Source organism: Strongylocentrotus purpuratus, unplaced genomic scaffold (genome assembly GCF_000002235.5).
Source record: "Strongylocentrotus purpuratus isolate Spur 01 unplaced genomic scaffold, Spur_5.0 spur5_scaffold_19, whole genome shotgun sequence".
NCBI lineage: Eukaryota > Metazoa > Echinodermata > Echinoidea > Camarodonta > Strongylocentrotidae > Strongylocentrotus > Strongylocentrotus purpuratus.
The window spans coordinates 30,765,444-30,909,622 of record NW_022145604.1 but is presented as its reverse complement, the minus strand read 5'-3'; the positions used below and the strand labels follow the sequence as shown (position 1 = coordinate 30,909,622).

The window sequence follows — 144,179 nt, the reverse complement described above, 5'->3', positions numbered from 1 at the left end:
TGGACTGTATCCACAGAGATGTAATGAGACAGAACGTAGCTGATGAATTGAATAATTGGTGATCAGGGGTTAGATGGACCACATTTTGCAGTGCGGTGGAACGGGTTGCACAGATGAAGACCTGGCCCTTGTTAATGAGACGGTGATCGTAGTCATAAGGCGATGGAAGAACTTAACTTAATTAAATTTAATTAAGGAACTTTACATAACTAATTAACTATCTTAATCTAAGGAAACGCACACAAATGAGGGGTTAGTAAAGAGCTTTGTCTGAAATTGATTTGCAGTCCAAGAGAAGTCTTGCAAATTTGTACGTTGGTACATGTATCCTAAGGTATTACTAAAATGAAACTTTAGACAATTCTTTATATAGACACTACAAACACAATTTATTAACTAGTTTAAAAATAGGCGTAATTAATGATAACATGATAACTATAGAAAATGGATAAATATAAAAAAAAGTATTTCAATGTCCTGAAAATAGAAGCATAATAAATGCATTATGATATAAATAGCAATAAAAGTAGTTTTGATAACTTAATAATAGACACCCATTTGATTAGATTACCTATAAAAAAATACCTGGCTTACCCAATAAAGCAATGTTGACTTAAAAGATAACTTAATAGTAGACACCCTCACTTGTACTGCATTGGTATTACTAGAATTAATCTTCAGACCATTCAAACAAGTTTTATTGACTAGTTTTAAAATAGGCATGGTTAATGATAACATGATAAATATAGGAAATGTTTACATACAGTATATCACTTCACTGTCCTGAAAATAGAAGCATGATAAATGCATTATGATATAAATAGCAATAAAAGTAATTTTGAGTAACTTAATAATAGACACCCATCTGATTACATGTAGATTACCTATAAAAAATTACCTGGCTTACCCATTTGATCCTGTACAGTATTTAATCTAAAGTGCAATAGTTCAGTTGTTGGTATATACAATCTTATCTACTTGTACAAATGATTACCAAGAATAAACAGGTACATAAATATACTTTATATGTTTACATAGGTTATCATTATTACTGTATTGTTGCTTTCATTCATTTCAGCCAGTGAGCAAGTGATCATTAAATAGAATAGAATAAATAAAATAGTAAAAGAACATATTTTCTTCAAGATATGTTTGATCTTTCTGGTTAAAGCTACATTTTGTTTCAAGTACTTAGTACTGTAGGCTTAGAAATGTTGTGTGATGCGCCATTCAAAGGTTGATTAGAATTAAGAAGAGAAGGTTAATATAAATCGAATGAATGAATGTGTATCCCATCGTGTCTTTTTAATCTATCCCTTAATAAAGTGAAACTTGCTTTAACAGCCACCTGTCTATAAAGACCTCATTTTGTGTTTTGCTCAGAATAGTCTTTCTTATTGAAACATGTATTAAACCTGGGGGTGTTTCATAAAGCTGTTCGTAAAGTTACGTACGACTTTACAAATGACTTAAATATGAAAAACCAAATGGGATGCTCAATCATTTTTAACTGCATCAACTAAAGTTCAACTGTGCAGATGTAGATTAACATTCTTAATGCAAAGTATATTTTTTGTCATAATTTAATAGAGGTTAGTGGAAATATAGTCACAATTTGTTATACATCAGAAAAAACTTTGGGCATCCTATCTGGCACTTCATATTAAGGTCGTTTGTAAAGTTACGCGTAACTTTACAAACAGCTTTATGAAACACCCCTCCTGTACAAAAAGACCACTTTTCTATAGAGACCGCTGTTCTTGTCTCATATGAGTAAACTTTCTCTATACGTTTGACTGTATTATGAATATGAGTATGATTGTGAGATATTTTTGAATGTTTCTACAGGCTGTTAAGATGGAGGTTGGCCTGCAAGAAGAGATAACAGCTGAGGGAATCAAGACTGCGCTTCTCTCCAATGTAACTGCTGGGAAGAAGGAGTAAGTTCATTTTCCAATTTATATTTAAGGCCATAAAACTTTGTTTCTCTTCAGTCCTACAGAAGGTGAAAAGGTGCATCTGGCATTCCTTGTTATGATTGGTTATGGTATTTGCTCACTCCCTAAATGAAATTGGAATTGCCCTCAGGCACCCTGCAAAAAAAAATGAAAAAATTTAAATAACAGTAGAATATTCTTTGAAAAAAATACCTACAAACACAAGATAAAAATATAGGTATGTATTTGGGGACAAAGAATAACAAAAGAATAAGATAAAAACAGGATATAATATATTTGCAACAACAGAGATACATGTACATGTACATGTATGTAGGATACATGATCATCAATGCTATTTGGCATGCACAATGAAGATGAATATAGTGAAGTCAGCATTTATTTCATAATCAAAATAGACAGTAGTACGAATAGAGCATATATCAATAGCATACAAGGCCCAGGACAATAGATTTCTGATAGAAATTAAGAGAGATTAAGAAATGACTCAAAGCCAGGTGAGACATTGTCCTGAAATAGCCCTTGATACAACCTTTGACCCATCGTGCAAGGAGACTCGATAGGCCTGTCTTCATCAGCTCAAGATTGCCAAATAGCTCGTTATTTCTGATTTGGGAAATAATCTCGAAGTTACAAATCACGTCTTCATCAGCTCAAGACTTGACCTCGAAACTTGAAACTCAAGCTCGAGAAAATAGCTCGAGATATTTTGCTCAGCGTTCGCGCATAGTGCAAGTGTTCGGGCTGCAGACGCACGGGACAAATAGAAGAATATTTTGCCAACTAGTGGGATATTTTGCAAACTAGCCCAAGATATCTTGGGATGATTATCTCGACCAAATACCCCGCTAATTGCAACTTCTGGCAGATGGGGAGCGCAAATTAACTGGATATTTTGCGATCTGGATAGTTCAAATAGCCGGATATTTGGCAATCTCGAGCTGATGTAGACAGGCCTATGGCTGTCCCCTTGAGCCCATTATCGTGTCATACGCAACGTGCCGTTTGCTTAGTCAGCAAACATCCACAATCGCTGTGTAAATTTACACTTCCAGATATGTATTTCTGCTTAGAGTGCAGTTGGCTTGGCTTGGTTAGGAAGGTGTGTAGTGCTGGGCAAATATGTGCTATCAGCATAGTGCTGTAATATTGCATTATGGCTGGTACGCTCAAGAATGCATTTATTGCATTGTGATGCTCGTGCTAAACTGCTATATGTGCGCTTATTTCACCTTCAAGTTCAAGTTTTAAGTTTATTTTGTTTCACATTTCACCAAAAAAAATTCACATAATTGACCAAATTAGAACATACATGATATGAAATATACTCAAATTATCACATTATATAATCAATTCTTTGTAAAGACGTCCAAATGAATAGTATTGAATAGTAGGTTATACAGGGTGAAATATGAGGAACCTTTTTAAAAGCTCAGCTTGTAGATTATAGGTTCCCCCTAATAAAACTAACATTTGATTGAAATGGTTGCAATGGTGAAGGATGTAACATTAATAATAGGTGGGCAAGAAGGCCTTACATAAGATAATTTACAAAGTGAAACAAGCAAACAGCAAAAACAGCAAACCAATTCTCTTCTCTCCATCTACTCCTTATTTTTGTTTGTCCCATTCTATTTCAAATCATCTCAGTCATACTTCTGCAGTGCTTATATTGAGTTCTGTTCTGCCTCCCTCCAGTTGTCTTTTTCACCTTTCTACGTACTTTTATCTTACAGTAAATATATTTGTATAGATCTTCCTCTACATTATGAGTAGCTTAATTCATTCAACAAAAAATAAATGGTTCAGCATTGTAATCATTGTTGTGAATTACTTAAAATTGATGAATGATTTACTTCTCAAATTTTATTTTATAAAGAGAGAGTACAAACACATAATTTTCTCAGTACATTTTATTGATAACTTCTTGTGATACTTGCAAAAAAAAAGATTTAAAAATTGATATCAAAACCAAATGCATTGAAATCGTTTTAAAGTTTACTTGTATTTTTAAAATATTTTTGAAACCTAACTGTATAGAACCAACATGGACTGCTCAGAATCAGATACCAGTATTGTGGTGCTATCTTAATTGTCATTGTGATTAAAAGTCTACATGTAAATACTCAACCTTACGTCCAGGTTCTGAGAATATTATCATTCAAATCACTTCTGAGAATAGGAGATATCATCATGAAAAGAATTGTTAGTTGCCCAAAGAGATTTAAAGCCTGTCTGTACTAGTTTGGCCAAGGTGATTAGACCTCCCTGCTAGGTCACTGACAATTGGTTATCTCATCAAATCAGCTCTCAATTAAAATAAGAAAAAGGGGATCATGGGGGACCAACAGGCACCGATTAGGCTGAAAATAGGAGAGATTATCTTGAAAAGAATCGTTAGTTGCCCAAAGAGATTTAAAGCCCGTCTGTACTAGTTTGGCCAGGGGGATTTGACCTCCCTGCAAGGTCACTGACAGGTGGTTTTCTCATCAAATCAGCTCTCAATTAAAATAAGAAAAAGGGGACCATGGGGACCAACAGGCTTCGATTAGGCATTGTTGTCTATATACTGTAGAGGGCGCAAGTAGCTATAAGTAGTGCAGTGGGGATTTAAAAGAAAATCAAGAATTCTCCTTTGAATTAAAAGCTGCACAGTTGCATCATGAATCATTCTCTTTCTCATACCAATCATCAATTATGGGCAATACCATATCAGAAAATATGGATAATTTGACAGCACCATACAGGGTGTATGTAGAAATTTACCCTGCAAGTGAAGGCAAACTTCTTCAATATTCTCGAAAGTAATTCGATTCTTAAAAAAAAAAAATGCTCTCTCAAGTACATATCCTGTATTCAGTTTCAGCATATCCTAGTATAGCTCATTGCTTCATTGATGTGATGTGAGAAGCACAATGACTTAATGGCAATATTTGAATTCACACTTTGTTAGTGTGCACAGATTTACACAGGTGCAATAGATTTGAGTACATGACATCTGACATGGCCATGTACAGATGCACAGGTGTAATGTACAATTTGTCAATAACTTATTTTCTTACTCCATTTTTAAATGTTATTTTCCAATAGATTTCTAAAATGTAGATTGAAAAAGGTTTTCTCATTCTTTATTTATGTACCTGGTATAGGAAAATATGTTCTTTTTATAGACAATTTTATTTATCAATCAATGCTTACCTTTTTCCAGGATGGTGGCTGGTTTTGTGTTAGACCTGTATCAGCGGTTCCGTGACCTGTACTTCACATACCTGGAGATCAACCCACTGGGTGAGTCTGAATGAATAATAATATGATAATAAAAACCTAGGCTTCTATATAGCGCATTTCATCTTCAGAGAAAATAACAACACGCTTTACAATAATAAAACAACAAAATTACACAAAACTAATTATTCATGAACTAAAGAAATCAAAATAAGGACAGGATTAATCATAATCAATCATTTTCATCAATCAATTACAGTGAAATGAAAGCAAATTATGATAAAGTACAGTCATGTAATTAAATTTTGATGAAATACAATAATGCAGTTTAAATGACATCAGAAAGTGTTTTTAAACAAGTTGTCAAGTAAGGTTTCCGTTGTGATTTAAAGAAAGTTAAGTCTGTGATGGTTCAGAAGGTAGTGGGGAGAGAGTTCCAAAGACAAATAGGTGTGACACCCCTACACAGGCATTATGACGCCACTGTATTCCCATATGTGTACTTAGTGCCAAACTTCTGCTCACACTCACCAATAATAAATATTCAGGTTACCTGTAGGTCAAAATGCATATTAGAATTTGTTAGGTCTACAGCTTCAAAAATTGCTCAGAAAGATAAAGTAGGGTTGTAGTTTATAGTTCCTTGTGATTCATGCATGAGAACCTTTACGTTAACCAATCATTAATCTACATTTGCCACGCAATACCCAAGAGAGAAATGGGAACCCGCTAGGATGACAAAAGCCTTTGTGATAGTAATTTCCTATGCCTTCACTGTGACCATATGGTAGGAATTGGAGATGATGCACATTGTCTGGAATGAATCGATAAACGTGGTAATAATATCTGTAAAGCGATTAGAGACGGTATTCCGTATTAAGCGTTATAAAAATCCAGATTGTTATTATTATTATTCTGTCTGCTTTCTTCTCCTATCTAGTTGTGACTGATAAGGTCTATGTATTGGACCTTGCTGCTAAGATTGATGCTACTGCCGAGTACCTGTGCAAGGTTCAATGGGGAGACCTGGAATTCCCTCCTCCATTCGGAAGGGAAGCATTCCCTGAGGTGAGTAATCTATTTCTGTTTTTTTTGTTTGTTTGTTTTTTTCAAAGAAATTTTATTCAATTATTCTTGAGCAAAAACAAAGTACATGTTGTGACATATCGGTAAAACAAACTTTGTTACATCAGTTGCACATGTCTCTGTTTATCAAGTAATACATCAAAGTTTGTAGAAAGATAGAAAGAACCTGCTCATCTTCATAACAACCTTTAAGCTTCTTCTTAACAGAATTAAAGGATAGCCATTTTGGAAAGAGAGGCAGTCGGAGAGGACCCTAAAGCTGTTTCTCTTATCCTGTTGTAAATCATATGATGGACATGAAGTCGTTTGAATTTTCATGTGCACTTAGCATGATGTGTTTAGACGTCTACAAATTGTTGTGAATCTAATGGAGTTACAGTTAAGTTGATGCTTATCTACTCAAAAGAAAAAGAAGCCGGTATCTTCTTTCCTGGCAGCTCTTGTGAAAAACAGTTTATTGCTGTGAATCATTACAATGACACTGATGACAGTGGCAAGCCAAGTGAATAAAGACTGACTGGAGAGCTGCAATGTGAATTGTTTTGTTATTTCTATTTCTTGTTTTAATAATAATGGTAATTAAAAACAGTGCTTATAAAGCGCTTTCCACCAAAGTCTCTAAGCGCTATAACGAACAAAATACAATGATAAACAATTATATATGAAACAAAACAAAAAGAAAATGCAAATAAACCTACAAGTTACAATACATATGAAATATATATCAATGTGAACAGAGTCAATTAATCATCGAAAGCAATTTTGTTAACTCTATTTCCACAAATGCTGTATGAATCAGTCAATCTCTTTATTGTTTTCAATTTGACATTCCCAATCATTTTTTTTCTTGGTTTGTAGGAAGCATACATTGCAGACCTTGATGCTAAGAGTGGTGCATCCCTGAAGCTGACCATCTTGAATCCAGTCGGTCGTATCTGGACTATGGTGGCAGGAGGAGGTGCTTCAGTCATCTACAGGTTGGTTTGAATCGGTTTATACCGGTTGAATCTGGTTTTGACCAGTGCACAACATGAATATGACATCTTGTTTTCAGCAAAATTTCCTAATGAAATCATGGCATTAGGTGGAATAATAATAATAATGATAATAATCTTCGGTTCTTGTATATAGCGCATATCAAATTATAACGTCTCTGTGCGCTTCCAAAGAGCTTTGGAAATCATTACCGTGGCTTTAGCATGTCTGCCATTATGGCGCTCTAGCATTTCAAGGATTTGATATGGAACCAAAAGAATCATCTTATTACTCTAGTAAAATTATTGGTATTTGTCAAACTAACCTTCCTGTTTATTGGTATACAGATACATTTTTACATTCATTATTGGTTAATCCATGACACTTCAAAGAAATATCTTCCTTTTTTTATAGAAAATACTCTCAAGCTTCTAATTATCTTCAAACACTTATTGGGCTTTGCAAGAAAGTTGCAGTCAATTGCAAATCCCCAAAATCAAGCATAAGTCTTGTGATTAATTGCAAATATCAGTTGCACATTTTGCAACTTTCTTGCAATGCCCCATTAGTATCTTTACTTTCAATGCTGTTTGTTTCTCAAACCCCCATGCTAGCAGCCACTTTACCATTTGGTATATCTCTCTCCATCTAGTGACACCATATGTGACCTTGGTGGAGCAGCAGAGCTAGCAAACTACGGTGAGTACTCTGGCGCCCCCAGTGAGGGTCAGACGTACGAGTACGCCAAGACGATCCTCGGTCTGATGACCAGAGAGCAGCACCCTGACGGCAAGGTGCTTATCATCGGAGGAGGGATTGCTAACTTCACCAATGTCGCATCTACATTCAAGGTGAGTAATCCCTAGTACAGTCAAACCTGTCTATTAAAGACACTCAGTACTTAGCTCTCATAGGGAATTCAACACCGTTTGGGTGTTCACCCAATAAGAGGTGCTGTCAATCACCAGGATTAGCCTTCAGTTTCATGATCAGCAGGTCTTATGTAACGTACTGCGTTTTTCACCCATTCCCCCACATGGTAAAGTCATTATCTCACTTTTCCGTCAGCGAATTATTGCCTTCTGCACATGGAAACTGACGAAGGACTCCCTTTAAAGCGCTACTGCACTGCTTATAGCTACTTGCGCCCTCTATATAGCAAACAATGCCTAAGCGGTACCTGTTGGTTCCCCATGATTCTCTTTTTCTTGTGTTTATTGAGAGCTGATTTGATGAGATAACCACCTGTCAGTGACCTTGCAAGGTAGACAGGTGGCCTTTCTAGACAGGTTCTACCACACATTTCTTTCTTGATGGAGACAAAATATGTGGCCACTAAAGAGAGGTGGCCACTAAGACAGATTTGACTATATTATTATTCCTTAATTAGGCCCTCAGTCCAAGTTCAATTCTCTTCGCCGATGTGGCAAACATCTACATTCACAGTTCCAAGCTCCTGTTAAGTTGTATGCGTCTTAAAGGGATCTGGTAACTTTGTCTCAGATTCTGAAACAAAATTCTGGATTTGGCTCATGCTGCAATGATAATTATAAACCTTTAGGTCAGTCAGGAACTCTTTTTACAAGCCGATCGCCTGTCTGATTATCAAGATATTTATGATTGGAATTACAAAATTTGAAAACCGTTTACCAAACGGTTTTCAGAACACTACAGTCTTTTGGGGAATAGAGTATGGTAAAACCGGTCACTCAAAGATTTTTACTTTTTTGAGGCACTTCTTGATCATTTTGAAACGGGAATTGTTTTTAGGGCTTCAATATTACACCATATCACAGACACTGATAACACGTTGGGCCGTGTATCTCGGATTTAACATTGTTAAACGATTCCTTTAATGTGTACAGCTCATCTGTGCCATATACATGTAAAGATCTTCACATGTTGTGATGCTCCTGGCGCTGCCAGATTATTACCCTGGCTTTAGCAAGGCGGCCATTTCAGCGCTCTAGCATTTCAAGGAATCGATTCCTGCCAGTTGATCGTAGTCTTTGTGAAACTTTCCCCTGGTGTAAATTGCTTTGATGTGATTCATGAATGTATATCTTGTTGATTGATTCTTTAGGGCATTGTGAAAGCTCTAAAGCAGTTCCGTGAGAAGCTGATTGAGTTCAGGGTGTCTATCTATGTGAGACGAGGAGGGCCTAACTACCAAGAGGGTCTACGAGTCATGAGAGAGCTGGGTAAGATATAACATACCGGTAGTCACCTTACACGGGGGTGTTTCATAAAGCTGTTCGTAAAGTTACACATGACTTTACAAACTCTTTATGAAACACCCCCCAGATCATACAATCTTGGCCTATTGTATAAAACTTACCAATGATGGTAACTTTGTCATCAATGGCAACTACCATGGTAACAGGGCTCAACAGCCAATCAAAATCAAGGTTTCCATGGTAGTTACCATTGATGGCAAAGTTACCCTCAATGGTAAGTTTTGTGCAACGGGCCCTGGAGTCAAATCAATCTAAAGTGGTATAGAAAGCAAGGAAACGGTTGCCCAGTGAAGTATTCTTCTAAGAAATACGGCTTCCAAGTTTGTTATTTACTATTTGATTTCAAATTAAAGTAGAATACTTTTTAATTTAAGATATTTATTTGAATTCATCCATTTATATTGTCTTTGCTTGTGTGATTTAGCAAATGTTAAGTAATACACATAAATGGATGGATTGATGGATTGTCCTTCTCTAGGTGGCAGCCAGTCTGGATGTTGCTCTTTGAAAGAAAGAAACATCTGAAATGCTCTTTCTACTTCATAAGATTCAAATATATTGTATTCTTTTGTCAGAGATGGAGACTCACATGACAGCCAATTTTTAGTATGACTCGGGGAAGGCGGCAGGAAGGCTCTGAAACACTCCCTATCAGTTCCATGATGTAAATTAATGTTTTAAATCTATATTGTGTTTCTTGTCACAGGTGGAAACCTTGGTGTTCCCATGTATGTGTTTGGTACTGAGACTCACATGACAGCCATTGTAGGCATGGCTCTAGGTAAGAGGGAAGTCCCTGAAACACCTCCTACAGACTCCACCACAGCCAGCTTCCTGCTCTCCGGAAGTGCGGTAAGAACACAATTAATCAAGTTTTATTCTATAGGAGGACTAATGAATTGTAGAAATCAGGGCCCAAACTGACAGCATATCAAAGTCTGTGAGATATCAACTGCTGAACCTTGGGTTCATATGAAAATCTTTGACTCAACAAGCATGTGAACAATTAATCCATGCATTAATCTCATCTCGCTTAGACTTTTGTAATTCTATTCTAATTGGACTCACCAAACAGCAGCAAGACAGACTGCGATCCATCCAAAATTCCAGTGCAAGACTGCTTACTTTCACACCAAGAATGTCCTCTCTTCACGCTCTATGGCCCAAATTCACAAAGCAAGGTTTGAGCTCAAACCTCCTTTTGTTACGCCAAACCTCCTTTTGTTATTTACAAACCTGGTTTGTAAATAACAAAAGGAGGTTTGGCGTAACAAAAGGAGGTTTGAGCTCAAACCTTGCTTTGTGAATTCGGGCCTATAAGTTCGCACTATTATTATCATTATTACGTAGGTGCCATTAATCACCTCAAATCCTTTCTAGGTAACCTTGATTTCTTGCCAGTCTGCCTCGATTGCAACTTAAGATCATACAGATACTGATGAGCTTTGACTTGATGAATTTTTAAGCACAGCTTTAGTCTGTTGCAAAGTCCAATTCTTTATAAAGTTTCTAAAACTTTCTTGATGATAAGAGGTTGGTGAAGTTTCTTTTGCAAGAGTTCTAGTACTTTACAGTAATACTGGCCTATATTCAAATTCAAATTCAAACTTAATTGAATTTAATCCAAACAGATAGGATCATTCTCTAACAAGCTCTAACAGGCACTTGCTATTTGCAGCCTTAAGGTTTTTTATGATATTTGTGGTTGTTAGACATTAGTACCTTATTTTCTTAAAGCTTAGTACACATTTTAACTAGATATGGACAGGCGTAAGCGTTGCTGTAACACGGTTGCATTAGATAGCGTAGAAGGTTTTTTAATTCATTTTGTAAGGATAGATGCTGTATTCTTTTGCATGAATATAAACATAATTTTTTTAATTAATCCAGATGCTTGGATTATGCATTAACATCTTCGAGATTCATTACTTTAACAGCTTTTTCATGAGGCTCAGCTTATAACTTTCTATCAAAAAATAGGATGATATAGTGCAGATGATTAAAGTGATTCAAGAGATTGGTTTTAATCATTTTGTGATAACAAACATTATGTCTACAAAATTTCCATTGAGTTAAATTTGCAGCTCATGATACGTGGCACATCATGTTTAAAAATAAAAACAATTAAATGCTCCAATAAAGTTTAGTCACTAAAGTGTCATTTAATATTTGTTTTACCATGCCTCATGTGAAAAAAGAACACAATGCAATGTCCATATAAGGTTAATTAATTCATGATATGAACAGAGAGTTTACATTGTGTAGCTTTCATCCCTAAGCATCTTTCCATTTCTTGGATCACAATGACAATGTTTGTGTAAACATGTAATTAGGCTGATCAGTTTGGGCAAATCCAAATTGATAAAAAAAAAAAAATTTGCTGTTATAATACTCTTTAGAAATGATAAACCCCCATTGATTTCCTATTTAAACTACAGGTTTTTCCAGAGGTGAGACAAAGTGTTATACTGTATATGATATTGAATAATCTTTGATCGGAATACTTGGGTATATCGCACAAGTTGATGCACACCACATGAGATGTAGACGAGTGCAATAATAGGGACTTTTAGATTTCCACGAAGACAATGTGGATTGCTACGATCGACGTCCTTTTAATGCACTGCCTTGAATGGAAGTCACACGTATCAGTCCACGCAAATCTAAAAGTCCCTATTGTCAAAGTGAACGAGATATACCCTTGGATCACACAATGGAAACGCACTCAATATATATATATATATATATATATATATATATATATATACATATCTACACATTGTTATGAATTCATCACTTTTTCACAACTATATACAAACATTTTGTACATTTAAACATATATAAATATTTTCTGGTAACTTTCACATAAATTAAAGGAGTATTTTAAAAGGCATAATCAGTCATTGATTTTTCACTGTCTTACATGATTACACTTACATTGATTGCATTGTTTGAGCTGTGCTCATCTGAATGCATGTGTGCATAAGCCATGATATAGCCCTATGTACTTCATACTCATTAGGATTTATTTATTGAATTACAATACACATTGGCTCAGTGGTAGAGCAGTGGTCTCATAACTAGGAGGTCCAAAGTCAATGCGTTAGTGCCCTTTGGTGATGCATTAATTCCCATTACCAAGAACCTAGGAGAGGACTTAAAACCATCAGTCCCCTGGTTGCTTACTTACTAGCATACACATGCTAAGGTAGCAGCCAGGCAAACACAAACCACCAAACAACAAACCACCAATCAATATATTTTTGTGATGCTGATGGTTTCAAGTGAACACCTCAGAGCACAGACAGAATAACAAAAATTCACTTCACAAAGATTGAAAACGGTATATCAGTAAATATCCCTATTGTTTGATTATTTACCTCTGTAAGTCCCATCTTTTCTTCAACAGTTTTTACCCCAACCAGCAGAAACCCAGGGTGTAAGTAGATAGAAACACACATAGCTACATGTAGCTAGCACTGTGGTATACTGATCTCTAAACGCTTTATATTCCTCTCTCTCTCTCTCTCTCTCTCTGAATTCTCAATTAACTCCTGGTATTACACATGTAGGCTATAGGCTATAGAAAGGCTCTTCTTTTTTTCCTAAATTTGTGTACACGCCCTCTGTCTTTCTGATTCTGATAACTCTGCTTCCTATCTTTCAGTAATATCTACTTGGCAAAACTTTTGAAATTAACAATTAACTTTTCCAATTTGTCATACTATGTGGCAATTATGTGTCTGAAGTGCTAAACTTATTACTCTGATTAATCAATAAACCTAAGAAGTTTTCTTTGCTCCCAGCTACTTTTATTAGAAAAGGAATCCAGTATCACATAGCATTATTACATTTGTCATTTTCAATCGTCGTGTGCTGTAATTCCAGAAATGTTAATGACATGAAACATTCACCAGACGATGCATAAAAGTTGGTGTTTTATTTGTCAGTTGGTTTGATTTATTTCGCGGCATGACATTTTGCGTGCTTGAAATTTCTATAAAATTTGCCACTATATCATGCACATGAATTTTCTAGTTTATCAGTATATGCCATTGCATGAGGTCTACTTCATGTACACAGTTACACACTGTAGGTCATCACATTGTATCTTCACATGTTTCTCCATGTTAATCTTGAAAAAGCATATAAAACATATTTATCTTTATGTAATTCACCAATTCCTGTTTATTCAATATATATGTTATACTTTAGATATGAAATTTGTGAGTCACATAATTTGTTTAAAGACCACTGGTGTAAATATTCTAGGTCATTATATTGTACTGTAGATTTTCACATGCCTCATAATAACTAAACATTGCACTGTTGAGTATATTGTATTTTCATCTCAGAAAAGTGACCTAGTATGACTCTTTTTATATTCCTATGTTATTCACCAACTAGTTATCTTTTCTTTTATGTAGTATACCTTAGACATCAATTCATCTGTACTTTGTAAAGCAGATTATTATTCTTTTAAAGAGTACAAGTTGTTTTGAATGTCTATGAAACAGTTTTAAGGATTATACACAGGAAACATACCTGTAATGTTTCAAAACTTGCATCCATCTGTTTTAGAATACCAGTAGTGCTTAGTTTATTACATCAGTCCTGTCAGTTAGTTGACCTATCTACACGTATTTCTGAATTCATCCAGTAGTATAGCTCTTTTATTGTAGCTTCAAAGTATATTAAGTATGATATTAATGGAATAAAATCATGCAAGTAGAGATGCATTCGATTTAATAGTACAACATTTTAGCAAATTATTGTATAGAGTTCATAGTAATTTGTTCACCAACTTATATAGAAAGGACATGTGTATTGAGAACTATGAATACTACTTGTGAAAGTAAAAAAAAATATTTTTAGTGATGTATAAAACAAGGTATGCACCAACCACACATGGACCTGTACGTGCACCTGTACATGTCTGCGCCTGTGACCTGACATGAAGAAGGTCATAGTATGAAGCCAGAAAGAAAAAAGAAAAGAAAAACAGATACATTGAGAAAAGTGAGAAATGTACCAGTCCTTGTTTTTTACTGAATGTAATCATCGAAGCAGTAGGAAATTGACTTTTCAAGCTCTCGGCTAAGAGTTTTAATTGAGTTCAATCCATGCTCTGTGCGTACACCATCACACATTTGTCTCTTTTCACCAAGGTGTGTTACCTGGGTACCTGGCAATGCTGGGGTAATAATGAGTTCTGCACCTGCATGAAGAACACGCTACTTGGTTAATATAAAGACCACATTTTTATGAATACTTAATATTTTTCACTGAATAAGTTTGTAGAATTATTGATGTTTGAATGACAGGTACCTGCAGGGGCAAGCAAGAGTGCTCCAGAGCTTGGAGCTACCGCCAAAGTCAGTATTTTACTCCTTCAAGAGAATGAAAGCATTTTGATATCCACTCCTGCACACCACACCTAGCTTACAGACAGAATGAGCCCCTCCCTCTTCTCCCCCTCCTCCCTCCTCTCCTCCCCTCTTCCTCCTCTTACTCTCTCTCTCTCGCTCTCTCTCTCTCTCTCTCTCTCTCTCTTTCTCTCTCTTTTTTTCTCTCTCTCTCTCTCTCTCTCTCTTTCTCTAAAATTCATTTAATATCACTTCTCACTCCCTCCTACTCTAATTGTCAGTATAATATGGTTCCATGGATGAAGTTATATACATAATCTTTGGAGGAAAAAAAATATATAGCCAAGCTTGAGACAATTAAAGATCATGGTATGAAAATACATTTGGGAGATCCTAGTCCACTGGATAGGTTGAAAAATCATAGGTACTTTGCAAATTAACGAACTATCAGACATATATGAAGAGCTCGGTTCCAAAAGGTACTACATTTTTGTTTGCATTAATGTACACATTTCCAGTGCCTTCATACACTGCCACGTCAAAAAAAATCTGAATTTCCCATAAAAAAGTACAAATTGGCATTTAAAATTCAGTTAGGTTCCAAAAGGCACTATATTCTTACAAGTCATGCATTGTAAATTGCATACAGTATGCAATATTTTTCGGTTCCAAGAAGTACTACATCCTGTTTCGGTTCCAAAAGGTACTACATCCACAGAAATTAAAAAAACATAACTTCATGAAAAATATTTTTGCAGACTTAGATTTGTGTAAATATTGGTTATATACTTGTCTCATACAATAGTATAATCAGCCAAAGTATCATTCCAAACTGACATTGCTAACTATGATAATTACAAAAATCATGTTTTGTCAGAACTTGGATTATGTACACTGTAGTACCTATGGAACCGAGCACTTCATACAGTATCTGTGAAATGGGGGAATTTGAGAAGGAGAAGGGGAAGGGAGAGGACTCGTTCTGTCTAGTCTTCCATTTCAAGTTGTTGAATTGCTTTTATATTCTTTGTTTTGAACTTGTTGCATTTTGTTTTTCATGTTGAGTTATTTGAAAACCTAAATCGAAAAGGCGTAGATATTTATTTTACATCACTCTAGCTGTTTCATTATTGTGTTATCACATTTATTCAGTTCCCACTTGTTACTTGTTTAATAGATGATGTATTATCATTGCTGTTAAACAATGTTATCTGAATGTACTGTATTCCTATTATTAACCGCTTTTGCCCCTTCCCCCAGCCCCCCCCCCCCCAATTTTTTAATTTCAATTATGAAATTGGGTACAAGTGTCTTTTCTATAGCATCTCCTCTCTCTAAAGCAAGAGCTATAAATAGAAAATCTCAAACAAAAAATAATTTTGAAGGAAGGTGCAAAGAAAGAGAAAAGATCCCATCCTGAATTTTCAATGCTAACATTTAAAATCAGAAATTGTAATTTTTGATGAAATCAATGAGAGGGAAATGAGGGAAATCTTATCTGTCTTTTGGCTCAATAGTACTTCCATAATTATGTAAGTATTCAATTCTGGAAAATTCTTGGTTTTAATCAATGGTTTATTTCATCATCTTTGAGAAGGTTAATCTTTACTATTCTAAATACAAATTTTGAAAGTCCTACTTTTTTAAGGGTTTGACAAGTTGAGATATCCTGGCAACATTTCAATTCTGGCTTACACACAAACTATATATCTCTCTCTCCTAGCTTTGCGTTTCGCCTCATCAAATTGTGTATTTGTAGTTTCAGATTGTTTATTTGCTCTTTGTTTTCAGTACCATTTCTCATAAGAATTCATTTTTTATTCAAATCACTACTGTGTACCTGTAATAAAATTTGTTCAATCTCTATATTAATTTGTTTTTAGAATATTTTATTCTTCATTCAGTTTTGTTATTAAATTTCTTCTTTTACCTGAAAATGAACATTTGTGCAACTTCTGGCATATTGTGTTAAATTTTTTTGAGACAAGATGCATAAGTTTCATGCTACTTATATTAGTTTCACTATCTTAAACTGGTTGTTTGTAAGGAAAAGTACTAAAGTAGGCTATTTTGTGAATTCTAGATGCAGTTTTGTAGAAGAAAAAAAATGTATTATTTGTTTCAAATTCTCTGGATTTTGATAATTGTACATATCTTTGTAAGATATGTGGTTTGCTTTTCTATAACATAATTTTCTTTCTGTCACTTTGTTTATACCTGTTTGACTTTTAACTCACCTTTTTGTGTACCATATTTTGTATTTAACACTTTCTTGTTCCAATCTTATTTACTCTTGTCTTTTTGCATTGTTTACCTGCCATTTGCTTGATTTATTTTACTCTAACATTTTGATCTTTGTTCTTCTTTATATTACTATTCGCATGATATATACAAAACAATTTGCATTTTTTGGCATATTTAACTTTGCTTTTATGATGTGAATTATGTGCAGTTTTTTCACAAAATTATTTTTATTTGTATGATACCCAGTATGCTATGTGAACTGTTAATCATAGTTGATTATATTATATTGTTGTTTCCTTCAAAATTTTCATGAATTTAGTTAATGTTGGAAATAGATCTTTTTATGATGTGTTTGTAGCATCCAAAATGTATATCCTTTAAAATACATAAACAAGCAATTTTTGAAATTTTCCTGTTAATGTTTCAGAAAGTTCAAAATTCTGTACAGATATAATTCTATACTTTGTTATGGTTTCAACTACATGTAGTATAAAGATTAATGATGAAAAAAGACAAGGAAAGTTTGTCACATTAATATTGAACTGGAAGTCCGCAAAAGGAAATTTCTACGGCCCTCAGGGAGAAACAGTACTGATTACTGATGAGGCTAAATTTGCTAAACAAGACAACATTTATTATCATTATTCAGTCAAACCTGCTTTAGTGACCACCGGTCTCCAAAGGCCACTTTTTGTTTTCCTTTGAAAATGGTTTCTCATTGAACATGTACAGCAGGCACCTATCTACAAAGACCACCTGCCTCTAAAGACCACTTTTCTTGTCTCCCTTGGGTGGTCTTTACAGACAGGTTTCACTGTATAATGACTGATTGGTGTCATATTGTCTTTCTGTCTTGTAGGCATCACCAGTAGTTGCTCGTAAAGAGAAGTCTGCCTCTGATACTGATGGTGTCAAGGTCACTAGACCCCTCGCAGGAGTAAGTGGAGCGGGAGCTGCGTCTGGCTTCAGGACACTTTTCACTAACACCACCAAGGTAAGAACTCTCTTCCTGCAGAGAGAACTGTTGACAAATGGTCTTTTCTTCAGCCATGTCTTATATGCTGTGGTTAGTAAAAATAGCTGCTGGGGCACAATAATAAGCATATTTCGCTTCACTTTCTTTATCTTATGACACACATATAAGTGAGTATGTGTGAGATCTTTGTTGCACACATATATTTTTGTTTATAATAATCCGTCTTGGTATAGCGCATAACACGTTATGATAAAGATAAAGTTGGCTAAAGAGTGCACAGTGCATATAAAGGAATAATCCTACTGTGCTGGGGTATTATCATTTGCCAATCTTCATCAAAGGCTACATTCACTCTGAAGTTCTTTGAATTCTTGCATGCTTTTATTAGCTATGGTTGTGGTAGTAGTAGCATTCACAAACAGGCACTTCTTTTATCCAATTCTTGTAATTGATCATTAATATTAATATTCCTATCTTTTTATCCCTTTAGTCGTTCATCTTTGGAATGCAGCCTAGAGCTGTTCAGGGTATGTTGGACTTTGATCACTCCTGCAGACGAGATGAACCCTCCGTTGTTGGTATGATCTATCCATTCAGGTGAGCTTGCATGGTGATGTAGATATACATCTCCCCCCCCCCCCCCCTCTCTGTCACAAGCCTACTGTATAACATTCATATGATTTTAGGTGTCGGGTGTTAGGTGTTAAATAGGTCAATGATTATAGAGTTGGGTGAGGGGGGGGGGGGGGGGGGGTAAACCCTGGTGTAGTGGTACACCTGCACACCCCTAATCAGTCATACCAGGAGGAGAAACCATATGGTCACAATGATTAAGTTCTTTTTCCCCCTCCCAGGCACAGGTCATGCCAAATAATTATTTTATAATGATTATAATATGTTTAATGGTCTTTGCATATTTAAACATTTAACCATTGATTTCTTTTGAAGAATTGCTTTACAGAATGCCTGACACTCGTTGCCTGTTATCATTTCTTTTTTCTTTTTTTGTTCTTTAGTGGTGACCACAAGCAGAAGTTTTACTGGGGTCACAAAGAGATCTTGATCCCAGTCTACAAGTCCATGGCTAAAGCTATGAAGACACACCCTGATGTAGATGTCGTCATCAACTTTGCTTCTCTCAGATCAGCGTACGATAGCACTGTAGAGGTCTTGACATATCCTCAGGTCAGTCTCTTCTCTCTTTTTTGTTCTTACTCTCTTTACTGCTACACTCATATTTTGGGGGTATCCTAGTGGTAGTTCTAGATGTGGTAGTAGAGGTAACAGTGGTAGTGGAAGTAGTAGTGGTGGCTGGGGTAGTAGTAGTAGTAGTAGTAGTAGTAGTAGTAGTAGTATAAATAATAGTAGCAGTAGTAGCAGTAGTTATAAAAGAAGTAGTAGCAGTAGTCATAATAGTAACAGTATAAGCAGGAAGTAGTAGTAGCAGTAGTTATAAAAGAAGTAGTAGCAGTAGTAGTAGTAGTAGTAGTAGTAGTAGTAGTAGTAGTAGCAGCAGCAGCAGCAGCAGCAGCAGCAGCAGCAGCAGCAGCAGCAGCAGCAGCAGCAGCAGCAGCAGCAGCAGCAGCAGCAGCAGCAGCAGCAGCAGCAGCAGCAGCAGCAGCAGCAGCAGCAGCAGCAGCAGCAGCAGCAGCAGCAGCAGCAGCAGCAGCAGCAGCAGCAGCAGCAGCAGCAGCAGCAGCAGCAGCAGCAGCAGCAGCAGCAGCAGCAGCAGCAGCAGCAGCAGCAGCAGCAGCAGCAGCAGCAGCAGCAGCAGCAGCAGCAGCAGCAGCAGCAGCAGCAGCAGCAGCAGCAGCAGCAGCAGCAGCAGCAGCAGCAGCAGCAGCAGCAGCAGCAGCAGCAGCAGCAGCAGCAGCAGCAGCAGCAGCAGCAGCAGCAGCAGCAGCAGCAGCAGCAGCAGCAGCAGCAGCAGCAGCAGCAGCAGCAGCAGCAGCAGCAGCAGCAGCAGCAGCAGCAGCAGCAGCAGCAGCAGCAGCAGCAGCAGCAGCAGCAGCAGCAGCAGCAGCAGCAGCAGCAGCAGCAGCAGCAGCAGCAGCAGCAGCAGCAGCAGCAGCAGCAGCAGCAGCAGCAGCAGCAGCAGCAGCAGCAGCAGCAGCAGCAGCAGCAGCAGCAGCAGCAGCAGCAGCAGCAGCAGCAGCAGCAGCAGCAGCAGCAGCAGCAGCAGCAGCAGCAGCAGCAGCAGCAGCAGCAGCAGCAGCAGCAGCAGCAGCAGCAGCAGCAGCAGCAGCAGCAGCAGCAGCAGCAGCAGCAGCAGCAGCAGCAGCAGCAGCAGCAGCAGCAGCAGCAGCAGCAGCAGCAGCAGCAGCAGCAGCAGCAGCAGCAGCAGCAGCAGCAGCAGCAGCAGCAGCAGCAGCAGCAGCAGCAGCAGCAGCAGCAGCAGCAGCAGCAGCAGCAGCAGCAGCAGCAGCAGCAGCAGCAGCAGCAGCAGCAGCAGCAGCAGCAGCAGCAGCAGCAGCAGCAGCAGCAGCAGCAGCAGCAGCAGCAGCAGCAGCAGCAGCAGCAGCAGCAGCAGCAGCAGCAGCAGCAGCAGCAGCAGCAGCAGCAGCAGCAGCAGCAGCAGCAGCAGCAGCAGCAGCAGCAGCAGCAGCAGCAGCAGCAGCAGCAGCAGCAGCAGCAGCAGCAGCAGCAGCAGCAGCAGCAGCAGCAGCAGCAGCAGCAGCAGCAGCAGCAGCAGCAGCAGCAGCAGCAGCAGCAGCAGCAGCAGCAGCAGCAGCAGCAGCAGCAGCAGCAGCAGCAGCAGCAGCAGCAGCAGCAGCAGCAGCAGCAGCAGCAGCAGCAGCAGCAGCAGCAGCAGCAGCAGCAGCAGCAGCAGCAGCAGCAGCAGCAGCAGCAGCAGCAGCAGCAGCAGCAGCAGCAGCAGCAGCAGCAGCAGCAGCAGCAGCAGCAGCAGCAGCAGCAGCAGCAGCAGCAGCAGCAGCAGCAGCAGCAGCAGCAGCAGCAGCAGCAGCAGCAGCAGCAGCAGCAGCAGCAGCAGCAGCAGCAGCAGCAGCAGCAGCAGCAGCAGCAGCAGCAGCAGCAGCAGCAGCAGCAGCAGCAGCAGCAGCAGCAGCAGCAGCAGCAGCAGCAGCAGCAGCAGCAGCAGCAGCAGCAGCAGCAGCAGCAGCAGCAGCAGCAGCAGCAGCAGCAGCAGCAGCAGCAGCAGCAGCAGCAGCAGCAGCAGCAGCAGCAGCAGCAGCAGCAGCAGCAGCAGCAGCAGCAGCAGCAGCAGCAGCAGCAGCAGCAGCAGCAGCAGCAGCAGCAGCAGCAGCAGCAGCAGCAGCAGCAGCAGCAGCAGCAGCAGCAGCAGCAGCAGCAGCAGCAGCAGCAGCAGCAGCAGCAGCAGCAGCAGCAGCAGCAGCAGCAGCAGCAGCAGCAGCAGCAGCAGCAGCAGCAGCAGCAGCAGCAGCAGCAGCAGCAGCAGCAGCAGCAGCAGCAGCAGCAGCAGCAGCAGCAGCAGCAGCAGCAGCAGCAGCAGCAGCAGCAGCAGCAGCAGCAGCAGCAGCAGCAGCAGCAGCAGCAGCAGCAGCAGCAGCAGCAGCAGCAGCAGCAGCAGCAGCAGCAGCAGCAGCAGCAGCAGCAGCAGCAGCAGCAGCAGCAGCAGCAGCAGCAGCAGCAGCAGCAGCAGCAGCAGCAGCAGCAGCAGCAGCAGCAGCAGCAGCAGCAGCAGCAGCAGCAGCAGCAGCAGCAGCAGCAGCAGCAGCAGCAGCAGCAGCAGCAGCAGCAGCAGCAGCAGCAGCAGCAGCAGCAGCAGCAGCAGCAGCAGCAGCAGCAGCAGCAGCAGCAGCAGCAGCAGCAGCAGCAGCAGCAGCAGCAGCAGCAGCAGCAGCAGCAGCAGCAGCAGCAGCAGCAGCAGCAGCAGCAGCAGCAGCAGCAGCAGCAGCAGCAGCAGCAGCAGCAGCAGCAGCAGCAGCAGCAGCAGCAGCAGCAGCAGCAGCAGCAGCAGCAGCAGCAGCAGCAGCAGCAGCAGCAGCAGCAGCAGCAGCAGCAGCAGCAGCAGCAGCAGCAGCAGCAGCAGCAGCAGCAGCAGCAGCAGCAGCAGCAGCAGCAGCAGCAGCAGCAGCAGCAGCAGCAGCAGCAGCAGCAGCAGCAGCAGCAGCAGCAGCAGCAGCAGCAGCAGCAGCAGCAGCAGCAGCAGCAGCAGCAGCAGCAGCAGCAGCAGCAGCAGCAGCAGCAGCAGCAGCAGCAGCAGCAGCAGCAGCAGCAGCAGCAGCAGCAGCAGCAGCAGCAGCAGCAGCAGCAGCAGCAGCAGCAGCAGCAGCAGCAGCAGCAGCAGCAGCAGCAGCAGCAGCAGCAGCAGCAGCAGCAGCAGCAGCAGCAGCAGCAGCAGCAGCAGCAGCAGCAGCAGCAGCAGCAGCAGCAGCAGCAGCAGCAGCAGCAGCAGCAGCAGCAGCAGCAGCAGCAGCAGCAGCAGCAGCAGCAGCAGCAGCAGCAGCAGCAGCAGCAGCAGCAGCAGCAGCAGCAGCAGCAGCAGCAGCAGCAGCAGCAGCAGCAGCAGCAGCAGCAGCAGCAGCAGCAGCAGCAGCAGCAGCAGCAGCAGCAGCAGCAGCAGCAGCAGCAGCAGCAGCAGCAGCAGCAGCAGCAGCAGCAGCAGCAGCAGCAGCAGCAGCAGCAGCAGCAGCAGCAGCAGCAGCAGCAGCAGCAGCAGCAGCAGCAGCAGCAGCAGCAGCAGCAGCAGCAGCAGCAGCAGCAGCAGCAGCAGCAGCAGCAGCAGCAGCAGCAGCAGCAGCAGCAGCAGCAGCAGCAGCAGCAGCAGCAGCAGCAGCAGCAGCAGCAGCAGCAGCAGCAGCAGCAGCAGCAGCAGCAGCAGCAGCAGCAGCAGCAGCAGCAGCAGCAGCAGCAGCAGCAGCAGCAGCAGCAGCAGCAGCAGCAGCAGCAGCAGCAGCAGCAGCAGCAGCAGCAGCAGCAGCAGCAGCAGCAGCAGCAGCAGCAGCAGCAGCAGCAGCAGCAGCAGCAGCAGCAGCAGCAGCAGCAGCAGCAGCAGCAGCAGCAGCAGCAGCAGCAGCAGCAGCAGCAGCAGCAGCAGCAGCAGCAGCAGCAGCAGCAGCAGCAGCAGCAGCAGCAGCAGCAGCAGCAGCAGCAGCAGCAGCAGCAGCAGCAGCAGCAGCAGCAGCAGCAGCAGCAGCAGCAGCAGCAGCAGCAGCAGCAGCAGCAGCAGCAGCTATAAAAGAAGTAGTAGCAGTAGTCATAATTGTAACAGTATAAGTTGTAGTAGTAGTAGTAGTAGTAGCAGCAGCAGCAGTAGTAATAATACAAGCAGTAACAGTATAAGTAGTAGTAGTATAGTAGTGGGACTCAAACCGCAGACTATGTGATGCACAGTCCGTTGACAAGTAATGTGTGTTTTCATCTCATGTATAGATCAAAACCATAGCTATCATTGCTGAGGGTATCCCTGAGAACAAGACTCGTATCCTCATAGACATGGCCAACAAGAAGAGCGTCACTATCATCGGACCTGCTACGGTAAGATCAACACCTTCTCTCTAATTCAGATTAATTGATTGATTGATTCAAATTTTTTCCATTTCATTTCAATTCTTTGCACAATAAAGAACATAGTTGACAAAGTAACTTCAAAATTATGAAATGAAACAGGAACCTACTGGAAAGCATAGCTTGTTTTTTGTAGGCTCCCAAGAATAAATATAATAAAAATGAACATTATTTTCATAAATCATTGAAAAGTGTGTTAGTAATCACAGTAAAATAGATATAATATAGTAACATATTTTCATTAACCATTTTAAAGTGTTTAAATTATCAAAATATTTGAAAGAACAGAATGACAGAAACTAGGAAGTCCTCTTTAATTTAGTGTAATCACCTCAAATAATGATAAGGAATTTTGCCATGGTTTGTAGAGATATCAACCCAGTCTTGAAAGAGGAACTGTATGTTGAATATCAAACCTACCAGAAAATATTTGACCTGATATGAGATAATCTCTTCAGATGAATGTTAAAGGTTTTAATATCTCTTTATATCTCACTACCGGGTATCTTATCTTCGGTCTACAAGCTTATATGCATTATTTTATGATAAATTGTTTTGTGATTATCCTAGGTTGGAGGCATCAAGTCTGGTTGCTTCAAGATTGGTAACACCGGTGGGATGTTGGATAACATCCTCTCCTCCAAGCTCTACCGTCCAGGCAGTGTTGCTTTCATCTAACAGTTGTATCTTGTCTCTATGCCTTTGGGTCCTATCTTCAGTCTATCTGTATTAACATGTTAATACGTCTTTGTCTATCCTAGGTTGGAGGCATCAAGCCTGGTTGCTTCAAGATTGGTAACACCGGTGGAATGTTGGATAACATCCTCTCCTCCAAGCTCTACCGTCCAGGCAGTGTGTCCTACGTTTCTAGATCAGGAGGAATGTCCAATGAGCTCAACAACATCATCTCCAGGAATGCGGATGGTGTCTATGAAGGTGTTGCCATTGGAGGAGACAGGTTAGGAAACAACTTCATGCTTAGATGCTGCTTCGGCTTGCATGGTGATGTAGATATACAGTAGGCTTGCGGTTGCACTATGTGAGAGAGGTTTAATATCTCACTCCCGACAACGGATAGTCAACCTGTTAGAAATGTTGAGCCACTCCTACCACCCATCCTCTCCAACCGGCGCTATAAACACTCTCAAGAAAGAAAGATTACAAAGAGTCCTTTTCAGGACTCCCCAATCCTCCTCCTCTCTCACATGGTGCAACTGCAAGCTCACTGTATAACCAGCGTTATTAATGATAAAGATGTTTCATGTACACGTTTCATGGCATTGTTTAAGAATGTTTCCAGTTTTATAAATCTGAAATGCATGGCCCTACGTGTTCTCAGTGACTGTGATATGGTGTAATATTGAAGCCCTAGAAAAATTGCGCTTCAAAATGATCATGAAGTGCTTCTGAAAAGTAAAAATCTTATAAAAAAACGTTTGGAAACAGTTTTTTGACATTTTAAATTTTTTGATAATCAAACATGTGATTGGCTTTTAAAAGTCAAGGGATTTGTTTTTATATTTATGATTGCAACATGAGCTAACTCCAGGATTTTGTTTAGAATCAGAGGCAAAGCTACATACATGTATTACCTTTAAATACAAATCAGGGGTGTTATAGGTCAAGTATGCAACCCACTCTAACTGCTTTCAGGGATGTGAGAGTTCCGCGTTTCCGCGAATTTCCGCGTTTTTAGATCGCCCCGTCGCGTTTTTATTTTCTCCATTGAAAAAATCCGCGTTTTGCCCCAAGACAACTTATTACTTTAAGGGTCTGCGAATGCGAGACTAATACAAAAGCAAAAGCGCGCGCGCGCGCCTGCTTCAAAGATAGTACAGCGCCTGCATCGAGTATTGCTAGCTCAGCGCGCCGCGTGCGCCGGGCGTACCGTGCATTTCGATCGCTATACTATCTACGGTACGGTGTTTGCATTGATTCACATGTCTTCGTGCAGTGTGCTATTGATTTTTGTTACGATATTTCAATCAGAATCGGCGTTCTCTTTTGGAAATATGTATTACTTTCAAAGAAAATCTGTGAAATATGAGACAACATGGCAACTCGAGATCGGAATTTTATTGAGCGAGGAACGAAATTGGACTCGGAATCATTGGAGGAAGATAAGCGGGATCCACTGGTTAAAAATCCATGGAAATGGTCTTGGATGGACTTCACGCACAAAGATCAAAAACTTTCTCACTCTTTCCGTCTTGTAAAAAAAGCTGGCTACGCCGTGTGCGTAGTGTGTGATAAGGAGTGCAAATATGGTTCTCGTGGACGAGTTTCATTGACTGATCATTTGGACTCTGTTGCACACCAAAAAGTTTTGAAACTGAGAGCAGCAAATACTTTACTTCCAGGTGAGTTTACAATTGTATTTTAGAAATTAGAATCGCGGACCCCTCAAAATCCTTTAACTGATCAAATTGTTTTCTTGTGTGTGTGTGTGTTTTTTGTTGTTGTTTGTTTGTGCTGTAGGCCTATGCATTTTTATAATTATACTGGAAAGTTTTATTAATAAGACTGGTACATTCAAGTTACATGTGTCAAATCATGTCATTTGAATGGCATCAGTGATTTTGCTGGCCAGTGCCTAGGGGGGTGTTATGCTGCCCAAATTTTCATGTGATGGGTGTGTGTGTGTGTGTGTGGGCAGGAATTTGATTTGTTCATTTCTACATATAAATGTTGGCATATATTGTCATGCATTATTTCGTACAGAACATACTTATTTTCAAAGAATTTGGGGTGAGTACAGTGATACTTGGGCAGGTGCATGTATATGAATGTAACCTTGTTCATGAGTTTGCCTTTTTTGTATTTATTCATTTATTTATATATTTTTTTTTTGTTTGTCTTGTAGGTCAAAAACAACCAATGACTACTACATCAACATATGGAATTCACCCCATGTTCAAAAAACAATTGGATAAGCATGAACAACAGTTGAAAGGTGGACTCTCTGAGCCAAATGTGTCATTGCCCGACAGACAGGCATATGCAGAAGCAACCATACTTGCGTTTACAGCTGAACATTCCCTGCCATTTTCAATCGTGAATGATCTTATTCATCTTAACCAAGAACTTGCCAAAGATAAACAAGTGCTCGAAAATTTATCAATGGACAGAACTACAGCTTCGTATAAGATGACCCATGGATTATCAAAAACATTTCATGAAGAACTCATTGAGGATTTGAAATCCTCTCACTTCTCACTGAATATTGATGAATGCACAAGTGAGACAAATCAACGCGTTGTAACTGTCCTAGTCAGTTATTTTTCAGAGAAGGAGAACAAAGTAGTCACAAAACATCTGTCATCTTTTAAAGTAGTGACCGTAAACAGCGAGACTCTGTACAATCATTTAGTAGCTCTATTTGATAAGTATTCCCTTAAATGGGAGAACTTGGTTTCTATTTTGATGGACTCTTGTGCCGTCATGCGCGGTTCAAAAAGTGGACTTGAAACACGCATTAGAAGTAAGAAAGCTCCTCAGTTGCTTGACATAGATGGAGACTCATGCCACCACGCACATAATGCTGCAAAAGCCTTCTGCCATGGATTTGATAACTACATCGAGGGACTTCTCAATGACATCTATACTGATTTCAAGTGGTCCAGTGACCAAAAAGAGGTCTTGCGTTTCATCTGTGATGCACTGGGCATCAAAGCAACAATTCCAGAGCGATATGTGCCCCATAGGTGGCTTTCTGTATACGATGTTTGTGTAGATACATCTCGATTGCTAGATGCTCTGATACTTTTTTACTATCCCTTTTTGTCTGGATCAGACAGTTCAACTTATCTCCCAGTTGTTGATAGCATGTATCAAAAACATTCAATCAGTGAATCAGTAAAGAAGGAAATCTGTAAACATCAGTCTAAAATGTCAAATAAGACAAAAACAATGACCCAGGCTGGAAAAGACCGTAAGAAGAGGATTGTGAAGAAGCTGTTCCATACCCCGAGTAAAACCAAAGTACTTCTCCACATTTACACCTCCATTCTTCCTATGCTCAAGAAGTATGTCCTGTATTTTCAGTCTGTGACACCACTTGTCCACAAACTCAATGACAAACAGCAGGATTTACTGAAGGACTTTCTTGTATGTTTCATTAAACCTGAAATCTTGAACACACAAGCCTTGCATAAAGTAAATGTGAGTGAGGAGAACATACTACCTGACAATGCGGTGTTCCTCGTCAGGTACATCAAGGAGAATTTACAGGGACCTGCTGCAAGTGAACTAGTGAACAAGCTAAAGACTGCATATCTGAAATGTGGTCAAACCTTACAGAGAAAGATGCCAGTGAACAACAAACTGCTGAGGTGTGCTTCAGCTATTGATCCAGCATGTAGAGGCCACACAATCACACTCCAGCGCTTACTCCAGCTACCACAATTAGTGGCATTTGCTCTGAAAGATGTGCAAACTCATGAATATGAGAAGGAAGCAAGGCAGTATAATACAGACAAAGAAATTGTTAATACAGAAGAGAGAATAGACATATTCTGGAGTTCATTACGAGAGAAATATCCAGTTATGACAAGAGTGGCACTGGCACTGGTTAGTTGCTTTCATGGACCACAGGTGGAGTCATCTTTCAGTATAATGGGGAATGTTCTAAACACTGAAAGGCCCAACTTGCACATTGAAACATTTTCATCCATACAAACAGTGAAGTATGAGTTAACAGCAAGTGGAAAATCAGGAATCAGATATTTCAGAAGAAAAAATTACCTGAAAGATCAGGTAAATCCCAAACTCTGCAAGAATATGAGATCAGCATACAAGTCATATGTACAGGAAAAGGAACACAAGTCTGGAATGTCACAAACTGTACCCAGAAAGTCTGCTTGTCCTTCAAAGAAACAAACTAAGGAGAAAGCAATTGAAGATGCTGACAAGGCACGGGTGGAGCACACACATAAACTGATGAAGAAAGTGGAGAAAAGGAAATCTGAAATGCATGAACTACCTTCTAGTAGCAAAAAAGTACTGAAAAAAAAATGACTGGAGTAAAGAACTAGCAAATGAGAAATACTTAGAGCATCAAATACTTAACTTTAGGTACGTTAATCATTTTTTATTGTAGACCATAATAGAAGATGTTTCTGGATTTGGTATCATATGGAATGGTGAAGAAATTTAGTAAATGATGCTCTATGTACTCTATTATGTATATTGTAAATAATATGGAAAATTAAATGTTTAAAACATTGTAAAATTATAATCTTACCCCTATGAAATAGTGTTTTCTCTACATTTTAAAATGCAAAAACCTCTGGTTTCGGGGGGCTTTGCCCCCTCGACCCCCATTAGGGGCTTTGTTCCTGGACCCCCAGCCATTGGGTATGAGTCTGCTCGCTACGCTTTGCAAATCTCCTCTTTTTTTAGTTTGCTGCACTCACATCCCTGTGCTTTGCATCGTATATCTATTAAAAAGTGCCAAGCAAATTAAACAAAATACTGTGAGGAGAAACAGCATAATATTCATTTGATTTGTTGAATGTTATTCAGAAAATACATAGATATTGAGGGATGTAATGTATAACCTGAAGACAATTTAATATTTTCAGTTGCTTAAGTTTTTTTGTTGCAGGTCAAATGCTTTCCTTGTGGAAGAACTTTATATAGCTTAATAATCTTCATTGTGGAAAGATGTCATTAAACACTCTTTTTCCTGTTAATCCTTTGACTGCAGATACCCAGGAACAACCTTCCTTGATCACATCCTTCGTTACCATGACGACCCAGAGGTTAAGATGCTGGTCATGTTGGGAGAGGTCAGTTACCTTCTAGAATTCATTCCTTCCTAGGAAATGGATCTACATGTATGTTTATGTTCTGCACTGGAAAGAGATGCAGATAGGGATGAACTGAAATATGTTTTGAATTTGATTTAACATGCAAGGCCCTTAAGTCCAATTAAAAACAAAACTTGAGAGGGGTTTTAATGCCGTCTGCACTAGTTTTATAGCTAGGGGGGATTAGACCTCCCTGTAAGGTCACTGACAGGTGGTTATCTCATCAAATCAGCTCTCAATTAACATAAGAAAAAGAGGATCATGGGGGACCAACAGGCACCGATAAGCCATTGTTTGCTATCTGGAGGGCGCAAGTAGTTATTAGTAGTGCAGTAGGGCTTTAACAACAGTTGATTACCTGCAAGTTACCCTAACATTTCAAATATCTTAAAATTGTTATTGTGCTGGGATGGAATATTTTCGAAAAGAAAATGTGAAATACAATCTAAAACTCTCCAATATATGTATTTCTTTATACCCTATAGGTTGGTGGTACTGAGGAGTATGAAGTATGTTCAGCCATTGAGTCAGGACGCATCACAAAGCCCATGGTAGCTTGGTGTATCGGTACATGCTCAACTATGTTCACTTCAGAGGTAAGTCACTCATTCTGAGATTTATTACAATGGTAAATCCACTCTTAGTGTACTTGATTTGTGGAAAAATGAGCCAGGAATAACAAAGATCTGTTTGTTTAGAGTAATGCTTGCATTTCCATAATTTTATTAAATGAATTCGTTTTCACTGGCTGCCTGTCGTAGCAACAAACAACAAACTCTGTTTTGTTAACGCTCAGCCATGCATGAAGTCTTTCGTCTTCTTTGTTGCTAGGGCAGACAGCCAGTGAAACCGATTCGTTTAATAAAATTATGGAAATGCAAGCATTACTTTAAACAAACAGAACTTTGTTGTTCTTGGCTCATTTTCCCCGATTGAGGTGTCATATGAAAGGGCAGAAAATGAACTTTCTAGAAATGTGATTTTCTCTTTGAAATTCAGACACTGTTCGCCAAATGACTTTTTGGTACCCTTTTTAAAAATTGTTTTTAATCACTCATGCGTGAAATATGTATCATATGAGTTGCATCAAATGAAAGAGGAGAATCTAAGCTTTACAAATATGTGTCATTTATTAATAATATTCGTGATTAAGTTCTGATAAAAATTGATAATTCTCGGTTTCTTTTTTCTGGGACGCACTGTATATGTCAAGATGTATTGTACATGTACATAGGAAATACATCAACAGGTGGTCCTTTTTTCTAGATAATTACTGACGCAAGTTTCTTTATATTTTTTTGAATCCGATACAGGTTCAGTTTGGTCATGCTGGAGCCTGTGCCAATGGTGAGAGGGAGACGTCCAGTGCTAAGAACCAAGCTCTCAGGGTCGCTGGAGCGTATGTACCAGGCAGCTTTGATGACCTTGGAGACAAGATTGCGTAAGGACAGTATTTGTATAAAATGTTACAATCAAGGAGAAAATTAATAAATATGATGCAGAAGATGAAGAGAAATAGAGAAGAAGAGCTTATTGGTTAGCTGCCCTGTGGGTAGAGCAGGAACAATGTACTGTTCAAAACATCCCGTAAAGATAATTATGATAATAAATTATAGTAATATTGTTATATTATTAAAGATAGTAACCCTTCCACTGACACACACAACTCCAGTTTAAATACCTTCTTGGCATCTTCTAGAGGAAAGCAGTCAAACACCAAGTATTGTATTCATAAATGTCTATTAAGTGTTTTCCTTGAGAGTTTAATAACTACCTTGTCAGAAGAAAATTATTTGAATGCATTGGTAAATGCCAGTGTCAGAAGACAGTGTGTCTATTCTTTTCAGTATTTTCAGTGGTCCTGGTGTATCATTATGCATGCTTTATTATTTCCTTATCACCACCGCAGGGACAACTACGAGGGTCTTGTTTGTTTGATTGATTTAGCTATCATCATTTTATAATGTTATACAGTCAAACCTGTGTTAACGACCATCTGTCTGTAACGACCACTTAAAATCCCCGTGAAATTTCATGTAGTTAAGAACCTGTTCTATTCCGCTGGCCACCAAAAATGCCCACACAATGACCGCAAACCTGTCTACAATGGCCACTATTTGTGTTTCCCTTGTGTGGTAGGTATAGACAGGTTTGAGTGTATCATTAAGCCTCCTTTTGTTCTTCCATATGACCAATGCAGGGAGATCTTCCAAGGTCTTGTATCTCAAGGTGTTATCACACCTAAGGAGGAACAACCACCACCAACCGTCCCTATGGATTACAACTGGGCTAGGGTAAGTACATCTTTTTAATTCCAATTTATTTTTCCATTAAAGCAGGACTGCACTACTTGTAGCTATTTGCGCCCTCTATAAAGCAAACAATGCCTAAGCAGTACCCATTGGTCCCCCGTCATTTTTTTCTTATATTAACTGAGAGCTGATTTGATGAGATAACCACCTGTCAATGACTATGCAGGGAACTCTAATCCCTCCTCGCTGAAACTAGTGCAGATAGGCTTCAAAACATAATACAGGTAGTAACATAATGAATACATGCAAAATATTCTTTCGAGGGAACCCCTTAGATTACATAGCTTCTGAGGTGGTGCCCTGTACAAAATAATATAAAGAAATAATTGAATGTAAATGAAATTTGAATGAAATTAATGAACAGGCAATAGCAATAAAGTCAAAACATACACCCACATTCACCCATTCATTCCAATACCCATATGTTATAATCATGATTTGTTATATATATATATATATATATGTTAGTAATGATGAGCATCTAATACCTAGGGGGTGTTTCATAAAGACTAAGCTCTACTTTAAGTTGGACTTAAGTAACGACATACATTGTAAACTTAAGTTTACGCCCCTGGAGAGACCAATGCCAGGAATAATGAGAGCAAACAGTGGCATGAACAGCCTGCCATAGTTAAGTCCTACTTAAAGTCGATCATAGTCTTTGTGAAACACTCCCCTTGACATCTTCATATTTTATTTTTGATCTTAAGGAGCTTGGTTTGATCCGTAAACCTGCGTCCTTCATGACTAGCATCGTAGACGAGAGAGGAACAGAGCTGATCTACGCTGGGATGCCTATCACCGAGATCTTTGAGCAAAACATTGGTATGGGTGGTGTGCTTTCACTTCTATGGTTCCAGAGAAGGTGAGTGTGATATACAGAGAGTGATCGTTGTACGTCGGTCGTTTTTAGATGATGACGTGGATCCTAATCAAATGATTTGTTGAAAGCGTACATGTGACCAGGCATTTATTTTGCCTAACGCGTAATTGCGCGTAATTGGGGTAATGACCCAAAATCATGTTAGAAAACATCATTTTATAAAACAAATGAAACATAATCTTATAAAACAAATAATACACATCATTTTGTTTTGGCATTAGTAAAATTACCGACACTTGGTACCTTACCTCGTGTGGGTAATTCTTACTAATGCCCTCAATGATGTGTTTTATTTGTATATTTGCCACCCTCCGCCCAGGTGCTAAATGTTAATGTAGCATCCTCAGCATTGTGAGTGTCTGTAAAATGGTGCCTGGCTGGAATACTCCCCAGGGAGTGGAGATGACCAGGGTAATAATATATCTGTAAAGCACTTAGAGACATCGTTGAAGCACTGTGTATTAAGCGCTATATTGATAAAATAAAAACATTATTATGTTCATGCTGTGTTTAGTAACTTGTTAATTGTTTCATGGTTCTGAATTCAGAGATGATCATTCTAGTTAAAGTCTTATTGCCATGGCAAAGACGATCTCTATCATTGAGGAATTCTTAATGTAAACTCTTTGTCCCGAATTCACAAAGGAGGTTTAATTTCAACCCAACGTTTAAATCTTCAATTACATAACCCATGGTCTAAAATTAGCGCAAAATAAACGTGACAGAGTCAGAGGTCCAATATTAGACGTGTGCTAGGCAAGGTACGCTTAATTTGTGTTGCGTGTTTTCTGCTTAGGTTGGTGATTTTCTATTTTTTTAATTGAGAGAGATTTTTTTTGTTTGTCTGAACCAGATTACCACCCTACGCAACCAAGTTCATTGAGATGTGTTTGATCGTAACAGCTGATCATGGTCCTGCTGTATCAGGAGCTCATAATACCATCGTCACTGCTAGGGCAGGCAAGGATCTTGTCTCATCACTCACATCAGGTCTACTTACAATCGTAAGTGATGTATATACTGAAGAGAATTGCTAAGTAATCTGCGGATACATGTATTAAGTTTAGAATTCATGCCGACAACTATACCTCATCAAATTTTGTTGTCTCAGCGTTCTCCCACTTCATCGGCAGATCTATAACAAGTTTAAAGACATTTTTTTTTAAAATTGATTGTATGGACTTGATATAACCATCTGGAAGATGAAAAGTGATTCGGAGCATTAAGGTTCAATAACAAGTACTCTCATCTGAACAATGTTATAAAGTTCCTTTAAGCAGGATGGGGTAACAAATAATTATCAAATTTAGAATTTTAATGCATGGAAAACGTGTCCTTTTACGTAAATATATATTCAAATTTTTGTTGTACGGCCCCTTTTACCCTCGTAACCTCTGCCAGGGGTGTTTCCCCTGGACCCCATTCAATCTTCCTCCTATTGGGAATTTCTCTGTCTCATCCCTGCAATAATGAATTGTTATTTGTAGAACCAGCTACCTACTGCTGTGCAGATGGCCTCATCTGTTGACCACTTCAAGAAATTACTAAACCACATCTATTCTGCTAAAAATTACTTTATTACCAGGCTACATATACTTAACTGATCTCTGAGAGGTGACTAACTTGTGTTTATAAGTGGCCCAAACATCGTGGCGCGGTGTGTGCTGCGCTTTGTAATCGCAAGGAAAAGGCGCTTTATCAAACTTCTTTTTTTGATTGATTGTAGGGAGATCGTTTTGGAGGTGCATTGGATGCTGCAGCCAAGCAGTTCAGTGAGGCATACGATACCAATCTCATTCCAATGGAGTTCGTCAACAAGATGCGTACCGACCACAAACTCATCATGGGAATCGGACATCGGGTCAAATCGGTGAGTTGTTGTTGTTGTTTAATTAGGCAAGTCAGTCAGTTTATGACCATTAATGCCGAATACTATAAAGAATTTGTTTTTAATTCAAATTTACGTATATATGCACTCACATAATATGTGTGTATATATATATATATATATATATTTTTTCTTCTTCTTGAGCAGTCGGCAGCTTCCTTTACCCTTATAGCCAGCCTCCTTCACATGCGTGTATGCTACAGTAAACCAGTGTCTTTTTTTTGTGTGTGTTTTTTTTTCAACCCTTTCAGTACAGGATTTATTTTTAGGCTAATTTGATCACATCTTTGTTCTTTAAATTTGCAAAATAATTCTTTTACCGCAGCTACATAGTCAAAATAAAATGTTACATCTCTGAAGAAAAAAATACAAAGCAGTGTGCGCAGAATCATTTGCGCTTGTAAAAAAAGTTGAGCAAATTGCCAATTTTGATCACAAACAAGGATTTTGGATCTCTCATCATATTGCCAATTTTAATGTTTTTAAAGCTTAGTATTTTTTGTTTGTTAATTCCTGCCATCAAACCAATATAGTCGAGAAACAAAGATGGATACAGTGTGTGCTGAAACTTTTGCCTTTTCTACTCAGGCATCTGGCATATTTTGTGAGTGCTCTGAATCCAAAGTTATTGAACCAAACCACAACATGTGGAATGATTGTCATGAAAGGGTCCTAAAGCCCCTCTAAAGTGCTCCTCTCCTTCCCTCCAAACGCAGCCCACATTTTATCCCTTTTTTTTTTCCTTCTTCTTATTTCTGTTCATTCTTCGTCATGTAATTTGTTACGTCTTCTTGTTTACAATCATTACGTGTTTTAATAAATGATCTCTGTTGGCCACTATTCTTCTTTCATTGATTATGTATTCAATATTTTGTTCACACTCATTTTTATCTGAGGGGTCCACAATTTACAAGCTTTGCTTTTCAGTGGACCTCTCCATTTCCTCAAAATGTAAATGCAGTTAAATTTTAAAATTCATTTTTTGTCTTACTAAAATGTTGAATTATTATTAAGATTTGTTTATTACAAATGTATCTATTTTTTGTATACATTTTACATTGTATTCGTTATTATGTATTGTATTTTGTTGGAAATGAAAAAATAAAAATGAAATGAAATGAAGTGCTGGGAGCCCCAAATTCACCAAAGATTTGCAAAATTCCACTTAGATTGTATCATAATGTGAAAGAGGATGTCATTTAAGACATGCTTCTGCAAAGATTCCCCCCCCCCCAAATATGTTTGAAGACAAATATTGATAAAAGAATATATAATTTTGGTTTTTTGTTGTTCACAGAAAACCAAACTTTAGAGGGGCTTTAGATAATTGGCATGCGGGATTAGAAATAACAGCACGTAACAAAGGTCCTAGGCATTCTCACTTATCTGTGTGTTATATGATATGAAATATAACCTATATAAATGTGAAGTGCAGTAGGCTTCATTACACTTGAAACGACCCTTAACCACTCAAAGTAACAATTAGTGGGAATTTTTTATGGTGTATGGCATGAATTGCCATTGTTAAAGACAAAAGTTGAATACAATGTCTTAAAGATAAACTTGAGTTCTGGTAAATATAGAAAATAATTTCTCACAAAATCCAATGAAACTTACACTTACAAATAAGTGACATGTGCCAAATGATTTTGGTAGAAAATGTATTGTGGCTGAGTAATGAGCATATAAAGATACGGAAATCCGGTTAAGTAGGCCTGACACCATGTACTTAACACAGGTCACTATGTTCAAATGCGAGTTGTGGTTTTTATTGAAGATGATGCCAAGTAAGCTTTTGTGCGTTTGTTTTTATATCACTGGTTCAAACAAATAATTTACTGCAGGATAAACAATCCAGAATAAATCATAGCAATTTTCTCTCAAAATACGATTGCCCATACCAGAGCTCAATTTTAGCTTTAATACAATAACAGACTGTCATGCTACATTTTTCATCGTGATCATGATGTAAAACAAAAGATTGTAAATTAATAATGATATTCACATTTGTATAGCGCTTAAAAATACATTTCTAAGCGCTTTACATTGTTCTTATTATCATTGCGGTCGTTGGATTCAATTTCAACTCCACACATGCAAGTGCACATGCCCCGCTCCCTAGGAGTATTACGGCCAGGCCCCTTAGGCCTAAAAATAAAAGATGTTGTATTGCCCTTTAGGTGCCAAAAGATGGGTCGGTCGGTCAGAAATCTTTTCTTTTTTTCTTTTATTCCCTCTTTGGGCTGATATTTTATAGTTTTGAATGCTTTAATAAATATTTTTTCTAAAAGCCGACCGTAGATTTCAAGATTTTTGGGTCGGTCGCAAAAGGCAATAAATCTTTTTTTATAGACCTTATATAACTATTTTTTTTTTGTCTGTCCTTTTCTTCTTCCTCCAGCTGAACAACCCTGACCAGAGGGTAGAGATATTGAGGGACTACGTAACGAAGAACTTCCCAGTCTGTCCGCTTCTTAACTACGCTCTGGAGGTGGAGAAGATCACTACAGCTAAGGTTAGCAAATTGGCAATCAATCAATCAATATATTGTGTAGAAAGTTGGAATGTGAAGACAGTAGAAGAAGGTATCTTGAGGCGGACAGAAAGAGTTGTGATATAGGAGATGTGTGGTGTGAAACTGTCCGATAGAAAGGATTCAAGTGAGCTCATGAAAAGGTTGAGTCTGGCAGAAACTGTGGGCGAAGTGGTAAAGAGAACTGGATTTAGATGGATGGGTCATATGATGAGAAAGGGAGCTGATTGAATTCTGAAAAGAGCGTGGGACCTGGAAGTGGATGATATAAGAGGGAAAGGAGGATCAAGGATTTCACAGGAAGATATTGTGAAGAAAGAAAGTAATCAGGTTATCTAAATGAGGAGGATACCTGAGACAAGGTAAAGTGGAGGGTGGTAGTGTCATCGTAGTGTGAAAGTGGAATTTAAAAAATGATGATGATGGAAAAAATAGCATATATTTGTATCATATTGCATTGTGTTTAAGTTGTTCTGAATTAGACTATTTCAAAATGAAAAAAAAAGCAAACCTAATAAACAAACAAGTAATACTTGAGCAAGAAGGAATTTCCGGCCTCATCCGGAATAATTCTTGCTCATTTCATTGTAGCTTGATTTTAGTTGGAATATCTCTTTCAGATGAATTCCAAGGAGCTATTATTAAGTGATTAACCATGTTTAGTTAACCTGACAGTAGAGAGAGAGATCTTAAGTGTTAAAGATAAAGTTGAGTTCTGGTCATGCGATGGCATTGTGAAAGAAACGTCGTGGAATCGATCAGAAAAGGTTAATCATCTAGCATATAAGTATTGGTGTGTACTGCATGGTTCTGGAATCATCAAAATGATAAGAAATCTGGTCCAGTCTTGGTTAAGTTACAAGCACTGTACATAGAAAGATGTGTATGGGACTACACAAACATGTGGCATAAAAATCTGTCCCGATTTTTATGATGTAACATGCCATATTTAGAATATTAAGGCATTTGAGGAGCCATGCTTTTCAGGGAACTTTTTTCTCTTATGTTCTTCCACACTTGCATAATACAAGGATAACGCTCACAAATTATTTTTCACCTCCTCCAAGAACTCAACCTTCTCTTTAAGTGGTAGTTATGTAGCTCTCGATTCATACCTGAGTTAAGCTGTGGGATGAATTCCCAGAAGAGCACGCTTCCCCCTCCTCATTGAAAGATCAAAAAGAAGAGAAAAGGGGGGGGGGTGGGTGGGGCGGGGGAGAAGAGGAAAGGGAGGGAGGGGGAAGGCAATGTGAAAAGAGAGCATGCCTCCCCCTCCCCATCGAAAGATCAAAAAGGAGAGAAGGGGGGGGGGGGGGGGGAGAAGAGGAAAGGGAGGGAGGGGGAGGCAATTTGAAAAGAGAGCATGCCTCCCCCTCCCCATCGAAAGATCAAAAAGGAGAGAAAGGGGGGGGGGGGAGAAGAGGAATGGGAGGGAGGGGGAAGGCAATGTGAAAAGAGAGCATGCTTCCCCCTCCCCATCGAAAGATCAAAAAGGAGAGAAGGGGGGGGGGGGAGAAGAGGAAAGGGAGGGAGGGGGAAGGCAATGTGAAAAGAGAGCATGCCTCCCCCTCCCCATCGAAAGATCAAAAAGGAGAGAAGGGGGGGGGGGGAGAGAAGAGGAAAGGGAGGGAGGGGGAGGCAATGTGAAAAGAGAGCATGCTTCCCCCTCCCCATCGAAAGATCAAAAAGGAGAGAAAGGGGGGGGGGGGGAGAAGAGGAAAGGGAGGGAGGGGGAAGGCAATGTGAAAAGAGAGCATGCCTCCCCCTCCCCATCGAAAGATCAAAAAGGAGAGAAATGGGAGTGGAAAGCAAGGAAGGAGGTAGGGGGAGGCAATGTGAAATCAAAAGAAGATGATGCGTCCCCTCTCACACCCTCCCCCTCACCCCTTAATGTCATCCTCCTAGTCAGTCCATTGCCCCCCTCCCCTCTCCCCCTCTCTACCATACCAGTACCCCTTCAGTTGCTGGACCCTTACTATGCCTATGGTGAAAGTAAATGCCCTTGATGGAGGCTTATAAAAAAACAATTAATAGCGAGTGGTTTGTCACGTACGCTTTCATGAATACTTAGGTGTTTTCCTTAATAGCAAGTTTCCATTATTTCATTGTTCTTCACATTGTAAATATAGACTCTGACATCTACACTTTGTATCAGTTTTTTTTTTCTTCTTCTTTTTCTGTTAAGAGACATCTCTAAGGGGTTTGAGATGGTAGTGATTTTTAAGAACTATGACAATACTGTTTCCTGTATTGGGTTTTCCCCAGTGTAGTAGTACAGTCTATATTTATTACATCTAAAAATAATTGTATTTGTGTACCATTCTGTGCACTACATAGGATTAATGAAATTATGTCCTATCCAACGAAAAATGATGTGATGTAATTTAGGTAAAATAGACAAACCATCTTAAGAAAGAGCATTTTATAATTGTAATGTATTTTGTTCGGGGGGGGGGGGGGGTAGATAAATATCCAGTGATACATTGTAGTTGTTTCTCAGCAGATATCTGCCTGGCAGTAGGTTTGGGGTTGGTTATCCAGGGGGTCGTTGTTATTGAACCAAGACAAAAATAAGTGAAAATGAGAAATAGATACCAAATTAGGATTTAGTAAAAAGAGAGTTTGTTAAGAAATATGGAAACGAATATAGGACTACTACATGAAACATTATTGTAATGAGCTAAAATGGAGTTACATAATTATTTAATACAGAGTCTTCAAAGAAAATCTGTCATTCTAGATATTTATTGACCCCTCCCCCTCCGCACCTCACATCCGCCACCTCCTAAACAACCACTACCAACAACAGCAAAAGCAACAGCAGTATAACCACTACCAATAACAATAACAGCAACTGAAACAAGATTTTATTATTGCATGATTTATTGAATAAAGAACAGATTTATAATTTGTTTGTTTATTTAATTTTTGGTTGGTAATTTGTAGACAGACAATAGTGCGCTTAGGCAACAACTGTATTAAGCGCTCTTATTACTCTTATACTATTCCCTGAAGTTGTTTTGCTATTTTTTCTTTGTTTGTCTAGAAACCCAACCTGATCCTGAATGTGGACGGTGTGATCGGTGTGGCTATGGTGGATCTCTTCAGGAACTGCGGAGCATTCACAGCGTAAGTAATAACATTGGGGGTACAGTAGTCAGTGTGTGTAGTCTGCAAATTAGCAACATTGAAATTGGTTCGACTAGCAAATCGAAATAATAATATCCCTAAAACTTGATATTTTGTCATGAGGTCCCTCCCCCCCTCCCCCAAAAAACAAAACAACAACAACAACAACAACAACAAGTAGATAAATGATTTAATGAATGAATGAATGAATGGATGGGTGGATGGATGAATGTAAAAATAATTTAACAAATCAAGACAGTATGTAAGTGTAGATCTGATCATTGTTTTAGGCAAGCGTTATAATGTATTTATTTTGGCCGATAAGAAATTAATTTACCATAAATTGCTTATTTTCTTCATAAATCATCAACAAATTCAATCTACATCATAGGATTATTGACTCGTAGAAATGTCGTTCCCTGAGGGTATGAATAGTGTATAGTATATGAATATACACTGTCTTCGGAGGTACTGGTTAAAACTATGCGCAAGAGGTGACTTCAATGAGTCACCTCTTGCCCGTAGTTTTAACCAGTACATGTACCTGAAAAGAAAACAGGGTATATTTATTTTTTATCCTGTATCCAAAAAAAAATTATAATTAAATTATTATATATTTTTTTTTTTTCAACTCTCAAATACTTTTTTTGTCAGAGCCACCTTAAAATAGTTGAAATATTGCTGGTGATGTGAAGAAGCCTCAACCAATCAAAAAGCAATACATTGTTGATGCAGGATATAATACTATTTGTATATAATTGAAATAGGGGATGCTATGAGTGAGTTACCTTCACTTTTACTACTGGGTCAAGTATTGTGTACGTGTACACTGTATCGGTATCATATGTTTCAGTTGCTGTTGTATAAGTTTACATGCAATATATAATGAAACATGGTACATGGTAGTACGAGCTGCTTTGTTTGGGGTCATACTTGCGGTTACATCCTTGACAGAAACATCCTGGACAGTGATACTAAATAAGCATGTCACACTTTAGATAGATTGAGGGAGGAAATGCTATTTTTGCGGTAGACTGAACATGTTCATGTCAACAGCGATACTGGCTGAATGCCATCCAGTTAAGATCCACATTTCATTATAATACTTGCAGTTATATTTGTACAATCACTTTTCATAATCCCCCATATTGACATTAATTTGTATGTAGTCTGATGTTATTATGTATTTCTGCTTTCATTTTCGTTTATTTTTGTTCTCCATAATTTTCATTATGTCATTAATGTGTTGGAGAATTATTATGTATATCGAGTAATATTGTTTTGTAATTTTTTATGGAAATGTGGAAAACAAATAAATTCAATTAACTTCCATTCAATGAAACCTCTTGGGATATGACTATTGGAGTGATACAAGAAAGCACCATAATTCAATGGTCATATCGAGGGATTCTTCATTTTTGGATGAAATATGTGAAAATAAGATATATCTGGGGAGTGCTTCACAAAGATTATTAACCCTAAAAAGGCCGGGCTACTTGAGGTCTTAGTACGGCCGGGGGGGGGGGGGGTATTGTGCCCCCCCCCCTCAATAAGATCTCGGCCGTGAAGCGGCCGATCTCCACGAAATTTTTTACACATGTCAAGTGAAGTGTATAGAATACTATGATAATTTCAATTTGTGAAAAATTCACTCATTGCATAATTATGGTAATTTATGCAAATAAGGTCATAAAAATCATATTTTTAACCATAAATCATATATTATTCATATTTAAGCATTCTTTTTCACTACATATATTCATTAGACCATTCGGAACAATAATACAACACAAAGTTTTGGAAGAGCCAGCTTATTCATTATGTTATCTCTTGTTTTTATAATTTCTTATGTATTTCATTGTTTTTTTAACTTATGTATTTTATTGTGTTTGTTGTTTTATTTCATTTTAACTACAATTCAACTATTTTGACTCCCAAAACAACCACCTAAACTTTAAACAAGACCCAATAACACATGTTTGATCTATTATTAGGAAAAATGACTTTTCCATAGGTTTTGTACACAAATCACGAAAATGAGCGATTTTCGGGCTGACATGCAAAGACAAAAGGTCACGTGACCTTGTAATCATATGGCCGATTTTCAAAAAAAATTCTTTTAAAATTTGCGCAAGACTCGAGAGAAAAAAAAGTCAGCCAGTGGCGGGGTGCCACCCATATGCGTTCCTGAACAATCAGAAAAATCGTGGAGGGGGGGAAGTTACATTTTTTGATAGTTCAATGTTGAAAAAACAAATGTGGATTTGTAACCACGATTTGTACGTCCCTTGAGAGACCAATGCCAGGAATGGTGAGAAAACCAGTGGGCCCTGCCATAGTTCAAGTCCAACTTATAAAAGCCAATCTTAGTCTTTGGGAAACACTCCCCAGTTGCATGGGACACATTGTGAGTTTGAATGTGTAGGATGTGGTATGCTCTAAACAGTGAAGCTCTTATATCAATGTTCACAATATCCCATATGTAGAGGTGTCTTGGTCGAATTGATACGTCACCGGACTGTGGATCACAAGGTCCGCGGTTCGAATCCCGCCGCGGCACCAATGTCTTTTTGGCAAGACATTGATCTACATTTGCCACACTCAACCCAGGTGATGTTAATCGGTGCCTGGCAGGAGTTAATTCCTTGAAATGCTAGAGCGCCGTAATGGCAGCCGTGCTAAAGCCAGGGTAATAATCAGGAGCGCCAGGAGTGTCAAGTCTGACAGATTTGAGCGCTATACAAGAACCCAATATTATTATATTATTATCATGATATGCTTTGTTTTATTTTCTTTTCAGTGAGGAAGCCAATGAGTATGTTGAGATAGGAGTCCTGAATGGTCTCTTTGTCCTTGGACGTAGCATGGGCTTCATTGGTGAGTTATACAATTCAAATTCATATTTAATTGAAATATACTACTGACATATTACACAGGGATGCCAATTTTCAGGCAATTGCCTGAATTCTGACCCTGGCAAGTTATTTTCAGGCCATAGTTTAGGCTATTTTGTGTACAAACTAGGTCATTCTAGGTGATTTTCAGGCCCTCTGATCAATTCTAGCGGGCATCCCTGATTACAGAAGGAGTGGGAATCATGCACTTGGTTCATAATTGTGATTTTGCAATGAATATGCTTTAATGCTTCTGAACTTTTTCTATGTTTGTTTCTATATTTCTTAGGTAATCCGGCAAGTTATTCTATAAAACATTGGTTACATATGGAAATGATCTTTCCCTGTAAGATTTGTCATAGTTTGGGGGACACAGAATAAAGACTCTTTAATACTGGAAGGAGAGTTTCTAGGGTAATAGTGATTTAAGTTTGTCCCCCTCCCCCCTCCTCGCAGGCGCAGGTGACAACTAACACTTGATTAAACAGTGACAATAAGCCAGTTCACGGTTGCAGTCTGAGCATGAGCAGATAAAGGTCATTGCAGAACAAATTTTGAAATACACGGAGACGAAATACTGGATACGTGCTCATGAAAGTTATGTAACATTATTCATTCATGCACATTCAGTGCACTCCATGACACACAGGTGGAAGTATTCTTCGAAAAGGATTCTTTGAAAAGGGGAAACAAAGGATATTTATATAGCACCTCCATCGCTGTAGGAGTGATTATTTCAAAATGTACAAAGTGGGACCTCTTCATGTTTCGAAGATCTGTGGATATTCGGGGTCATTGCAGTAATGTGCTAACCGTGAACTGGTCTATTCACTGTAATCTGACAAACATGATCGTACATATGTGGGTCTCACTAGTGTTTCATTCGCTCATTCTGTTTGTTTGTTTTTATAACAGGTCATTATCTGGATCAGAAGCGACTGAAGCAAGGTCTCTACCGCCACCCATGGGACGACATCTCTTACGTACTCCCAGAGGCACACCCTACTGTCTGAGAGAGAGAGAGACCCACTGAGTTGATGTCATCCAATGTCCTAGACCAAAGCTACATGTATGTCCCTTTGATCAGCCCTACATCCTTGAGTCTTTAGCCTTATCAGTCTTACTACTAGCACCTACTGTTTAGGGGAGACTCACTGAGTCAATGTCATCCAATGTCTAAGACCAAAGCTACATGTATGTCCCTTTATTCAGTGTTGCATCCACAAGATGGTAGGTCCTACAAACTTCCAAAATAGTTTTGTCTTGTATGAATGTACCAGATAGTGGAGTCAGTCTTATTTTTGTGTAATAAGTTATTACTGGAAAATGGTGTCAACTAAAATCTGTCTTAGACATGACTGAGCTATTTGTACTTGAGGACAGGATGTATGATTGATCATTCACTTTCAATGTTTGTATTAAAGGTAAAGATCAGTTTTGGAAACGCCCCCTCACAAAAAATGAAATGGAAGCTCTCATTACCAATCATGTGAAAGAATATGTTTTGACTAACACGTAATGATACAAATTTTGCCGGGAAACCGCCTACTAATTGATATATTTGGTAAATTATTATATATATCTGGACCTGATAGATATTGTGCATGTGTTGCGTAGTCCCATATACATCTTTCTGTGTACAGTGCTTTGTAACTTTACCAAGACTGGGCCAAATTATTTATAATTTTGATGATTCCAGAACCTTGCAGTACCCACCAATACTTATATGCTAGATGATCAACCTTTTCTGATCGATTCCACAACATTTCTTTCACATTGCAATCGCATAACCAGAACTGATCTTTACCTTTAAAGTTATGTTTGTGAAACCTAATTTATCTTTTTAGTACCCGGTACATTTGCCAGATATAAATTGACAAAAATTCTACAATTGAAATGTATGAAAGTTATGAGGAATACGATATTGTTCAACCAAAGTTATTTTATCAAGTAATGGCAGTGGTGTTTATTACTAATGATGTAGAAATATTGAATCTTCATTTGAAGTATTATAGTAAAATTCAAGCTCTATGAAACAAAATTGGGATGTTTTTTTTAGGTCTAGCGAAAAGTATCCCCAAACTTTCGTTTAATGTAATGAGCCCTAATTAGATTAATTGTCGTTATGGTTATATAAACATGAAAGGGGTTTAGATAAGATTGATTCCTGCACTGAAGTGGTAATAAAAAGCACATTTAATATCACTAAATCTGCTTAAAAGCTTTCAATAATGATGTGTTTGAACCGTATGATGGCAGTTTTTTTCTTTTGAAATAATATTTTTTTACGGCTTCAAGTTTAGGTTTCGTGTCGTAAAATATTCTCGTTACTATTTGAATTGGAGATGTGTGGATGTTTTGTATGTCAATGTTGGATTGTTAATTGGTATTTAATATGACTATAAAATTTATTTTGCTTTTTTGAGACATCATACATGTAATGCACAACAACAAAATCACAGTTTGTGAAAAATCGATCTTGTCAACTCAGTTGTGATTCATTTTTATGATTTGATTTCACATTAGATGATGTATTGATTATGCCAGTTAACTAAGTTTGGTAGAGGGGAATTTTATTTGCAACGAGCAAAGAAGGGGATGTAAAGAAAGTACTCTGACCCTTTTCTGTCTATGAGGATTTTGTGGTACATTTTTACTAGCCAGTTCTTTTCTTTATTTATGATGACTTTCACTTTCACAACCTGTACTGAGCTTCATGTGCAATGAAACAACAATTATATATGTTTCTAAAAAAATGTTTTGAAAATGTTTTGAAAATGTTTGTTTTTATCACTACATTAGAGCCCCAAGCTAGAAGTAGTCCGGCTTAAATGCTTTCCTATCGAGTCATAACATGCAGGTACTGAATAGACATAGAAACCATTAGTATTGCAATATGAGTGTAATAAATAAAGTGGACTCCATTTTTGTTATGAAGAATTGAAAGGGTTATTTACATTTCAGGGTTAATGTATGCATAAAGCGTTAATGTTGTCATTTTAACTGAACCACTTTAAATAGATTGTCATAGGAAAAAAAGAAAAGATTGCACATGATTCCAAATGCATACATTGTCCGGTCAGCGCTAAAAGGATGTTGATTATTATGTTATTGTATATGAGTTAACGCCCTTGTTGCTCCAGAGAGACTTATATGTTATATTGTCTTAATGAGTTCCCAATGGATAGGATGGACATAACGTATAAAACCAGTAACTCTCTATATAGGACAGTATTCCATAGTCGATAGATTCATTTATTAACAGTTGTTTACTGTATACATGGTATTAGATACTGGTGTGATATCTAGATGTCTTTCTTGAGGACCAGCATGTATAAGATGGTCTAAATAGAAATGCATTTGGCTTGAAATTGTGTATTCAATGTTGCAACGAGTTTCTGATACTGTACGCATAGTTGTATTGTAATACATCGCAAATGAAAATAGCTTCAACAATGTTTGTTGAATTGGTATGATGAATTTCGGATAAAATCCAAATCTGCAGATGTGAAGTAGATCTTTGAGAACACTGATGTTTAACAGAAGAGGATTATGGGTTTTATTCTGGTATTTTGAAGAAGGAAAAGTTTTGTTAAGAATTGGCAGAACTAGATTTAAGTCAAAAAGTGTTGTATTTATTCTTGGTATTCTATTTTGTCATTGATGTGAAAATGATAATGTATTATGAGTTCTAATCGTGGCATATTTAAGACTATCCCACCTCTAACATCAACTAAGTATTCTCTGTGCAGAATACCTTTATTAAAGTCCAATTTCAAGCCATGATTCAGTCATAGGTTGTCAAACTAAAATATAATTGCAGATTTCTGTCACTAACTTTAATTGTATGGGTTTTTTTTTTAAGGGTGAATTAAATTGAATTGTTAGGGGAAGATTAGATTTGATGTACTGTGTCTGATGAATATTATATAATTCTTATATATTTTTATTGAAGAAAAATGCCAGCTCTGTTTAGTCCTCATTTATTCATTAATGAATATCAGGCTTTAAAAGTTGATCAGATATGAAAGTGGCTGATGGTTATTATTTGTATTAATATCTGTTAAGATATTTCATTTGTTGAAAATCATTTGCCATATAATATACATGAATGATTTACTAGTATTGTTTTACAGCTGTTGTGGTGTATGGTTTATTGATAGAAGAATCGTAATAAAGCAATAACATTCCCTTGTTAACTGTCAGCAATCAAATCTATGTGCTTGAATATTTGTATATGTAGTTATCTGGGTATTATGACTCTGCCAAAATAACTTAAAGGGAATGTTGAGTATTGGGAAGAGGTCAAAAATATTTTGTGAGCGTTATCATTGTTATTATGCAAGTGTGGAAGAACATCCAGAAATTGTTTCCCTGAAAAGCATGGCTCTTCAAATGCTTTCATATTCTAAATATGGCATGTAACAACATACAAATCTGGACAGATTTTTACGCCACATGTTCGTGTAGTCCCATAATAATAATAGTGTAAACTTATAGAGCGCACACACCGTCCAGGGACGCTCATGGCGCTAGCTCAGCAACAGTTCTCTTTGATAAAGTAAAGTAAATAATTTTGCAATATTTGTATAACCCATTCCAATCCTCAGCTCTGACAGATGGGGCCCGGTGCCCTTCAGCTGCTCTGTTCACTGACAATTATACATCGTTCCATATACATCTTTCTGTGTACAGTGCTTGTAAGTTAACCAAGACTGGGCCAAATTTCTTATCATTTTGATGATTCCAGAACCTTGCAGTACACACCAATACTTATATGCTATTTGATCAACCTTTTCTAATCAATTCCACACCGTTTCTTTCACAACTCAACTTTATCTTTAAGGATATACTCTATGATACACATTGTCATCCTCTCTCTGACAATAGGGACTTTTAGATTCGCACGAAGACAATGGGGATGGCTACGATCGACGTCCTATTAATGCACTGCCTTGAATGGACGTCACACGTATCAGTCCACGCAAATCTAAGAGTCCCTATTAAGAAGAGTAACCTACAACACACGCCTATATGATAATATTAAAGACTATATTTGCCCATCCAAGATTTCAAGATTAAGGATGTGAACGCTCGAACGCTGTAATGGCAGGTTAATAATAGAGCGCGAGGAGTGGCAAAGTGCCAGACGTGAGCGCTATACAAGACTCCACTATTCTCATTATTAAGATTTATATCTAAACATATCTTTGCAGCTGGTTGTGGCAATTTTACAAATACAAAACAGTTACAGCATTGAAATGTAACATAATAAACATATATACAGATATAATTAACTAATTGAAGTACCTAATAGAAATGCAATTTTAAATTTCAGTTGTGCCTATAGTAGAATATGGTTCTGTAATTTCAGTTGGTGAATAATCTCGAAAGTGAGAGTAAAGACGGACGTCAGAAATATGAAACCTTCCCTTGACAGGATATTGATGATTTTCTTCCTCAATTGCTGTTCATGAATACACACGATTCACTTCTGTGTTTTTTGTCTCAATGTGGTCATATTTAGAAATACAGGAAGCTGAATGGCCTTATTAAAACCAGTTACTTTACCGATCGGTTGACCTTTGTTTACAATTTTAATTCTCTCTCTCTCTTTCTCTCTCTCTCTCTCTCTCTCTCTCTGCCTTTCTGTCTGTATGTATCTCTTTCACACACTCTCTCTACATGTCTGTCTCTTTCTCTCTCTCTCTCTCTCTCTCTCTCTCTCTCTCTCTCTCTCTCTCTCTCTGTATGTCTCTCTTTCTCTCACACACACTCTCTCTACATGTCTGTCTGTCTCTTTCTGTCTCTCTGTCTCTCTCTCTCTCTCTCTCTCTCTCTCTCTCATGTATGTCTCTGTATCTCTTTCTATCTCACTCTATGTCTGTCTCTCTTTCTCTGTCTATTTCTGCCTTTATGTCTGTATCTCTCTCACTCTCTACATGTCTCTCTCTCTCTCTCTCTCTCTCTCTCTCTCTCTCTATGCCATTCGATAGCTATACACCACTACACATAATACATTTGATTATACATAGTATAATCTTCAGTGAATAACTTAACTAGCTCTGCATCTACAACAAGAAAGTGCATCTACAAACGCTGTCGTAGATAAAGTAATATTTTTATTTCCCTTTACCTGCACCTTCACTAATACATGTACATACAAAGAAACTTATTAAGATTCAAAGAGGTGTAGACTTTATAGTCCCGAAAGCACAGCTTACAGAGGGTATGCTTAAAACTCAAATGTACATTCACGATTAATGATACAAATCTACTGATGGCAACAGTCACGGATGAAGGCGTGGGTACATGCTTAAAACTCAAATGTACATTCACGGTAATAAACAAATAAAAAAACATTAAAAAAACATTGGAATGATACAAAACAACTATTAATGGAAACAGTCACGGATGAATGTGCACAATCGGTACGTGACTCATATCACAATACGGATATCTTGAAGAAAACAACACCCCGGGGGTACTCACATATTGAGACATACGGGGGTGTGCCGCCATATATAATGGGTCACTTGTCCACAAAAAAATCCCTAAACATGGATCCTATTTTTTAACAAAATGATCCCTAAACATGAGTCACAATTTCAAAATATTTCGTGTGTTTGCATGGCAAACACCCGAAAAAATGGGCTTTACTTTGAGAAAAATCCCCCTAGAAATCAGGTCTGCATTCGTTTGAAAAAGAAATATGATTTACCACGAATATAGTATTTACCACCTACACACGTTAATATCAAAGTGTTAAATCACCATTTAAAATATCAGAGGAGAGACCATTTTTCTAAATAGTACTTTTGTATCCTATGTTACATTTGTAGATTTAAAGCATCATATTTTGTATAAGGACCGATGGAAGAACGGTTGTTCTCTGTATTTACAGTTGAAAAGGGCTATCTGGCGTAGTTGAAACTTAAATTCCATTATATGTTGGTCATGTTTTATTCGATCACGGAAATGAAAACAAACTAACAATATTTTGCACATTGGATTCAAAGTGCTCACTCCTCGGCCCTTTTTAAATGGTAATTTGTAGATTTTATTTTGTAGAGTGTATACCTTTTTTTATAAATAAAAATCTGTACTTGGGAAGTTGAAAACATGTTTCCAGGTCAGTAGTAAACGAAACTTCGCGTAAACTCTATATTCATGGAATATGCCATTTTGAAGGTATTGTATTCATCTATCAAACGAGAATACTATGTTTAGCTGCAGAGTACATGATACACGCTGTTCACGCATAAATATATATTTCAAGTTCAAGATGCTATACATAAGATAATTATAATTTTGTCTGTGCATGGATCATTGCAATATTATCTGCAAATTCAGGTAATCAAGTAAAAGATGCTATTTATTTTTACAAGTATTCTTGAGTGAATGAATAAATATTTTTCAAAAATAGAGCCTCATCGTAAATTGTTACGACATATTCAGTACATCCCACTTCATGACAAGTTATATCATGGCATATATTAATTACATTGGTAGGGGTTTTGGATCCATAAAGCAACAAAATTAAGAGGGGGAGCCGGGGGCTGGGACTCAAATTTCGATTTGACCGCGGCCATTAAGCCAAAAATATCGAGCAGCCCGCGAGGGGAAAACTCTCCCACCCCCCCCCCCCACCCTCCCTCCTCCCCCAACCATGACCAGTCCGTGCTGTTTACTTTGCATGATGCTAAACGGCAAGTTGTTTTGTGAAGTAACTATTAGAATGGTGTTTTTTGTTGCTATCTTTTTTTTTTACAAGAAATCAATTAGTGAGCGAACAAAGATTATTTTAAGACATGTACATGACGAAGAGCCTCCGCTACACTGTGTGTAAATACGTTGAATGTAATTTCTTTGCCTTTGTGTGCCTTTACTAGTAGAATACATTTTTGAAAATTACAAATAGACCTCTTCGTTGCTCGCCCGAATATAACTTTTAAGGCGAACGTTGCCTGAATATTAGTACTTCAGTATCCTCCCTGGCCCTCCCATCTCCCTGTAAGCATATAGTTTTACTAATTTCTTAGCAGAAGAGTGCGAATTAAGCAGATGAACACAAACAAAAACGGAGTTAACAACAACAACATGGTTTATTACCCCCCTGAGATAATCACACCATTTAAGTATACCTATTCTTTTCAAGACCTTTTTTTTCTTCTGGGTGTACTCTGAATTATATCGCTTCACAAGAGAAGGGCGAATATCCAATCCAATCAAATCCTGGAATTTATAAAGCGCCAATATAATCAAAGGCGCTGATGAGACTACAAAAAAAAACTACCCCAAAACTACGAATACAAGCCATCTCCCTTTTCCATTTAAAACAAGTTTCATATATCCAGTGATTCCATGAAAATACTCATCCACTTGCACCTTCACAATATTGTATGCTAACCTTAAAAAGATAACCTAAACCAGCTAAATATATCTTGTTATAAGCATACATTGAAAACATTAGTAGACAATGGTTAGACCAGACGGCCCACTTTCTTGAACATCCGGAAATACACAATAAATACACAGTTTTATAAATTTACCAATCCAGGATTTCGGCATAGAGTGTGTGCATACCCTCTTAACCCCCTAGTGGGGTGCCGGTTGTGAAGTCGTTCATTTCCTGGGGAGTGTTTCACAAAGACCAAGATCTACTTTAAGTTGGACTTAACAATGGCAGGCTGTTCGTGCCACTATTTTCACTCACTGGCATTTCCTGGTCATGGTCACAAATCTACAGAATTTACATTTTTTGATAGTCCATTGTTGTAGGAAAAATATTATCTAAAGATCATAATTAAGAGACCAATGATGAGAGCAACCAGTGGCATGAATGGTCTACCTTAGTTAAGTCCAACTTTAAGTCGATCTTAGCCTTTGTAAAATACTCCCCTGGTCTCTCAATCAGGACATTTTTGGTTCAAATCCTGCCTCGGTATTAACGTCCTTTAATGGCAATTCATTAATTCACTTTTGCCACTTTCCACCAAGGTGTAAATGGGTATCCGATATGCTAGAGCGCTACGTAACCATGATATTATTTTGTCCGCTCGGCTATGACCATAGTAATGATGTTTATTTCAATTAGCATAATGATACCATAATGATGTCCAGAAATACACGAATAATTATTGTTAAAGAAAATCCACCATGTAAACTTCTGACGGGTGATTTGTCTACGATATGAAATGATGGCGTATTGTCTTTTTTAGTTTGAGAGGCAGCTTTTGAATGCACTTTGGAACCTTAGTCTCTCTCTCAGGCTCTGGTGCCGATAGTCAACTGCTCAAGTCTATCTTCGTCTTCTTCTCATCCTGGCGAAGAGTGTCCTGAAGCCTGTACCAATCATCCAGGACGAACTGTCCCCGGTTACACTTGATGTGGGTTAGGTTCTCTACTTCTCGGGGCAGTTTACACGTACGCAGCATAACAGGTACGATGCATCGTCGCTTCAAGGATTCCATATGTGCTCTCTGGAGCTCATAACGACACCAGTGGTCTCTGAGAGAGTCTGGCGACAAGATCAGGATGGTACGATACGACTCGTCGATGTTCTCCGCAATGTTCTCTGCGATGGTCGCACCGTACGCGTAATCACGGTAGCGGATACAACCGCGGACGTTGAAATCTTTCTCCAGCTTCTTCACAAACGAGACAGTCCATTTGTGATCGATGTGAGAGAAACTGACGAAGAAATCGAATTTGTAAGGGCTAGGCTGACGAAGGAATACGGGTGATATAGGACTGACGTAAGCACACTGGTTCTCGGATAAGATGTTCACAAATCCTGGTCGTTCGGAAGAGCAGTAGTCAAATCGTGACAGGTCGCATTCAAAACCGCAGCAATTGATGCCATGATTGTGGGTGAAGATATTTTGTAGGATCGAGACCTGCTTCTGCAGTCTCCCTTGAGCTTTCTTAACTTCTGCAAACTGCACTAGGGCGCCCTCTTCTTCGCCCATTTTCCGGAGGCACTGTGCCCATCGAGAATGTGTTTGGGCGATGTCGAAGTTGTCATCATGGTTGGACCGTACTGCGAGACTGAACTCCTGCACGGCTTTGTCGTAGTCACCTCTGAGAAAAGAGATGTAGCCTAGGTCCGAGTGATCTGCGTGCACTTGTTTGAATTTCAGGGCTGTCTCAAACTGTTCTTGAGCCTTTGCGAGTAGACCAAGTGGTCGTTCCGAAGTTACCTTCTGTTCCTTACCATAGATATCCTCGTACATTGCTAGGTACAACAATCCTAGATGGCGATGTCCGAACCAGGAAGGTTCCTTTTCAATCGACTTGTGAAACATTTTTTCTGCGCGGTCGTACTGTTTCATCAGGGTCAGTTCAGAGGCAACTCTCCTTAAGACGATGTGGTGGTCTGGTTGCAGTGATAACGCCTGCTCGTAACAATCCATCGAGGTATATGAATGGAGATGAACAGTATCAAGCAAGGCTTGGCCAAGGGATCTTGATGGCTTTGTCCGCAGAAGGATGCCCATAAACACCCAAGAGAGGGCGCGGTAGGATCGTGGGGCATCTGCCATTTCTGTCACCGAAGCGAGGCACACGGTGGCTTCCTTGAAGCTGGGTTCTGTAACAGCCATAGCTGCTTGTCCTGCAACCAGCTGACTGTCTCGACGGTAGAGAGCAAGGCCGTAGTCGAAAATCCATTCGGCCTTTTCCGGGACGTCGGTCTCGGCTCCAATTTCTACTGCCTTCTTGATAAAAGCCGTGTAACTGAAGGGTCGTACGTCCTGTTCAAAGTGTCGAATCGCGTGGGCACGATCAGCGTACGCGCGAGCTAGATGCACGGGTTCTCGGTTGGACACCAGTGTCTGCAACTTCTGAATGAATTCGTGATAGTGTTTCAATTTCGACTGGCGTTTATAGAGAACTGCCAAGTTGCCAGTAGCAACGATGTTTTCAGAGTCCAGCTCCAAGACTTCATCGAACTTTTCCTCCGCTTTCTTCTGGTCATTAAGTGAATACAATATGAATCCCTGCAGATTTTTAATAGAGCAAAAATAGGTCGGCAGCTCGGAGAATTCTACTTTCCGCGATTCAAGTGACATCCATGACTTTTCGAGTTGTTCTTGAGTGATCTTAAGAAGTTCTGGCCATGTTAGATGGCACCCAACCTCTCCTATGACGTCATGTTCTAAATCCATCTTGACGAGTCTTGAGTTCCAATCTCCAAAGTTATCAGCGTATGACAAAGTCGACTCTCCGGGCACAATATAATGTATCAAATCCCTCGCTTATTTTCCATTAAAAGGCCATTCCTGTAAAACAAAAGAAAAAGGTAATTTTGGTCAACTCGCTCTAGATTTGATCTAAAGTAACATAATCAATACAATGATGAACGGTAAGGTAAGGGTAATAATAATAATAATAATAATAGCCTAATAAGTCCACACCAAATTTTATTAAACCGAAACGGAAATTCTTTTTGCCCAATTGATCGTGAGCCCGGCAGCCACTGAGCAGCGCCAGATCGACGTTGCCCTATCTCTTATTGTTGAACGCCAAACAAGGTAGCAACAACTCCCATCTTTTATCTTTTAACGTCTTTTGGTATGACGCGGCCGGGGTTCGAACCCACGACCTCCCGGTTGTGAGGCGGACGCTCTACTGACTGAGCCAACATTCCGGTGGTGGTATTCTCTTTCAACCGAATGGTTCTTAGCCTTTGAAAGTGATTTATGTGTTTCTGGAGGCAATGCAAATAAAAGGTGTTAATGTACAAATCTATTTTAATTCTATATCAAAAACTTGCAAACATTACACAAGTTCAGTCAATCTTTCGACGTAGCAATTATTCTGTTTTTGTCATCAGACCGTTATTCTTCCTTTTTAATTAGTTATGATAAGGTCACCAAAAGCCGTCTCATGGCCGGGACGTATTAGATAAAAAGATGAAGAATCATTATCTAACTGCAAGTATATTATCATCATTCTTCGATCACTGAAATGCAATTTCAATTGTAAAAACAAGGAAGCTCTTTAGTCTATTGAAAACTTTTTAAAATTAAATTTAGCTAGCATATACATGGTTCTGATATTGTTCCAAACATTAACATTAACAAATCAAGGGTTATTAACGAAACCACCACCACAACCACCACCACTACTACCACCACATCCTTCCTTCCTTCTACTTATATTACATACTCATGTATTGAGCAAGCAATTGATTAATTATAATTTTATAATTTTCCGCATTACATTACACACGTTTTATCATGCAAGGAAGGGATATAATATTTACATAATGTTGTAAATATTTCTGATAGTTTGTCGTTATTTTGATCGGTTACATAGAGGAACGGACGCAATTTTATTGGGCGCGTGGGGGGGGGGGGGGGGGGGGGGGGGCAAATTTTCAAGTTTATATTTTGTCATTAAAATAGACGAAATAAGAGATAAAATAAAAGTTGCCCCAATAAGATGCCCGTTTACGAAGTTGCAGAAAATAATATAAAGTTTCAAACATTGTTCGGGGAGAGAGACTGCAGCCCTCTTCCCCCTCTATTACTCCTATTTAAATGAAACGGTATTATGAAATACTCATTTTTAAATTCTATATACCAATTGTTTCAATCTATAACTCTTTCATAGGTTGGTAGGCCTACTCATAGACTAGCTTTCCAATAAACTCAAAACAGCCCCCCCCCCCCTCCTCCAGCAGCACCATCGTAAGCAGCAAAAACATTGCCAAATCCCAGGATTATGCGTTGATGTTAATGTTTGTTCGGTTTGTGGTTTTTCATAGAAAATTGACATATTCAGAGAGAGCATTAGAGTGCACTGGAAGTCCGGAACCTTGAAAACTATTCAGAAATGTCTGAATAACGGGATGACTCAATCATATTTTGGGGGACACAAAAGATTGACTTCAAAAGGCTCAAATAGCTTTGCCATTATTTCTAATTCAAAATTGTCGAATGGGCTATTGAGTTATGGTTGTGGTGTACGATTCACACCGAAAACAGCGGCATGCACGTATTCGACCCTTGGTCTACATCAGATTACATTGAACAAAAGAAAACTTATTCCTCATAGTCACTTCCCGATTTTGGAGAAAAGCTGAAGTCCGGCACGCAGGGGGTGTTTTGGGGGTTAAACACCCCCTTTGCTCTGTCCCGCTGAACAAATTAAAATGCAAAACATGTTTTAAAGAAGAATTTGCATCGATTTGATAAAAAAAGTTACAAGGATACCTGAAAAAAACAATTAACGTTGGTAATTAGTATTTTTGTTAATAAATGAAAAGTAATAATTTCATGACTGCGTGCAAAGCTATTTGATTAAAGTATTTTACAATAAAAATTAATCTTGTCTTTGCGTGGGCTATCCTTTAAGGGGAGGGGTGTTGAGTTCTGGAGAGGGTCAGGAAATTTTCAAATTTATGTTTCAAACTATTTGTAATTACACAAAGATTCATCAATATTATTTTTTGGAAAATTGTTATTTACTGCTGTGTTTTCTCACCCCCAAAACAGTGTTTGAATTTGAATCTGAATTTATTTATTCACGACCGTTGAAAACATTGAAACAAAAGATATATGAATGTACAATGACGATGTCAATATAACATTAATACATGTTCTACAGCGATATACATGTACATTAGTTTTAAAATTATTAAAAATAGTTAAAAGTAAATTTAATGTCAGGAGTAAAACAATTAATGACTATTTACAATTAGTTTGTGATTGATGGTAAAATAATTACAGTCAAATAGCACATGTGCAGTTTTAGGTTGAATCTTTCGAAAGGGATTTCTTAAACATTGTAATTTTTCATGTTTTTATCTTATAATACTTTAATAAAAATTCTCAATTCGATTATTTGAACTTTCTGACCCTTCCCAGAACTCAACCCTCCCTTTGAGTAACCAAAAAGGAGCAATTTTGGCTCAGTAGAAGTGCACTTTCGTCCCCTTGATAAATATTATTTCGCCCCCAACGGGGCAGCTGGAAATAACGCAGTATTGTTTTTTAGAGAGGCACTTTCCTAGAATTGATAAATTATTTTTCGACCATGACGGGGCACTTTATATAGTACCACATTAGGCAATTTTCCATAATGAAAACTAGCGCGCATCTGCTCGCCCGGAAACGCCCACAGGCTTTACCACGTAAATCATCATGTTTTTAACACGTTTTCCCCACTAAAACACATGTATCTTTAAAACGGGTAATCACCGCAAAAGGGGTGAACAGATTCTCAAAGTTCATTATTCTAGCCTCATGATCATGTATGTTCATTAAGTAAAGTCACAAAACCAGTGATCATTTTTCTTTCAAACTTGGGCATTCGATGGCAATAATTATTGTCTATGGAAAGAACAGATATTTGACTGAAAATTTGCTACCCCGCGTTGTTTACCCGGACGTGACAGGATAAGTCGATGTCATGTCGCAGAGGGGTGAACGGTTTTGGAAAGAAGATGAAATTCCCCGTCCACTCATATAAGATCCATGGTGATTGGTTAGAAATCCAGTGATGATTTTTTTCTTCTTCAAAGTGTTCATCTTATAAGCAGAATTGTTACAAAAGTCACTCCGTATGATTGTGGCCACGCGTTACTAGTAGTTGATTTTGTTTTACCCCGACGGGGAAACTTTTGCATTGAACTAACGCGATATTGGCTCGACAATGGCTCTGAGAGTTTTTCGACCATGACGGGGCACTTTCCTGTCTATAGAAGGGCACTCTCCGCCACTTTAAAATGATAATGTCATCCCTGACAGGCCACCGAATAGGGCAAATTTGGTTCTAGAAGGGCACCTTTGTCCCATTAGAAAAATGAAAATGTCGCCCCTGACGGGGCGCTCTATGTAACTAGATAGGAATGTATCTGCTCCAGAAGTGCACTTTCACTCCCTTGAGGGTAAAAATACATGTTTCCCGATGGAACACTTGAGGTAACCAAATTCATTCATTATTGTCAATGTTCACACTCATAACATGTAAAATGAATCGTAAAAAAATGACACAGTGGAAAAAAATACGCACTATATAGTAAGGCCACGCCCTGCTTGCCAGGGATGGAAACCAATTTGAAGAAGGGTACTTTGCCCCTCGAAAATGACAACTTTCCCCCCTCCTGACTGGCCACTCTTAGTAACGGAATATGGCAATTTGGGCTCTAGAAGGTCATTTTGCCCCCTGATAAATGACAATTTCGCCCCCAGATGTAGGATTTTATCCGCTCTAAAAAACAATTTCGACCATTGAGTATAAACTTGTATGTTGCCAAAACGGAACTTTTCAGAAAAACAAATTCATTCATTATTGTCCATGTTTTCACTCATAATATGTAATCTGAACCGTCAAAAAATTGACGCGGTGGAAAACAAAGTGACAATGTTTTTTTATGCTTCTTTCAACTACCACCACCACTGGAAGAAAAGAAAGAAGAAAAAAAATCGTATTTCCTTGTGCCCCAACGAAAAAGCAAGCCCCCCAATGTCTCTTTGCTCCCATCAAATTTCAATCCCCCTCCCTTTTTTATTGTTAAGTCTGCATACGCCACTGAGAATACCAAACGTCATGATATTTTAATTCGCATGATTGTACAAAAAGCTTGGTCAATGGATTCGGACTGTTTCAAAAACTTAATTACGTGCCCTCATAATCATACCAAAATGAAGTATTAATGACCTTTATACTCACTTCTTGGTTGCGTGGTTCGTTTCCTAAATTCCGATTTTACTTCAAAAAATGTAGGTGTGTCCAGCACGACCAGAGCATGAATAGAGTCCTCAATGAATCATAAAATACACCAGCTTCAAGTCCATCAACTCAAATGATTATAAAATGATTATTGTCAGCACCGTCAGAGAAATATTATGGTTCGTATCAGCGCTATATGGAGCTGTAGGATACATTGAAATGAAGGGAGGTCGAAGGAATATTTTTCTTTGGTAAATGCACGAGCAATCAACGAATGACGGTATATAAACAAGCTCTGCCCTATCTGGGGTCATGCTTGACTAGGACCTGATATGCATGAATGAGTGTCTGATGTCTCGATAATATTCCAATCAATATGTCCGCATGAACTTCCTTCTAACGCATCGTTATCGGACGGATATTCTAAAAATAAACGGAAGGGAGATTTGCGCTTACTGAACGTTGGGTACCAGAGGAGGGTATTCCCCGCAAGTTTGATCTTCCCTTTTTATAATTGGACAGTTTCCAAGGCGAGGGATTTTTTTCTCTCGCGGGATTGTGATTTAAACAAAGAGAGAGGGAAAATAGGGACAGATTGAAGGGGAAGAAAACCAAAACAGGATACAGATTTCAGATTTCAGATTTCAGATTTCAGATTCAGATTTCGTTTGATACATCTGCTATGGTATCGCAGTCAATCCGTATTACTGTGAAGTGTGCATGAATGGGGAGGTGATGTGGAGAAATGAGAAGATGGTAAAGAGGGTTAAGTGGTGATGACGGGGATGGGTAGAAGATGAGGCCGGAGACCGGAGTAGTGGGGAGAGTGTGGGAAGGGAATGGGGAAGGGATGGGGAGGGGATGGGATGAAGGTAGAGGAGATGACAGGGGATTATGAAGAGAATCATAATAGGCTACTTCATCATCAATCGTTTTTCGATTGAAACAGAGATAGGTAGCTACAAAACTTCTTTTTATTTATAATAATCTCTGTGCCTAAATTCAATTAAAAAATAAGGTGATACAAAAATATAAAAACATGGATTAGAGATACTATTGTTGAGTAGCTCCTCCATAGTTTCGAATTGAAAACAATAATAGGTATAGGGCGGAACCCTTCTGAACGACCTGTGAAGGAGGGAGGGGTGCCACGATAAATATCTGGATACGGTACCCACTTGCAGGATGTATTGACTGTGTACTTGGCTTACTAACGGGCAGGGGCGTAGACAACGGGGGGATGAGGGGGATGCATCCCCCCACCTCACAAGGTGGGGGGATGGCATGTACAATCATCCCCCCAGGTTTTGGGGAATGATATTTGCTTACTTAATAAGTCATAATGATGATAATAATAGTACTAATAATAATGATAACAATTATAATATTAATAATAATAATAATTATGATGATGATAATAATAATCCTCATCATTATTGTAATTGTGTTTATTGTTATTAGCCGCATTCACACGGTGAAAGCCAATTCAGACGGTAAAAAAAAGAAAATCTTACAAGTATTTTGTGGTTATCTTGTGGTTTGGAAACCACAAGATAACCACAAGATTAAACAGGCGCGGATCTACGGGGGGGGGGGGGGGTTTAGGGGGTTAACCCCCCCCCCCTTGGGCGGCCCAAAAAACAAACAAAAAGAAAAATGGAAAAAAAAAGAAAAAAAAAAAGAAAAAAAGAAAGAAAAAGAACGCACGCTGGAGAGAAACCCTTTCAAGTGCAAATATTGTGAGAAGATATTCAACTCATCTGGTAACTTAACCAAACACATGATAACACTGGATATAACTGTGTATTTAACTGTTACTTGATTTAAAAAGACGTTATCATGCACTGCTTTTTATGGTCTCCATTGTGTTAATAGATGCCAGGAAAACATCACTTACCGGGTTCAAATAAACACCCCCAAAAAAATCGGCTCGCCGCTTCGCGGCTCGTGGACGATGCTCTGCATCGTCATTATTGGTCAACCCCCCCCCCCTTAGCAAAAAGCTAGATCCGCCCCTGAGTCATCCCCCCCCCCCAGGTGTACGAACCTGTCTACGCCACTGCTAACGGGGGAGTTGTTGTGGGTGTGGGTGTGTATAGGGATGTGAGGTGTAGGGATGAGTGGTGTTACGCCTGTTACGAAAACCGGATACACCATGCTGTGTCATGCTTCGACGGAAAGCATATCTTTTTCATCCATTATCGAAACCATCGAGTCATACTATGATGTTTGGGGAAATTATCGATGAAATTGAAACACTCCAGCTTAACGCACAGTGCATATAAGCATGCTCATCCAGTACACGACTTATGTTAATATTAACATAAGTCGTGTACTGGATGAGCATGATCTAGCAAAACGTGTTAATAGATTAAAATCATCATCAATAGTGATCTGTCAGTTTATGACAGGTTCAGTCACTAAATCGAAATTTTATATCAAGTGTCTCTCCAATTAAATTCCTCAGTCTTGAGCCATCCGTTTCAGCGTTTCATATACCCTGTTGATTAAAATACAGGTCGCTATTATCATACGTATATCGACAGGATGGTTTTAGCACAATTGTTCTAAACTGAGTGACCGTGTCACCGTGACGATCTTCATGTGAAAAAACACGTATATGATTAGGACAATTACACCCTAGACAATCACCCCTGGAAAATCACCCCCCCCCGGGATATCCGAGGAAAACCACCCCGAGAACAATTACCCCCCCCCTGCCCTCCGCCCCCAAAAGACAGATCCCTGTTCATTCAAGGGGAACTCTACCCTGATAATTATTTGGTTTTGATAAAAGCAGATTGTTGTCCTATTTCCGGGGGTAATCGCCCTCGGAGGCAGGCACGTAGCCAGAGTTCGATGTTTGGGGGAGGGGGGGGGGGCACCTACATATAATCGATCGAGGTCAAAAAAGGGTCTAAAAAAAGTTCAACCGATCTTGGAAATTTTAGGGAGCACGTGCCCCGTGCCCTACCCCCCCCCCCCCCCCCCCGTGGCTACGTGCCTGCTCGGAGGTGGTTGTCCTCGGCTCAGGGGGTGATTGTCCAGGGGGAAATTGTCCTAGAACCGAAAGTACAATAGTACATTTTACCAACAAACAGGTAGAGGTGGTTTTGTCGCCCACTCTGTAATTCTTGGAGTCAGGAACAGTGATCGGGGGGGGGGGGGATATACGTTCCCCGAAAAGTTTCAGGCGTTGTATAGGTATATTCCCAGAATGTTTTGGGATTACAAAATATATGGTGAATAAAACGGGTTGCGAAAAACTTGCAACACATTTTGTAGGCTCTGTTCTATAGAGTTAAGGAATGCAAGTTTAATATGCAACGATCATCATTGCTTTAAACAAACAAAAAAGCAAAATCTCGCCTGGTCGCTAGCTCGCTCGCATCATAGTAAACAATGTCAAAGATATTTATACTGGAACTATTAGTATGCCTTGGGTCTAATATGTCGCCGCCTCCCCCCCCCCCCCCGAAACAAGTTTTTGCTGTTCTTTTTTTCTCTCCTTTTTTGTGTGTTTATTTTCGCTAATACAGATGTATGAGACCTTAGCCCTGTTCCATAAAACTTGTTATCAAAAACAAGTTACAAAAATGTTATAATCTACTGAAATCGGGTCATTTGATTGGCTGAAAGCAAATTTGTTATAGAATTCTAGCATTATTTTGTTATTGATAAAACAATTGTTTTTGTTGTTTTAATTTTTAAAAACGGGGATCTAAGATCTAATGTGCCCTTCCTTCATTGCGCATGCGCGCGCGAGCTATACAAGTTTAGTAATTAATCTAGTCTAGCTGCAAATAATTAAAAGTGGAGCCGGTGGGTATCTTCTGTTTTGGTGAGCTGAGACATTCTTATTTCCTTTTCCCTTTTTCCCCCAATGATATTTGGTCAAGTGGAATAATCTGATGAGGCCTAAAACGCCTAAGTTAATACAGATTTAATGTTTGGTCTGAAGAAATATATAAAGTCAACTTTGCTTTTTATTGCAGCCGAAAATTGTGTCGTCCCACGGCCTAGGCCTACCGCCTACCGGAGCTGCGGGAAGAAGTGGCTGCCACATCGGCGGTATCCCTTGTCATTGGCCTTGGCTTGCACAAACTAGCTTCCTAATCCTAGAGTAGCCTAGACCAAAAGCTTCAGTCTCTAAATATCGACGGTTGTTCCGCTGAGATTACATCTGGCTCCTCTGACATGGGGAAGGTTGACAAATGTCAAGTTTATTCAAGAATAACCCATACCAGACGTTTATTTATGTCTAACAAAAGTTAGATCTAGAAGTCTACTTTTAGTTTTAGCTTCCCTGCCTAGCCCTAGACCTAGGTCTAGTCTAATTAAGTCGGTGCCTTGCTTGGACTTGGTCCCTGGCTGGGCCTTAAATTGAAGTTTGAGTTTGATGATTGATCATGATGATCTGTAGCCTATAACTTTATAAGTGTAGGCTACAGTTAACATTAATTTTACGCTTAAAATGCGATAGCATTTATTAAAAATCTTAGATAGACCCTAGATCTAGTCCTAGAGAATCTAGACTAGATCTATATTTTATTAGTCTTTGTCATGCATTTTAATTTTCAGAACCAAGTCCAGACCAAATAAAAATGGATCAAGCTGTCCTTCCAACTCGAGGTGGAGCCAATGATGATCAACCTAATTTCACCAAATCTGGTGATATTTTACCCTCCCAAGCAGAAGGACCTAGATCTACATGTTCCATATTTGAAGACCCACTTGCGGCCTCTGCTAGTAGTAGTACCAGCTTTGAAGATCCTGCAGATGATCTTATGAAGGCTTATGTGAGACAGAGAGAAAGAAGTCCACATCTTGATGAGATAGTCCAGAAAGATGGACCCAGACCTGATCCTGGAGTTGATGCATCAGAGTGCTCAGAAAGCAAGATGGCTTCAAGTCTTGAACCAATTGATGCAGTGATGACAGGTACAGAATGCAAAGATTTTATTTCATTTTTGGGTAGATCCTACCCTGTAGGCCCTAAAGTAGCCTAGAGTCTGTCTAGATCTAGATCTAAACTAGACCCCTATATCTTTTTCCAACTTTTTTCAGATCTTTTACAAAATAAATCTGTTCAGCCCTTTAAAATTCATAGTAGATCTAAGACTTTAATAACAATTTTTTTTCATTATGAAAGATAATTGTGACAGTTCACAAATCCATATGCTAATTTCATTAGTTAAATGTACATTCTTCATTTATTTACCAGACTATATGTTCCATGTAAATCAATATACACAATTTGAAAACACATTTTTTCATTTTCCACTCTTCAAGCAGATGATTAAACAATATTTTGTCAAAACAATATTCAATCATATTTGAGGAGTATATTCAAATAAGATTTTTAACTTGAAGCAAAATTCTGATCTAATTTTGTGCTCTCCTTTTCTCCTTTTCTGCCTTTTAAATGTGTTATTTGCTCTCTTTTTCTTCTTCTACTTTTCAGAAATCGACAGAGCAGTTAAGATGGAATGCATGCAGTGGACTCAAGTCTTCATGTAAGTGGATTTAAGTCTTTTGTTTCAGGATAACTTTCAATTAAATTTGCTTCAGCAAGTAATACAGCTAAATCTGTTCCAGTACCATTAGTTGAGTAATCTTATTTGGCTGAGTACTTGATCCTCTCTTATCACTTACATTCTCCTATTTCTCCTCATTACCTCGATTATTTCCTCTCTTATTTCCTGAACTACTTGTGACGACTTTGGAGTCAATTTATCAATGTTGCAGTTGTTTTCCCCATCCGCCTGCTTCTTCTTTCTTAATCATAATCTTTTAAAAGACTTTTTCTCATTGCTTATTTATAACTATTGAATGAATTATTTATATCATTACCCAAACATTGTAACTTTCAATATGTTTATTCCACTTGCCCCCTCCCTTTCTCCCCTTTTAGAATTATATATATATCCCCCTTCTTCCTCTCTCTCTCTCCCCTCATCTTTCTTTCTACCTATTTTTTCTTGTCCTTTCTGGGTTTTTCCTCTGTCCTCCTCCTTATTTTAACTCTTGCTACTTTCATTTTTTTCTTGCATTGTTTTTATCTCTCTTTTTTTCTCTGTCTCTCCCTCTTTCTATTTTCCCTTCTCTCTCTCTCTCTCTCTCTCTCTCTCCTCTCTCTCTCTCTCTCTCTCTCTCTCTCTATCTTTCTCTCTGTATCTTCATCTCTCTTCATCTTTCCTTTCTCCTGTCTCCATTTTAATATGCTCCTCTCATCCTATGTTCTACCTCATTCTTCCAGAATTAGTTTAGTTGTCTTTCCTATTCAAGATGTTCTGTGTCATTTTCATCTTTATATTTCAATTTTGTTTTTAGTATATTTAAGAAACATTTTATGAAAATGTTATTATCTTTGCAAATAACCTTGATAGGCCATTGGCCTCTGTTTAAAAAAAAAATCAGATGTGAAAATAAAACTTTTTAAACCATTATCATATTTGTTGCATCTTTTTTTTAGGGAGAGTGATCAGTTTGAGGTGTTGAGCTCCGATCATGTTGACAAGCTGCTGGAAGATGCCAGAGCACTGGAGGAGAACTTGCTTGAGAAGAAAGAAAGATTGTTATCCCATCTCAAGCTCCTTTCCCAGACACTCAAACTACCCTAGTCCATTAGATGGGAGAAATATCTTCATATGTGGTTCCCAAATGGTGATCGAGCATGCTCAATCGCAAAATAATGGATTTTTAAAATTTGTTTAAAGATTTTTCTCTTCTAATTTTTTGGTGGCTACATGGTACATGTATAAATTGTATTAAAATTTATTTACACTGTTTGCAACTTCCAGTCTGAGATGTAGGCCTATATGCACTGAATCCTATTTGTCCACTTTTGTTAATTGTACATGTAAACCAATCCTGAAACTCGATCTGTATTGATCCAATTCCGATCATTATTTCATTATCTATGCGCAGCTGGTTAAATAATACTCATTGGCATATTACGTCTGTTTAGAGGCAGAAGGAGCATTAACTCGCCATTTCATACAGAGTTAATGCCCTTCTGGCTCCAAAATAACAATTTACACTGGTTTAAACTTCATTACAAATTCTGTATACAATGTACCGGTTTTAAAGTTGACCTTAATTGAGCATGCCCTAAGTTCAACCATTACTTTTTATTAGATAAGCAATGAATGTTAGCAGAGATATAAGACATCAAGGAAATGGTGTAATGTTTCCTTAACAAGTTATACAATGTCTAGACACTTATGTCACTGACACTGTTTAATTAAGAGGAGATTTCCATTATTATCACTTTCTGGTTCTTTCCACTTTTGTATGGTTTTAGAATATCAGCACTTGTAAATATCAGTGGCGGATCCAGGGGGGGGGCCCGGGGGGCCCGGGCCCCCCCCCTTGAGAAAAAAATCATGTAAAATCACGTGATTTTTACCTTTTTTGGGGGTTGGGCCCCCCCCCCTGGCGCTCAAGGGGGGGGTGCAAATTGAATTTTTTTTTGAGGGTCTCAAAAAAAAAAAAAATGTGCTCACTACCCCCCCCCCCCCCCCCCCCCCCCCCCCCCCCCCCCCCCCCCCCACTGAGCGAATTTTTGGCCGGCGCGTTTTTCAAATTTTCGGGAGCAAAAAAAAAAAAAAAAAAAAAAAAAAAAAAAAAAAAAATTGTGCTCTGTACCCCCCCCCCCCCCCCCCCCCACTGAGCGACTTTTCGGCCGGCGCGATTTTCAAATTTTCGGGAGCAAAAAAAAATAAAAAGTTGGGCCCCCTCCCCTAAGAAATCCTGGATCCGCGCCTGGTAAATATTGCATAATTCATTCTAATCCTTTGTTTTATATTATTTGTGCTTGAAATATATTGACAATTCAAATGGCATCATACCTTGTGATCTTACATTTAAAAGTTGTTTTCACCATAGTGTTCAGTTACACAATGTCATTTATCTCTCTCTCTCTCTCTCTCTCTCTCTTTTATCATTCCTTATCGATATCATTCTTTCAGAATCTCTCCCTTCACATGTCTGTCTTTCTCATTATCTCTCTCTCTCTCTCTCTCTCTCTCTCTCTCTCTCACACACACATTCTTTACCCATATCTTCCTACATATGGTGTGCTCTCTCTTTCTCTCTCTCTCTTGTATCATTATTTATCTGTCTTTCTTCTCTGTCTCTCTCCTTCAGCAGTCTTACTTTCTCTCGCACATTCTTTCACCGACTTGTTTTCTCTGTCTCTCTCTCTCTCTTGTATCATTCTTCTCTGCTTCTCTTCCTTCACTTATCTGTCCTTTTCATTATCTCTCTCTTGCTTGCATACTTTACCGTCTTCCTACATGTACATCTGTCTTGCTCTCTCTCTCTCCTGTATCATTCTTAATCTCCATCTTTTTTCCTTCTCTCTCTCAACCATACCCTATCCGTCTCTGTATCTGTACCCAATCCCCCCCCCCCCTCTCCCTTCTTTTTCTGTTTATCTCTCTCTCTCTATCTTTTCCTCTTCCTATTTCTATTCAGCCTCTTTCCTTCCTTGTGGTCTTTAAAAGCAATCTACAGTGATTTCAAGGTCCATTTCCTGTTCTTCATTTCCTTGCTAAATGCACAAAGATCACTTAATGCTTCCTTTATCCCATATGTGAAATCCACACATTTGGAATGGTATAATTAGTTCACTTAAAATCTACAATGTGTATCATACAATTGAGATGTCATAATCCAAATATACATGTACATTGTGCCAATTATTCTAATTATGGCTTAATTGGTATTCAACATTAGCATTGTAATATTAATGAATCCTGCTTGTTTTGTAACTTATGAGTTACATGATTTAAATATTTGCACCATTTCACTCTCATCATATGACATGAGAGTGTGGGTGTTTTCATTGTTTGGATAAAAAATAAACCAAGAAATGTCTTGAATCTGTTGAATACTTGAAATAAAATTTCTCATGATCCTAATCTGGACATTATTATTTTTATACTTTCACAAGAGTACCTTATATCTTTCAAACTTTACACAATAAGCCTAGACAATGACATTTGGAAAAGCCCCTTAATACAGTCAAACCTGTCTATAGCGACCGCCCAAGGGAAACACAAATAGTGGCCTTTGTAAATAGGTGGTCTTGGGAGACAAGTTCCTTTAGTACATGATTCAACGAGAAACCATTTTCAAGGGAAACGACAAATGTTGCCTTTGTAGACAGGTGGTCTTTGTAGACAGGTGGTCTTTGTAGACAGGTGATCACTAAAGCAGGTCTGACTGTACCTGCAAATGTATTGTTGAATGATCCTCTTTGTTTCACACTCTCACGCTCACACAAGTGAAAGCTCAATTCTATATGATGGACAGAGGATGATCAGAATTAAGATTATATAACATACATTTATTATAACAAATCTATATATTACTTGTATTTTATCACAAATGCCTTTCTTCTTTGATATTTCCATAGTACATATACATATACAGGGAAGGAAGAAAGAAAAGTTAGGCTGGGAGGGGGAAATAGGAGTGAGGGAGAGCTGAAAAGGAGACTGAGAGAAGTAGGGAAAGAGGTAGAGAGAGAAGGGGGAGGGAAAATGAGATAAAGGGGAGGAAAGACTGAATGAATTTTACACCATATGGATGAGCAATATCCAGATTACAATCATGACATTAAATTCCAAAATAAAGACTGAATCTGCTGACTAAAATATAACATCTAGCAATATGAGTGCATTCATCTATAATATCTGAAGTAATCAGAACCTGCATAGCTACAACGGCTTTATCAAATAGCATCCTACAGGGAATAATTTTCCTGGTATCGCATCGCAATTTGCTATCCATTTTTGCATGACTGCTATACAAAATATCTTTTGTGTAGCAGTTTTCTTCCATAGAAATGTACAGAATTTCATTTGAAATATTTATCCATCAGCTGAAATTGCTAATCAAAAAATTTGAGGAAAATTATTCCCTGTGCTATTGCTGCAAGTACTTAATATAGATTGGTCGAATTAAATAATACTATAGAGTATTTGTAATGCGACAACTCCACATGAATAATGTTCACAAGGCGTATTGGACAAGGTGAACAACTCCCATATGCAGGCGATCTTTCAATTTTGAGGTAGTCCCTTTTTCATCATGCAGGTATACTTTAAAGATAAAGTTGAGTTCTGGTCATGCGATTGCATTGTGTAAGAAACATGGAATCGATCAGAAAGGTTGATCATCTAGCATATAATGAGTATTGGTGTGTACTGCAAGGTTCTGGAATCATCAAAATATTAAGAAATTTAGCCCAGTCTTGGTAAGTACTGTACACAGCAAGATGTATATGGGACTACACAAACATGTGGCATAAAAATCTGTCCTGATTTGTATGATGTTATATGCCATATTTAGAATAATAAGGCATTTGAAGAGACATGCTTTTCAGGGGACATTTTTACTCTGATGTTCTTCCACACTTGCATAATAGAATAATAAAGCTCACAAATTACTTTTCACCTCTTCCCGTAAGTCAACCTTCTCTTTAAAAATTGATTTTAACTACTGGTAATGTGTTTAGATGGTAATTTTATATGTTAATTTTGACATTCATGAAGCAATCAACAGAGAATGGAATGTCAAGAAAAATCACTATGACCTGGGGGGGGGGGGGGGGGGGGGGGGTGTTTCACAAATACTAAGATCAACTTAAATTGGAATTGAACTATGGCATGCCATTCATGCCACTGGTTGCTCTCACCATTCCTGGCATTGGTCTCTCAAGGGACGTACAAATCTACAGAATTTACATTTTTTGATAGTTCATTGTGGAAAAAAGTTGCAACGATTTGTACGTCCCTCAAGCTCAAGAGACCATGGTGAGAGCAACCAGTGGCATGAACAGCCTGCCATAGTTCAATTCCAACTTAAGTCGATCTTAGTCCTGTAAAACACTCCTCGGGTATATAGGGCTTGAAACTAATTATTTCTTCACAATCGGTACTGCATCGGCAACAGAACCAGCTACGACATTGGTCTGAAGAAGCTTGCAACACAGCAAAAGAAAGCTTAACAAAACAGGTCATTTTGCTGCAGATTGTGAAGAAAGAACTAATTTTCAAGTTACATCACCATTCAGATGAACCTCTTTAGTGTTATGTAGGGCTTGAACGTTGTAAAATTTTCGGTATACTCATTTACTTACTTTATGTAAATAGCAAATTTTGACTAGTAAATTTTGATACATTTCAAAGCAATTCTTGACTTAAAATAATGCTTGTCTAAATCTGCAAGACAGCGGAAAGAAGCAGGGATGAATTCAAAGAACATCCTTAATCGAACAAAATGATTACACAAATATTAAAATAACTTGGCAAGAATGAAAGAGACATGAAAATGACTAATATTATTCTCTCTAAGTACAAAAAAAGCCATAGCAATAACAAGCCAAAAGTGATATAATGGCTTCTATTCAAGCGGACACTGATCACATTAAATTACTAAGTGTAGCATGATTAACACCTAGTGTTATTAAACTGACATTAAACAACAAAAATAAGTGAAAAAATGTTATATCTTTGCTTATTTTTATATATATTTTTTAACACCTACATGTAAATATACTAAATTTCTCAGACCGTCAAATTTGGATACACCAAAAGCTATTACCGGTAAGTCCAATGAAAGGTTCTTTTCAGTAAATTTTTGTCTTAAATTCAATTTTCACTGAAAATTTCTAAAGGAAAATAGAGAATAGAAAATACTTAAAATAAACAAAAATAATGTAGGCCTACTAGATGTCTAGATTAAACCACCTGGTGGATCGAGTACTGTTAAGTTCTCATCTGCACTATATAAGAGTTAGTGATTGTGGTCTTGCATCGACACAGCACACTTCGGCTTTGCTTTCTAATACGTTGAATTTGTGAGACATTCTAGAGCAAGTGCCCATCAGAGGCAGATACTGGCAGTATACAAGAAGTCATCACCAACATCATCATTCAATGCAGATCATTCCAAGAGACTTTATAGCCTATCTGCACTAGATTTGCCAGGAGGGATTAGACCTGCCTGAGTGGTCACCGACAGGTGGTTATCTCATCAAATCAGCTCTCATTTAACATAAGATAAAGGGGATCATGGGGGACCAATGGGTACCGCTTAGGCATTGTTTGCTATATAGAGGGCGCAAGTAGCCACAAGTAGTGCAGTCCCGTGTAAACAACTTTTTTAGTAAATGCCCGATCTATTCATTTCTTTTCTAAATGAATTTCATTTTCATCATTCCTATGACCATTCCAATCAATGCATCGATAATCAACTCCCGTTACCACCACTTCTCACAGAAGATATCTGATGGAGGGATACCCGCGTTGCTTAGCAACCCCTCCATGTCAGCTATCATAGTAGGAGGACCACAGACGAAGCATCTCAGAGGACCTCCTAACCTCTCTATAGCTGCCTTGATGTCACTAGCATCTATCCTTCGATCTGTATGAGGACATAACAATATAGGAAGGAATATAATGATTGAGTTTAATTCTTTTTTCCAAAGCCAATTAAAACACTGTGAATACTGTAAAAGCACTGAAAACATGATCCTTTACATTTTACAAGCTACAAATTTCAACCTCTGTATTCTAGTTAAGTTCGAACGGGAGCATTTTCAAAGTTTCTCTTATTTCAAGGGTAGCTGGGACACATCTTGTAAAAGATTAAAGAGAGAGAGAGAGGGTGGGGAGAGAGAGAGAGCAGGTATTATATAAAGAGAGAGAGGGAGAAGAGAAAGGAGGGCAGGAGTGAAGGACCATGAATACTTGTTTTAATAGAGAGATTAACAAGATAAAACATCCAATTTCCCTTCAAATCCCAATCAATTACTCTAGGATACAGTCGTAAATCAAGGATTTGAAACAGAGCCTGAAAAAACATGTCACGTGCATGCAATGATGGTTGAAAGAAATGGAGAGGAGACACACTAAACATGTATACCATGGGGGTTGTCAGAGGAAGTATACATCCAATGTACCCTTCTAGATATGCCACTGTACCACACAATTCTACAGAATTAATAGTGATTATATTTTAACTTTGTTTAACCACTTTTTTAAATGTATGATCATAGAACTTTTTACTTATGTATTTTAATTCATGCATGTTTCTTTTAGAATCCCAGGTTACTAACTATTGAATTCAACGGCTGTAAATAATGGCATCTCTATACATGAAATCCACTTTGCACACATAACTGTTGCTATGTCTAGGAGGTCTCTGGAAAGATTTTGAGTTGTCAAGGGAAACATTTTTACAAGAAGTAAGCATAAAATTAGTAAAAAAAGGTCTACTGTGCACGATGTGGAACCATCAACTTCCATAAATTGTTTTTAAATATTTATTATGAACAAAAAAATCATGGCGAGAAACTTTTGCGAATTGCAAATGTCCTCGTTTTGTGTTATTGTGTTATCCTTTTCCCTGAATGAAACTTTTGCAAATCTGCATCTCTCCCAAAATTAACAAACAGGCTTGTGCAAAAGTTCTCATCTTACAGCATACGTGTGTAAAAGAATACTTCTATCGATTACAGACTTGGGCTTACTTGATATTGATGAATCTTCAGCCGACTCTTTGGTCACAAAAAACTTAGCAGCGATGTTTGGAGAATGCTTCGATGTCAAGTCATCAATGGTGTCCTGTAAACAAATGAAAAGAATTTGTCAAAGCAATTATTGATTATAACACCTAAACATTATGGCCCAAATTCACAAAGGAGGTTAATAATTAACCGTTCTTGTATAGTGCATAACACATAGTAATAAAACATGTCCCTAAGCGCTCTAGAGAAAAACACAACAGAATACAAAGACAAGGTGTACTGGGTAACAGACAAAATGGATGAATTAAATGTTAAATAAGTGCGTCTTTAAAGCAATCTTAAACTTAACAATGCAGTCAATGTTTTTTAGATGTTCCGGGAGATTGTTCCATAAAGTTGAGGCAGTGTGAGCGAAGCTGCGTTCACCATATGACCTGGTCATCACTGGTGGAATAACAAACAATTTTTTTTTATTACATGTAGAACAAAGATTTCTAGAAGGTGTGTACAATGTTAACATCTCTATCAAATAAGGAGGCGCAAAATCATAAAAACATTCATAAGCTAACAACAATATTTTGAATAAAATGCGAGAGTGAATGGGTAGCCAGTGTAAGGTTTAACATTACTCATGGTTTAAACCATCATTCACATAACCCATGGTTTAAAAATTAGCGCAAAATAAGTGTACCTTGTGTTGCGCGCGTCTAATATTGGACCTCTGACTGTGTCCCGCTTATTTTGCGCTCAGTTTAGACAATGGGTTATGTAAATGAAGATTTAAACCATGGGTTAAATTTAAACCTCCTTTGTGAATTCAGGCCTATAACTACCAGTACAGAAAAACCACCCAATGGAGTTACATACATGGATCTTTATACACAAGGGACCTCTGAAATCTGAATACAAGTTTTCAAAACACAAGAGAAGCATCGTTCAAGAGAAAACAAAAAAAAAGAGGTTGTTATGAACAGGCATTCTCTTTCACATTATGATACAATTTAAATGAAATTTTGGGGCTCCCAACACTTTGGAGGAGCTTTAATGATAACAATATGTAATCATACAAACCTTGAATATGAGCTCACTCTTGGAGGAAGCACTGAAGAGCAGTTCCATTTTGCCAGGGGTGTATCCCTCAGGGTTCCCCTTCCTCTGATCACGCAGGTCTGCTGCATGATGCATCAACGACATGAGGGGATTGATACCGATCCCCCCTGAGATGAGTAGAACGTTCCATGAGGGGTCACCGGGCTGAGGGTCAAAGACAAGTTTGTCACCTCCTGCTCTGACCTTGACCTTTGACCCCACGATACACTGGAACAACAAAATGAGGATGAGGTCAATGTGTCATGAAATGAATCATGAGCAAAATTACAGAAATGCAATAGAAAAACTTACGAATGTAACCAAATTTCATCTTTGCAAAGTGCCTCAATACAAATTATTCCATTGACCCCTTTTATACGAATGATTTGCTATTCAATAGTCAGATATGCAATAGAAAATTATGTAATGTAACCAAATTCAATGTGTACATCTTTGTGAAGTACCGCGATACAAGTTATTCCATTGACCCCTTTTATACGAATGATTGTTATTCAATAGTCAGATATGCAATAGAAAATTATGTAATGTAACCAAATTCAATGGTACATATCTTTGTGAAGTACCTCAATACAATTTATTCCATTGACCCCGTACAAATTGTTATTCAATGGTAAGCTAGCAAATAGGTCATAATTATAATGTAACCAAATTTAATACATACATCTTCATGAAGTGCCTTGATACAAATTATTTAATTGACCTGTTACAAATAATTATATCTCTATAGTCAGAATGCGATTTGCATACATGTATATTAGTCCAGCTGAAGCATGAGACATGCCTCTATTTGCATGATGTGTTTAGTTTGTTAGCGTATTTGCAGGGTTCCCATTATTATACCATGTACAATGAAATATGAACAAAATAAAATAGTAAGAAAAGCAAGAGATGCATTCATTTGTTTGAATTTTATTTTTCTAAATTCCCTTTTTAAGTTCCTTTTTAATTACTGGAAAATGTTGCATGAAATGGAAAAGTATCCCTATCTAATATATTGGATATTTATATAGCGACATATCCACCATGCAAGGTGCTTGAGGCGCGTCAATATTACCCCAGCTCTGCTAGGTTACGATTTCGGTGCTCACAGCATTCAAGGAATTCCTTCCTACCGGTACCCATTTAACATCTGGGTGGAGAGTAGCAAATGTAGAATAATGTCTTGCCAAAGGACATCAGTGCTGTTAGAGGACTTGAACCACAGACCCTGTGATCCACAGTCTGACGACTTATCCACTGGACCACAACACTTATCATAATTAAAAAAGTGCCCCCCCCCCCCCATTTCTTTCTAATGGGGAATAACTTACCTACCGTACAGTTGAACAGTAAAGTACAGTGTATATGTAAACAGTTTTCCCCAGTGGTCGACATAAATGTGCATCTAAATCCTAATCTAAATACTAATCTAAATTGTTGGGAAAATTACCTGTTTATGGACCCAGTGGGCAGGGGGATGTGCACTGTATTTCACTGCCAGTCCCACATGGCCCTTTTCACGTAAGGGTCTTGGTGCTGAGCTCATTGAAAACCCACCCACTGTAGAAACCCCCGGCATGAAAATATCAACCCTGGTAGATTTTAAAAGAAAGATGAACGAAAGTAAAAATGAAATCATGGTTTAGTGATTTAAAATATGATTTTTAAATGTCTGTTAGATTGCTCTGCACATTTTCAAAATGGAAATAGGAATTAAAAGCAGATGAAATTTGTTGCAAATGAGCAAAATCAAAGTTAATACAAGTTGATGGCAAATGGTATGGTCGTACCCACCTTCGAAAAACAATGGAGATGAAAACAAGGAGTAATTATGCATTATTAGAGCATAGTTTGGGAGAAAAGAAAGGGTTTTAATATGTTAGCGACTGGTGAAGTATACTTAAATTACAAATATGTAAATTAATTAATATTTATTTACTAAAATTATATTGTATAAGCTGGAAAACTATCTATTTTTCATGTTTATATCAGGATATATAAAAAAAATAAATAAATAAATAAATAAATCATGATATGTTTTGTATTTCAATTTTGTTTGATTTCCTCTGAATTTGTAAGCTTTAATTTGTACAGGGCCTTTCAGGAAAACAGTATTACTACTGAGATGGCTGCCCTGTTTAAACAAAACAGATACATGTAAATACATATAATAACAAAATACAATTTTGGGTCATGACACAAAAAAAGAAAAAGAAATGGAGGATAATAATGGTACAGTATTCATCTGTTGAACATAAATAAAGAGTATAATGCTGTTTAACAAAATAAATTTATCAGAAAAAAAAAGAAAACAAAAGGTTATTCAGGAAGAAAAAAAAGCAATTTTTAAAGCATGTTTTTGTTTCATTAACACGATTTAAAGATGCAAAATTTATGCAGGTTATTTTAGATTTTCAAGTGCAGAGTTGCTTGCATTTAAATAAATACATGTAAATCAAAGAAATTAAAGCAAAACATTTTAGGTACTTTAAAAAAGGCTTTAGGACACCTCTTGATCTGAATGCAACAGGAAAATTGGAAGTGAAATGTAAAGACCAATAATCCAATATGTATTCCTTTATATTGATTCATTTCAATGTGAACCCTTTGGTGCTTAGTCCATGCAAAAAAAGGAGCTGTATCTCCCAAATTGGCAATACAGAACCTAAAAAGCATTATTTGCAAGAATACACATTCATCATCGCAGCCTCTAAAATAATAAAACAAAATGAAGTTCAATAAACATGGTCAATTGGTTAATGTTTATTAAGTTATTTCAACAAATTAATTTTTTTCAAGCTTAATGAAGTTAGAACCTTGTTATTGCTGTGAACTGATTTTGATTGCAAGTATGGTATGAAGACAAGGTTGCAATAGTAAACAGTGTTGTGAGTGAGAAAAAAGTAAAAGCAAATTAAAATATGATGCCTATTGCCACTGATGTCGTACCGAATGGTGAAACCCTAGCCTGAATAACCAAACCCATGCGTACATCTCATAGTTATCAGTTATAGCATGCAGTCCCTTTATACGCCTTTGCTTATAAATACGTTGAGTGTTTTCTTCTTCTGTCACAGGGGAAAAAATACACGGGGGCTCAGGGCGAATTAGCCCCCGAAAGTCATAAAAGAGCCCCCAAAATTGCATAGAGTTCAATGCAAAACAAAATAAAGAGTGTTGTTTTCATACAAGCAAGCTTGAAAAGTAGCCCCCGAAATGTTTAAAGTATTTTTTCCCCGGTTCTGTTAGCTGCAATGGATTGCATGCAAGAACATGTGCTGAGAATCAAAAGGGTATTAAAGATAAAGTTGAGTTCTGGTCAAGTGATTGCATTGTGAAAGAAACGGTGTGGAATCGATCAGAAAAAGTTGATTCATGTAGCATATACATGTACATGTACTGTAAGTATTGGTGTGTACTGCAAGGTTCTTGAATCATCAAAATGAGAAATTTTGCCCAGTCTTGGTAAAAGTAACAAGCACTGTACACAGAAAGATGTATATGGGACTACACAAACATGTGGCATAAAAATGAGGCCCACATTTTTAAGCTGTTACATGTCATATTTAAAATATGAAGGCATTTACAGAGCCATGCTTTTCACTGAACATTTTTTTCTCTGATGCTCGTCTACACTTGCATAAATAACAATGAAAACGGTCACAAATTATGTTTCATCTCTACCCAGAACTCAACCTTCTCTTTAATGCTCTTTGAGATAACAGCAGATGAAAATTCATCTCCTCCACACACACATGATTTTATCTTATCTTGTATATTAAAATCCTATACACTTCTTAGTTGCAACACAGGGTCTGAATTCTCTCAGGGTCATTGACTACCATTTTAAATAAAATAAAATATAATATAGTTTATAATATAAATCAATATAAAATAAAATATGAAAGGAAAGAATTGTCATGCAAGTTATTTAAAAGCTGATTTTGGCTTGGCTCAACCACCTTGACTGTTCTATCAGTGCCAAATAGAATCTGTGCTGCAGACAATTATGCATTTGCTGTTGCCTTATTAGCACAAACCCCCCTGGCTTTTAAATCATATCTAGGTGTTGATTTACCTGATTATGCACCCAAATTGTGGGAGCGTAGTCACTGAGTTTAACAGCCAAGTCTATTGTGTGTGTCTCTTTGAGCTGGGTAGGACTGGAGTACATGGAATACCCAGTGAAGATATCTATACCCTCAATGAAAAAGTCAACCCTAGATGCAGGAATTTTAAAAAGAAAATACCGGTAAGCTTTAAAGGATTGGATATCTTTGCCTCAGATTCTAAACGGAATTCTGGATTTACCGCATGCTGCATTCATATAATTATAAACCTTTAGGTCAGTCAGGATATCCCATGACTTTTACAAGCCGATTGCCTGTCTGATTATCAAGATATTTATGATTGGAAATCAAATCTTCAAAATCCGTTTTCCCAACGGTTTTTATGAAACTATTGGGGGAAATGAGTTGGTAAAATTGGTCACTCAAAGAGTTTTACTTTTTTGAGGCACTTCATGATCAATTTTAAGTGCAATTTTTGTAGGGCTTCAATATTACACCATATCACATTCACATACACTGATAACATGTAGGGCCGTGCATCTCAGATTTGTAAAACTGGAATCATTGTAAAACAATGCCTTTAAGATCTTCAAATTGGCTACATGATGAGAGTTTCAAATTAAGTTCTCTTCCATAAAAATTGGCATATGTATCCATTAACAATTTAGAACATTTCAAACAGAAAATAAAGAGACACGTAAATGCTGTGAATCTTTATATCATGAAGATTTTAAATAATATTTTGCGGTAAGACCATGAGGGAGTAGTTCATACATTGTATGAGCACAGCAAAGAACATAGTACCGTCTACAAACGAGGAACAGAGTATAGTCTCGAACATTGAGCAGTGAGCACATGTTCTTTCTTTTCAGAACTTTTCTGAAATAATACTATAACCCTAGTTCATTGAATTACTTTAGTTCTTTTCCATGACAGAATCAACATCAACCCTCGTGAGGACCCGGTGGTTTTAACTTCATATTATCTTTGTGTAGCCTAGGTATGATAGTTAAATTTATCATGAGAAAAGGCATAACTTTTGCAGAGGTTGGTGAACTTTCAGTGTTCCTAGATTTGAAGGGTGCTCTTTTGTTTAAAGAACAAGAAGGTCACACAAAAGGGTAATACATTTAAAAGATGAACTCTCTAATCAAAAAGAAAAATATGAAAAAGGTAAATTCCATGAGTGATACGGTAGAGTTCTATTTGTGAAGTTGTTTTGATAAGCCCAAAATAGAGTAACATTTAGGGCCTATTTCAATTTGTTCCTGTTTTTAGGCAAAAAAGTGTAATATTTAGTGGAAACTGTTGTTGAAGGTCTGTAAATAGGGGTCAATATCGACTCTGCTAACGCTCGTACAATACCACTTTGACTATGAAGTGACGCCACTGATCATAAGGGCTACCCATTACGTGTTACACAGAAATCTTATCATCTCACAATGAAGACTTACAAAAGGAACATCATCAATAACCATTTCTTACCATTGGCCAGCCTTGAAAGTGAATGTGGGGTCATCGACCTTGAGCGTTAGTACCTTGACCGTCTCAGATGCCTGACTGATGGCCGCTACTTCGGCTTCGCATATACCCTGAAAAAGAAGTAAACAGCATGATTCAGTGAACAAAACACAATCAATAATAATAATAATAATAAAATAATAATAGACAAACTTTGTAAAGTTCCAAATCCACTCAAAATTAATGCACAAGGTGCACTAGTGCAAAAATGGAAACAAAATATATACACAAAAATACAAATTGAATATGATACAAAACATGAAAGAGGATTTTTTAATATCAATGATAGGATAAATCAAAATGATTATATTTTCAGATTGTTTCTAACGCTTTGACTGATAATAATAATAAAATTCCGGTTTTATATAGCGCTTAATACATCTACATGTACGATGTCTCTAAGCGCTTTGGCCTATTTCTATTTTAATCAAATCCAATTTTTAAAAATGGAGAATTTACAAAGTATGCCAGTGACCTGAGACAAGGACAGAAATGATGGAGGGGGGGGGGGGAGGGGTAGATCATAAATTCTGTAACACTAGATATTGGGGGCATGGGGAAGGGAACAAAATGATTAATAAAACAACTCAGTTTCTTTTTGGTGGCAAAATGCAAGTGACAGGAGTGTTGGTAGGGAGGCAGTGCAGATCTTTCCATTCAGAATCACTAATGATGGTGGGGGGGGGGGGGGGGGGTAGAGAAAATTATTCTTTTTAATTGTTTCATACTGAAACCATTCTCATCTCCATGGAATGAAGTCACATTTCACAGCGCAGCTCACAGAAGGTATGTCCTCATCAGCTCGAGATTGCCAAATAGCCCGCTATTTCTGATTTGGGAAATAAGCCCAAGGTTACAAATCGCGTCTTCATCAGCTCAAAACTCAAAACTCGAGCTCGAGAAATTAGCTCGAGATATTTTACTCAGCATTCGCGCATAGTGCAAGTCTTCGGGCTGGTAAAGACGTACCTGACAAATAGTGGGATATTTTGCCAAATAGCGGGATATTTTGCAAACTAGCCCAATATATCTTGGGATGATCATCATACTGACCAAATATCCTGCTAATTGCAACTGCAGGCTGATGAAGACGCAAATTAGCTGGATTGTTTGCGATTGGGATAGTTGAAATAGCGGGTTATTTGGCAATCACGAGCCGATGACGAGAGGCCTAGAGAGAGAGAGAGAGAAAACACAGACCAGCACAACCATTTAAAAAAAAGGGAGTGAAATTGGTTAACCAGTTACTCACCGGTTCCCTGAAGCTTTGAGCCGTCTTGTCCATATGGTCACTCATTGTTCTCACAATAGCTGAACTGTAAACCCTAGAAATATTTGAAAAGCAGTAATTACATACAACAAGCATCAAAATGGTACTTTTTATACTGTAGCATAACGAGCTCAGTAATTTAGTAGGACATAGAGGGCGTTATAGTAAATTGTGAAATATATATGTGGACATCGTGAGATGTCAGTGAGTCAGCGCTTAGCTGCCGTTGGGGCAGGTTCTATATAGTTGTGATCTGTGAGTCAGCGTCGGGCTGTCATTGCGACAGGTCCGTTACCAGGAACGAGTAAAGTTACTTGAACTGCAGATACTGTGCAAGTGTTGTTTCTTTAGTCCTGTCAGACATTCAGTGATTGCGGGAGTGAGTAAAATGAGAGCTAGTCCACGTTATTTCTTACACAATATACTTTTGTGAGAGCCCACTGAGAGATATAGTCGATGAATGATTGTCGAGAGCGTGAACCGGGTTTTGACAGACTGCAAGGCAGAACGCTACCCCGGCAGAGCCCGGTTACGCCACAATACCATACATGTACAGTACGAGTGAAATTTGTGCATAATCTTAAATATCAGTGCTCCATGCTATTTTGTTTCAGTTTTGTCGCTGCTTCACAGGAGTTCCTTGAAGACTTTCTACCTCTAACACATGCCTACATCTCCTTGGTACGCTCCCAGCTAGAATATGCCTCCGTCGTCTGGGATCCATACAGACAAAATCAGATTGACCAGCTTGAGAAAATCCAAAGTAGGGCAGTACGCTTCATATGCGGAAACTACCAACGAGATGCCAGCGTCACCAAAATGAGAGAAGATCTAGCACTCCAACCCTTAGAGGAGAGATGCAGGCAAGCCCGATTAACCATGCTTTACAAAGCCATCAACCACCTAGTCGCAGTACCAATTCCAGACTACATCCAAACAAGACTCCGTTCAACACGTCAGCAACACCGACACAGATTCATGAGACCCAGCTCCAACTCTGACAGCTACAGGCAAAGTTTCTTCCCAAGAACACTCCGGAACTGGGATGAGCTCCCTACCAACTTCATTGAACTGCCCTCTGTGGAGAAGTTCAAGGGAGCCATCAGTGCCTAAATCATAGGAGGAACTGTTTTTACTCGCACAACTTGTATATACGCACTATGCACTAATCAATCATGACCACTATGAGAGACACCACACCACAATATCCTTGTTTAGTTGCTGAAAAGGCTTTTGACGAGTACCAGCATAGACGTATTGATGTACAGTCCATGAACCGATCCAGATCGTGTCAGGCAACAACAAAAAAAGTAAAAATAAAAGGATTTGTTTCAGAAGTCTGGTAATGTAAGGCACTTGACGTCGATGAGAAAGATGATAATGGGAGTAGTAATATTAAAGATGATAACAAAAAAAATCTGAGTAATGAGTTAGAGAGTAGATCTACTGTAGGTCTAGTCTGTAGTCTAGATACTGTACATTGCGCTGTAACATTGATGAATTAGTAACGATAAGAGCAAGAATAACAATTAGAAATGATGAAAGACCTAATAATAACAACAATAATAGTAATATTAATACAAATAATGATAGATCTATCAATAATTATTATTATTTAATAATAATAGATTTAGATTTTATTTAGGCCTAGATCTAGAGGTCTACTCTAGCTTTCAGACTCAAGTCTAAGTAAAGGCCTAATAAAAATAATAATCATAATTCTAGACTAGATCTAGGCCTATATAATTAAGTTGATCGTGAAAAGAAGAAGAAGAAGAAGAGGAACTAAGAAGTAGGATAGAAGAGAAGAAGAAGACGTAGAAGAGAAGAAGAAGACGTCGTAGAGGAGAAGAAGAAGAAGACAAAGACAGCCAAAGAAGAGGAGAAGAAGAAGACGAAGATAAGGAGGAGGAGAATAATGTAGTAGGCCATAAATATAATATGTAAAGCAGAGCAGAGCAGCCAGAGCTAGCAGACGACAGGTGCCGCCCTCACCACTAGAGGGCGGCATTGCACTCTGGAACACAGCTGAGCTAGCTGCACACAGATCCTCTCGTGCCGACAAGTACATATACGTGTGCGGCGGGAGAATTCTACCTCTTCAGCACTGACAGTAACCAAGTATCAAGCACCTATCCGGACCTGGAGGACGAATTACCCTCAAGGCCAAGTTAGGTGAGTGAGTTATGGTTGCTTCTAACAAGTAGGCGTACAGCCTACTTTATTGGCGTCACGGACAACTAGGACCTCGGGATGCACCGTTTTGGGGAGATTTTGTCTCTTGTTCTGTTGTGTGTTTTCTCTAACGGAACGGGGACCCCTTGCCTAGTCTGGCCGCGCCGGCGGGAAAAGCGCGGGGGAAACCTAGCTGCGCATTGTAGGGGAAACCTAGTTTCCGGGCGATGGTAGTGGGGTGGACCGCGCGTAGTTCCGGCTGGCACTCGTTGTAACCGTGGTCGGTATTGTGCCCAGTCGGGGAGGGATGCCGAGAAGGGCTGATGGATTCGGCGAAGTTCGGTGCTCTCCTCCCCGGTCGGGTGGGTTTCGTACTGTATGTACATCTAGTAGGGATACTAGTGTTGTAGGTAATATTGTTTCATGTATCCATGTACACAAATGCATTTTGGGAATTCCCGAATGCGAGCCGAAGCTGACGTCATATTCAGCGATGTTTGTCCTATTCGTGAATGCTATGAATTGTGATGGACGAATGGTGTGAGTGCCCTCCCCCCTCCCTGGGAAGAATCCGAGAAGGGCTGATGGATTCAGTGAAGTTCGGGGCCTTCTTCCGGGAGATGGGATATTGGGGGATTTGTAGTATGTGCTGGGTATTTGGATTATTTGTATATTGTTAGTAATATTGCTGATGTGATTGTGAGTGACCCCCCCCCCCCCCCCCCTTCGGAGGGAATCGCGACGGGCCGAGGGATTCGGCGAAGTTCGGTGCCTTTTTCCATGAGAGGGGGAATGTGGGGGTGTGTGAGCATTTAGGCAGCCATGCCAGTGCTATAATTGTATTTTTTGTTGTTTGATTGTTCGTTTTTGCAAGTTGGGGCTTCTATCCCACTTGCGATTTGAATATGGCGTCGCTTTGGAATTGATTACTCCGCGGTGATTTGGGGATTTCCCATTCACCAGCACAGCTCGAGGCCGCGTGAGCCCGGGGTTATATTTTTGCTTGGTGCGCCGTGGAGGGTTATTGCGGAAAAAGGAATTCCCTTTTCTGCATTGCCTCGCCTTCGAAAGTTGTGCACGAGGTTAGAACGTCCAGTGAAATAACGATTTTGGGTGTTTGCAGGGATCGACAGTGGATTACAGTGCCTTTTTTTCCGTGGAAAATAAGGTAAGTGCCACTGGGTGGTGTTGTTTGAGGCACCATTTTATATTCCTTTGTTTCAAATTCACCTCATACCTTGTGCAATTTTTCGGAGTTGTGAGGTGATAGTGACTGTGAGTTTTGCGTGTTAGTGGGCCTGGCGTGTAGCTCACCTGCCTGCTCCTGCCGGCAGGGGGCTATTGGCTAAAAGATAAATAAAATAAAATAAGCCAACAACGCAGGTCAGACTGAGAGTGGGAGTGTGTTCCCCTTTAGTCGTTTACAATTACCAAAGATCTTGGTCGATTAGACCTGGATCTGGTTTAAGTGTATTTAAATCTGTCTTTTTAGGCGGAGTTCTGGTAAGGGGGCGTGTTTCCCTTCATTTTCATTTTCAAGGGAGAGTGGGTGGATTTGTGAATAAATAATTCTCATAATCTCTCCCTATTTCACAATACGGGGGTGAATCCGTATTTTCCAATTTCCGATACGTATCGTTGAAATAGTCTTGGAGCACCGGGCAGTGCCGGTTTCTAAGAATAAATCCATGCCTATTTCCGAGGAAACGGAGTCCTTTGTAATAGAGGTTCAGGGGCTTATACAGACCCTCCTTCTCGTGATCGAGGCATACAAGCAAGGGGTACTTACCCAAGTGGAACTAGTAGGCCTACTGGTAGAAATTATCTACCAGTCGGGTGAACTCAGTTGAAGCCGGAGTCTCGGCTTTTGGTTGTGGAGACCCGCACCAAGTTTTTAATACTGCGTTAGTATGGCCAAGGTTCCATTGAACTATTGTTCATTCGAGGACCTGCTCGCCATTCCCGGAGCGACGCCGGCACGCATAGCCTGTCTGTTAGGACTCCGGGCGCAGTGTGGCGAAGTCACTCCAGAGCTGTTGGAGGCGTCTCCTGACTACGAGGAGGTCAAAGTCCTCCAGGGGAGTTTGGACTTCCGCCCGAGGGAGGCCGCGGGGGATTCCCCCGTTCGGCCGGGTGGTTTTCGGCCGTTGTCCGAGACGGGGGATGTGGGCAGCACGCCAGCAGAAACCCCGGGTGAAGGCAGCGATGAGGAGCGTGGGGCACCGGTGTATTCCCACGACCGATACCCTCCCCCGAATGGAGCAGAAGAGGCGCGCCAGCGCCCTCGCCCGGCAGCTCGGACTGAGAACAAGGGCGGCGATGCTCAGTTGTGGGGGGAGGGGGATACCCCCCGACCCCAAGTGTTTAGAAACCGCCACATTTCGGCGGGGAGCCATGCCCCGCGTAGGGCCTACCAGGACGTACCGAGCGGGCCGGTTCCCGAGGAGAGTGAATTCTATCGAGGCGGGGGCGGGGAACGCTACCGCCGGCCCCACATGGAGCCGCATCGAGACAGGGAAGAGGCATTTAGCCGACCGTCTGCGTACACGCAGGCATGGGAGCGGGGCAAGGGTTCATATCAGCCGATGCCAAAGTCTGTAGTGTTTGACGGGCGGGGGAATTGGCGGGCGTTTTTCCGCAAATTCAGCGCATTTGCGGATGCCCGCGAATGGGACTACCCGCAGCGTTTAAACCAGCTATGCTGGTGTTTGGATGGGTCGGCAAGCGATTTCTTCGACATGACGCAAGAGCGAGACCCGGGGGGTAGGGTATTTAGGGATGGTGCGCCATCTAGAGGGCAGATTCGGGTATCGGGAACCTCCCGAAGCCGTCCTGCTCGAGTTTAACACCGCTAAGCAGGGGGCCGATGAACCCCTCTTGGAATGGGCGGACCGGCTTCACCGGTTGTCATCTCGGGCGTTTCCCAAGGTACCTGAGGCATATGTACAGCGGCAGACGGTGCTGCGAATGTGCCAAGGGTGTGTGGATAAGGATGCTGGTTACCAGGCATTAAACCAGCGCCCCTCTACCGTGGAGGAGGCAGTGGAGGCCATCCGCTGGCTTCAACACGCCCACGGGGCTATGTACGGCCGTGGGTCTCGGGCCAACGCGGAAATGCGGGAATCGGATAAAGGCACTAGGGGGCCTGAAATTCGAGAGGTGGAGATCACCCCGCGAACCACGGATGCCCGACTATCCGGACTAGAGCTTCGGATATCTGAGCTAGAAGGCCATGTGTCCGGGTTGGTGAGGAGCCTGGGGAAACTCATGGCAGCTCAAGGTGGAACGCAGGCATCTGTGAAGACTACTCCGTTGGGGAAGAGAAACCTATTCCTTGAAACCCCCGAGGACAATTTTGGCGGGTCGGACGATTAAGTTGTTGTTCAACCCGCCATGTAATAACGCCTGATAAGATAGGGATGGGAGAGAACATCCCTATCATTACGAGGGGAGGGGTTAGGACTCGTCACATGGCATTTTAGAATTTAGAATTTTAGAATTTTAGAATTCAATGTCCCCTCAATTCCGAGCGTGAGGCTCGGGATCATCACTGCGAGGACTTGGAAATCTCCCGAGGCACTTTCCGGGTGTTCGCTTAACATGCCGCCCCTCGATCGTGCCCCAGTGGCGCGTGTTCCAGTTCTTCGTAGGGAGATTGATCCATCGGACCAATGGGCGGGGTATTACCGCCTAGGCCGATTTGATCGGGTCGTGGAAACACCACGAATGGCTGCGGGAAGAGCTCTGCAGTAGGAGGCAGCTAGGCCCGGGTGGTCCCGAGGTCTGCCTCAAGGTAGCCTTAGACATTGGGTCGGGCGCACAGGCGCGGAAGGAGTATCCGCATTTATATTTCGGGCGTTCCTCCCGATTTCGGGGTATTTCTCCCCGACCAGCGAGTCGCTTTTGGGGCTGCCCCTACGAATAGATTCCTGGTGTGCATGGAGATATAGATTCTCCACACTTTTATCCTTGGTGAGGTAACCGAGGTGATGGCCAACGTATAGTCGGAGTCGGCATACGAGCTCTTGGATTCCACCGACTGAAATGGCCTCCATTTTTATCAGAGCAAGTAGGTAAACTGCATGCTCGGCGGGGTATTCAAGGGGCGATGGAAATGTCCCCTGCTTTTCAGAGTTGGGTGTGTCAGGTGGCTGACCCCTGATACCCCGCGCGGGGTGTTAACTTACACCCTGCATTGGGCGTCACTGTAGCTATCAGTGGCACCCTCTAGGGAACGGATCCCTGGATGCCGCGCGCAGCGTCATTGAACCCAGGGCGGACCTGGAAGTTTTATATCGGTTATCCTGGGTGAACGGCCATTGGAGTCAGGGGGCATAAATTACATTGATTTAAGGCCCCGGTACCTTGCCGGCTTGCAATGCGCCTGGGAGTTTTCCTTTTGGCATTTATTATTTTGGTTGGGTTGCCTTGTCCATTTTTATATTAAAAAGGGATACGGTTACTGGCGACATAATTTTTACACTTTTTCTGTTAATTGTTATGGTTAAGGTGTTTTGGGTTTTTAGTATTTGGGTTTTTCCCCGTTTTTGATGTTTTACCGAGTTTTTTGTAGGGTAGTTTGGCCTGTGTTTTTTAAATAAACATTTGGGCCTTGGTCACAGCCTGTGACGCAAGTGGAATTAGGGGTTAATTAGGGATTAATTGGGTTGGGCTCTCCCTGGGACTACTTTTTGGAAATGGGACTTATTTTTTAAAACGGGGGGGAATGTAGTAGGCCATAAATATAATATGTAAAGCAGAGCAGAGCAGCCAGAGCTAGCAGACGACAGGTGCCGCCCTCACCACTAGAGGGCGGCATTGCACTCTGGAACACAGCTGAGCTAGCTGCACACAGATCCTCTCGTGCCGACAAGTACATATACGTGTGCGGCGGGAGAATTCTACCTCTTCAGCACTGACAGTAACCAAGTATCAAGCACCTATCCGGACCTGGAGGACGAATTACCCTCAAGGCCAAGTTAGGTGAGTGAGTTATGGTTGCTTCTAACAAGTAGGCGTACAGCCTACTTTAATAAGAAGCCGAGGAGAAGGAGAAGGAGAAGATGAAGAAGAAGAAGAAGAAGAAGTCTGGAAATAAATTCTAATCCTGTTTTTTGTAATAAAAGAAGTGGTAGGTATACTGCCTAAAATACATGTTGTTATGATGTAGTCTATGATGTACTGCATTGGTACTGGACGATGTTCCGTCAGCGGCTGCTACCCATCTTTGCAGCGGGTACTAGCCCGGCGAGAGCACGGGAGCTGGAGCTGCAGCTGCAGGATCTTTATAATTATGCCCGAACAGTTTTCGAAAGCGATTCTTACTGCTATATACTCACCAAAGAAAAGAAGAGGTCCTAGTAATTAAGGTCTTTCCAACAGCAGATAACTGCATGCATCTGGGTGTGAAAATTGGGAACATTTCCTTATTTATCTGCTTTATAAGCCGTCGTTTATTTCGTCACGTAACAAATCCACACACCCGGTCGGATTTCCGAAACACATTTGTGTGCTTACGCAACTTGGCCTTATTTAAGATGTTATGGGGAAAAACAACAGTTTGATTCATAAATATTCTTTTAAATAGGTCTTTATTTATAATCTGGCATGCTAATTAATAACATATATTACTATTGTATTTGTATATTTATCTTTGTATTTATTTATTTTTACATGTATTACTGTTATAACTAATTTTACACGAATTAAATTACAATAATGTGAAACATGACCTGAATATAAGAATATTTTCTACATCTTGTTTTTCATAACTGTAAAAAAACACACACGCGCACTCATAGTCGTACACATGCGTTCATCATCCTCAACACCAAACTCAACACCATCACCAGCATCATCAGCATCATCATCCAGGGGCGCGGCGGAGGGACTTGTGGGGGGGGGGGGGGGCGGGGGGCAACAACAAAAAAGGGCACTTTCTGGAGAGAAAAGGGAGATCTCAAAGCGAAAATATACTATTTTTTAGACATTGTTATATACCCCTATATTTATAGCGATTACATTTTCTGGGATGCTTTCAATATTTGTTTCACTTTATACATAAGGTTGGGTGTGATGGTCTGAATATTCATTTGCTAGCGAGCAAAGCTAGCGAGGAAACATTTGTGAGGTCGGAGTGCTAAAAACTACATCTTATAAAGAGGAGGGGGAAAAACAATCCTGATAGGGTTATAAGCACATTCTCATAACGGAAGACTGAAAAGACCTTTGATAAGTAACATAATTATAATATCTACAAATGCGAATGAGTGTAGCGAGCGAGCTTTAAATTTGGGGCACGTTTGATGATGAGAGGAATAGGGAAAACTTATCGAAAGGGATAAGACACCCGCCCCCCCCCCCCCCCACACACACACACACTCCGGGGTCGGAGTAAAATGTCCGGTAAAGGGTAATTTTCATGCACCAAAGTCTGGCTCGTAGTACACAAAAATCTGGCCCATATTGACTTTACACACCGGACTTAGGGGGGTGTTTTCAAAAGGAGGGAGGGAACATGCATACGCGTACCCTTAATAACACTGAGTGGGGGGGGGGGGGGATAAGACACCTATTAGAATAAAGAGGAGTACGTGTCAAAGTACAAAGGGTAATCAGGCAGAGGTGAAAATGAAGCACATATGAATGGTAAATGGGCATTTTGTCGACGGAAATGGGGCACCCATCAGATTTTGAAGGGGGCTTTTATATGAGGTGAAAAGGGGCATTCATAAAAAGGGAATAGATCCCTTATTAGAAAGGGATCTAAGTCTCATTGATAAAATGAAAAATATCAGACACGAAAAGGGGCGCTTATCGCACCTGAAAAGGGGCACTGACTAGATATGAATAGATGTACTTATATGAAAATGAAAATAGACACTTTTCATAGGTGAAAAGGGGGAAGGAGCTTTTTTTTAATGGGGCACTTATAAGGAAAAATGGCACTTATTAGAAAGGAAAGGGGGCAAATGTGAAAATAAAAGGTGCGCTTATCGGAGTTAACAGGGGTAGTTATTCACAAGGGGAAGGGAGACTCTTACAAAGGAGAAGGGGCACTTGTCATAGTAAATGGGGGCACCTCTCAAAGTTTATCAGAGGTGAAGGGGGCACTTATTACAAGTGAAAAGGAGCACTTCTCGTATCTAACAAGGGGCACTTACTAGGGATTAAAAAGGGCACTTATGAGAATGGAAAATGGACACTTTTTGCAAAGGAAAATGGAAGGAGAAGGTGCACGTGTCAAAATAAAAGGGGCACTTATTATAGGTTAAAAAAATAATAGGGGCACTTTTCAAATTAAAATGGGTACTCTTCCTATGTAAAAAGGGGCACTTTTGGGGTATTTGAAAAAGTGGGGGCACTGTGCTCCCATGGGAGCGCCGCCTCTGCCATCATCATCATCATCATCATCATCATCATCATCATCTTCATCATAATAATATTAACCCTAACTGTACTGGGCTATTTTGAGCACCTCACTGACTGCGGGGGACTGGGAGCCCCCCCCCCCTAAGATCTCGGCCGTTGAATGTCCGATGAACACGGAAATTTGCAGGTTTGTAGATATTTACGTAAGGAACACGTTCGTATAATTAGTTTTTTCCTAATATGCAAATTTTTTGTCGTTATAGCTTAATTAAGTATACAAAATGCTAGTTTTATGCATTTTACAGAAAACTCTACATATTTGTCTGTAGACTTGTGAAGAATCTTGAAAAAGTATTGAATAAATGTTTTTTCATCTCAAATTTATGAGGTTTCATTTATGATATTTGAAGATGCATAGGTTAATCTGCATAAATTATGAATACGCAAATTACGCATTCATGAATATCAAATCTGGAAATATACAGGAATCTAGAATCATTACAAAAATAGTCAGACCTAACTTTTTGAATTTTGAACCTCATTATTCATATGACACTTTTTTCTAACACAAAATAGTTATTTTGATGTAATTAATAATGATAATTTATACAAATTGGATGCGATTTTCAAACATTTATTTCCTGATGTATTTTATTGTTTTTTATTTTTTTACTGTATCTATTGTTTTATTTCTAATGTATTCTTTTGTTTTGGAATACATCAAGTTTTGAGAAACATATAAAAGCAATTTGATATCAATTCATATCTCCCACTCTCTCACTCTCTCTCTCTCTCTCTTCGCGTCTATCTTTCTCTCTCCTTCCCCCCCATCTCTCTCTCTCCCATACCCTTCTCTCTCTCCCCCCCCCCCCCCCTTTTCTCTCTCTCTCTCTCTTCCCTCTCTATCCCCCTCTCTAGCTCTCTTTACCCCTAGCTCCTCTCTTACTCCGCGTCTATACTATTTTGTCTCTTTTCCCCTTACTCTGCCTCATTAATAGTGTGATCATGGTTACTATGTTCATAATAATTAATACCACCGTGCTATATACTACTCCGGTCACGCAGGAGGTGGACCAGTGCATAAAGATCTTTATGACAGCTCTTTTTGGCATTGCCGAGCCTCCTGTGATTTCGGATGAAGGGGACCGAGACAAACATTGAAGACCTCGAAAGCTCTTTTGTACTGGTAAAGGGAATAATATATTGTACAGATTGATTCTGGATAATCGCAGCAATAAAACAAATAGCAAAAAGTCAATATGAGAGAGAGAGAGAGAGAGAGAGAGATCAAGCATTAGAGTGAATACTTGTACAGCTTATTATTAAAGAAGTAAGCTGCGAGATTGATTCTGGAAATGAAATTTTGTTTTGTTTTTTATCAGACAATCTAAGAATGGGGAAGATATATGGATGTGGGTGTGCTTGTGAGTTTATGTGTGCGTGTCAGAAAGACACAGAGAGGGATATGTAGAAAGAGATCAAGTCGAGAGATTAAATGGGTATGTGAATCTAAGATATATACCGCAAGTCTCAAAAAAGGTGGACTGCTCGCAAAGTCTCCAAAATGTTTATTGCAAAAGCATCAGATTGTTTGGTGTCAACTAATACATAGGATTGAAAATTGTCAATGATTATTTTGATATACATCGTTTGGGAGACTTTTTCGCTTTTTTAGATGAAGTATAGAATATAGTTCGTTTCACAGCGCTCATATCCTCCAATATCACTCGGCTGATGGAGCGTGACATATGATTATAGGTGCTTTATATAACATTGCATGAATTCCTTTCTACCGGAACCCATTTAACATCCGGACAAAGAGTGGCAAAAGTATATTACTGTCTCACCAAAGGACACTATAATGTCGGATCAGGGCTTGAAATCACAACCTTCGAATATCCAGTCAAGTGCCTAAACTACTCGACTACACACCCCACATGTGCCCAGCCCTAAGTCTAAGAGGTGAATCGCAGTTTGGTCTGCTGCAGGGATTAACTTAAGCCGACTAGTAAAACCCCGTCTGAACGCGGCTTATTTAATCTTGAAGACGATTGTCTAAGGTTTTCTGGAATCATTTTTTCACCGTGTTGGAGATACACAAATGAAAATTGGTGTCTTCCCAAAGGACAATAGTGTTATGTGGGCATGGATTTGAACTCCGATCATTGTAGTACATAGCTCGGTGAATTATCAACACGACCACGATATCTTTTTATATATTTGTCAACTATCAACAGAGCCGACCTGCTCTCACTGATGGGGAACCCCTGTAACAATGGAGATACTTCTGCCACGAGAACTTGCACTCCGTGTAGATATTCCTGTTATTCATAACGTTAACTCTCTTATGTAATCTTGAAGACGATTGTCTAAGCTAAGGTGTTCTGGAGTTAGTTCCTTAAGGACGTAACTACAGTACCTCCTACCCTAATGGCAAGTGGGTGGGGGGGGGGGGGGGGGGGGGGGGGGGGGGGGGGGGGTAGACAAAAAGTGATAGCAGGAATTGTTGATAAAAGGATAATACAATTACATGAATAGATCATATTACCACTTTTCATATCATCCAGTCACGCGATAGCTGATCATACAAATCATTTATTTTTGAGCTGGTAAAATCATTTAAAACAATTTGTCATCCCTCTTGTCAAATTGGAGTATCATGACTTGTGCACGCTCCGGCAGGAATATTTTCAGCGGAGTGGGGGAGAAGGCACCGTTAAGTGTAGAACCGTAATTACAACTAATACTGGAATAGTATTAATGCTGCAAATGCTTTGATCGGTTAATTTTTTTATTTCTTCTTCTTTTGAATAATAAATTGGAAACAGTAATTATAAACTCAGCTCATCTAACAAGGCCCTAAGGTATAGACAGTTTAATAGATGTCTACTTAGCGTTAACAATCATATCAGTTATGTTGCTAAGTGAGAGAAAAGGTATGGGTTACCTCACCTAACAACACGTAACATATGCAATTCGCATTCTCGATATTTAATATATTTATTCGTAAAACAAGCGAATGAAATTATTTTTTACTGAAGCACTTAAAAATGACCCTTGCATTGAAGTTATGTTTAACTTTATTTTGCAATTTTATGAGCGAGGCCTCGACTTGCCAAAATTTTATGAAGAATTGTATAATGTCAAAGCAATAATCATTACATTTTTATTTGAAGTACTGATACTACGTCTCGAATGGTGAACCACATTATTTTAAACCTATATAACTATTTCATTGTTTGCAATACTTTATCTAGCCGAGTCTAGGTCATATTACTTTCGTCTCTATGAAGCCAATGCTAAACTCAGAAAAAGGTTGCATATATATATTTCCTTTCAATTTTTCATCCCGCCCCACGCATGTAATTGCTATGCAACACTGCAATGGCGTAGCGTGGGCCCATGAATTTAGGGGGCACTGTGTGGGGGAAGGGAGTGGAAACCACGTCTTGCACTGAAATGTGAGAAAACATGCAATTATGACCATCGTGAGGGGTGCAGGTGATCCGTGCCTACTACAGCTACGCGACGCAAAACGTAATGCGTACGTTGCTATGTGTTCGCCACCTAGTTGATTCCTGGACTGAATTCAAATGTGAGAATAGTCACACTTGGATAGAACAGTGTTCCATTGCGCATCATCATCCTGACGTGAAGGACTCCATGACTGAGGATTCACAAAAATGGTAAGAACTGACGGCCAAAAAAGAAAATGATTGTATAGATGACCATATGATTTATTTCGTGTGAATAATAATCACAATGATGATTGTAAAAGTTGTTTTCATTCTATACAAAAAAGGGTTACTGTGTAAAAGTCGCTATTAAAAGTAGTGTCCTTCTTGTAGTAAAAGTTTGAAGTTTAGATTTCACAACTGTTAGGCGTACAATTTAGGAAAAGCTAAAGCATATATTCTTTTAAACTTGATATTAGTTCAGAATACCACTTTTATCAGTAGTCAGTCATTTAACTGGCCACAGAACTGCCGTAATTAACAGGCGCAAAGTCTTGGCAGACACTCTGCTTGGGTGTGTGCCTGTTTACTAGACCCGCCTTGCTAAGGGCCACAGCCTATTATCGTCTGACGAAAGCAAAAAATAATAAAAAAAAAACTTAAAAGTATGATCCCTTCAAAGGGGGGAGGCATGTTCTCGAAGGTGTGTACTTAAAGGTACTATGTCCCATTTGCAGGCCAAAAATGAAAAGGTTAAATTCCAACGGCATTTGAAAGATAATACTAATTTAGAACTTCCCTTAAAAAAAAAGGGGGGGGGGCTTGAAAATGTCTTTAAGTGGGAAAATAACGACTATTAGTTGTCGAATAGACTTAAGAGCTACAGAGACAGTAAGTAATAGACTGATTTTCAGACAATTGTACCGAATGATCGGTTAATGTTGGCCATTACATGAAGTGGGTTATTTGATGTAGACAAAATGCTCATGTACCATTTACAGCTCGTTTTATGTATGTTATTACCAAAGAAGGAAAACAGTCAGGCACTCACTCACTCAATAGTGCCTGACAGTGAAGTCTAGCAAGTAAACGGGTTTCCTTGCATAATTTGAATATCAGGACACTGCTAACGTTTAAATTTCACAGATGGACATACATGACATATTCATAATTCCTGATATGTTTTACAGAATTTGATGTTGGCTGCAAAAGGGACAAAGAATCTTTAAGGTTGGCCGATCCCACTTGGGTTAAAAAAGAGAGGAGGCACGTGACCGCCTACATCTGCATGATAGTCGAGATAATATATGATAACATAAGCGAAATATATACATAGATGATTTATTATGAAAGAGTTTAATCAGAACTCTAACAATCAAGATGATTTATTTGTTAAACCTGTTTCTAATTACAGACCAGTATACTAAAGCTTCATTGGAAGTGCGTATATGGCACGGTAATCTTCCTTGCTGTTGGTATGTACCCTACTCCTCAAACACAACATTTCAAACCATATTGAAACCCTATTTGAATGATTGATAGCTATGTTTTCCCGAATTATTTCATACGCTCGTGCTTAAAATTCGTCATTATTGATCTTAAACGGTGGTCATTATTCCTTTGTATTCATAAATCTTTGTGCCACCTTTTTGTCTATTCATCTCAGAATATTCACCTCAAATACAATGTAAATCTTATTTCTATATGTCTGGTGTGTATGTTTTAAAAATACATTACAGATGTATATGTTTTTATTTACTTAAGAATAAATGTTATACTATCCAAGGGGCACATGTGCCGCATCCCGGAAATAACAAAGGAGGGGGAAGAACGTGAAAAGAAAGTGATATAACGACTTTCATCCACAAAAGGTGGCCTTGTTTATTATCATAAACATAATACGCTCAGTGCACCTAGTTCCCTAATGTCAGTGCCCCCCCCCCCCCCTCGATAACCCCATGCAGAAATCCACAATTTCTTTGATAATCTTTTTTTTTTTTTCTTATCATTAACTTTTTATTTTTATTATAATTTCATTATTATATTATTATCCTCATTATCATTATAAAGATTATGTTATTGTTGGTAGTGGTTTTCGTGGTAACATAATCATCATCACCATCATCACTATCATCATACCACTATCATGGTCAACATCATTATCAGCATCTTCATTCTGGCACACAGGTTTACCCGCGCCATCAGATGCGATCGAATGGACACAAACCTGCCATAAGAACGCGTTTGGACTCAACTACACCTTACCAATGTTCAACGAGTGTCGGCAGAAGCAACACACCAACGGCAGTATGGTACAGACGATTCCGAAGCTCATCCCTGTTCCGACGGTGGATAACGATTGCCCTAGACAGAATGGAAAGTTAGGAATCCCTCCCGGATACAGAACCTGCAATTTTCCTGGTAATCATTTTTTTTTATAGACCCCACCCTTTTTTGTAACCCAAAAGTAGGCGTTAATAAGATGGCACTCGTTTTACGAAGTTAAATTATATGAAGGTTCATTTTCCCGGAATAAAATTTCAAATTCCGGCCTCGGTGGTTTATTATCCCAAAAATTAAATAGGGTATACAACTCCCAAACTTTTGGGCTGTCCAGTCCTGAGGTTCTTTCTACCAAGGGTCCATAATTTCGAAAATGATGTAAGGTTTCATACTTCAGTAAATGGAATAGGGCTCATAATAATTATTCTAAAATTTCTTAATTCCGAGAATAATATAGCTTTCTTAACCGTTCTATTGAATTTTCGGATTGATTAACATTTGATACTACAAACCCATGCATTTTCCGAATTACGAACCTCCGGTTAAACAAAGCTTGGGGGAAATGGCATGTACAATGGGGGTTGGGAGTGGGGGGGGGGGAGGTCCTTCTCTAAGCCCCCGCGCTCAAAATAGTAAACCTCACATAGAACAGAACACATGCACCTTTCTTCATATATTTATTTACCCATCGAATCTAAAGGGCGAAATCCATCCTGGTATCAAATTGGTTTTAATGGAAGTATAAAATTGAAACGAACCCGTCAGTGAAAATTTAATGTAAGAAAGTTATGAATTCCGAAGTTGAGACCAACCAAACACAAGTTGGCAACACTGTGACGTCTCTCGCGAGCTCCTCCATAATATGCTCTGTACATAAGATTTAAAAAAAACTTTAATTTTCTTTTTTTTTGATAGCGGGATAAATTTTTCCATACAGGGGTAGAATAAAGATATATTTACACTATTATTATATCCAAGGTGCTTTTACGATTGAACGTTTTTTAGTGCAGAGCAAAGGGTGGGCTTTTAGTTTCATAAAAGTTTGAGAAACGCTGGTTTAAGTGGTCATAACTTCCTTTCCATAACCATCAAACACCATATTCTCAATGAATTAACCCGTTACCTTGCAAACCTCACGTTAAGGGTTCTGTCAGATTTGTGTTTTCCTCTCTTTACGGGGCCATAATGCATTCAAGATTCAAAGTACCTTACAAAAATAGAATGGAAGACCTTGTATTGGAATAAAATCAGTAATTAACTTTTTCTTTGTTGTACCTCTTTCCAAGCTTTTCACCTTATCACCTTTGTGGGTCAAAAACATATGTTGTTTAGCTCTGCTGCTGATTTCTTTCTACACTTCCATGGCCATGTATTTTCTGTCATGCATTATAATCTGAGTGGAAATGATGCCATCTCTCCTTCTCTATCTCTCCCCTTTCCCTTTGGACCTTTACCAACTCTCCCTATATTTCTCTCTTTTATCAGTCCTTCGAGCTTGAGTTCTCTTTCTCTTTCTCTTTCTCTTTCTGCTCGTATTTCGAATGTGATGCTGCTCGTATTCTTCTTTAATATTCTCATTTATATTCATACCTGAATTTATTCATGATGTGATTCAGAATTGCATTTGAAGTTCTTGCTATCACATACATTTTAACTGTCTTGTTATGTTTTGTGCTGAAAGCCGGAGGACCGTACCTGATCATAGACTTTTTCTTTATAGAGTCTTGACTCCTTTCTGGCTTTCAGCACACGTTGTTGTCTTATGTTTTACGTATAACATTTTACACCAATGTAAAATAAAATCTTGAATCTTGAATACAAAGTAATATGTACCGGCGTATTTGAAAGAGGAGAAAGGGGAGCAATATTTGTCCCTCCTGATATTTTTCAACCAAGGGAAAAGAAAAAAAAAACTAGAAGGGTGTATAGGGTGTGGACAATTTTTGTTAGCTATAGTAAGATTGCACATATAGAAGCGCACAAGGTGAAAACATTTTGAGTTTGTTTGGGGGAGGACAATCACCCCCAGCCAAACAGCGGGACAATTACACCCCCCAGGACAACCACGCCCGAGGACAATTACCCCCCGAGGACATGTTTCCTTCTTGAAATTACCCCCTGGAAATTACCCCCTGGAAAATCACCCCCGCCTCGAGTAATCGGGGGAGGTTGCCCTTGAGGGTGCGGGGGTAACGGGAGCCCCGAGGAGAAAAAATAACCGATTTGTTTTCTTCTGATGCACAGGGGTTAATTTCCGGGGGGTAATTGTCCTCGGAAATGGTTGTCTTTGTTTGACCTTGGGAGGGGGAATTGTCCTAGGGGTAAGGGATTATCGACCTAGGGAATAATTTTCAGGGGGGAAGTTGTCCTTGGGTTGGTTGTCTTTGTCGGTAGTTTACTGGAGGGTAATTTTCCGGGGGATGATTGTACAGGGGGTATTTGTGTCCTTATATGAACTATATGGCCTATAGGCCTGCACCTCATGGACGCAAAAATTCAATGAATGAATGAATAATTGATAGATACATCTTATTTAAGTATAAGTACATGTGCATTTGCTGATGGAATGATAATGAAAAAGAGAAAAAAAATGATACTTATATGCCGTTAAAAGCTGGCAGTTTCTTCTTTCCATTTCCGTATAGTTAATATGAAGTCATAGGTTTTCCTTTTGATTGAGTAATCAACCAAAAAGCAAAAACAAAACATGCTCACACGTCTCATAGACATATGCATGAACACACACATACACACACGCACACACACACAAACTAAGTTTCTTTCCTTTATCTTTAATAGATTGTGACAAGAAGCTCTGTGAAAACGGCTGGTGCGAGGAAACTATGGAAAGCTATCTATGTCACTGTTCACCTGGTTTTCAAGGGAAACATTGCAATGAGCGTAAGAACAATAATCCCAAGCATTTGAGTTCTGATAAAGGTTTTGAAAACATAATAAGAATATTTTGTAACTTTCCTATTTTGTGGGTTTTGAGGAATATCATAGCAGTATACCTTATAGTAGCGATTGTATATGATTCAGAAAGTTTGAATGTGTATAAAGTAGAAGAAAATATCTTGAGGAGAAAAGATAGAGCCCTAATACGGAAGATGCGTGGTATGAAACTGTTGTCAGAAAGAACATGCGTTAACTCAAGGAAAGATTGGGTCATTTACCTGGTTTTCGATTCCCCCCTACCCCCGCCTTTCCGCTTTATCCCCCCCCCCCCCCACTCCGGGGTCGGAATGATCGCATGCGTGTTACCAAAATGTCCGGTAAAGGGGTACTTTTCACGCACCAAAGTCCGGCTCGTACATACACAAAATTGTCTTTACACACCGGAGGGGGTGTTTTCAAAAGGAGGGAACATGCATATGCGTACCCTAAATAACACTGAGTGGGGGCCCGGGGCTTTATCCCCCTTTTCCCTTGATAAATCCCTTACATAAAGAGAGTGTATTTTTTTTTCTTTTTTTCCAATCATCATGAAATTGGCACGGTTTAACGTTTTTTATAGTCTTGTTCAGGCGGAGGCAATTTACCCCGGGGTAAAGGTCGTGTTAAAAGCTATCCATGTAAATAAGGTAGGTGTAAAGGTCGGAGTAGGACCGTGTAAACGATGGTCGTGTTAGCTACGCCTACCTTTACCCCGACCTATTTACTCCTGGATTTACTTATACGACTAGAGGGTAGCGTAAGTTGAACGTGCGGATGCTCTCACTAAAGGCCCGGTCACACAGCCTTTCGCGTCTGTATCGCGGGTAAAATTTCGCGATTTTTTTTGCCCGTGGTTGCCCGTGGTGGAAAATGTGCAAAATTGGCTTACCCGCGGTTTACCCGTGGTATGCCCGCGGAACAGACGCCGGCGACTGTTCCGCGTCCTTATCGCGGGTGAAGCGCGGCGGTACCGCGGCCTACCACGCTTACACGCGGTACACACGCTAATGCACGTGATAACAACGCGGTACAGACGCGGAACAAACGTGCTATGACCGTGCTCCACCCGCGATTACCCGCTAAAATTTCGCGTCCAATTCCGCGTGTAACCACGTCTTAACCGCGGCCGTAGCACGTCCTAGCACGTTCGTTCCGCGTCTGTACCGCGTCTTTACCGCGTGTGTACCACGTGTACCGCCCGCGATTACCCGCGGTCTAAATTTTTGGGCAGCCCAAAACTTTTTCGCGCGGCCAACCGCGTGTGAATTTCTTACCGCGTGTAACGACGGGTAAAGTACGGCTGTATCGCGTCTTTATCGCGACCTCAAAGCGTCCAACAGCGTCTGCTTCACGGGCAGACATTTTTGGCCGTGATTCGGCCGCGATACGCCCGTGGAGGGCTGTGTGACCGGGCCTTTACACTCGGGGGTATCTGTGACCTTTCAGTAGAATTGTTTGTTACAATCGAAAATAAAAATTAGATTTCGCACGGTTTATGCGCAGGCGGGTTGAGGTCGACTAATGTGGGCGCCGTCACTTACATTACGCTGGTCGGTGTAAGGTCGTGTTAACTTAATTGTGGCAAGTTAAATAAAATGAGGTATTTACTGCTGTAGGGATTAACTTACACCGACTCGCCAAACCCCGTCTGAACATGGCTAATATCATATAAATTCCCACAGTCGGAGGTTCCATAAAATGTCAGTAGAGGTGTTATGGTTTTATTACATACATACTTGATACGTCTAGATGTGAAATGTTGTTGATAAATAAGGCATAGGTTAGTAGTGAAGAGATCTTTTTAATTCAAAACCTTATCCATGTCATTTGATATGCGGACTTCTATTGAAATTATTTCAGGTGCGGTAGAAATAGTTGTATGGAAGAGCAGCAGGGATGACAAATTGTTTCAAAAAATTCAAATTAGGAATAGGACGAGGAAATGAATTTGAATGAAGAGAAGATAAAATGATAGCGGAACAACAGATTTTTGAGCAAACAAGTTTAAGAGGATAAATAAGGACAAAAAAAAAAACCTGAACAGATTAAATAATGTATACAGCGTTTCTTTCTATTGACAAGAAATATTGTGTGTTTCTGTTGTATACTTCTTCTATCTTGAGTAGTAATGTTTTAGTTGTTTTTGCTAATAGAAAACATAACTTAAGTCCAGTCCAGTTGGTGGAGTTTATTTGAATTTAATTCAAATTCAAAGTCTAACGTGAATATCCATATATATGTTTATACATGGAGAAATCGTACTTTTTTGCATTTCAGAAAATTCAAATCAATTCAATTCATTTATTTATTCAACCATCGAAATATACATACAATCAAAATAAGTTACATAAAAAATTTAGCAGAACACAATGTTGGTTTGATGACCCCGGAGAAAAAGGGCCCAACAAATTAAAATACATAAACAGATCAACAATACATGTACAAAGAAAATCACCATCAAACATTAATATAAACAAGGAAAAAAGAGAAGTACACTTCTAGCAGCAGCAGCAATATATATATATCGTCGAGTATATATGAGGGCAAAGAGAAAAAAAAAAGAGCGAACAAGAATTATTATCAAGAACATATTATGAAGAAGTTAAGATTTCCCTGCTTAGCTTTCTTTCTTCATAATAAGCGCTTAACTGCATCGAAATAATCGTAATTGGTGAAAATGGCACGATGCTACTTGTTAATAATAGATTATTCTGCTAAAAACGAATTTGCAAAAGAATAATAGATTTTTTAAAGCCGTTTTTAATGTTAAGTGATCTTCAGTCAAACAGGGAAAAGAGGCAGAAGGAGAGAGAGAGGGGGGAAGAGAGAGAGAGAGAGAGAGAGAGAGAAAGGCAAATGGCTCTACATGCATCTCCAACTGCGTGGAGATTTGCAAATTTGGCTCAATGTTTTGCCCAAAAACCTTAGTGCCGGGCTGGGATATGAACCCTCAAACCTTGGACTGAATGGCAAGTGAATTATGAACCAAGTTGAAATGTTGTTTATTGTCGGCGACAAAAAGCGATAAGGAAAGCAAAACATTCCAAGCGGGCCCCATTCCTTTGAATTCAGGGGTGGGGAGAGGGGTGGGGGTGTAGAGATCATTTGGAATTGTACTTGAGTAATTTGGGGGAGGGGTATAGTATCTATAAAGCGCTTATAGAGATATTTGTATTTAGCGCTATATAAAAGCGGAATATTATATATTATTATTATACAGCCCCTAAGATGTACCAGCATTAGACAAATTTCAATTTTTGCTTTGTTAAAGTTGTTCGTTTGATACATCTTTCTAGAATTCTGACAGCTGAAATATTAACACTGCGAATCGTATGTGACCCCTATAGTGGGGTTTTCTGTTAGCCCTGTAGACCATTTCAGAATTACAATATGATTTTCAAATGAACGTGAATATCCACAAATATTTGTATACATGGAGAAATCGCACATTTTTCATTTCAGAATAATCACTGCCAACAGGCGGCCTTTTTATTAACACTTCATGAACCTTATACGTTAGGTGCCCCCCCCCCAGGTACCCTCAATACCCCCACACCTAAAGGCCATAGGTTTATTATCATTCTTCTCTTTCTTCTTGCTTTTGTTCTTGTTTTCCTTCTTCTTCGTATTATGATCGTGATTTGTATTATTATTATTATCATTATGATCATCATTATTATCATCATAATCATTATTATTATTAAATGCTTTCTATGAATCTTGTGTCACGGCAGAAACACCCTTAGTATTGGCTGACTTCACGGACATGTCTACGATCATACCGGCCGAAATGACGCAAGTCACCGCCACGGACGGTGAGCATTTCATAGCATTCCCGTTGTACACCTGGTTTCAATTCCCTGGCGTAGGATTGTGTTATTTTTATCAAATCTATGATAGCTATTAATCTATAAGTATTATTGTCTATACGGTGTCACCCTCATACTTCGCGTCAAAGACGACAAAGGTCACTAACGCAGTCCTACGTCAGGTGAATAACACCTCCCGCTCAACGTCCGGCGTTATAACCGCTCCGTGCCTCTTGTACACGAAGCGTCATTCTTGTGACGCATGGCTGAATCAGTGAGTTGTGTGGTGTTTGACGCACCATGGGAGATTGACATTCAGGAATTGTCAACAAAATTAATAAAATATGAACAGTACAAGGGTCCTTTGGAATAACTGACTCACACTCTGTAGTCCTCATCTTTTGAGGCACTAAATAGCAGCAATTGTCGATCAAGATTAAAATGTAGATTATAAGGCCATTTTTAGTCTAAACGTGTTTTTTCTCACAATGAGATGTTTTATTCTATACCCTCCCGGTCCGCATTGTGGTATGGTCACTCCTCCTGTTACTAGTCAACTTGACATTTTCTTTATTAAGTTTTCTTTAAACTATATTTTTATTATAACACCATCCCTATACTACGTCGCTGATATTGAATTCCTGTCCAGGGCTCTCATCCACCACGTAAGGTGCTCAAAGAACTCCAGTATTACCTCAGTTATTGTCTCTATTAGCTAGGCTACCGATTCCGGAGCTCTCGACATTCAGAAGGTCTCTCTTTAGAACCAGTCAGGTGCCCATTTATTACACCTTGTAGGAAATATCGCAATTTAAGAGGCAAGACATGTATATCTCCCTGGGTCAGAAGTAAACCTTGTCCAAGGATGTAAGTACCAAGCAAGGATCGAATCCGGGACATTCTCCTATGAGAGGCCGGTCCAATGAAATTCAATTCTCTCAACTACGACACCTTTGTATTTCCTATCAGTTCCGAGGCTGCCACGTGACTGCGCTGAGATTCAGACTGGTGGACCATCCCATCTCAGTGGGGTGTACCCCATCTATCCCGATGGAGTTAGTGATGAACCTCTCTTCGTTTACTGTGATATGGAAACGGACGGAGGTCGCTGGACGGTGAGAAATGACGGTGATAGCTAGAATGGCTTTTGTATCAACCCCATCTACGTTTAACATGATCGCAAAGGTTTTCAAGAAACACGATAGTAACTTTCTTTAAAAAATGACGCTTGCCTTGTACGTCATCTATTGAAATATGCGAACATAACAATGAGGTATAACGTAATCCGAAAAAGAAATTCTATGGGAAATACAATAGGGTATTACAATTGCCCTTTCGTTGACTTTTCGAAAATGGATCGTGTTAAGAATCAAACTCAAGAGCATTATTTACCCTAGACCGAAAACTTCAGTCTCTCTAATCGTCGGTTGTTCCACTGAGACTACGTCTGGCTCCATTAGACCTCCGATTATGTATTGGGGAATGTCAACAAATGTCAGTTTTATTAAAGATATGACCCAAATCAGACGGTTATTTCTGTCTATATTTACCCTATATCCTATTGCATTCATCAACGTTGTCCACTCTCCACCCATGTGTAAACAGGTATAGTTTACGGTTAGCACATGGCTGCAATGACCCCGAATATACACAGATCTTCAAAACATCAAGAGGTCCCACTATGTACATTTTTAAATAAAATCATGGTGTACACTGCTTGTGCATGAATGAATAATGATTACATAACTTTTATGAGCACGTATCCAGTATTTCGTCTCGTGTATTTCGAAATTTGTTCTGCAATGACCTTTATCTGCTCATGCTCAGACTGCAACCGTGAACTGGCCTATTGAATGGCCCTCATGAAGAACAGAGTCGATAGTGGTTATTGATATTGATTTGGTTGATTTTTTAATAGTCTTTGCCATCGCATTCTTCTTGGCCCACAATTTAGACTGCGTATCCTTATGATTGGAGCGAAATGTGGTAACATCCACTTTTCTTCGTGTTGGTACACTTTTCAAGAGTAATTCTATAACATTTAATAACACACATCTCATCGCAAGTGTAATTAGTGTTCTGAATTAATTATTAATACACACACACAATCTCTCTCTCTCTCTCTCTCTTTCTCTCTCCCTTTCTTTCTACATCTTTCTTCATCTTTCTCTCTTTTAATTTTTTTTCTCTCTCACTCTATTTCGATATCTGTCCCTCTCTCTCTCTCTTTCTTTCTTTCTCTTTATCTATCTCTCCGCCTTTTCTCTCCCTCTCTTTTTTTCTCTCTCTCTCTCTGTCTCCCTCTCTCGTTCTCTATCTCTCTATCTTTCTTTCTCCAACCCCCCCCCCCCCTATGCCTCACTCCCACTCTCTCTGTAGGTCTTCCAGCGTAGACAAGATGGTTCCGTTGACTTCTATCTTTACTGGTCCGATTACAAATACGGTTTTGGAAACGTTTCCTCCGAGCACTGGCTCGGTAACGACAACATCCACCGTCTTTCCCGTAATAAGACCTACGAGCTACGGATCGACCTCGAAGACTTCGATGGACAAACGCGCTATGCCACCTACAGCAATTTCAGTATTGCGGACGAGGTCGCAAAGTACATCCTGGCCCTTGACAAGTACTCCGGAGACGCAGGTATGAAATAGGGCGATCCTGCGATGTGTCCTATACATGATATTAATCATTTTAATTCATCAAAAATATGGTTCCTCTTGGTATCACTAATATTATCAATTGGTCAAATCAATTAAGGTGTCTGTTTTTCTTTTTTCGACATGAAATAAACGGGGTATGTCGGACCAATGTGGAATCGCGGAATGACCCAAGGGTATACACGATACGTTATGCGGTTAATACGGCCATGCAGTAGGCTAATGCGGTAATACAGTAAAAAGGCAATTCTGTTATACTGTAATTTCTTAATATGGTTCATTGTAATACGGTTAAAGGCCCTGTGGTAATACAATCGTAAATGTATATGGTTAAACGATAAAACGGTTATACGTTAATAGTGTAATACCGCAATTCATTTATACAGTTAATATACGATTTTACGGTAAAACGGTATTTACCATCAAACGCTCTCTCACATATGACGAGGTAAACGAGGAGGGGGTTTGTTGTTGATAGTTTTTGTTTGCTTGTTTTTGTTTTCTTTAACCCGTAACAAGATATAAAGTCGAGAAGTGAGGGTTGAAGAAAAAAAGTATCCGTGAATAATAACGAATGCTCACCCACACGCATCTGTCTGTTACATCGAAATACAGAAGACACAGCATTCACCGATGGACGGACAAACGGACGGCTTCGTACAATACATACACGCAGCATCAAGTCGAGTACGGAGAGATCGTGTTAATATCGAACTAATTTATATCATGTGTATACCATAAATTCTTTTTTCATTTCTATGCAGGTGACAGTATGTCGTTTCATGCAGGTTATTCGTTCAGTACACGGGACCGCGATCATGATGATGCAGCGGGACACTGCGCCGGTTATTACAAAGGAGGCTGGTGGTACAATAAATGCCATCGTGCTAACCTCAACGGCCTATACCTGAACGGTCCAACCACACAGGAGGAGAAAGCCAAGGGTGTGGTATGGGATGTATGGCTCGGTCATTTATACTCCCTCAAGAAGACGGAGATGAAGCTTCGACCGACGTAAATAACAAACGACTGTCATAAGAAAGTGCTGGTTTACCACGGGGTTTCGTAAGCACACTTAAGACCATCGCACTTTATGTTTCGTATCTTATCACACATAGCTTCTAAGCATTTTTCTCCTTTAATAAAGACACAAATTACAACACCCTCAAAACACTGTTACTCATTTTGGTATCGGTTTAACATAAGGGGGTTATGCAGTGTTGCTGTAATAAGTGTTAAAAAATTTCGAGGGTTATTCGGGGAATAAGCACTGTAATGTTTCTTACGGCTTTTTGAAAGAAGGAAACCTCAAATTAGAATATTTGCTAAATGTTGTCTGGCAAGATTTAATTATTTTCTACAAGAGTTTTAACAAAAAAGATGCAGTGAATTATATCCATGTAAATATATTGTAATTCTGTAATATTGTTATATTGTAATTCTATTATTGAAAAATTATGTCCTGAAGTATGTTAAACTTTAGCTTATGTGTATCTTACTTGATGATCGAATGCCCACAATTATACAATTTACACACAACTGCGCCAGCAGTGTCAATTTTGACAGACATGGCGCATTATAAATGTTCACTATTATTATTTAGGAAAGAAGCAGAAATAGAGAAAACTACCACCATTGCTTTTTGTGCACCTTATACATACATGTATTATTAATATTGAACTGACGTGTTTCACAAACTTTATCATTGGTCATATTGTTATTAGTATTATTCTTACCATCATTATTGATTGTAGAAAACGTACTTTAGAGAAGAGACTATATGTAGGGAATTATGGAGATAGATATTATACGAAGACAGTTCTTACATTCTTGCATATAAAGTAACAGTCAATCTACTAGTTCTCAATTTTAAACAGACACACAATGATGATGAAATAATCATGAATTATTATAAAGTATCGATGTTCATGCAGCCTCATTCGTGTTTAATACTTCAGAATGTAAAAAGCACATTTTATTCATATTAAATTGTTTGAATCTCATATAAATAATCTATCGTTTATATCTTCGTCTTGGTCCTTACACTTTTGGAATTCTCAAGAACATCTCATTCATATTTCAACCATTTATGAAAGGTTAACTCAATGAAGTGTGCAGGTTTTGTGTGTATTGGGCGATGATAGGAGAATGAATTTTAAAGGAAGAGTTATTTAAAAAAATACAAAAAAAAAAAAAGGTTAGGGAAAGGAAACCAATAGAGACAAGCGTCCAATATTAGGACGTGTTGTGCAAGTAATTTACCTTCTTTCCATAGTATTGTCTTGTTTCAGTTTGTCCAATATTAATTTGAATTCATCCAAAAAAACATCACAAGTAATAAAAACAAGCATTTACTTAAAAATACAACTTCTCCGCCTGAACTTTATAAAACGTCCCATGGCCAAAATGTCTCTGACGTCAGCACGGAAAGATGTTCATTGCACCACACTGAATGGTCTCAGCTCTTTTTGGCCTTGCCGACCCCCTGTGATGCTGGATGAAGGGGACAGTGATAAACCTTGAAGATATCGAAATCTCTCCTTTAATGGTAGAGGGAATACTTGTACAGCTTAGCATTGAAGATGTAGGCTGCAAGATTGATGTAGTGAATTTGATGCACGTATAGGAAAGATGTAGAAAAAGAGACAAATACAACCATTTTTTTTCCTTTGCGCCTTGTACATATTAATATTGAACTGACGTGTTTCGAAAACATTACCATTGCTCATATTGTTATTAGAATTAGTATAACCATCACTAATGTATTGTAGAAAACTTAATTCAGAGAAGAGAGTATATGTAGGGAGATAAAGAGATAGACATCTTACGAACACAGTTCTTGCATTCTCGCATATGAAGTGACAGACAATCTACTAGTCCTCAATTTTAAACAGACACACATTGATGATGAAATAATAATTGATTATTATCAAGTATCGATTTTCATGCAGCCCCATTCGTGTTCAGTAATTATAACATAGTGTAAGAAGCACATCTTATTAATACTAAATGGTTTTGATCTTATATAAACATTTTCTCATTTATATTTTCGTCTTTGTTGCTACCCAATAAACAGAACACTGAAAAGTAACCTCTTTTGGAAGTGTATTTTAAGTGATTTTGAACGATAGTGCCTTTTGAACTAGATTTAAACGTTATCGACACGTGCCTTCATTTAAACAAAAAAGGTTCTCCTGTTCACGTTTTCATCTAACCTAAAAACCACCAGTTTATCACGCGACTGGAGTAACGTGATTCCTCTTACCTCTGTAAATCAAGTGTTTATGACCAAATAACCACTTGACCAAGCAACGAGTTTTTTGTCCGTTAACCGATGGTGGCGATGAATACGTAATTATTTGGTCTTGTAAGCACCTTTATTGATTGGTTTCACAGGTTATCCAAGGTTGATGGTAACAATCACGTTACTTACACCGGCTAATCGTCTAATTTTTCTGTCCGTGAATCTCTGGTTATATTAAATTAGTAATTCTGAGGTGTCTTACACACCTTTTTAAAAGGTTTCAAAGTTACCATAAATTTTTTGTTTATGATCACGTGGCTCAAGCTGATTACTAATTTAAGCTGTGAATACGTGATATGTAGGTGTGAAAATTAGTAATTATTAAGCGTTTTAAAACACCTTTTTAAATGGTAGTCAAAGTTGCCATAAGTTCCGCGGTGATGATATCGTTACTCAAACGGATTATTAATCTAAGCTGGGCATACGTGACTTTTAGGTGTGAAAAATTAGTAATTATTAGGTGTCTTAAAACACCTTTTTAAATGGTTTCAAAGTTACCATCACTTTCTTGGTGATGATCACGTAGTTAAAACTGATTACTAATCTAAGCTGTGAATCCGTGATATTTAGGTGTGACAAATTAGTAATTATTAGGTGTCTTAAAACACCTATTTAAATGGTAGTCAAAGTTGCCAGCAGTTCCGCGGTGATGATCTCGTGACTCAAACGGATTATTAATCTAAGCTGGGCATACGTGACTTTTAGGTGTGAAAAATTAATAATTATTAGGTGTCTTAAAACACCTTTTTAAATGGTTTCAAAGTTACCATAACTTTCTTGGTGATGATCACGTAGTTAAAACTGATTACTAATCTAAGCTGTGAATCCGTGATATTTAGGTGTGACAAATTAGTAATTATTAGGTGTCTTAAAACACCTATTTAAATGGTAGTCAAAGTTGCCAGCAGTTCCGCGGTGATGATCTCGTGACTCAAACGGAATATTAATCTAAGCTGGGCATACGTGACTTTTAGGTGTGAAAAATTAGTCATTATTAGGTGTCTTAAAACACCTATTTAAATGGTAGTCAAAGTTGCCATAAGTTCCGCGGTGATGATCTCGTGACTCAAACGGATTATCAATATAAGCTGGGTATTCCGTGTTTTCTAGGTGTGAAAATGAGTTATTCTTGGGTGTCTTGATGGTTTCACAGTTACCATTTAAGTTCCGTGATGATAATTCCGTGACTGTTGGCATATTTCTATGTTCACCAGTTGATAACTGACTGTTGGCATATTTTCATTGCGCCAGTTGATAACTGGAATGTGCATATTTCCAGTTGCACCAGTTGATGACTGAGTGTTGGCATATTTCGAGTTGAACCAGCCGACACCAATTAATTTGCATATTGAATATGGGGTGCGTGCAGATCTATGTTTTTTAAACAATTTATCTGAATTTACAGCATATTTCTTAATTACTGATGATTTAGTTATATGCAATTAATTTCGAAAATACTACAAATATAAATCACCAGTTATTAGGACATTTCGCTACTTCGTATAAATTACATTTAGTTAAACATGAATAAGGGAAACATTAACTATGAACTAAAATAATTTCAATAAAGTACAAGTATACGAAAATTTTTCGATTAATTCAATCATGTAAGTCTACTTATTACCAATGCCCTTACATTGGAAATACAGACGTACCAGTATTGAAGTATTGTTGCTGCTCAACTGGTTGGAAGTTTTACCAAATGGTTCTAATGGCTCAGCTAGACCAGTTGAATTATAACTGGCCTGGATCAACTGGATCATTTAGCCCATTTCAATTTCCAGGGTTACCAGTTGGCATTAAATGGTTCATCAACTGGACCAGTTACAACCAGCTTTCTCTTCTGTGATGTTTGCACCCCCCCCAACCCCCTCTAATCCCAAACTGCTTCCGGCGCGCCTGGACGTAATTCTGGAAGATCCAAGACACGATGTTCAGAAACGGGATGAGAACGTCATTATTTCGGTTCATTTATTGTGTAACATTTGCGTAATTATTGGGTGGAACGCGGGTTACAGTAACGTACTTCCTCTTCGACGTAAATTTCACGTGAATGAAGAACATGATTCATCTCAAGTCAGCCTCGTAATATTCACGTGAATTTCACGCAGATATTTTGACTAAAACTATCACTAACGCTTCACGTGTTTCTTTGACGCGATAATTTCGTTTATGAAGATGTAATTTCATAACCAAACAAACACGGGAATATTAGGTTTACAAACCATGGTCTCCAAGGTAGGGATAATCACGTTATTATAATGGTGATATTGCAGTGACAATTGCGTGATTTAGTGTACGTGTGTTTTAAGTTACCTAGTGCAATAAACGTATTAACACATTTACGTAAATGTCAGGTGTTTGAAGAACGTAACTCTCCTCAAATCGATACCTTAATATAGACGTGATTTTCACGTGATTTTGTTTATTGGGTACTCTTCTGTAGTTCTTATTATGTTATTCTTCTTTCAATCATTTATGAAAAGGCAACTAAATGAGATGGGAAGGATGTGTGTGTATTGGGCGATATTGCGAAGGTAGTTTTAAAGATACTATGTACCTTTTGCAGCCAACCTCAAATTCTGTAGAACTTCTGCAAGAATTATGAATATGTCATGTACAGTATATCCTATCTGTGAAATGTAAACGTTAGCAGAGTCCTAATATTCAAATTATGCAAGGAAAACCATTTACTTGCTAGACTTCACGGTCGATCAGACACTATTGTCAGTATTGAGTGACTGACTGGCTTTTTCTTCTTCTTTGGTAATAACATACATAAAATGAGCTGTAAAGGGATTTGTCTACATCAATAACCCATCTTGTAATGGCCAAAATTAAACTGATTGAATCTTTGCGCAGCATAAAACGTACGACCATGCGGTACAATGGTCTGAAAATCAAGACTATTACTTTTTGGTTCTATTGCTCCTAAGTCAATTTGGAAACTAATAGTCGCTATTTTCCCTCTTAAAGACATTTTCAAGCCCCATTTTTTTAAGGGGAGTTCTAAATTAGTATTATCTTTCAATTGCCATTGGAATTTAACCTTTTCATTTTTTTGGCCTGCAAAAGGGGCATAGTACCTTAAAGGGATCCGGTAACTTTGTCTCAGATTCTGAAACAAAATTCTGGATTTAGCTCATGATGCAATGATAATTATAAACCTTTAGGTCAGTCAGGAACCCCATGACTTTTACAAGCCGATCGCCTGTCTGATTATCAAGATATTTATGATTGGAATTACAAATTTTGAAAACCGTTCGCCTGACGGTTTTCATAACACTACAGTCTATTGGGGAAAACGAGTATGGTAAAACCGGTCACTCAAAGATTTTTACTTTTTTGAGGCACTTCTTGATCATTTTGAAGCGCAATTTTTTTAGGGCTTCAATATTACACCATATCACAGACACTGATAACAGGTAGGGCGGTGTATCTCAGATTTAACATTGTTAAACGATCCCTTTAAAAGGAGAGGTATATCAAAAAATACCAAGATACAAAAAGGCTAGGGAAAGGAAACAAATATAGACAGGTACACAATCCTAGGACTTGTTGTGCAAGTGCGTGTTTTTTTTTGTGTGTGTGTGTGTGTGTGTGTGTGCGTGCGCGCGCGCCTCAGCATTCTTGTGGGGTTTTATGTGCGCTTCACATACCCCTTGTGAGGCATTTTTACTTTGTGGGGTATTTTTTCAGGACCCCACAGAGTAAAGTCTTTCAAATGACTGTATATTCGGTGTCCTATGCCCTGCGGGGCATTAGAAGTGGTACCCCATAAATGACTTTTTGTGAGCGTGTGCTAAAACTTGCACACTTTTTTATGGTAACATCGTAAGCACACCGCCGGGTTGTTATCGCCAGGTTGTACATACCCCACTAGTAGGGGACCACAAGGTATATCTGGAACGCACAGAAATACCCCACAATCAGGTGCCCCACAAAGGCCCTGATGTGAGAATGTGCGTGTGTGTGTGTGATAGAGAAAGAGAGAGAGAGAGAGAGAGAGAGAGAGAAAGAGAGAGAGAGAGAGAGAGAAACAAAGATGAGAGAGAGACCGACTTCTTAGGGACACTCCCAAAACTACGACATATCGAGGCACCAATCGACATAAAGATATAGATGGTTTGCAAATTAGACATATTCAAAATGTGAAATATCTTGGGGTGTGGTTGGACCAACACCTTAACTGGAATGAACACATTAAAGATAGACTTGAGTTCTGGTAATGCGATTGCATTGTGAAAGAAAAGGTGTGGAATGAATCAGAAAAGTTGATCATATAGCATGTAATAATGGTGTGTAATGCAAGGTTCTGGAGTCATCAAAATCATCATAAATTTGGCAGAGTCTTGGTAAAGTAACAATCACTTACACAGAAAGATGTATATGGGACAACACATATGGTGTCGGGGCTAGTACTACCCTGATTTCCTTATCTTTTGCACAAGTTATGTGAGAAAAATGTAAACAAAATCCAAAACATAGCACACGCAAATAGGGAGCCTGTCACAAACTTGAATATATAGGGCCAAATAAAAAAAATAAAAAACATGTTTAGCGTCCTGTTTTTTCGAAAATTAGAAAGGGGGAAGCCCTTTTTTTTTCTTCTTTTTTTTCTTTCAAAATGGCCTCTCAAAATGGCCGCTCGGTACATTCCCTGACCGTCGGGCTATTTTTCAAGATGGCCGCCGACTTTTTTTATTTATTTTTTTAAAATCAGAAATAGATCCATTTTAGCAGTGTTTTTCATGTGTTTTTTTCTTTAAAAAAAAAAAAAAAAAAAAAAAAAAATCAAAAATTTCAAAAAAAAAAAAAAAAAAAAAATCAAAAATTTCAACAAAAAAAAAATAAAAAAAAATAGGAGGCGGCCCCAAAAAGGAAGCGGGCGGGGACGCTAAACATGTATATTTTTTTTTAATGCCTAGTACTTAAATTTGTATTCTTTCTGGTATATCGTGTTTACTATTCATCATGTAATGATGTTATGTTATGCAAGGCTCCCAAGAATAACAGTATTTTAATTACTGATGGGGCTACCCTGTTGAAATAAAACGCAATTAATAAAATAAATACAAAAATAAATAGAGAGATGAAAGAGAGAAAGAGAAGAGAGAGAGAGATAGAGAGAGTTATATATAAAGAGAGATGGGAAGGGAGGGAGGAGAGAGAGAGAGAGGGAGAGGGAGAGAGAGGGGAGGGAGGGAAGGAGAGAGAGGAGAGAGAGAGAGAGAGAGGGAGAGAGAGAGAGAGAGAGAGAGATGAGAGAGACAGCGGGGGGGGGGGGGGAGGGGTAAAAACGGGCTACCCGGTACACATAATAATATATTGTGTTGAATTTTGAAAAAATGTATACAAAATATATGTACAGAAATGTTGACAATAAAAATAGGATGGTATCTAACTATGCTGGGGCAGGACTAAAGTGAAAAGGAAGGTTGAGTGTACAAAGAATTCAACAATAGGTCCCGTTGAGTTAAAGGTAAAGACCAGTATTGGAAACGCCCTAATTTCAAAAAAATGAAATGGAAGCTCTTATTACCAATCATGTGAAAGAATATGTTTTGACTACTACATGATGATACAAATTTTGCCGGGAAACCGCCTTCTAATTGATATATTTGGTAAATTAGTTTATCTACATGGCTAGCTGTAAGAGATAAACGCACATGTCGCGCACGTGTGCGTACATATTGCTCCGATTGTCTCATTTTCGCTCGCGTGAACATTGCCAGCACAAAACACTGACCTCCACCTCCTGGACGGATCATCGCCCATTCCCATTCACTATACGTTACGTACTAAAAGGCTGTATTGTCTGACCGTTCATGAATATTCATGTTTTTGCTAAACTCGGCAAAATGTTTGCTTTTACTAAATGGAAAAATTACGGTAGGGGTTGGATGAAATGGACATAATGAACATAGCAGAAGTGATGGTGCCAGGTAAAAATGTCAGAGGTAAAAATGTCAGAGGAAAAAATGTCAGAGGAAAAAATGTCAGAGGTAGAAATGTCAGAGGTAAAAATGTCAGAGGTAAAATTGTCAGAGGAAAAAAATGTCAGAGGTAAAAATGTCAGAGGTAAAAATGTCAGAGGTAAAAATGTCAGAGGTAAAAATGTCAGTCGTAAAAATGTCAGAGGTACAAGCAAAAAAATTAGCAAAGTGTTTCGTACATGTCCTGAGGATGTGGAAAATAGATTTTGAAATTTATTTTGTTGTGATCAGGCTTGCATATAATGAATGTCTAACATTTTTTGATATTTTGATTTGGTTGATGTGTGCAACATAGCCCGTGTAACGTTCCAGAGACGAACAAAGTCCAAACGAAGAAATGAAAATTCTCGACAAAAGTCAAGTGTTAAAGTGAGTAGTGCATTTAGTACAAAATAGTTACATAATGCCGAGGAATCACGAAAAGTTACATATAAGGGCTGGGCGCCCCGAACTCTGCTAAAGCTTTAGCACCTAATGGCGGCAAAGGAAGTGGAGTAAGAATAAGAAAATCAAGAAGTCGCTCCGAAAAGTAAAAAGTCGCTCCGAAAACTAAAAACCCGCTCCAAAAAGTAAAAGACTGTCTCGACTCAGAAGCTCATCCCCATTTTAAACTCTCCGACAATTATAAATAACGATGTCATTTAAACCGAACCTCTGCAAAGCGCGCACTTCTCTAAAATGTGATGGTGCGGTTGGCATTTAAAGATAAAGTTGAGTTCTGGTCTTGCGAAGTTGCATTGTGAAAGAAACGGTGTGGAAGCAATCAGAAAAGGTTGATCATCTAGCATAAACATGTAAGTATTGGTGTGTAGTGCAAGGTTTTGGAGTCATCAAAATGATAAAATCTTTGGCTCAGTCTTGGTAAAGTAACAAGCACTGTACACAGAAAGATATTGATATGGGACTACACAAACATATGGCATACAAATCGGGCCTCATTTTAAAGCTGTTACTTGTCATATCTGGGATATGAAGTCATTTGAAATAGATTTTCAAGGAATAACTTTTTTCTTTGATGTTCTTCCACACTTGCATAATAAGAATGATAACAAACGCTCACATTATTGTTCACTTTTCCATGTCCCATTAGTCTGTCTGCTCTGCCTAGGCATTGACCACTGTTCGGAAGGATATATAAAGCAAAGCATATATATAAGAGGAAGGGGAGAGCAGCCGGGTCACCGTGCCCCAGAAGAAGAATACCCTCCCCCCCCCCCCCCGTCTTCCTTCGGCAATAATCGGGCAAAAAGTCACAATTTTGGGCCGAAAGGTAAATAAATTTAAACTGGGAAAGTGGAAAATAAAGCAGCGGTGAAATAACGACTGCAGAATATCCCTCGCTGTTCTTTTTCGATAAGCCTAATTATATAACCCGGGTGTAATTATAACAAGCTTGTCACATGCTTTTGTTTTTATTGTATACCTCTAACATTTATACCTATGACATTTTTACCTCTGACATTTTTACCTCTGACATTTTTTCCTCTGATATTTTTACCTCTGACATTTTTTCCTCTGACATTTTTACCTCTGACATTTTTACCTCTGACATTTTTACCTCTGACATTTTTACCTCTGACATTTTTTCCTCTGACATTTTTACCTCTGAAATTTTTACCTGTGACATTTTACCTCTGACATTTTTACCTCTGACATTTTTACACCGAGCCGAAGTGATAATTGATAATTCATGCTTCTTATCCTTCCTGTTGATCTATAATCTTACAATCGCTTGGCAGACTGAGTCCAAAGTTCGACTTGTTTCACATGTGTATTATAGGCAATGGCGAGCTTGCAACCTATTTTGAAAAATTACGGTGGGTGAACTTTCAAAAGTCAATGAGACATGAGGGCTCCAATGAAAGAGCTAGTGATAACGTACGTCGGGGTGGATGTGCTTTTCGTTTAAACAAAAAATGAATTTTTAACGATTAAAAAAAAAAAAAAGTCCATAGGCTAACATGTATGGCTGCTGACTCTGACGATATGGGGCGTTGTGAAATGAGACTAAACGGAGCTATATGTAGTCCCATATACATCTTTCTGTGTACAGTGCTTGTATCTTTACGAAGACTGGGCCAAATTCTTATCATATTGATTAACCCAGAACCTTGCAGAACACACCAATACTTATATGATAGATGATCAACCTTTTCTGATCCATTCCACAACGTTTCTTTCACAATGCAATCGCACGACCATAACTGGACTTTACCTTTAAACTTAGAGTTCAAGGATTCAATATTGTTTGATTGTTTCTCAATCTGGCTATGTGTTCGTAGTATGTCCATGATCTGCCACTGCGAGGTGCGTGCGTTGTCCAGAGCAGATCACGCATGCATGGTTAGAGCATAGAGATGCGGTCGTAGATACTTCGCTCCCGTTTCGGTTTGATAAAGCATGCATCGTACTGAAACTATACTTGCATGTGTGTTCATGTTGAAGTTGATCAGACTTTGTTACATGGAATAATAACCTTCAACAGGTTCAACCATTTTTTAGTTTAAACCGAACCTTTGAACCCTGGAATATCAATCATGGAATTGCCTTGCATTGGAAGTGAAATAGCAGAAGGTACTATTGCAAGTGAAGGGCGAGCTGCTCGTGATGATGGAAGTCGTACAATTATCTGGTGTGTACCTCGCTCTGTTTCTACGGCTCTCACAAAGTGTCTTAGTTTCATTGAAGGCATCCAAGTGTGGTTAGAACCCTACACTTACTGCAGAATCACCCAAGTGAATATAAAGCAACAGCTAGACCTTGATGTACCGGCCGAATACGAAGGGAATGAAGAGATTTATAAACGAATGGCTGATCACCTTAAAGAGACCGGGCAGGGGAACGCAACGACACAAGAGAACCTTTCGTAAGTTTTACATGTATGCGGCCAAGGCTCAAAATCCCCCCCCCCCCCCACTCAGTGTTATTTAGGGTACGCATGTGCGTGTTCCCTCCTTTTAAAAAAACCCCTAAGTCCGGTGTGTCAATTTTGTGTATGTACGAGCCGGACTTTGGTGCGTTAAAAGTACCACTTAACCGGACGTTTTGGTAACACGCATGCGGTCATTCCGACCCGGAGTGGAGGGGGGGGGGGGGGGGCGGGAGGGCTGTGGGCGATACGCCCCCGTAAGCTTCGTAATCGCTTCCGTGAGATTACCCAAGGGGGCGATTGCAAAATTACAAATTGCCCCCGTGGAATTATAGAATAAAGATGATCTTTTCTGTTATAACTTTCACACAATATTGAGTTTCAACTTTCAAACCTTAAACCAATGAAATGGAACTATGGAAATTTGGTTAGCGTGCAGGATTTCTCGCTCTAATTTGTTGGTGTCTATAGAGGTTACCATACTGCAGGGGCGGATCCAGCCGGCGGCAGGGGAGGGGGCCCAATTAGTGAGAAAATATTTAGCGGCGACACAGCCGACCGATAATTCGCATAGTGGGGGGGGGGGGGGGGGGAGGGGGTAGTGAGCACTAATTTATTTATTTTTTTGCTCCCAAAAATTTGAAAATCGTGCCGGCCGATAATTCGCTCAGCCCCCAGCCCCCCCCCCCCCCCCCTGGATCCACCACTTGTGTCCAACAATTTTTCACAAAATAACTAAAATTTCTATTGTGCAAAATGTATGTCTCCGGAGAGTCTTTGCATTTTAGAGTACCTAGATAATATGCTTTCCATAATACTCTCATTACCTTAGCCTGCTTATGCACTATTTGAATTCAATGGACTTGAATTTCTCTGTGCATAAACCTGTACAACTATAATTACTTTTACTTCATTTATCTCTAATCTTTTTTTTTTTTGAAGAGTTCCTAAAAAGATTGTAAAACAGAGGTGTTTTTAGTATTATAATCATGAAGTTTTATCGTTATGCACATAATCAAGAAACTAAGGTTACCTGTTTACGATTCTATTCCATATGGTGTTTTAATTATTATGATAATCAGAAAGGTTTGATTGCCGTGCACTAATCAAGAACCTAAGGTTCCCTGCTTACAATTCTACTATTCCAAACGGTGTGTGTATTGTAGCTTGTTTTATACATGTATGCTAAGGACTATAATCAATCCATCGGAGTGAACACATTAGTACATACAATCCATGATTGTGCAAATCGATATCTGGGGCAGGCAACGTTCGGTCAGATTTTAGCTTCATATTCAAACAACTTTTTGCGTAACTTTTTAAAGTTTTGTTAACAAAAAAAAAACCTATAGACGCCCTGTATATATTTGAAATGTTGGTTTATTTTGCTTAGAGAATAAAAACAACTTGTTGCTGAGACATGTTGAAGAAAAATGGTCTAATGGAAAAAGGAATAGATTACACTTTTCTGCTATGCAGGGAGGGGAAGTCCACCCTGATATTAAGTTAGCATCATTAGAAGCAGAACAATAATTTGGGTTTTCTGTTGTACGCAGAAAAATCTAAATTTTGTATTCTTTCATCAATATTCGACTTTAAACGCATTTGTTTTAAAAACCCAGGCAGAAATTAAATTAGATCCTCTTTCACATTATGATACAATTTGAGTCAAATTTTACCATCAAACTTTTGGGGCTACCAACGCTTAAGAGGCTCTACACCAGTCGCGGATCCAGGATTTCTTAGGGGGGCCCAAATTTGAAATTATGCGAGCCAAATATCGGTACGTAATGGTGACCTGCATTGACGTAGGGGGGGGGGGGGTGGTGCAGGGAGGAGCGATTTCCCCCTCCTTCCTCCGCAAAGCGCCGAAGCTTTGACGTTTCATTAAATTATTAGACAAAGAAGACGATTCGTTGTACCGTGCTCGAAAATAATCCTCGTCTGAATTCAGTTTACCCTCCCCCCTCCCGCGCGAAGCGCCGAAGCTTTTACATTTCATTAAATCATTAGAGAAAGAAACCGATTTGTGGTACCGTTGTCGACTCTTTTCCTCGTTTGAATTCAGTTTCCCCCTCCCGCGCAGAGCGCGGAAGCTTTTACGTTTCATTAGATCGTTAGAGAAAGAAGACGATTCGTATTACCATTCTCGACTCTTAATTCTTGAATGAATTCAGCCCCCCCATCCTGCGCGAAGCGCGGAAGCTTTGACGTTTTATTAAATTATTAGAGAAAGAAGACGATTCGTTATACCATTCTCGACTCTTAATTCTTGTCTAAATTCGGTCCCCCCCCCCTCCTGCGCGAAGCACGGAAGCTTTTACGTTTCATTAAATCATTAGAGGAAGAAGACGATTCGTATTACCATTCTCGACTCTTAATTCTTGTATGAATTCAGCCCCCATCCTGCGTGAAGCGCGGAAGCTTTGACGTTTTATTAAATTTTTAGAGAAAGAAGACGATTCGTTATACCATTCTCGACTCTTAATCCTTGTTTGAATTCAGTCCCCTCCCCCTCCTGCGCGAAGCGCGGAAGCTTTGACGTTTCATTAAAATTATTTAAGAAAGAAGACGTAATGGTACGTAATGGTGACCTACATTGACGTAGTTTGGTGGGGGGGGGGGGGGGTACAGGGAGGGGCGATTTCCCCCTCCCTCCTCCGCAAAGCGCCGAAGCTTTTACGTTTCATTAATCACTAGAGAAAGAAACCGATACGTTGTACCGTTCTCGACTTTTAATCCTCTGAATTTCAAAAAAAAAAATTCTCTCCTCTCTTTTTTTTTGGCCGGTGTTTTTTTTGGTGGGGGGGGGGGGAGAGGCGCCCACCGCCCCATGGCTACACCTCTGCGGTCAGATAAGCATATTTTGACACCTTGTCCGCTCACGAAGACCCAGGGGATTAAGGCAATAAATTACGGTCAGACAAGCATTCAGGGGTTCGCCTTAGGGGCCCTGGTGGGGTCGAGGGTGCGAAAACCCTGGAATCTCAGGGGTTTTAGGCATTTGATTACGTTCAGATGAACATATTTTTATACCTTATTTGTGACACTGGCAGGACACTGATTGGTGTGAGGTCCAGCGGGCGGAGCCCCCAGAAGCTCAGGGGTTTTAGGCATTAACATTATTAGAATCCAGGGGTCCGCCTTAGGGCCCTAGGCGGGGTGCAGGGAGCAGATCCCCCGGAAGCTCAGGGGTTTTAGGCATTTGATTACAGTCAGATGAACATATTTTAATATTTTATTTGTGACACTTGCAGGACACTGATTGGCGTGGGGTCCAGCGGGCGGAGCCCCCAGAAGCTCAACTATTCGTTCTTTCTTGCTCTTTTTCTTTCTATTTTTCTTTAATATACTTTGTCAAAAAATTGTGTGGGAGGGGGGGCACCTCAAGAAGCATATTTCTTGCCTGGCTGTAAATTTAGGAATTTGTCATTTTACAATAAACGCATAAAAATGTATAATTTACTAAAAAATGAGGACAAATCTCGGAAAATTATGTCATTTAAGCATTATGTGTAAACCACCGTAACGGTTATCGAATTAGAAATAAACCCCCTCCCCGATCAAGACGCCAGTGCCCCGCCCCCCCCCCCCTGATTTACACTTTGCTGGCGGAAAAATCGCGACTGACCTTCCCTACCTTTTTTCTTTCTTCTTTTTTTCTCTCCCTTTCTCTCCACATTTGGAAAAATTACGTCGTCAGATATTTCGTTCAGTGGCTTGGGGGAGGAGGAACACTTAAAAAAAAAAAAAAAAAAAAATCCCCTTTTTTCCCCTTTTTTCCCTTCTTTTTTCGGGGGGGGGGGGGGCCGGGCCCACCCTCCCTGGATCCGCCACTGCCATATTGTAGACAAATGGGAACGCTTTTTCTTTGCAAGATTGCGCTATATCTCCCATCTCCACAACTCTATGAGTATAACAGATACAAACAACGGAAGCTCGCAGTGCAGTGCGGCCGTCAGAAGTGGTTATGTACAGGCACGTAGCCAGAGTTTGATGTTGTGTTTTTTTTTTTGGGGGGGGGGGCACATACATGTAATCGATCGAGGTAAAAAAAAAGGTTCTAAAAAAAGTGCCTGGTTATACTCGCTGCGCCGGTAGTATACTGATGCATGTCCACGCTGCCGCCCCATATCTTCTGGAGCTAGATAGAGGCGATCGCGCAAGGACCGAAACGTGGCGAAGTTTTCGTTGTGAAAATCGTGAATCCTCTGAAATGTGGTGATTCCAAAAGACAAGCAAATAATGAACCTTGACCAGTAAATCAACCGAAAGCTAACTTTAGTAAAATGAAACCAGTTGGCGAGGAGGCGACTGTACGGGCTTGGACAAAAAAAATTCGTACAGAGGGAGGAGATCTGACCATTAGCTGCATGCAGGCGCGTACGCAGGATTTTTTTCAAGGGGGGGGGGGGGGGTTAACATTTTTAAATCGGGCCGAAAATTTTTGCAACAAATCAGCCAGCCGCTGAATAATCGGGGAAGGGGGGGGGGGGGGAATAAGAGGACATTTTTTTTTTTTTGGTCTCGAAATTTGAAAATTTGACATTTTTCTCCGTTGGGGGGGGTAAAGGCAACTTTTTTAGGTCGGCCATTGGTATAATTTTTGTTGGTATAATTTTTAAATACCTAAAGGGGGGGGGGGGTTTCCTGCAAAATACACACATAACAAATACCAAAGGGGGGGGGTTCAACCCCCAACCCCCCCCCCCCCCTGCGTACGCGCCTGGCTGTACCGTATGTTATAACTTGTAAAGTTGTAAAAGGGAAATAATGCCGATAATGATGAAATAGCAAGGAATTTAAGAGTATCATGGGTACCACCAAATTCAATGGAAATTTGTATTTAAAAAAGAGCCCCCGTCAGTACTAAAAGAGCCCCCCTGAGAAGCTCTTTTTTCTTTAAGAGGACCCGAAGACAAATAATTAATTTGAGCCATGCCCCCGCGTACCCTAGCTCTCCCCCAAACGAATGTTGAAAAGAGCAGGGGAAAGAATAAAGAGAATATAGGATGGGAAAAATTGAGAGGACATTAAATTTCCTCTTCTACAACTTTTAAAGATTGTAATAACAAGGACCACATCAACATGGTTCCAAAATATTGAAATGTTTTCCTCTGTTACAGATTGATCAGTAATGATATGGTAGAATTATGTTTAATCTGTTGCAGGATTTAGGCCCTGTTTCATGAAACTTGTTATCAATAACACATTTCTATGTAACACATTTCCTCTACGCCAATCAAATGCCACGATTTCAGTAGCTTATAACAATTATTGTAACTTGTTATTGATAACAAGGTTTGTTAACAGGGCCCTGATAGGCCATGCCCAGGCCCGACGAAAGACTGATTTTGATGATAGACAAGTAGTTTTTAAACTTTTATTTCATGGCCCGTTTTTTTTCTTCTTCTTTTTAACAGTTATGCATCGATCGGTCGTTTTTTGGAGCAGTCAGTAAGCCGTCATGTCTTGGTGAAGGATATGTCTTTTGCTCTGTCACCCGAACAGTACAAGTTCCTCCCAAAAGGCTTCAAGCATATCTTCTTAATTCGACATCCTCTCAGAGTGTTTAATTCGCTTCGAAAATCAGTATTTGCCCAACACTCAGCCTTGGGGATGTTGAAAGGCGAATCCGCAGTTGAGGAAACGTTCGACGTAGGACGCGACTACCCGTTCCCAAACGCAGGAGGTGGATCAGTACATAAAGATGTTTATGAAATGTGGAAGTATGTCAAAGAAAATCTAGGTTCCGAATCCATCGTAGTCGACAGCGACGAGCTGTTGACGAATCCAGCCGAAATACTGCCGAAGATCTGCCGAGCGGCCGGGCTGCCTTACGACGAATCGCTCTTGAAGTGGGATGAGTCTTCCGAAGTAACGAAGAGTTGGATGGTTCCTTTTGAGGACCTCGTAGAGAATTTTGTGTACTTCTTCGGCAGAGCTATCAGAAGCAGCGAATTTCTGCCGGCAAGCAAGATGCCATCACGTGACGACGTTCGACCTGACGTCATTAGATATACCGATCAGGCTATGAAGTATTATGACGAAATGTATGAAGTTAGGATCAAGGTCTAAGTAACTTATCCGTCATATACCTTGTTATGAGTTGCTAGTTAGGACACCAGTATGTGTGAATCTACCGGTATATTAGCAGCCGTGGGACAGGGGCGCACAGTATTGGGATTTAATTATAATTATTTTGTTATTATATCAATTACCACTGTATAATTATAACCTACATTGTTTATTGCTATAAATTTATGATCACTCACGAAACTATACCACTTGTTAATTGACTTGTTTATATAATTGTTTTATTTAGTTTAAAATGAATCGGACTAATAATAAGAAAGTTATGGCAGTGTATGAGTGTTTGAAACATGCGAATCTCAAATAGGCAATTTGGTTGACTGGATTGTGACGATGCCGCGGATAATAATTAACTCTCTCATTCGTGTTGCTGTTTTTTCTCCTACGCGGCTTTTCCCTTGGGGAGATATTCAAAATATATTGTGGATAATATATTATTAAGTGTTCTCTAAAAATAAATGACACTCTCGAGTCATATATTTTGAAAAATTGACGTTTATGATTTCATTTCGTATGTTGGAACAATTGGAAAGTTGCGCAGCGCTTCGTCATAGTGACTCTACCAATTCAGAAAATTTGAAGTGCCCATACGTTCAGTGATTACAGCTTACAAAAACAAAATATTCATAACTTTCTTATTCTTTGTCTGATTTCGTTTAAAATCGTACCAGCCTGCCCCTCTGATTTGTCAGCTTTCTTTTAGAATAGTTTGCTATAAGGGTTGGATTTCCCTTTAAAGTAGATATTCATTGATTTTAAAAACTAACTTTATTTTCATTATTGCAAAGCTGAAACTTTGATTCGGTAAGGCTATAAAAATTCAATGCTCTGAAACATTCGTAGTAATGCTTATTATAAAATAATTACAAAACGCTTAAATACAGCCCCGGCATAGCGCCTGAAGAGGTCTTCGAACGCTGCTGAGATGTGTGAGATCACAGGATGGACTTGATTTGCACAAGCAGACGATGTCCCATGACATCTCACACATTTTCAGTGCATGTTTTTTCATCTTCTCTTGAGGTCTTTCTTTTTCTTCACTACCGTCAGGCTAAATGTATAATCTATTGCCTCACTCTAAACCCCCGCGCATGTTTTTATTTTGATGACAAATGCAGCGATACAAAAATAAAGGAATCTGTCGCTTGTAAACAAAAAAAGACGCCATTGTATATTCAGCTGCACACAACGCGGTATGTTCGGCATTTCAAGAGGGAACAAATGCCGTCCTATTATCATTCCAGGATTTTTCAATTTGAAAGTCCGGTTTCTTTGATTATTAATTTACCCCTATCATGTGTATTTACAAACAACAGATTTTAGTTATCAGAATCGGTTTCATATCCCCTTTTGAATGGTTTGAAATGCCATCACGTTTATATACACTAAACTCATTATAATTTAAGAAATAATTGCTTTGCAATTATGTTAATTCTTTATTGGATGTCGTCTGCATGCTTGGGCAGCATTGGTCCATTATGTGACGTCATTAAAACATCGTTATTTTTCTGTCGAATCTCTCGTATATCCCAGATGCTATATGGAGGTGGTTGTATGTGTATTTTTATAAATCACCCGAATAATATGTTATTGACCTGAAATTTGTACGATGGCCATCTATAAGCTTACCAGTTTCTAGTGATACATTATAGTTGACATATTTGTGATTTTCTTTGAATTTCCACTTTAACTAGAAGATTATGTCCTGGTGAAGGTGAAAATAGTTGTGATCTTTCTAATTCCTTGTGTGTAAGACTCATAAGAGAAATGCCCCTGAAAAAGATTGAATTTGCAAATCGCAAATCGAAGTCGAAATATGATGAGATTGAGCTCTATAAAGTTTGGACAAAACATTCAAATGAGTGTTGTTCCACATTATTATAGTCTCACTCAGGCGCGTACGCAAGGGGGGTGGGAAGGGTTTGGGGTTAACCCCGCCCCCCCCCCCCCCCTTGGACCTTTTTTATGTGTATGTTTTGGAGGAACCCCCCCCCCTTTTTTTTTCTGGTTTAAAAAAAAAGTGGTAATGGGTGACCCAAAAAAAAGCCGAGCCTACCCCTCCTCCCTTGGCACAAAACAAAACAAATATGTCCTCTTACCCCCCCCCCCCCCGCTTATTCAGCGGCTGGCTGAATCGTTGCGAAATTTTTGGGACCAAAAAAATTAAAAATGTCCTCTTATCCCCCTGCTTATGCAGTGGCTGGCCGAGTCGTTGCGAAATTTTCGGCGTAATTTTCAAATTTGAAATCCCCCCCCCCCGTATGCGCCTGGTCCCACTGTATAAGGAGGTTCAACTCAATTTAGCTACCTCCTTTTCAATTTCCTGATTGTAAACCCTCAAACTATTTACCATTCTCAATATAGTTTCTCTCACCTTTATTGTATGACCAGAATACAACTTTATTTGTTACAATTTGGGAAATGACGAAACGATAAAGAAGGAAGAAGGCATTATCACAAGATACATAAAAGGTTCACGTAGGATAATATGTGAAATCACTAAGTAGGACAGAAGGAAAATGAAACAAAGTAAAACAATAAACGGGAAGAAGTAAGATTGAAGAAAAAAAATCTTTCTTTCTGCCCACTTTTTATTCAGATACTTTATGAAGAAGAAATGAAATCTGTAAACGTGACTCTCTATTCTCCTACATACAGGCGCGTACACAGGGGAGGAAGGGGGGGGGGGGTAGGGGTTAACCCCCCTTAACTTTTTTATGTGTGTGTTTTAGAGGACCCCCCCCCTTTTTTTTTTCAATTGTGGTAATGGGTGACCCCAAAAAGCCGACCTTACCCCCCCCCCCAACGAAACGAAAATATCGATCGGCTATATTTTCAGATTTTGGGACACAAAAAAAATGTGGTCTTACCCCCCCCCCCCCCGAAAAAATTCCTGCGTACGCGCCTGCCTACACACACCTTTAGCGTCCCTCCCCTGGCTGCTATGGATTAAAACATTCATTCTTAATATGTTATGGTAGTAATTGGAATCTGCATTTATCTTAATTCTTTTGTTTACCCCCATATTTTCAAGTTTTCAATTATATTTATTATATTTATTTCAGTTGTCACATTTAATGTAAAATAAATTTTATATATATTACTATATATAATTACTGTTTGATATTTTGTATTTGATTTTTTCAATAAATGCATAAAAAACATCTGCTAATTGTACATAACTGCTGTCTTTGTAGAACATACACTATTGCCACAAAAACTGCATCACAATATAATGTAGTGAATTTAAATGCACATAATAATAAAGGCTATTTACAGCATTTTTTAACAACCATTATTCGTTTGTGTTATTTGAAGTTTGAAATGTAATTGATGTAGTTTTGGACATTTGGACCTAAATGATGGGAGAAGAGTGTGTGTGTGTGTGTGTGTGAGAGAGAGAGAGAGAGAGATAGAGAAAAGGAGCAACTAGATGTGAGGGAGAAATATATGAAGTTCCAGCTGTCGCACAATGCGGGAATTTGTAGAGCACCAACGTAAAAAAAATGCAGTATGTTGCTGCCCAATACTTTTCAATGTACCTTTAACCCTTACTGTACTCCGGGGAGGGGGCCTGGGAGGCCCCCCTCGACATTTTCGGAGATTGCGCCGCAACCGCTTGGAATTTTGAATTGTCGTTTCATGACTTTTTTCCAAAAGTCTAACGCACATTTTGATACCATTTCCGTCGAAATCGGATATACCTGTAAGGTGTTACATAAAAATTAGTATGCGCATGTCATCAAAAAGTGCTATAATTCATGTACAAGCAGAAATGTGAATACTGGTTTAGATGTATTTATTTATTTGTTCGGTTTTAAAACATCAACACGTAAAGTTCAGGAACTCATAGTGGTTGATTTACAATGAAATTGAATAGTGTAAACAAAATTGAACCAAAATATACACACTTCAGACAAACATGTTGTTTTACGCACATGAAAAATGGTTACAAATCAATATTCAACGGCTGGTTACATGTAGCTAGACCGAGGCGAGAGATGACGAGGAAATCGAGAAGGAGAGAAATGACGAGAGAGAGAGAGAGAGAGAGAAGGGAAGAACTCATGTGGGGGAGAAATAGATAAATATCCAGAATTTGTAAAGTACCATCGGAGATGCCTAAACAAAGGCGCTGATGAATCTGAAGAACAAATGTTGTATTTTGCTGTCCGATACATTTCAACGTACCTTTATTACGATGATGATGATGATGGTGTTGACGATGATGAACGCGTGTGCTCGCGTGTATGTGTGTGTGCGTGTGTGTATGTGTGTGTGTGTTAAAAAAAAAAAATCTTGTTTGCCTTTATTCAGATCTTCATAATTATACAAAATGATGAATAGGAACACAATTGTTCTTACAGTATAAACATACATGTAGTACATTGTCTCATACATTATAAACACAGACATATTTAAAAAATATTTTCCATTTGTATCCAAACTAATAAAGTACACATTCAAAACAAGTGTACAGAATGTGCTCCAATTCCTTTAAAAAGGAAAAGGTGACGGTAATACTTGGATACAACATTATACAAAGGAAATTTTTTTACAACATAATAAGCAAATTAATTAGTTCAATATAAACTAGACTTTAATTCGTCACTTAGACGAATTAGGTGATACGTATGATAATGGTTTACATAACGAATAATGCATTACACGATATATTATTTTGTAAAATGCTTCTCCCATTATGATCTATTCATATGTCAAGATTAAATTGTGTCTCCTTGATCATCATGGATCTAGGGAAGATAGATTGAAACAATATATGACCTTTGACCCTGTGCAGTAACCAGTTACACATGTGACTCTAATTTACATCATGAAGAACACCTTTTGACGATTTTATCTTATTCAAAGAAATGAAAATGTAATTGATAAATGATTATCATCATTATGATAATGATGATCATGATGATCATGATCATGATCATGAGCGCGATCATGACATCTTATTGAAAAAATGAGGGTTGATTTAGATAGCATATAGTCTCAGCTACAACATACTCAAAAATCAACAAAATCCAAGCAGAAATAACGGCGATATTGCTCGCAAAAGACAGTAATGTAGACTCAAGATTTGAGAAAAAGTCATCTCCCATAGGGATTACACGCAAAAAGTAATGGATTAAGTGAAAATAGGGTAATAATAAGGTAAAAAGGGTTATTTATGACATTATTTGCGATTCTACGTGTTTAAATAATCAAAGGAGATGGTACAGTGAAGGTCAAAAGGAAAAAAAAGTGAAGCAAAAAATTGTTGGAGACACCCGGACTCGAACCAGGGATCTCGAGGTTGGAAGTCAAGTGCGTATACCGATATACCAAAACATCTCCCATAGCGATTACACGTAAACGGGAAATGGAATTCTGAAATTCTACTTTGCAAGTGAAATATGAGCATGATCCCGGCATCTAATCGAAAAATAAAGGGCACACTCGTGATAGCTCATTGTCTCAGCTACAACATATCCGAAGCTCAGCGAAAAAGAAGCTAAAACAACGGAGATTTTGCTCGCGAAAGACAGAAGTGTAGAATCCAGTTTTGAGAAAAAGTCATGTCCCATAGAGAATACACGCGAAATGTGAAAAATTGACATGCCTCCTTTAATCCCAAAAATACACCATGATACTTTTGTCAAAAATAAAAAATGTGAACACTGCATTTGTAGAAAATTGTCTCAGCTACAACATATCAAAATTTGAAAGAAAATTGATCGATATTTCCCGAGATACAATCAATTTTCCAAAAATATGCTGACGTCATAATATGCAAATTGAAATTTTGAGTTTGGAGGCCATTATGATGACGTCATGAGTTAATTGAGGATAAAATGAGACATGAAATCATATCTCCGACTCAGAATCTATCTAAATATGAAAAAATATTAGGAGTTTCTATCTATTCTAAAGAGTTACAATGAATTTTATATAGGCATGTTTTTGCCCATGTATTGTGGATAAAGATAACGCAAATCCGCGCGTGCTGTCAACTTTGACGGACGCTCATTGCGTTAATAAAAGGTGAACAAATTATCAAAATGCTTGGAAAAATGTACCAAATATGATGACAGAAAAGAATCGGCGATTCTAAGTTGCAAAATGCAAGTACGGGCAAAAACGCGCGCGCATGCGCGTGTGCGTAATTTTTTTATCAAATGCTCCATATGGCCTGAAACGTATGCAAAAAAAAATTGGGACGATTTAGAGCATTTTAATTTTTTGCGCGCGCGTAAACGCGCGGACGAGCGCGCACGCGCGCATTTGCGCACGTTTATTGACCTTAAATTGACTGGACGGATATTGATCTTAATCATGATAAATATGAATGAAAAATTACTATTCGTTATGAAGATATGATCATTAGTTGATTTTCACAAAATGGCGCCTGAATGACGTCACGATGATTTTGAGTGAAAATTCACGCAGTTCTAAGTTAGACTAAGATCTATCATCATTGAAAGATTCATAACAATGGCTTCATTCAGTCTTGAGATATCCTGCGAACAAATTCGAGGAAGAATAATAAATAAATAAACTAGACATATAATACTTGTTTGGAACAAGTATAGGTGGGCTGGTCAACTAAAATTTGAAAACAAAATAGAGCAAAAATAAGCGAGATACTGCTTAATTTTTAAAAAAAAACAATATCATGTAGATTCATTACGTGAACGAAATTCACCTTCTATAGTCATGACACGCAACTTAAGAAATTTCTGATATGTGCCCTTTAGTCGTAATTTTTACTCTGATGACGTCATCAAAATGAAAAATGGTTACTATTAAACTTGTAGAGAATTATCTTAGCTACAACATTTCAAAATTTTGAAGAAAATCGATCAATATTTACAGAGATACAGTCAATTTTCCATAAATATGCTGACGTCATAATATGCAAATACGTATTTTGAGTTCCAAGGCCATTATGATGATGTCACGATACACTTAATGGCCAAATGAGACGTGGAATCATATCTCCGACTCATACTCTATCTAAATATGAAAACAAATTGAAGGTCACGGTTCATTTCAAAGAGCTATAATGGATTTCGTATAGGCATGTTTTTGCCCATATATGCTATGTATTAAAAGAGCTCGCGCGCACAGACATTTATCTTGAATTGACGCTCATCTTGTTATTAAAGGTCATAAAGAGATAAACATGGTATCAAATTCCTCGAAAAAATATGAGAAATGTCATAAAAGAAAAAAAATGGCGATTCTATGTTTTGTAATGGTGTTACGCGCGAAAACGCGCGCGCATGCGCGCGTGCGCGATTTTTTATAAAATGCTTAAAATGACCTGAAACGTATGCAAAATATATTTGAGACGATTTTGAGCATTTAAATTTTTTGCGCGCGCACTGACGCGCAGACGTTCTCGCACGCGCGCGTTTTTGGACATGAAATTGACCGGACTGATGTTGACCTTGATCATGATAAATATGAATGAGAAATACCTTTTGGTTATGAAGATATGATCATGAGTAAATTTTCAGAAAATTTCACAAAATGGCGCCTAGATGACGTCATCAGTCAAGGTCAAGGTTGAAAACCTTACTGTGTTATGTCCATATGCCTATACATATAGTATAGGTGGGCTGGTCCAACTAAAATTTGAGACAAAATGAAGGGCACATTTGAGATATCTTATCGTCTCAGCTACAACAAACTCGAAGTACAGCGTAAACGAAGCTAAAACGACGTAGATATTGCTCGCGAAAGACGGGAATGTAGAATCGAGTTTTGAAAAAAAGTCATGTCCCATAGAGAATACACGCTAAATGTGAAAAATTGACATGCCTCCTTTAATCGCAAAAATACGCCATGATGCCTTTGTCAAAATAAAAAATAATTAGGTGATACGTACGTAGACGTATCACCTTTTGATTTCGTCAAGATTTTTATTATTTATTTATTTATTTATTTATTTATTATTATTCTTCCTCGAATTTGTTCGCAGGATATCTCAAGACTGAATAAAGCCATTATCATGAAACTTGCCATGATGATAGATCTTAGTCTAACTTAGAACTGCGTGACTTTTCAAAGACTCAAAATTATCGTGACGTCATCCAGGCGCCATTTTGTTAAAATAAACTTATGATCATATCTTCATAACGGAAAGGAATTTTTCATTCATATTTATCAGGAAGAAGATCAATATCCATCCGGTCAATTTCAGATCAATAAACGTGCGCAAATGCGCGCGTGCGCGTTCGTACGCGCGTTTACGCGCGCGAAAAAAATTAAAATGCTCCAAATCATCCCAAATTTTTTTTGCATACGTTTCAGGCCATATGGAGCATTTGACAAAAAATCACGCAAACGCGCATGCGCGCGCGTTTTTTGCGCGTACTAGCATTTTGCAACATAGAATCGCCGAATGTTCTCTATCATCATATTTGGTACATCTTTCCAAGCATTTTGATAACTTGTTCACCTTTTAATAACGCAATGAGCGTCCGTCAAAGTTGACAGCGCGCGCGGACCTGCGTTATCTTTATCCACAATACATGAGCAAAAACATGTCTATACAAAATTCTTTGTAACTCTTCAGAATAGATAGAAACTCCCAATATTTTTTCATATTTAGATAGGTTATAAGTTGGAGATATGATTTCATGTCTCATTTGACCCTCAATTAACTCATAACGTCATCATAATGGCCTCCAAACTCAAAATTTTAATTTGCATATTATGACGTCAGCATAATTTTGGAAAATTGATTGTATCTCTGTAAATATTGATTGATTTTCTTTTAAATTTTGATATGTTCTACCTGAGACAATTTTCTACAAATAAATAATCCACAATTTTCCATTTTGACAAAGGCATCATGGCGTATTTTTGCAATTAAAGAAGGCATGTCAATTTTTCACATTTTACGTGTATTCTCTATGGGACATGACTTTTTCTCAAAACTGGATTCTACACTCCTGTCTTTCGCGAGCAAAATCTCTGTTGTTTTAGCTTCGTTTTCGCTGAACTTCGGATATGTTGTAGCTGAGACAATGAGCTATCACAAGTGCGCCCTTTATTTTTCGATTAGATGCCGGGATCATGCTCATATTTCACTTGCAAAGTAGGATTTCAGAATTCCATTTCCCGTTTACGTGTAATCGCTATGGGAAATGTTTTGGTATATCGGTAACGCACTTGACTTCCAATCTCGAGATCCCTGGTTCGAGTCCGGGTGTCTCCAACAATTTTTTTCTTCACTTTTTTTTCCTTTTGACCTTCACTGTACCATCTCCTTTGATTATTAAAACACGTAGAATCGCAAATAATGTCACAAACAACCCTTTTTACTTTATTATTACCCTATTTTCACTTAATCCATTACTTTTTGCGTGTAATCTCTATGGGAGATGACTTTTTCTCAAATCTGGAGTCTACATTCCTGTCTTTTGCGAGCAATATCGCCGTTATTTCTGCTTGGATTTTGTTGACTTTTGAGTAAGTTGTAGCTGAGACTATATGCTATCTAAATCAACCCTCATTTTTTCAATAAGATGTCATGATCGCGCTCATGATCATGATCATTATCATCATGATCATCATTATCATAATGATGATAATCATTTATCAATTACATTTTCATTTCTTTGAATAAGATAAAATCGTCAAAAGGTGTTCTTCATGATGTAAATTAGAGTCAAATGTGTAACTGGTTACTGCACAGGGTCAAAGGTCATATATTGTTTCAATCTATCTTCCCTAGATCCATGATGATCAAGGAGACACAATTTAATCTTGACATATGAATAGATCATAATGGGAGAAGCATATAAATGGGAGAAGCATTTTACAAAATAATATATCGTGTAATGCATTATTCGTTATGTAAACCATTATCATACGTATCACCTAATTCGTCTAAGTGACGAATTAAAGTCTAGTTAGAACTGCATCTGTAGAAAATTGTCTCAGCTAGAACGTATCAAAATTTGGAAGAAAATCGATCAATATTTACAGAGATACAATCAATTTTCTATAAATATGCTGACGTCATAATATGCAAATTGGAATTTTGAGTTCGGAGGCCATTATGATGACGTCATGAGTTAATTGAGGATCAAATGAGACATGAACAAATATCTCCGAATCATACTCTATTAAAATATGAAAAAAATTGGCGTCACCTTGCATTCTAAAGAGCTACAATGTATTTTGTATAGGCATGTTTTGCCCATATATGCTATGTATTACAAGAGCTCGCGCGCACGGAAATTTTGTTTAACGGTCGATCATTCCGTTTTTAATAGTCATAAAGAAACAACCATGGCATCTATTTGTTTGTAAAAATATGTAGAATATTATGAAGAAAAAAAAATGGCGATTCTATGTTGTGTAATAGTTTTACGCGCGAAAACGCGCGCGCATGTGCGTGTGCGCGATTTTTTATAAAATGCTTAAAATGGCCTCAAACGTATGCAAAATGATTTTGAGACGATTTTGAGCATTTTAAAAATTTTGCGCGCGCATTGACGCGCGGACGTACGCGCACGCGCGCGTTCTTTGACCTGAAATTGACCGGACGGATATTGACCTTGATCATGATAAATATGAATGAGAAATAACTTTTGGTTATGAAGATATGATCATAAGTTGATTTTCGTAAAATTTTACAAAATGGCGCCTAGATGACGTCATCAGTAATGTTTAATGTTGAAAACGTTATTGTGCTTTGTACATATGCCTATACATATGTGTGCTAAATTTCAAGGCTTTTGATTGAGCCATTTTCAAGTTATCCTGCCAACAAAAAAGTGGTTAGAAATAAGAAAAATAAATAATAAATAAATAAATAAATAAAGGCAATTCTAACGAAATTATAAGGTGGTCTGTACGTTATACAGCCCACCTGATAACAATCTTGACGAAATCAATAGGTGATACGTAGACTTCGTTACGTATCACCTAATAATTACACAAATAACATTAGTAACACCACCAACCATAATAATAACTGTTGTCATTATTATTGAGATACTGCTTCTAGTACTACTCTTACTACATGTACTAGGAAGAAGGAGGGGAAGAGGAAGAATCTTATTGTTTTTTTTTCTGTATTATCGAGGCATACAAATGCACAGGGAGATAAGAGAGGGAAAAGTAAGGCAACGAAGAGGGAGAGAGAGGGAGAGAGAACGAGAGGGGGAAGCCTATGGTCCGGGTTCAAATTCAGTTCTCTTTAATTTATTTGACCCAGTACTGATGATTATAATTTTATCTACAATGTGATTGCCATGTGTACGCCACACCGAAAAGCATTAGCTTACATTTTGTAATTGTTGTCAAGAACTTATTGGCATGCAGGAGATGTTCATCATGTCTTTGATCTTGTATTGAAAAAAAGATCAAACACATCATCATAATCTACAGAGTGCAACCAAAAATTTTCTTAACAACAATTGAAATTTCTTTCAGGAAGCCTAACACTAAAAGCTGTTTTTAATTCAAAGAGCATCTTAGAGACGATGAACACATAAGAATAATAATACATTCACTTCTATTTTCCCCGACAAATAAACCGAACAAAAGATCGAACCGAGGGTAATCAACTGTTAAACGAACTTATCATGAGTCATTGAAAATTAATTAATACTGCTTGTCAAATATTATTGAAGAACAGCAAAGGCGAACGCGATTGTCGTTAAAATTTAGAATTTATTGCTTGCATTGCTTTTCTCTCAAAATTACCGTGAGATATCAAGCTACATAGAACTATGATCGACAAAAAAGATATTGTCTTGAAAACAGTCAGCAACATTAGAACTTGAATGAATAAAACATAATGCAAATGAATAAGACTAGAATGAATAGGACACAGGTTCATTTTTACCATTTAAATCATCCAGAACCAAATACCTAAGCAAAATTCGAACCAGATGCATTTAATGGTAAGCTTAGAGACAATGATTCATGACAATTGTCAATTGTCATGAGTTTATCGTCTAGACGTAATGCAAAAGATAATCAGAAAATTAATGATCAGAATGATACCTCAACTATTAGGCTTACTTTTACATGTACTATACTACACTACTGCCATTGTAGATTATGCTGATAATACAGATGATAATAATGATATGATAACAATTATAATAATACTATATACTTATACTAATCGTCATCAAAATCATCATATTCATATTCATCATAATGATAACAATAATAATAATTATAATAATTACAATAATAATTTATATTAACGATAATAATCATGATGAGGATAATAATCACAATAACAAACATAATAATTACACAAATAACATTAGTAACACCACCAACCATAATAATAACTGTTGTCATTATTATTGAGATACTGCTTCTAGTACTACTCCTACTACATGTACTAGGAAGAAGGAGGGGAAGAGGAAGAATCTTATTTTTTTTTTTTTCTGTATTATCGAGGCATACAAATGCACAGGGAGATAAGAGAGGGAAAAGTAAGGCAACGAAGAGGGAGAGAGAGGGAAAGAGAACGAGAGGGGGAAGCCTATGGTCCGGGTTCAAATTCAGTTCTCTTTAATTTATTTGACCCAGTACTGATGATTATAATTTTATCTACAATGTGATTGCCATGTGTACGCCACACCGAAAAGCATTAGCTTACATTTTGTAATTGTTGTCAAGAACTTATTGCATGCAGGAGATGTTCATCATGTCTTTGATCTTGTATTGAAAAAAAGATCAAACACATCATCATAATCTACAGAGTGCAACCAAAAATTTTCTTAACAACAATTGAAATTTCTTTCAGGAAGCCTAACACTAAAAGCTGTTTTTTAATTCAAAGAGCATCTTAGAGACGATGAACACATAAGAATAATAATACATTCACTTCTATTTTCCCCGACAAATAAACCGAACAAAAGATCGAACCGAGGGTTATCAACTGTTAAACGAACTTATCATGAGTCATTGAAAATTAATTAATACTGCTTGTCAAATATTATTGAAGAACAGCAAAGGCGAACGCGATTGTCGTTAAAATTTAGAATTTATTGCTTGCATTGCTTTTCTCTCAAAATTACCGTGAGATATCAAGCTACATAGAACTATGATCGACAAAAAAGATATTGTCTTGAAAACAGTCAGCAACATTAGAACTTGAATGAATAAAACATAATGCAAATGAATAAGACTAGAATGAATAGGACACAGGTTCATTTTTACCATTTAAATCATCCAGAACCAAATACCTAAGCAAAATTCGAACCAGATGCATTTAATGGTAAGCTTAGAGACAATGATTCATGACAATTGTCAATTGTCATGAGTTTATCGTCTAGACGTAATGCAAAAGATAATCAGAAAATTATGATCAGAATGATACCTCAACTATTAGGCTTACTTTTACATGTACTATACTACACTACTGCCATTGTAGATTATGCTGATAATACAGATGATAATAATGATATGATAACAATTATAATAATACTATATACTTATACTAATCGTCATCAAAATCATCATATTCATATTTTTGAAGCTGATGTTTCTGCATTTATTGAAAAATCAAATACAAAATATTCAAATAATAATATTAGTATATAACATAATTGATTTACATACAATGTGACGACTGAAATACACTAAAATGCATATAAACAAATGAAAACTTGAAAGTATAGAGGTAAATCAAATAATCAAGATAAGTGCATAGACCAACTAACATAAACATGAATGCTTGAGTCGATAGCAACCGGAAAGGGGGGGGGGGAGGAGGGGGTACATGACGCTGTTATTAGAGAATGTAGGATATAGAGTCACGTATAAAGATTTGTTTTCTTCTTCAGAAAGTATCTAAATAAAAAGTGGGCAGAAAGAAAAAAAGAAAACAATTCCATCTTCCATTTGCCCGTATATTTTACTTTGTTTCATTTTCCTTCTTTTCTTACGGAATCGGACAAAAGTTATGAATATTGTATTTTGTAAGATGTAGTCACTATAACGTCTGGGCACTTCATTTTTTTCTGAATGGGTGGAGTCGATGACTTCATTCAAAATACGTCATTATTGTAAATCCCAATATTGCAGGTGCGCCTCTGTCCCATTGCTGCTAATATAGATTCACGCATACTGGTGTCCTAACTAGCAACTCAGAACAAGGTATATGATGGATAATTACTTAGACCTTGATCCTAACTTCATACATTTCGTCATAATACTTCATAGCCTGATCGGTACATCTAATGACGTCAGGTCGAACGTCATCACGTGATGGCATCTTACTTGCTGGCAGAAATTCGCTGCTCCTGATAGCTCTGTCGAAGAAGTACACCATCTTCTCTACGATGTGGTCCGCAGGAACCATCCAACTCTCCGTCACTTCGGAAGACCCATCCCACTTCAAGAGCGATTCGTCGTATGGCAGCCCGGCCGCTCGGCAGATCTTCGGTAGTAATTCGGCTGGATTCGTCAGCAGATCGTCACTGTCGACAACAATGGATTCAGAGCCTAGATTTTCTTTGACATACTTCCACATGTCATAAACATCTTTATGAGATGAGCCACCCTCTGTGTTTCGGAACGGAGAGTCGTGTCTTATGTCGAACGTTTCCTCAACTGCGGATTCGCCTTTTGGGAGGAACTTGTACTCATCGGGTGAGAGAGCCATATCCTTCACCAAGACATGACGGCTTACTGACTGGTCCAAAAACCGACCGATCGATGCGTAACTGTAAATAAAATTTAAAAAAGGGGGGGGGGGACGGGGCAAAGTATAAAAGTATGAAGTAAACCTGCTTGTCTATCATCGAAATCAGTCTTTCGTCGGGCCTGGGCATGGCCTATCAGGGCCCTGTTTCATAAAACTTGCTATCAATAAAAAGTTACAATAACTGTTATAAGCTACTGAAATCGTGCCATTTGATTGGCTTAGATGAAATGTGTCAAAGGAATTGGTATTTGTTTCATGATATCGGGCCTAAATCCTGCAACAAATTGAAAATACGTTACCGAACGGTTCAATATTTTGGAACCATTATTAATGTGGTCCTTGTTATCACAGTCTTTAAAAGTTATAGAAGAGGAAATGTAACGCCCTCTCAGTTGTCCCTGTCCTATATTCTCTTTATTCTTTCCCCTGCTCTTTTCAACATTCGATTGGGAGGGGGAGGAAGGAGTCACTTGCGTACTCACGTGGGGGGGGGGGGGGGGGGGGGGCTTGGGGGCAATTGCCCCCCAAATTAAATTCAAACGTGGTTTATTTCTAATTCGATTCCAGTGATTTTAAAATGTTGCTGAAATGACATGATTTTTCACCGCCCCTGGACCCCATTAGAGGCTCTACAGCGGGCCCCTGAATGCTCATCTGACCGTTATTAAATGCCTCTAACCCCTGAGCTTTTTGAGGCTCAGTCATCTGGACCCCCACGCCAATTAGTGACCTGCCAGTGTCACAAAAAAGGTATCAAAATGTGCCCATCTGACCGTTATTAAATGCCTAAAACCCCTTAGCTTCCGGGTGCTGCGACCCTTGACTCCCGCCGTGGCTTTGGACCTGGTCCCCCACGCCAATTAAAGCTCAACTCGTTTCGCTAGCTTTGCTCTTCCTGATCGTAAATGCTTTAGTCCCCCCCCCCCAACTTTGTAAAACATTCCGCGGGGCCTGCATGTTACATGCAAGAGTGGTAATGATGCGTGTTTTTTTTCTTCTGCCCCCCCCCCAAAAAAAAAAAGAAAGAAAGAAAGAAGTTTTTACTCATTACGCCACTAGAAGAGGTGTACGAGGGTATTATCTAAAGAAAATTTACGAAAGGTTCTCCTGTCTTGTTATGTTTGACTGCCCGGTCTCTCTAAAGTGATCAGCCATTCGTTTATAAATCTCTTCATTCCCTTCGTATTCGGCCGGTACATCAAGGTCTAGCTGTTCCTTTATAATCACTCGGGTGGTTCTTGCATTGGAAGTAGGTGTAGGGTTCGAACCACACTTGGATGCCTTCGATGAAACTAAGACACTTAGTGAGAGCCGTAGAAACAGAGCGAGGTACACACCAGATAATTGTACGACTTCCATCATCACGAGCAGCTCGCCCTTCACCTGCAAGGGTACCTTCTGCTATTTCACTTCCAATGCAAGGCAATTCCATGATTGATATTCAAGGTATATAAGGTTCAAATGATCGGTTTAATCTTTACAAAAATGGTTAAACGTTGTTATTATACCATGTAACAAAGTCGGAGTAACGTCAACATGAACAGTTTCAGCAGTGGCGTAATGAGCAAAAACGTTTGGGGGGGCTGACCAAAAAAAAAATCGCAGCACCCCACTCTAACATGCAGACCCCGCTGAACGTTTCGCAAAGTGGGGTCTAGGGCCAAAGCCCCGGCTAGGGCCAAGGGGCGGAGCCCCCGAAGCTCAAGGGGTATGGGCGTCAGTGGCGGATCCCGAAATTTCTTACTGGGGGGGGGGGCACAAAATGGAATGGGGTTAAATATATGTAACACGATGAAGCGACAGAGCGAGGCTTTAGCAGCGAGGAAGCGGAGCGACCAAGCGGGGGTGTGTCAGAGTAAGAAGCATTTGCAATTTTAGAACCAAATTAAACGCACTTCCTGGAGTAATATGACGTCAAATTGCCTTCTCCTACCCCTTCCAGGAGTAGGGATCTTTTGCAATTTGAGAAACACATTTGGCGCATTAATGTCCACAGGTACTTCCTGAAAAAATCGAGGCCTTCTGATTGGTAAGAAGTTAGAGAAAAGTGATCTGTCACATCCTGAGACGTTGTATAAGCTTTGATGCATCAGTAGTACTTGCAAACATTTTCTCGAGTGTATAAACTGTGTGGTTATCAGGGGCGTCGCTCGATCCGTTGTACTGTTTTCGACTCTTAATTCTTGTTTGGATCCAGTTTCCCCCTCCCCCCACCCGCCCGAAGCGCGGCAGTTTTGACGTTTTACTCTTAATCCTTTTCTGAATTCATTTTCGCCCATCCCGCGCGAAGCGCGGAAGCCTTGACGTTTCATTAAATTATTAGAGAAAGAAGACGATTCGTTGTATCGTGTTTTTGTCTGAATTCAGTTTCCCCACTCCTGCGCGAAGCGCGGAAGCTTTCACGTTTCATTAAATTATTAGAGAAAGAAGACGATTCGTTATATTGTGTTTTTGTCTGAATTCAGTTTCCCCACTCCCGCGCGAAGCGCGGAAGCTTTGACACTTCATTAAATTATTAGAGAAAGAAGAAGATTCATTGTACAGGTTCCGACTGTTAATCCTTGTCTGAATTCATTTTCGCCCATCTCGCGTGAAGCGCGGAAACTTTGACGTTTCATTAAACTTTTACTCTTAATCCCTGTCTGAATTCATTTTCGCCCAACCCGCGTGAAGCGCGGAAGATTTCACGTTTCATTATATTATTAGAGAAAGAAGACGATTCGTTGAATCGTGTTCTTGTCTGAATTTAGTTTCCCCCCCCCCCCCCTCCCGCGCGAAGCGCGGAAGCTTTGACACTTCATTAAATTATTAGAGGAGGAAGACGATTCATTGTACCGGTTCCGAATCTTAATCCTTGTCTGAATTCAATTTCGCCCATCTCGCGCGAAGCGCGGAAACTGACGTTTCATTAAACTATTACTCTTAATCCTTATCTGAATTCATATTCGCCCACCCGCGCGAAGCGCGGAAGCTTTCACGTTTCATTAAATTATCAGAGAAAGAAGACGATTCGTTGTATCGTATTCTTGTCTGAATTCAGTTTACCCCCCCCCCCCCTCCCGCGCAAAGCGCGAAAACTTTGACACTTCATTAAATATTATTATTAAAGAAGGGAAACGATTCGTTGTACCGTTCTCGACTCTTAATCCTAGTCTGAATTCAGTTGCCCCCCCCCCCCCCCCGAAGCGCGAAAGCTTTGCCGTTTCATTAAATAATTAGAGAAAGAAGACGATTCGTTGAACCGTTCACTACTCTTAATCTTGTTTGAATTCAATTTCCCCAATGGGCCCCCTTACCGGTACATGTGCAGTGTTACATGATGTAAGTATGGAACGCCCGGCCGTGCTTGTCACAGTTGCTTCTAGAAAGGATTTTTTTTTTTACTAGTGTTACTGTTAGTGGCCACGGCCCCTTAGTGACTATAACAAAACATTTGCTCTTCCTGGTCATTTGGGAATGTGACAGTTCGCAACAGAAATTGAGAAACGCGCATTGTGTTGAAAATCATGTGATTTCACGAACATTTATACATCACTTGTATATGGAATTGAAAATAAGTCATGGTTCAATTTTTTTTTTTTTTTTTTTTTTTGGGGGGGGGGGGGGGCTGGCGCCCCCAAGCCCCCCCCCCCACCAGTACGCCAGTGAGTTTCAGTGTAGGGTCCATGCTTTTAGTAACTGAAACGGTCGGAAAGAAGTTTTTCCCATACAAACGACTCCATTCCATGCTCCAACGCATGCACCTGGGGTCAGTGGCAGATCATAGACAAAAATTATTGAACCCTCGGACGCTATTCAATTCAATTCCATTCAATTAAATTATTTATTTGGCCTCTTTCAATTTTTCACATTTACAATGATGGTACACTCTTTACATATTCACATATTAATATACATGTACATATAGATCAATTTACACAATACTAAAAAAACAAACAACAACAACATGAAATTGAAATCGGGGGGGGGGGGAGGGGCGACTAATAAGCACTGCTTGTAGGGTGTAGGCCCTCCTGTAAAATTAATTATTATAAATTAATATTTTATGAGAAAAACAAAAAACAATAAAAATAACTGATTCAGTAATACAAAAATCATTTTTAAACGCAAAACAATGATAAATATACACATAAAAAAAACACCAAAGTTACACAAACATCAAAGTTGCATTATCTCACGCTACAATCAATATTTGATGAGGGAATGCAATAGCCTAGTCACTATTCAGAAGAAAGCTTTGAGGTCTCCTTTCGAAAATTTATACCGAATTACACTGTATAATATCATTTGAAAGAGAATTCACAGTTTTGGACCTTTAAAACCAATTGTATACAAACGATGTTCTATTTATTGATAGATGAAAAGAGCTCGCCTGGCGAGTGAAGTAACTATTAACCGGTTGATTACTGAATTCTCTAATCCCATAGGCTTAATACATGTAACACCCGGTGTCAGTAGGCAATGAGTAAATCGAATCATTTTTTTACGAACATATCATTAGAAGGCAAAGGTAATTGTTTAGTGTTAAGCTTGTACATTATGCTATGATCACAAAAGTTTGTAGGAACGATAATTTCGTACGAATCTCCCTATTATTCCATTGTCTTCCCGAATTTCTATTGTCTGAAAATCGTTCGTACGGTGTTCGTAGCAGTACGTAATGGCATTTGTGACCGAGGCTTTAACTGTCCAAGCTGAAAAATATACAAGTCTTCAATTTTCAAAATGTTGTCATTCAGAAAAATAATAACGACATAGGGACCTTATTGTTGAATTTTGAATTCTGTGAACACTCAAACTCCCTCTTTCACCTCAGTTCTCTGCATTTCGACATAGATACAATCCCATATTTATTGTCAACATTTCTGTATATACATTTTTCAAATTCAACACAATATACATGTATATTAATTTTGTGTATCCCCTTTTTTATTCCCCCCCCCCCCGGCTCTCGCTCTTTCTCTCTCTCTCTCTCTCTCTCTCTCTCTCATCTCTCTCTTATCTCTCTTTCTCTCTCTCTCTCTCTTTCATCTCTCTCTCTATCTCTTCTCTTTCTTTCTCTCTCCCTCTCTCTCTGCCATCTCTCTTTCTCTCTCTTTCTATCTCTGTGTCAGGGGCGTAAATCCCGGGGGATGGGGGGGGGGGCTGCATCCCCCCTGGCTTGAAGTAGGGGGATGGCCTGTACAATCACCCCCCCCCCCTGAGATTACAAAAAAAGAGAGAAAAAAAAGGAAGAAGAAGAAAAAAAAATGTGATGGTTTCACTTTCAGCATAATGCATGAGAAATTAGTTGTTTTTTAAATGAATGTATAACTGTATAACCTACATGTATACAGTATGTCACGATCATTAAGAGTAGTTGCGCGACGTGCGCGAACAAGCACTTCATAAACTTCAGAATAATTTTTCGTTATTTTGCAAGGTATTATTATAGCCTAGACGTAAAGTGCGCCAGCGCGCGAGCGCTTAAAAAGTGCAATCATGTACAGTAGATCGCCGGAGGCGTTATTTTTTTCTGCGGCACAGATTGGGGCTTTTTTTCAAAAGGGGTCTTGATTTACAGACTAATAGTGGTCGTGTGCGTACTAGTAGTAGAGGTCTGTTTTTAATAGTGTTACATGTATTCCCGGCATGTAATCCACTACCGTATGGAAAATCATTACATCAACAATTAAAATGAAATTGGAAATCTGAAGAGGAGGCAGCATGTCAATAAGGAGAACATCACAATAATTAGTCATTACAACTTAACTAACTTAAACCAAGAAGTTACTAGTAACTTCTTACATAGCTCGCGATGGATATTCAAACTTCTTTGCAGAGCTATGCGCTAGCGAACATGACTAGTCTCACGTACGTGCAGACACTATTCAGAAGGGAAAGAACGTACTTCCCATAGGCTCAACACGTACACATGCCCCAATCTGTGCCGCAGAAAAAAATAACGCTGCCCGCCCCCCCCCCCCACTCAGTGTCATTTAGGGTACGAGTATGCTCGTTCCCTCCCTTTGAAAGCGCCCCCACCCCTATCTCAGGACTGCCAACATTTCTGAATCCCCCTTTAGCCGGCTTTTCGCTGGCTTTTCCTGCCTTGGAGACCCCCCCCCCCCCCCCAAAAAAAAAAAAAATCCGGAACACTGCTAAATGTACCACCCCCCCCTCCCCCCCCCCCCCCCCCCAATTTCAGGTGAACTCTAGTCGATCGAGGGGGACTGGAGGGCTGGGGGCCAATGTTTTTACTTTTCAAAATGAAATAATCCTGAATGAGCTTTCAAAGCTAGCAGGAGTTTCAGGAATTTGATCCCGGGATTCGACCAATTTTTCTATGATATTCAAGATATTTTATAACCCCCTTTTTAC

At 39.0% G+C, this 144,179-nt stretch overlaps 7 protein-coding genes across 12 annotated transcripts in view; 5 read left to right on the top strand and 2 right to left on the bottom strand.

Moving 5' to 3' along the window:
- Window positions 1-44,325, top strand: part of LOC105443595 (ATP-citrate synthase) — a 55,386-nt gene extending 11,061 nt beyond the window's left edge. For 2 of the 5 annotated variants that reach the window (XM_030990867.1, XM_030990866.1), the window contains exons 5-29: window positions 1,849-1,940; window positions 5,167-5,246; window positions 6,124-6,251; window positions 7,128-7,246; window positions 7,897-8,095; window positions 9,328-9,445; window positions 10,188-10,333; window positions 12,891-12,920; window positions 14,806-14,856; window positions 17,951-18,085; window positions 18,558-18,664; window positions 19,084-19,252; window positions 23,423-23,527; window positions 24,319-24,515; window positions 29,265-29,346; window positions 29,853-29,963; window positions 30,681-30,808; window positions 31,568-31,661; window positions 32,390-32,544; window positions 33,416-33,566; window positions 34,289-34,432; window positions 36,852-36,965; window positions 40,030-40,112; window positions 42,913-42,989; window positions 43,922-44,325. In XM_030990867.1, coding sequence (XP_030846727.1) covers window positions 1,849-1,940; window positions 5,167-5,246; window positions 6,124-6,251; window positions 7,128-7,246; window positions 7,897-8,095; window positions 9,328-9,445; window positions 10,188-10,333; window positions 12,891-12,920; window positions 14,806-14,856; window positions 17,951-18,085; window positions 18,558-18,664; window positions 19,084-19,252; window positions 23,423-23,527; window positions 24,319-24,515; window positions 29,265-29,346; window positions 29,853-29,963; window positions 30,681-30,808; window positions 31,568-31,661; window positions 32,390-32,544; window positions 33,416-33,566; window positions 34,289-34,432; window positions 36,852-36,965; window positions 40,030-40,112; window positions 42,913-42,989; window positions 43,922-44,019 — 2,913 coding nt within the window. In that variant the 3' untranslated portion in view covers window positions 44,020-44,325. The remainder of the gene's footprint in view (window positions 1-1,848; window positions 1,941-5,166; window positions 5,247-6,123; window positions 6,252-7,127; window positions 7,247-7,896; window positions 8,096-9,327; window positions 9,446-10,187; window positions 10,334-12,890; window positions 12,921-14,805; window positions 14,857-17,950; window positions 18,086-18,557; window positions 18,665-19,083; window positions 19,253-23,422; window positions 23,528-24,318; window positions 24,516-29,264; window positions 29,347-29,852; window positions 29,964-30,680; window positions 30,809-31,567; window positions 31,662-32,389; window positions 32,545-33,415; window positions 33,567-34,288; window positions 34,433-36,851; window positions 36,966-40,029; window positions 40,113-42,912; window positions 42,990-43,921) is intronic. The other 3 variants (XM_030990868.1, XM_030990869.1, XM_030990870.1) reach the window with 3 other exon arrangements.
- LOC115926213 lies at window positions 25,207-28,942 on the top strand. Its single transcript, XM_030990871.1, has 2 exons — window positions 25,207-25,917; window positions 26,421-28,942. Exons 1-2 carry the CDS (start codon window positions 25,611-25,613, stop codon window positions 28,571-28,573), a joined length of 2,460 nt encoding a protein of 819 aa, XP_030846731.1. The 5' UTR covers window positions 25,207-25,610; the 3' UTR covers window positions 28,574-28,942.
- A 7,513-nt stretch (window positions 44,326-51,838) lies between the features above and the next one.
- LOC100889345 lies at window positions 51,839-53,699 on the bottom strand. Its single transcript, XM_030990865.1, has one exon. It carries the CDS (start codon window positions 53,608-53,610, stop codon window positions 52,294-52,296), a length of 1,317 nt encoding a protein of 438 aa, XP_030846725.1. The 5' UTR covers window positions 53,611-53,699; the 3' UTR covers window positions 51,839-52,293.
- An 8,782-nt stretch (window positions 53,700-62,481) lies between these two features.
- On the top strand, window positions 62,482-65,310 carry LOC115925878. Its single transcript, XM_030989918.1, has 4 exons — window positions 62,482-62,528; window positions 63,269-63,628; window positions 64,152-64,203; window positions 65,163-65,310. Exons 2-4 carry the CDS (start codon window positions 63,292-63,294, stop codon window positions 65,308-65,310), a joined length of 537 nt encoding a protein of 178 aa, XP_030845778.1. The 5' UTR covers window positions 62,482-62,528; window positions 63,269-63,291.
- Window positions 65,311-70,773: 5,463 nt separating this feature from the next.
- LOC586230 (oxidoreductase NAD-binding domain-containing protein 1) lies at window positions 70,774-87,895 on the bottom strand. Of its 2 annotated transcripts, none has more exons than XM_030990864.1 (7): window positions 87,695-87,895; window positions 80,163-80,235; window positions 78,875-78,981; window positions 74,770-74,911; window positions 73,302-73,547; window positions 72,234-72,327; window positions 70,774-71,125 (listed from the first exon to the last, which is right to left on the bottom strand). In XM_030990864.1, exons 1-7 carry the CDS (start codon window positions 87,775-87,777, stop codon window positions 70,962-70,964), a joined length of 909 nt encoding a protein of 302 aa, XP_030846724.1. In that variant the 5' UTR covers window positions 87,778-87,895; the 3' UTR covers window positions 70,774-70,961. The 2 variants fall into 2 exon arrangements, with proteins under 2 accessions (XP_030846724.1, XP_030846723.1); XM_030990863.1 differs by lacking the exon at window positions 74,770-74,911 and adding an exon at window positions 77,398-77,539 and having other exon boundaries at window positions 87,695-87,894.
- Window positions 87,896-102,141: 14,246 nt separating this feature from the next.
- Window positions 102,142-106,281, top strand: LOC115925927 (ryncolin-1-like). The gene is made up of 4 exons (XM_030989976.1): window positions 102,142-102,216; window positions 103,180-103,325; window positions 104,590-104,851; window positions 105,633-106,281. Exons 1-4 carry the CDS (start codon window positions 102,168-102,170, stop codon window positions 105,884-105,886), a joined length of 711 nt encoding a protein of 236 aa, XP_030845836.1. The 5' UTR covers window positions 102,142-102,167; the 3' UTR covers window positions 105,887-106,281.
- Window positions 106,282-116,611: 10,330 nt separating this feature from the next.
- Window positions 116,612-123,738, top strand: LOC105442288 (branched-chain-amino-acid aminotransferase-like protein 2). The gene is made up of 2 exons (XM_011674224.2): window positions 116,612-117,034; window positions 122,461-123,738. The coding sequence occupies exons 1-2, from the start codon at window positions 116,706-116,708 to the stop codon at window positions 123,113-123,115; spliced, it is 984 nt and encodes a 327-aa protein (XP_011672526.2). The 5' UTR covers window positions 116,612-116,705; the 3' UTR covers window positions 123,116-123,738.
- The last annotated feature ends 20,441 nt before the right edge of the window (window positions 123,739-144,179 follow it).

What these genes read in the sequence shown, in the direction of transcription:
- LOC586230 (XM_030990864.1), bottom strand. Translation starts at nt 87,777, where the DNA reads ATGTTCCCAATTTTCACACCCAGATGCATGCAGTTATCTGCTGTTGGA. An exon ending in CTCAAAGCTTCAGGGAACCG is followed by an intron (nt 78,982 to 80,162) that starts GTGAGTAACTGG and finishes CTTCTTTTTCAG; the next exon opens with GGTATATGCGAAGCCGAAGT. An exon ending in CCCACTGGGTCCATAAACAG is followed by an intron (nt 73,548 to 74,769) that starts GTAATTTTCCCA and finishes TTGTTGTTCCAG; the next exon opens with TGTATCGTGGGGTCAAAGGT.
- LOC115925878 (XM_030989918.1), top strand. Translation starts at nt 63,292, where the DNA reads ATGGATCAAGCTGTCCTTCCAACTCGAGGTGGAGCCAATGATGATCAA. An exon ending in AATTGATGCAGTGATGACAG is followed by an intron (nt 63,629 to 64,151) that starts GTACAGAATGCA and finishes TCTACTTTTCAG; the next exon opens with AAATCGACAGAGCAGTTAAG. An exon ending in CAGTGGACTCAAGTCTTCAT is followed by an intron (nt 64,204 to 65,162) that starts GTAAGTGGATTT and finishes TCTTTTTTTTAG; the next exon opens with GGAGAGTGATCAGTTTGAGG.
- LOC115925927 (XM_030989976.1), top strand. Translation starts at nt 102,168, where the DNA reads ATGTCTACGATCATACCGGCCGAAATGACGCAAGTCACCGCCACGGAC. An exon ending in CGGACGGAGGTCGCTGGACG is followed by an intron (nt 103,326 to 104,589) that starts GTGAGAAATGAC and finishes CTCTCTCTGTAG; the next exon opens with GTCTTCCAGCGTAGACAAGA. An exon ending in CAAGTACTCCGGAGACGCAG is followed by an intron (nt 104,852 to 105,632) that starts GTATGAAATAGG and finishes ATTTCTATGCAG; the next exon opens with GTGACAGTATGTCGTTTCAT.
- LOC105442288 (XM_011674224.2), top strand. Translation starts at nt 116,706, where the DNA reads ATGGAATTGCCTTGCATTGGAAGTGAAATAGCAGAAGGTACTATTGCA. An exon ending in ACGACACAAGAGAACCTTTC is followed by an intron (nt 117,035 to 122,460) that starts GTAAGTTTTACA and finishes TCTTTTTAACAG; the next exon opens with TTATGCATCGATCGGTCGTT.
- LOC100889345 (XM_030990865.1), bottom strand. Translation starts at nt 53,610, where the DNA reads ATGGCTGTTACAGAACCCAGCTTCAAGGAAGCCACCGTGTGCCTCGCT.
- LOC115926213 (XM_030990871.1), top strand. Translation starts at nt 25,611, where the DNA reads ATGGCAACTCGAGATCGGAATTTTATTGAGCGAGGAACGAAATTGGAC. An exon ending in AGCAAATACTTTACTTCCAG is followed by an intron (nt 25,918 to 26,420) that starts GTGAGTTTACAA and finishes TTTGTCTTGTAG; the next exon opens with GTCAAAAACAACCAATGACT.